General features: G+C 38.6%; 8 protein-coding genes and 1 long non-coding RNA gene across 12 annotated transcripts; 2 read left to right on the plus strand and 7 right to left on the minus strand.

Annotated features, from left to right (window-relative positions):
• The first annotated feature begins 1,957 nt into the window (after window positions 1-1,957).
• LOC127809412 (uncharacterized) lies at window positions 1,958-3,925 on the plus strand. Its single transcript, XM_052348172.1, has 2 exons — window positions 1,958-2,242; window positions 3,005-3,925. The coding sequence occupies exon 2, from the start codon at window positions 3,093-3,095 to the stop codon at window positions 3,732-3,734; it is 642 nt and encodes a 213-aa protein (XP_052204132.1). The 5' UTR covers window positions 1,958-2,242; window positions 3,005-3,092; the 3' UTR covers window positions 3,735-3,925.
• A 3,466-nt stretch (window positions 3,926-7,391) lies between these two features.
• LOC127810481 (phragmoplastin interacting protein 1) lies at window positions 7,392-18,291 on the minus strand. Its single transcript, XM_052349993.1, has 4 exons — window positions 17,637-18,291; window positions 16,637-16,808; window positions 8,130-8,176; window positions 7,392-8,048 (listed from the first exon to the last, which is right to left on the minus strand). Exons 1-4 carry the CDS (start codon window positions 18,101-18,103, stop codon window positions 7,541-7,543), a joined length of 1,194 nt encoding a protein of 397 aa, XP_052205953.1. The 5' UTR covers window positions 18,104-18,291; the 3' UTR covers window positions 7,392-7,540.
• Window positions 18,292-25,396: 7,105 nt separating this feature from the next.
• LOC127809460 (photosynthetic NDH subunit of lumenal location 1, chloroplastic) lies at window positions 25,397-28,342 on the plus strand. Its single transcript, XM_052348260.1, has 8 exons — window positions 25,397-25,561; window positions 25,658-25,724; window positions 26,194-26,277; window positions 26,613-26,686; window positions 26,774-26,896; window positions 26,984-27,055; window positions 27,198-27,294; window positions 28,033-28,342. Exons 1-8 carry the CDS (start codon window positions 25,502-25,504, stop codon window positions 28,134-28,136), a joined length of 681 nt encoding a protein of 226 aa, XP_052204220.1. The 5' UTR covers window positions 25,397-25,501; the 3' UTR covers window positions 28,137-28,342.
• Window positions 28,343-28,953: 611 nt separating this feature from the next.
• LOC127809459 (ABC transporter B family member 6-like) lies at window positions 28,954-72,608 on the minus strand. The gene is made up of 11 exons (XM_052348259.1): window positions 72,022-72,608; window positions 61,772-61,826; window positions 61,474-61,649; window positions 61,156-61,356; window positions 35,831-36,090; window positions 34,778-35,088; window positions 34,429-34,652; window positions 33,985-34,325; window positions 33,007-33,797; window positions 32,518-32,759; window positions 28,954-30,877 (listed from the first exon to the last, which is right to left on the minus strand). The coding sequence occupies exons 1-11, from the start codon at window positions 72,400-72,402 to the stop codon at window positions 29,648-29,650; spliced, it is 4,212 nt and encodes a 1,403-aa protein (XP_052204219.1). The 5' UTR covers window positions 72,403-72,608; the 3' UTR covers window positions 28,954-29,647.
• Window positions 72,609-84,664: 12,056 nt separating this feature from the next.
• On the minus strand, window positions 84,665-88,230 carry LOC127809220 (60S ribosomal protein L23A-like). 2 transcript variants are annotated; one of them, XM_052347983.1, is made up of 5 exons: window positions 88,117-88,230; window positions 87,982-88,019; window positions 86,696-87,062; window positions 86,131-86,256; window positions 84,665-85,179 (listed from the first exon to the last, which is right to left on the minus strand). In XM_052347983.1, the coding sequence occupies exons 2-4, from the start codon at window positions 87,992-87,994 to the stop codon at window positions 86,172-86,174; spliced, it is 465 nt and encodes a 154-aa protein (XP_052203943.1). In that variant the 5' UTR covers window positions 87,995-88,019; window positions 88,117-88,230; the 3' UTR covers window positions 84,665-85,179; window positions 86,131-86,171. The 2 variants fall into 2 exon arrangements, with proteins under 2 accessions (XP_052203943.1, XP_052203942.1); XM_052347982.1 differs by lacking the exon at window positions 84,665-85,179 and having other exon boundaries at window positions 85,223-86,256.
• A 1,174-nt stretch (window positions 88,231-89,404) lies between these two features.
• LOC127809364 (beta-glucuronosyltransferase GlcAT14A-like) lies at window positions 89,405-93,918 on the minus strand. The gene is made up of 4 exons (XM_052348126.1): window positions 93,405-93,918; window positions 91,222-91,297; window positions 91,007-91,122; window positions 89,405-90,192 (listed from the first exon to the last, which is right to left on the minus strand). The coding sequence occupies exons 1-4, from the start codon at window positions 93,916-93,918 to the stop codon at window positions 89,624-89,626; spliced, it is 1,275 nt and encodes a 424-aa protein (XP_052204086.1). The 3' UTR covers window positions 89,405-89,623.
• A 5,349-nt stretch (window positions 93,919-99,267) lies between these two features.
• Window positions 99,268-109,175, minus strand: LOC127810001 (protein-tyrosine-phosphatase MKP1). 3 transcript variants are annotated; one of them, XM_052349217.1, is made up of 4 exons: window positions 109,075-109,175; window positions 105,912-108,643; window positions 100,825-101,009; window positions 99,268-99,520 (listed from the first exon to the last, which is right to left on the minus strand). In XM_052349217.1, the coding sequence occupies exons 2-3, from the start codon at window positions 108,456-108,458 to the stop codon at window positions 100,953-100,955; spliced, it is 2,604 nt and encodes an 867-aa protein (XP_052205177.1). In that variant the 5' UTR covers window positions 108,459-108,643; window positions 109,075-109,175; the 3' UTR covers window positions 99,268-99,520; window positions 100,825-100,952. The 3 variants fall into 3 exon arrangements, with proteins under 3 accessions (XP_052205177.1, XP_052205176.1, XP_052205178.1); XM_052349216.1 differs by having other exon boundaries at window positions 109,007-109,153; XM_052349218.1 differs by lacking the exon at window positions 109,075-109,175 and having other exon boundaries at window positions 105,912-108,974.
• A 10,670-nt stretch (window positions 109,176-119,845) lies between these two features.
• On the minus strand, window positions 119,846-120,571 carry LOC127809365 (uncharacterized). The gene has a single exon (XM_052348128.1). It carries the CDS (start codon window positions 120,569-120,571, stop codon window positions 119,846-119,848), a length of 726 nt encoding a protein of 241 aa, XP_052204088.1.
• Window positions 120,572-122,959: 2,388 nt separating this feature from the next.
• Window positions 122,960-123,759, minus strand: LOC127809488 (uncharacterized). Its single transcript, XR_008025120.1, has 3 exons — window positions 123,621-123,759; window positions 123,270-123,330; window positions 122,960-123,174 (listed from the first exon to the last, which is right to left on the minus strand). It is a non-coding gene; the product is annotated as an uncharacterized LOC127809488 (long non-coding RNA).
• Window positions 123,760-144,179: the final 20,420 nt, after the last annotated feature.

Raw genomic sequence — 144,179 nt, forward strand, 5'->3', positions numbered from 1 at the left:
CCAACCACTTGACGTTTCCTCTTGCATTGCGACCATTGCCCTATTTCCTTACTCCGTTCCAACCGACCTTGCCTCACTGTTGATCTACCTTTGACGATTGCTAGTCGCAATTGGTGACCCACCCATAGCCTTTGTTTCTTCCCCTTTCCCTCTTTGTTTCCTCTCTTCTCCCTCACATGCGACCCATCTCCTATCCTCTTTCACTGATGGCCCACTAACAGTGTGTGTGTGTATCTCATGCTCACACATTTGGGTTTTGAGGTATGAGATAGGATCAAAATAAAATTTGGGGGCATGATAAGTCCCATTGAAGTTGAGGGGCACAAATGGCTATAAGTCCCAACTTCATGGGCATGTTTATGCCTTAGCTTTTAATAAGATGATGATATGAGAACTGTTTTTAAACCCTCGGTGGGTTCTAATGGTTGTGTATGTTGGTAAGTAAATTAAATTAAAGGCTAAAGATATATTCAGCCCTTTCACCTTTTACTGTTTAACCAATTGGCCCCTTAAACTTGAAAAAACACATATTTGCCCCCTTAACTTCTAATTTGGAGCCTATTAGACATCCCAACTTTAATTTAGATCCATTAGCAACCCCCTCATAATCCAGTCAGCAATGCGTGTTGAATAATGTGCAATTGAGGTGTGTGAGAGATGAAATTGATCTCCATAACTGTCAATTTTGCCCTCATACTATTTCTTAATGTACAAAATTACCTTCTCCTTCACCTGGGTAGTTTGCTCATTAATGGCGGATGAAGGGCTAGATGGGTCGTGATTGACGGCAACAAGGGACAAATGGCTAATGAGTATGAGGCCCAGAGGATTGACGATGCGAGATCAATTGACGGTGGGAAAGGAAGCGATAATTGTTGGTGACTAGCAGAGGCAACGGAGGCGAAGCTTGACCGAACAAAACAGGGGGTGGATGATGATGAGGCAAATGGTGAGACGATTGTTGCGACAATTGGAGAAGAAAAGGGTCACCCAAATCTAGATAAAGAAAACGAACATACGCAATGACGGTGGTAGCTAATAGTGGTGGGTTCAACGATGACATGCGCTGCCGACGATGACTGCGGGTATGGTCGACGACCGTGACGATGATAGCGATATTCAATGGCAAAGAAGATAGAGTACGTATATGACACACAGAAAATAAGGGATACAATGAATCTCAAATTGTATCTCAAGGAACACAATAGTTCTTCTAAGTGCACAACTAGTTAAATGAGAAGAGTACAAGGGTGGGAAGTGTTTTTAGCCTAAATTAAAAGAGCTTCTAGCCATGGCATTATGTAGAACACTGCTTGTTCTTAAAAAATAATAAATAAAAAATAAATATACGTTTTCAATATTTTACAGCATGGTCTGCCAGTCCCTATCCCGAGGCTTTTTAAAATTTGGGCTTATTTTTTTTGGGGGGGGAGGGGGAGGGCTCATTTAGGCCCATTTCAGGTCATATGGGCTTTACCAACCTATAAATGAGTAAATTGTAGACAATCTTTATCTATGTTACACAGAAACACCTTATATGAACTATTTTCTCGTTTCTAAAACGTTTCTCATTCTCATTTCGAACTCTATTTATGTTTATTTTTTTAAGAAAATATCCATTTTCACGTTTCTATTTTTTTATCAAAAATATTTTTCGTTTTCGTTTTCGTGCAACATAGGTCTTTGTTTGGCCTATGTGGATGTGGTGGCCAACTACCGTTTAAGTATAATAATAATCTCATCAAAATGCAAGGATATTTTGGTCATTTTGCGCAATGGGTCTCCACCATTTCAAAATTAAGAAATCAAACTAAATATGTATGTAAACATCAACTCATCCCAAATAACAGGGGCGAATTTACGTGTGACCAGCCAACAATTAAATTTAAATTTATAATGTACAAAAAAAAATGAGTTTTTAATAATAGCCCAGCCCAATTAGATCTAGCCCATGGTTCAGCCCACCAATGTTTTTGCAATCCACCCCAATCAGCCGCCTCTGCAAATCGCCAAACGCTTCTCCCCCTGCCGTCCTGCGAACACCCTTCTCCATCCGTCGCCAGTCGCTCGCTCGCACTTGGTCTTGCTCTGGCTCGCTGCCTCTCTCGCTCTTGCTCGCACCCACTCGCTCTCGCTCGACGCTCGCCCTCGCTGTTGCTCGCTAGCACTCTCGCTCTCGCTCGCTGCGGCAGTGCCGGTAACACCCAGATCTGCTTCATCGGAGCTTGGATCTGTACAACTGGTATGTTTTCTCTTCTTTGATTCTCTCGATTGGCAGCTAAATCTAAATATTACTGGTTATGCTTGCGATTTTTTATGCTTTTCGGCCATATTTTTTTTACCTGTTTATGCTTGATTTGTTTACCTAATACTCGCTCAAAGGGCCAAATTCGTGACTAATTTAGGGACATCATTAATTGCTAATTTTAAAAAATCTGTAAATTTTAAAATTCAAGAATTGTCAAACCCAAATCACAAAAGTTTAAGGAAGGTTGATTAAATTACCCTTTTTATTATATTTATTCTTTCATGAACATTTGAACCCAGATATATAAATGGCGTTGTTCATTTTATTACAAGTTAATTTACTATCTAAATAATTAGTATTTAGAGACATAATATATGTTGCGTAGATGTTTTGGTCGCCCAAAGTGTGTTGTGGTTGGTTGGAAGCTTTGTTCACCCAATTTTTTAAGTACCCAACCATTATAAGCTTCTTTCATCGTCAGATTTCCATTAAAACACAAATATATATATATGGATTTAGATATATAGAGTTGACTTCGATGAAGACTAATTAAACTGTGATTGAGATCTTCAAACACTTTGCTTTATTAAGTCTTTGGTGGAAATATGAAAAATGTTATGCTTTTTTGTGTGTGCTTGTAGTTTTTTTATACTATCATGTTAGATGTTTCTCTATCAATGTTACAAATTTCAAATAACTCTGATTTGCATGGCACTTGTGTTATGGTCTCATTCTTTTTTCTCTTTATGGATGTAGGACGTGGCTTTGAACCTGTAAGATTCGTGAAATGGATTAATTGTAGGTCTAGTTACCTTTTAAAATTGGGGACTCGGTGAATTGTGAAATGAGCTTAATCTCAAGGGTTAGGCATCGCTTACCTTTTGGGTTATGTGGAAAACCCTTTCTTTTCTATGCGTCTCTTAGCCCCAACTACTTAAATGTTGTATCTCTACACTTTGCTCAACCTGCAAGGAAAGAGGAAGAAGATGAGGAAGTAGAGATCGACCAAAGAAGGCTTCCAGCTGACTATGATCCCTCAACTTTTGATCCCACACAGCATCGTAGTCCTCCAACAGAGCGAGTTTGGAGGCTTGTTGATGAGATCTCAGGACTTTCCTTGGTCGAAGTTGCAGAGTTATCTTCAATTTTAATGAAGAAAATGGGTATGAAAGATCCACCTGTTGTGGGGGTCATGAAGCCTGGAGCTGCTGGATTGGCTGGGGTGGCTATGAAGGCACCAACAGCATCAAAGGAGGAGAAGAAACCTGAGAAGACCGTCTTTGAACTGAAATTGGAGTCGTATGATGCGGCCTCAAAGATTAAGATAATAAAGGAGGTAAGGAGTTTCACCGATTTGGGTCTCAAAGAAGCAAAAGATTTGGTGGAGAAAACACCAGCCATATTTAAAAAGGGTGTTTCAAAAGAAGAAGGAGAACAAATAATTGAGAAGATGAAAGCTGCAGGGGCAAAAGTTGTTATGGAGTAAAGGTGAAAATGATAACAGGTTTTGGGTTCCAGTCTTTAAGATTTGTTAAATCCTGTTAATTTTTTCTTCAAGTCACTTGCTATTTTGGGCTCTCTCAAATTTAGTTCAAGTTGAGCAACGTGCTAGTGCTTGTTTGAACTTGGTGCTATGATGATGAATGTTGAACCTGTGAGGCTTCCCCTTTTTCCCGACCTTATTTACGTGCCTAATGCCTTGAAATCTTGAAACAGAAAAATCTAGCATCTGCTGTATCCTTTTTTGCTCTTGTTTCTTCTTTTTATGTTTCAACTCTAGCTAATACAAGAAAGACCTACCTAAACAGATAAAAAGAAATTGAGGCGAGAAGGCGAGCTCACAGCCATTCCATGAATAGTTGGTTGGTTGCTGCAAGGCTATGAATTTCTGTGTTTCCAATGCTTCTGATGTTCAATTCTAATTTACCTTTTCCTTCTATATTTGACATGAATGAATATCCATAAGCTTCGTTACATTACATTACATTTATATATCAAGCCTTTCATCCCACTCTGTAGAAGATGCATTTGAAATGCTCATAAAAGGTGAATTGAATCCCATTGATGGGCCTTGGAAGATGGAAGAATGGGTATAGACAAGTAGATTTACACTTGGTTATTCTGGAGATACACGCCATCAAATCTAGTCTTCTTAGTGAAAAGATTAGCTGAAAGTGGATGTTCAAAAATTGGCGGTTGGCGGTCGTAACCGCCAATTTTTGAACATCCACTTTCGGCTAATCTTTGTCTTCTTCTTCGTCCCTCTCCTTTGCAACTAGCAGCCATCGACCCATCAACATCCCCCCCTTATGACTCCCGGCCATCGCCAACCGTTGTCTATTTTCATTCTTTATCCCTCTCCTTTGCTTTCTTTATTATTTTCTTTTTTGAGTGTTGATATAATTATTATAATACAATTTCCTTGATACTTTCTTCTTTACTTAGAATTGTTTATATTTTAAATTGTTATTGGCTAAATAAGTTGATCAAGTTAAAACACAAAATTAGACATTTTAAAATTTTGGTTTGTTCAGTTAATTGACCTTTTCGAATTTTTTTTGGCCTATTCAGTTGGTGTATAAATTCGATCTGTTTGGTTCGATTTTTTCTTTTCTTTTAGTCTATTTGATTATAACAATCCGATCGAACACCAAACCGAATGTTTAGCCCTATCATTGATCTCTTCATTTACGTCTATGGATCTTAAAACTCTGGATCCTAAAAACTTAATTTACCTTCAATGCGAAGTTACAAACTTTTATTTTTTATGATAGAAAACTTGCAACCACTACTCTTCAGGTTTGCATTAGATAAACTCTGAATACACACAATAGCCACAAAGTAATACATTATCCCCAAAGAAATATAATCTGATGCAGGCTCACACAATAGCCACAAAGTAATACATTATCCCCAAAGAAATATAATCTGATGCAGGCTCACCTATATGTTCGAGTACAGATTGCACTAAAAAAATGAGTATCGCTCTTATTTCATAAGCGACCAAAAAATTCTACAATGCGAATAAATGTCTTAAATATGTGAAAATTGAAAACCTATCGGGCCACAATCCTCTAATGGGCTGAGCTTTTCAAAACAAAATAAAGAAATATTTAAAATAATGAACTAAAAATATATATATATATTTAACACTGTAAACGATCTCAAACGGCCAAAATCCATCATACATCACAACAAAGTAGTGAGTCTAATTCGTCTCGTCGAGACCTTTTTGAAATGGGGTCGTGGGCCCAAAACAGGCACCGTATGCGAAAGTTACGCATATTTTTTCGAACACCGACTGTCGTAACGTTTCAAGAATGCAAGGACTTGTTCATCTACATTAGACACACGAAGAATGCAAGAATGCAAGGGTCGGCTCTGATACCATTTATCACATTTCGTATTAAGCAATAGAAAAAATCGGAACAACTTGATGGGCCTACGCGAACTTTTCAAGAGGTCACCCATTTTTGAGCTCCCCAGTTCAAACACACTTAATCTGAGAGTTTTTTGCCTACATTCAGCTCAAAAAATATCCAACTAGTGTTGTTTCTTTATTTATTTATTCTCGACATATACTACCATTTTTTAAATTTTTGAGGTATTATATTATTCTGATGGTTAATCATACCTAATTGGCCACCAAACCAAATCTTGGGAGCATGAAGTCACAAACTTAAAACCTCACTTCTCAACTTCTTTTTCAATATTGGACAATCGATCATCATACAATTACAAGTTTAAGAAAAGAAGAAAAAAATAAAATTATCTTAAATGATTCATGATAAAACGATTATATCAAATGTGATAAATAATGAGTAGCATCTCCACCAAAAATTAGAAAGTAACCTAATTAAGTTGACTTGTGTCGAGACAATATACAAATTTGATTTTGATTAACCCACCTCAAAAAAGGTGGGGGAAAATGAGGTGGCATGATGATTATGTCTCCTCTCCCCTTTTGCCTTTTGTTTTTATGTGAGTCTCGCTTTGCATTACACGCAGGTATAGACAAATTGCACCACTTTTATCAATTTATATATATAGTACTACTAAAACACGTGTCACGCAGTCAAAAAAATATAAAAGGGGTCATGTTGGCCATGTGTCGACCCTTTCTAGGCTACCCAATGGTCCAAAATCTTAGATCAACGTCTTTTGGCTGCACTTTCACTCATTTGTAGCTTTCAAAAATTGCCACTTAATGCCAGTTTGTCCAATTCTAGTTAAAGTCCAACTGAATTTTAACTATTACTCCCAAATTACCCTATTATTATTATTATTGTTGTTAAGTACGTTGGATGACTTTTGATCCCTTCTCTTCACATATTCTTATCTCTAAGTATGCTTTAATTTATTTATTTTTAAATGCATACTCTAAGATCATTAATTTTAAATAAACGAGAAATTTAACATTATAACTCTCAACTGACGTGTTCAATTTAATATAATTATTAAAGTATAAAATTCATATACTTGATATCATCTAATGAAATATTAAGACTTATAATTATCATTTTTATTGTATATATAATTCACCTTAGTCTTTTCTAACTATTATAGTCACATCTAAATACTACCACTAACGCTCATTCATTTTGTGTTCTTTTTCCACTTAGCCAAAAAACAAAAATTTCAAGAATATTAAAATAATAATTGCACTTGTACAACCGAAAAAATTCTATGCTTAGAAAACAAAGCAAGATTGTTCTTAAATATAATAAAGTAAAAATCACTTAAAATTTCATGCGAGTCAAGGGCCCTTTTACCTCTTTTTTCCTCTGTATCACCTGTTGAAATTTGTATGTCTAAACTTGCCGAAATGCAACTAGTTTGGCAACTAGTTGATAAGCAAGTAATTATTGTCATTCCCAATATTACATGAAAAAAAAAACGTGAAAACAGATATTTTTTTTAAAAAAAATAAATATAAATAAGATCTGAAACGAAAAACGTTTCTCGTTTCAAAAACGTTTCGGAAATAGAAACGACTCCGAGCCGTTTCCGTGCAACCTTGGTCATCCCTAAAATATAGCGCGCTTTTAACAAGTAGGTAGGTACCCATTCCACAAACTTAAGATGGACAAGGAGAGGAACCACAAATAGACAATTCCAGCAGCACCATGGCTTTGGGATCAAGTGATGCAAATTAAGCTCAGCTCCACGGTTCATTCTCAATAAACTTAGGCAGAAGGATCAAAATCTGCAGTAATGAACTGAATAACATAATAAGTGGCTGTACTTAATAGAAGAAGAAACAAAAAGATTAATGCGTGATCGTCAATGTCATTAAGTTGCACCACTGTTCGTGGCATCAGCAGCTTGTTTCTTGGGACAAGACGACGAAAGATGGCCCTTCTCGCCGCACTCGTAGCAAGTTCTTCGCCTTATCTTGCCGGGGATGGAAGAGCTTGTGCCGCCACTATCAGCTTGCTGGTTTGAGGGCACTGATTTTGAATTGCTTTCTGTTGCTTTTCTTGAAACAGCACATCTTATTCTCACAGGTCTCCCATAAACGATAGATTGATCAAGTTTCAGTGCCTCATGCAGAGAGAGACTATCAGTGAAATCCACGTGGGCATAACCTCGAAACTCCTGCGTTTCCTTGTCTTCACCAAATCGAAGAGAAGAGATACTGCAACCCGAGAAAAGTTTCCTCAGTTCATCTTCTGTTATATCCCATGACAGATTTCCCACATAGACCCTATTGAAACCTTCTACATATGCAGGGGCAAAGTCAGATACATTCTTTGTTCTAGTTGACTTGTAAGGCAGGATTTTCAGGAAGAGTCCACCCCTGCATAATATCACATTCCATAAGCATAAAGTTGGGAAAAAATAGATACTGTTTAACACATGTCGTCATATGTTTGCTCACATGTCGGATCCATCAAAGGCCAGCGCTCTTTTAGCAGCGGCTTCAGTCTGCAAAAGATGCAGAAGCAGATTAATTTCAGTTTTGACACATCTATATCGGGCATACCAAACCAAAAATTAGAGGGAAAAAAATGAAGGTCATCTTGGAGTATATCTACATTGGACAACTCTTCCCACTAAATTTACATTCTTAGAAAAAGCATGAAAGAAGCTACCTCTTTGTCACCATAGTCCTCTTGTCTTTTTTCCTTTTGTGTGCATGTATGTGTGCGCTTTTATTTTTTGGAAAAAATTTCTAGAATTTTATAACAAAACAACACCACCTGATAGCCACTCTACCCAAGCACCCTACTCCAACATATCCTCAATGCCTCCACCAATGCGTTCTCCTTTTCCAGTTCCTCTGGACAAACAAATTCCGCATCAACCTCCCCTTTTCTCCATCCATTTAAAAGTTTTCACCACCAATCTATTACCTGAATTATTAGATCCCTTACATTTCAAGGCATCACATGGATCGTTACAGAGTCATCAAAGAAGGCACCAACACATCCCATCACTCCGACTGTTCTTATGGTCTTTGCCACAAGCCAGTGATGACTGAGAGACTCTAGGCTGACCCTCTACGGATTCCAACTCCAACTTTCACCACAGCCAGAATGTCATGCTCATTACTTTTCATTGGCCATCTCAACAAGACCAGTTTTCAACCTCCCAGCACCTTCTCATGTTTGATCCAGGAAGTCAATCACACTATGCAAACATAATTAAGGCTCCAAAGGTACTAGCCACAACCAACTTGTAACTAAACCCAACCTTTTGTACAGGATACATGGAGAGGGGAGGATGCGAGGTGGTGGATATAAGTCTAGGTCTCTATTTTTAAATGAGGGTAGGCTCAGTATAGCTGAATGGTTGACAGATTGACTTTCGACAGTTAAAAAGAACGGTGTTTTGAAGAAATAAGTTTGCAAGATGTCTTGAAAGAAATGTTTTGAAGAAAATCTCTAGAAGCTGTTATCCTTTGAAAATGTGGCTCGAGGCTGCATATATATTGGGAACAGCTTGCAGCCATTAGTTTGACAAGAAATGTATTAGTCAAATTTGTTATGTATAATTAAAAAGAATCGTTGTAAATAATGCTCCAGATTTGAAAAGGTTATGCTCTTGTATTTGGTAAACCTGGCTAGTTTGAGGCTTTGTTGTATGAACTAGTATGAAGCTAGAAAACTATGGTTTATAATGTGAATGGTTAGTCCTCACTTTTTGAAAGAAAGCCTAGCTAGTTTCAGGTTGTATTGAAATCTAGCTCAAAGAAGTTCAGGTACTGTATTATATGGCTTTTATATGCTTGTAAAAGTCTCTTCTAGCATGAGTATGACGTTTATGCTAGCTGAATGTGGATCCGACCTTGTGACTCATGCATGCCAGCTTAGGCAAGTACAAGTACATCCCCTACAGGTTTGCTGAAATTTTAGCTTGCATGATGTTTAAGTTAGCCTTATGTATGTTAACCATGTGAAGGTATTGCGTCTCACCAAGCCAACTTGAGCGGAATATGGCTAGGGTGAAAGGTTCAGGTAGAAAGGAAGGCTACAAACCTAGATTTAGGCAGCCAAAATGAAAGGGGAAGGGCTTAACCCACAGGTTTTCTTAGGGTGGAATGTTATAAGCATGGATATAGGTGTGTCATAATGGCTATCATCAAAAGAAATTGGGAATAAGGCAAAAGCCATGATTTTGCAGGTTTTGCAAAGGGTCCTAAGCTAGTTTCTTAACAAGGTGTAGCTAGAGTGAAAAATGAACCCAGAGCTTAACCCAAAGCCAAGATGGTTAAAACTTCACGAAGATCCACTTGAAGACTAGGTCATGAAGGTCTTAGAGGAGTGATACAAACCGTGGTTTAAAGGGTTAAGTCCACAACAGGAAATATGAGCACATCTTTCCTGGAGCAGGGGCATGTTACAAAAACCTGTGGAGCAAGGTTCCAAAACATTTCCAGCTGGGTTTGTCTGGACAGGAAAAAGAATTCAGCTGAACTGTCAACTTTGTGCAATAATTTGAGGGGTCAAAACAATTTTTTATATGTTCTAGCTCTTTCAGAGACGATTCCAACTTAATTTGTAATTTTTGGATAAGATTGCTTAGTCAAATAAATGAACCAATGGGAAGTGTCCTGAAGGGGTTGGATTCTGGAAATCAAATTAACAGGTAGCCATTGCAAATGAAAAGTTTAGTAATTCCAAGAGAAGAAAAGTTGGTAATATCAAATGTGGGAGCATGGGATTGTCGTAAACATTCCCCCAACTCACTAGGTAGCATGAAATGGCTTGAGACTTCTAATAAATTGTCCAAGAAAACCTAAGGCCCTTTGGAGGTCAGGAATAGACAGACACCAAAAGGAAGTAGGATCTACTCTGAACCTTCATCTTGCTCATTCATCACCACAGGGATCAAATTCAAGTAAAACTTGAACCAGCTGATGTAGCCATCACCAAACTTCAGTGCATTGGGCACACAAACCATCTCATGACCCTTGAAAAAGAGAAAAACATCTTTGGACATATCTCCATCCATTTTGACTAACATGTAGGCATCAGCTCCTTCTACTCCCTGCTAGACCTCTGGACATATCTCCATCCATTTTGACAAACATATAGGCATCAGCTGCTCATAACCACGCCCCCCCCCCCCCCCCCCCCCCAACATTAGACCATCCAGCAATACACCCCATTTGCAATGCTTGCCCCACCTTTTGAGCAATCCATCTTGAAGATGAAACACCTCTTCTTTCCACCATTCCTAAGGGCCAATCCCTCATAGTTGACGTTTTCAAATGCTACAAAACCTGACATACTGTGCCCTCCCTCCCTCCCTCCCTCCCTCTGCATATAAATAACTTTCAAGGAGTTAAATTTAACAAGAAAAGGAGTGTTCTGTGAAAGAACCAAACTGTAGCCAAAGACAGAAGAAGGGGGGAGGAGAGGGGCAAAGAGCTGATGTATAAATAAAAGGGAGTTGGGGGCATGTATAAATCATCTAATATATATGTATATCAATAGATTCAATACATGTTTAATATCCAACTCTTTTGTAGTTTAAGCATTTTTAGCTCATGAACATTTTAAGTATGAACATTTAAGTGCACACCTGAAATTTGATTATTGCCGCATTCATTTCCCTTTTAGAGTTGGATTACTGAATATGTTTCTTTTTCTTTCATTTTCTGGAGGGCCTTTGTGGAAGGACTCCCAGACCACAAAATATTGGCCTCTTCATACATTTGAAACTGCCCACTCCATGTTTTTATCATTTTAACATGTTCTTCATCATCTAATGACATCTTTCTTACGACATAAAATCACACTTCATAATTTTTGAACACTCCAATTTAATTTCATCAAATAAGAGTTTCAGTGCTGTCCACCAGCAAATGCAAAATACTCTTAGAATACTCCTTAAAGGTTGAAGGGCACATAGACTAAGAATAATGTGGCTGACAATTTGAGACATAGTTATCAAAGGCGCGCCTAAGCGCGAGGCGCCAGTTTGGCGCCTCGCCTGGGCCGAGGTGAGGCGGTTTTGGCGAGGCCCTCGCCTTGTGCGCCTAGGCGCTGGGGCGTGAGGCGCACCTCATGAAACTGAGGTCTTCTACTAAATCTTGCAGCCCAATCGCACTTGCCTCTCCTCCCGACTACATCCAGCCGCGCTTGCCTCTCCTCTCCAACTCGCTCCTCATTCCTCCCGACTATAGCATCTGCCGCGCTTGCATCTCCTCTCCAGCTTGCTGCTCGCTCGCCCGATCTTCCGCTTCCTCTCTAGCCCCAGCCGCGCCTGCCTCCTCTCTTCCTCTTCTCTCCAGCTTGCCCTCGCCCGATCTTCTTCTTCCTCTCCTCTCCAGCTGCGACCCCCTCCTCTCTTCCTCTCCAACTCGTTGCTCGCTCGCCCGATCTTCCTCTTCCTCTCTAGCCCCAGCCGCGCCTGCCTCCTCTCTTCCTCTTCTCTCCAGCTCGCCCTCACCCGATCTTCTTCTTCCTCTCCTCTCCAGTTGCGACCCCTTCCTCTCCAGCTCGCCCGATCTTCCTCTTCCTTTCTAGCCCTAGCCGCGCCTGCCTCCTCTCCAGCTTCCTCTCCTCTCCAGCCGCGACCCCTTGATCTTCCTCTTCCTTTCCTCTCCACTCTCCAGCAACGCCTGCCTCCTCTCCGGTCTCCAGCCGCGCCCTCTTCTTCTATTCTCCTCTGCCGAGTCTGCCCACGGTCTTCTCCTCTCTTCCTCGCCTCTCTTCTCATCTGCTCTTAAGCTCTTCAAATTGAAGCTGCTAAGGGCCTAAGGCTACCCACGTCTTCTCCTATATTCATAATTTCATATTGTAAGTTCTTTACTTGTATTTTATTTGTTTATTTCTTGCATTTTTGCCTAATTTATTTTGCTTGCAGCTAGTTGCTGAAATTTGCTTTAAGTCTTTATAGTTTATTTCTATCATTAGGAGAATTTTGTGGAAACTGGAACTGTGTTGCAACAACCCAATAAATGTCGTCAACCACTTCCAAAACGGACCCGGCATGAAATTATTCTGAAGCTAATCCTAATGATAGAAATACCACCACATGTAAATTTTGTCATAAAGTAACAAAAGGTGGTATATCTTGGGCAAAACAACATCTTGTGGGCGGTTTTAGGAATACTAAAGCTTGTCCAAAATGTCCTCCATCAGTAAAAGAAGAGATTGGAGAATACATGCAAAAGAAGAAAAATAACAGGGATGAGCGAAATATAGCATCGTTAGATGATGATCTTCAATTTGGTGAAGGGTATGATGATGATGATGATGATGATGATGAGCCGCTGCCTCAAAGTAGAAAAATACCCAATGTATCTACCGGAAGTGGAAGCGATACTGGTAGTGTTGGTAGTGTTAAGGGGCCAACACAAAAGGGTCCACTTGATGTTTTTCTTAAAGACCCAGAAGTTAATATGTTGAAAAGCAAGGGCAAAGGAAAGCAAACAAGGTTGGGTGAGCATGATTTTGCCAAAAAAGAGTTAAGAGCTCGAGTTTGTAGAAGCTTTGCACGATGGATGTATGATGCAGGCATTCCATTCAATGCAGTGACATATGATAGTTTTAAAGTATTTATAGAAGCAGTTGGTCAGTATGGTCCAGGTGTAAAGCCGCCTAGTTACCATGAAGTCAGGGTTCCCCTTCTCAAACAAGAGGTGGAAGCCACTCGTGAAATGATGAAAGATCATGAAGAGGCGTGGGCCAAATATGGATGTTCCATTTTGTCAGATGGCTGGAAAGACAAGAGGAAAAGGACATTGATTAACTTTTTAGTCAATTCTCCTAAAGGAAGTATGTTCTTGGAGTCTGTTGATGGTTCTAGCTATTCAAAGACTGGGGAAAAGATGTTTCAATTATTAAGTAAATGTGTGGAAAAGATTGGAGTAAGAAATGTGGTGCAAGTGGTCACCGATAGTGCTTCAAACAATGTTTTAGCAAGTATGAAATTCATTTTTGTAATTTGTATTATGTTTATAAATAGAACAATTTGAATATTCATTAGATATTTATTATTTACTAATATCTTGTTAATTTCACTCTAAATAATAACAGGAAGATTTTTTGAGACAAAATATCCTGCGTTGTTTTGGACACCATGTGCAGCGCACTATTTGGATTTAATGTTGGAAGATATTTTCAAGTTGCCTAATATGAAGAAGACATTTGAGAGAGCTGTTATGGTGAATAGCTATATCTATACTTGTTCGGGTCTAGTAAACATGCTTAGAAGGTTTACTGACAAGAAAGAGTTGTTGAGGTCTGCAAAAACACGGTTTGCAACTGCCTTTATCACTTTGGGCAGGATGCATAGTCTGAAAAGCAACCTTAGAAGGATGTTTACCTCCGAGGAGTGGATGACAAGCAAGTGGGTAAAAGAAGCGGGGGCTAAAAAGGTTGTAGAAGTGATTTTGATGCCTCATTTTGGAACAATGTTGTATTTGCTTTAAAGGTGGCTGGTCCATTGGTGCGTGTATTGCGCTTAGTGGATGGTGAGAAGAAGCCTGCTATGGGATACATATATGAGGCCATGGATAGGGCCAAAGAAGCGATTGCTAACTCTTTTAATGGTGATGAAAAGAAGTATGCACTCATTTTTCAGATCATTGATAATCGATGGGATGTTCAGCTTCATCGCCCCTTGCACGCAGCTGGTTGGTACTTGAACCCAGAATATTTCTACAAGGTCGAACGTATAGATCCAGAGATCATGACTGGCTTATATGAATGCATTAGAAAGTTAAATCCAGATATAAAGGTTTAAGACCAAATTGATGCTGAGCTTTCAATGTATAGCAATGCAGATGGGTTCTTTGGAAACTATATGGCTATTAGAAAGAGAGCTGAGAAATCACCAGGTACACATATATATTATATATTACATTATATATATAATTATTCTAGATAATAGATTATAACTAACCCATGAATTTTATTGGACAGCTGAATGGTGGGCTTCGTATGGAATGTCAACACCCACGTTGCAAAAATTTGCAATTAAAATTCTTAGCTTGACTTGTAGTTCATCTGGGTGTGAACATAATTGGAGTGTGTTTGAAAATGTAAGTGCATTGTACATATAACACTTACAATTTTTATTAGTAGTTGGTTTGTTTCATGTAGCTTATTCTTAGTATGTTTTTGCATAAATTGTTGCAGCTTCATACTAAACGGAGAAACAGGCTTGATCAACTTTGTTTAAACGACTTGGTGTTTGTGAAATACAATAGAACATTGAGGCGTCGGTATCAAATGTGTGATACCATTGACCCTATCATATTGACCGACATTGATGAAAGCAATGAATGGTTGACTGGAAAACTTGATGAGGAGAATGATAAAGATGATGAAACTGTTTTTCCAGATGACGTTGGGGATGGGTTGACATGGAGTAATGTTGCTGCAGCTGCAGGAGTTAGAGAGCCTAGTTATCAATTTAGAACTAAACAAACTCGATCACAATTGGGATCAACTTCGGCTTCGACTTCAAAGCAGCGAGTAACTCAGGAGATTGAAGAGGAGGAGGAAAGTGAGGCAAGGACCGAAGATGATGAAGACTTGGAAGAGGGAGAAGAATTGAGAGATGAAGAAGAAGATGAAGGGGTGATTGAAGGGGATGATGAAGATATTGACCTTGATGTTGATGATAATTGATTAAAAAACTTCTTTATATTGATTGTGGACTTGTAGTGTTTATGTGTTTGTTTAGAACTTTGCATTATAATTGGTACTTGGTAAAGTTTGAGACTTTAAGTTTGAACTTTGATGATGTTTCTAGTTTAGAGTTTAGAGTTTGCATGATGAATGAATTAACTTTGATGTTGTTAGTTTATAGAATTTGAAGATAATGAATCATGAATGATATGAATGTGTTATTGTTGATAATTTGATAGTTGTTTATGATTTTACAAGATTTTGAGTTTTTTTTCCTAAAAGGTGCGCCTCGCTTCTCAAAGGCGCGCCTCGCCTCGTGCGCCTTGCGCCTCAGGCTCCAGGACCTTTTGCGCCTCGCTACGCCTCGCGTCTTTCAGAACTATGATTTGAGATAGTTCCTACAGTGGAGACATACAATTTTAGATTTGCACCAGAGAAAAACAAAGGTTTAGGAAATAACATGTTTACACACTTTGAAAGAAGCAACCAAGAAAAATAATCATATTGGTAGCCAATGAATAAATAAGTGTAGAGGCAAGCTTATCAAAGTATAAAATTATTTTGGTCCTCACATTTTGAAGGCATTACTGGTGCATGAGGCTCCCTGCTTTACAAGGGTTGGGGAAGAGTCATCTTTATATGTAGTCTTACCCTTGCTTTTTTGCAAAGAAGCTGCTTCCACAACTCAAACCTGTGTCCTTCCAATCACAAAGGGGCAACTTTACTATTGCTACCAAGGCTCCCCCTCATTCTGATCCTTACATCTAGTTGAAAACAAAAACAAAACAAAATTCTTCTAGAGATATAGTGTTGATAAAACTTGAGGTCTGATCATCTCTACATTTCTATGGCTATATTCCTAGATCTAATATAAGTTTTGCAGATAGATCATAACTCTTTCGCGCACAACCACCTCCCCAGAAACGAAAAGCATATAATAGAAAGAGAGACAAATAATTGAAAACAAAAGAAAGAAGAATAAGCCGATGGAAACATTCCCACATCCCCTCACGCATAACATTCAGATGTATAAAATACTATCTATCTTCACACTCAACAAAGATTTCCAAAAGTTCCTTGTCACATTTTGATTTTGATCATCTCAGTAACAACCCATCCAAAAACAATAACAAAGACTTCCAGAAACATTCATGTCTAACCTCCAAAATCATTTGACTTTTAGAAGTTCCAATCTACAAACCTAGAAAGTCGTGAGCCTGCACGTCATTGCCTCATTGGATGAAAATAACAAACAAAGTATAGTTAAAACACAAAACTAATCAATGGAAGAGCCTACCTTGAAACTGATGATGGCAATTCCTCTGAACTTTCCACTTTCAGGAAACTTCATACAATCAACATCAATTATTGTACCACAACTTTCAAAATAACTCCGAATATCATCCTCAGTTGAGTAATATGGGATGCCTCCCACGTAGACTTTTCTAGTGACCTCCCCAGTTTCTTGACTGTAATAAGAGAACAAACTCAAAAAATCAATGAAAGGCATAAAAAAAATGCCAGAAAAAAAAAAAGCATCTTCATTTCAATATAAAGAACTATGGAAAGCACAGTTTTTTAAAGCCCAAAACACCAAATTGAAAAGAAGAAAGGAGGTTTAGAATATTAGCTTCTATTTTTTGACTTGTAAATATCCCTACGCCCTTTCCTTCCAAATTTCTCAGCTTCTAAATTTATGCTATGGAAAAGAAGAATAACACAGCCACACTGATTTTAAACTGGTATCAAACAAATAAGCTATTTCTGGATAACATAATTTTGGCAAATTAACCATAACTACCCATAACACAGTTCCTAAGAAACTAATTGTGGATTGGTTTTTGTTTCCTTACAGTGCATTTCCAAGAGGGGAATGGAATGGAAATGGATGGAAGAGGATTCTCGGGAGACAATAGAAATGGGCTGGAATAAAAATGGTTGCAAACGCTTTTCATCCATTCTTCTCCGAATTGGGGGAGAATGGGCGGGATGGAAATTGATGGAAAACTTAATTATGTGCTTTGACAACATTAATCATAATAGTTTTTTTTTTAATTTTTAAAAAACATCCATCTTTTCTCACTCAATATTAAAACCTCCTACACAGTGCACACAACCCAGTTCACACACAATCATCACCCAAGAGAGCAGCAACAGAAACTAAACAAACTGACTACGAGTAGCGAATAACAAAATGAACTCAGCCAACCAATTCACAAACATATAAGTGGAACTATTCAATCTTAGAATATGGGGAATTATACAATCCAAAAGAGAAAAGAAGAAGAAAACCATACCCATCACTGGCTTTAATTGTCTCTACAAGACCTTGTTCACTCCTTTCATTTGCACTCTTCTCCACCTTCTTCCCCTTCTTATTCTTATTCTTCTGCTTCTTCTTATTCTTCTTCAACTTCTTCGCCGCCTCCATCTCTGAACCGCCGCTCTCCAGCCCCTCACCGGCTTTGCTCTTCCGCTTCCTCTTCTTCTCATCCGTTGTAACCCCTGAACCACCTTCCTGGCTATCTTTCTCTGAAACTCGGTTCGAATCATCAGGAGGTTGCAAGGATAGGGTTTTCCTGCGTTTCTCTCTCTTGGAAAGCCTGGGTTTCTGAGTGGCAGAAGTGAGGAGGGACTTAAAGGTGCTGCATTCTGGGTTGTGGGTGGTGTTTGGCGGCTCGGCGTGGGCCTCTTCTGATGCTGCCAATGACCCCGCCAAAGCTGCTCTCAGCTTCTGCTTCAGCTTCTTGTTCGATAAGACCATCTCTGACTGGGCCTGTGTAATGGCGCCGCCGGAGAGAGAGAGAGAGAGAGAGAGAGAGAACTGAAACTGCAAAATCAGTCGTTTGGGTTTGGGGTTGGAGTCGGAGGGAGAAGAAGGAAGAACCCCAAAACCTTCCGGGAAAGGAAGAAGAAGATGAATTCACATGGTTAGAATAACCGTACGACGTCGTTTACTGCACTCTCGCCCTCCACCTCGTAATTTTGGTTGCTTCTATTGTATTCTCACCGATTAAAATTGTAGAAATTACATTTTTATAAATTTAATATTAATGTGTTTAGTATACATAATAAAATATAAATTAATTTTTTTTAAAAAATATTGAATTGTTTGGTATTTTAAGTACTTTTTAAAAAATATTTAAAATTTTCCAAAATATCCTTGTCACTTATGTCCATAAAAGATATTTACTAAATATTAATAATTTAAAATATTATATTTAAATAAATATATAACAAAAAATATAATAATAAAAATTTAAAATAATATAATTAGGTAGTATTTGTTAACCAATATATAGAACAAAAAAGATAAGATATGAAAAATATTCTAAATTTTTATCATTTATAATGTATTTGTTAAATTTATATGATAATTTTAAAAAAAAAATTATGTGACTTTTTATTTGATATTTTTTAAATATTTTTATTGAATAATTTGGTGAGGCCTCTACTCCTACTCCAGTTGCCTCACCTTTCCAAAAATACTGGACAATTGCATAAAGAAGGTTTATTCCTCAGCCCTGTGGTAGCTAAATGTCCCAATAAAAAAGGCATATAACTACCCTCAATATTAAAAAAATTATGTATTATTTAGCTAAGTCATCTATCCTACACATTAGTTTCATAAGTCACACATTTCTTTTTGTCATTTAAGAACTGTAAAACCATTTAGCTAAGTTGGCCTTTTTGAAAATGGAGAAGTCTAGTTTTATGCGCATTTAACTCAATAAATAATTTTTTAAGACATCTAAAGAAAGTTGTCAATTAGCAAAAAAAGTCAAGTAAAGGCAAGATTCTATTCGAACAGAACATTAAGCCCCATTTTTGTCAGCTCCGTAAGGAGGGAATTTGTTGTTGAGGTCGCCAGAGAATTTATTTCTTATTCCTTTAAGAAGTTTAAAGGGATCTTGTTTGGAAAAAAAAAACTCAAACTTAGACAAAATCCAACCTAACATTTGGATAACTTCCCTATATTGACTATTCAATAACTTCATCTTGGATTATATGTGAGGAATATCCTTAATTTTATAGTTATAAATCTTCTAACTCATTAATCTTTCAAATTATGTAAAGTATCTCGCTTTGACGGTCCATTATCTCCTCATTATACTCCTTAACAACTCTCAAGTAATACAAAATCCTTACGTATAGTACATTGATGTGCAAACTTGTTTTCTCTCTTTTTTTGAGATGAAGCATCCTACATCTCTATTAAGAAAATATTTGTCACTCTAACAATTGTTACATAGTATAATCAATCAATATTCATTCATTACCATACTACATCATATAAGCATTGTCACTACAATCACAATTTTCAAATACGATAATCAAACTGTTATTGTCCAAATATAATAATAAATTTATTTAACTGAAAATCTCATCGTCAAACCTCTTAAATCTGTAAAAAATGAAACAATCAGATAGCGCCGGGAGATCTCCGCGCAAACACTCCGATATTTAAATCAGATATTAAAGATGATAAAGCATGTATTGAAACTAGTATCAGAGACGTACCTTTTCTGAAATGAGTGTCTGTTTATTTATAAAGGAATATAGAATAATCTTAAGTAATCCGAGATTAAAATTCTTACAGATAACATCTATCATAGCTTTCTGAAACCCATTAGGATTAGCATTCTTATGAATGATATTTATTCCAATGTTCTAAAATCTTTTTAGAATTAGAATTCTTTATAGTTAATTGCTTATTCTTTTCTTAGAATATTAGAAGAGATTTTTGAATGTCCGAGTTATCAAATTTGCGTGTTTGTGCAGGACCCCCCTCCCCTTGGATTATAGATAAATTTACACCTTTTAACCCCAAAAAATTATTTTAAACTTTTGTGATGTGTTAATAATTTTTTGCCTACAACACAACATAAACCATATTCATTCATCAATAATATGCTTGTTCATCACATTATAGCGGCAATGTCATTCCAAATATCAAGCGGCAGATCCATGCATGAGCTGCCCAGGACAGCTCACAAATAAAATTAATTTTTTAATATAAAAAATAATAAATTTTAATAATAATTCATTTAAAAAAAATTACAACCCATCTCAAAATTTATGATGTGCAGTTTATACCTCAAAAAAAATTTTAGACTGCGTTCTCTTTATTGTTTTCAAGTTATTTTCAATTTTTGATTTTCTAAAATAATGAAAATGCGTTCTCTTTACTGTTTTTAAAAATGTATTTTAGAAAACAAAAAAAAATTATAAAAAAAACTCAAAATAATAAAAAGTTATTTTGAGTGTTTTTATCCAAAACAAGCTCTAAATTCAAAATACATTTATTTATTTATTCATATTTTATTATTGTAATGGGAAAAAATATTACAAAATTCATTAACTTTAAAATGTATATATATTTTTAATAATATATTAATATTAAATATTTCTAATTTATTGAATAAAATATTATTAAAAAATTATTTTTAAAATTTCAAAGAGAACGCGTTTTCTAATTTTTTTGTTTTGAGAAATAGTTTTTTAAAATGACAAAGAGAACGCGTTTTCAATTTTTTAAAAACAAACTATTAAAATAGAAAACTAAAAATGAATTCAAAACTCAAAATTAAAAATTGAAAAGTAAAGAGAATGAGATCTTAGCCTCTCCCTACATAGATTTTTGAATCCGCCCCAGCCAAACATAAAGTTGAAACAATATTCTAGCTAAGCTAACATAATTTGGGATGACACCAAATCGATTAAGATATTTGGATACATGCATGCCTAATACATACATTATTACATCTGAACAAGCCCAAGTATCAACCATTTCGTGAAGCTCTCCACTCATTTCACATTTGTCCGGCCAAGTTATTTCTCCAAGTTGTCCAACTATTAGACACCTCAATACATTGAATCATATTTTCATCTTCTAGCACTCCCTATTATTGATCATTTTCAAAAATTTTAGACTTAAAAGGATCTGGTGACATCTCTCTTTTAAGATTTTAGGTCTTTTTAATAAAAAATTTAGTTTTTTTTTATGAATTTAGGTCCTTTTTTAATATATTTAGATCTTTTATGAAATTTTTAGGTCATTTTTTGAATATGTTTAGTTTTTTTATGAAATGTTTAGCTCCTTTATGAATATTTTAAGTTTTTTAATAAAATTTCTAGATATTTTTATGAAATTTAGGTCTTATTTATTATTTTTAGGTATTTTTATTAAATTTATGTCTTTTATCAAATTTGATCTTTTTTCGTACCAGGGACTAAATATCAATTTTTTTAATTGTTGAGGGATCAAATATTATATTTATATATTAAATATAATATGATGTATATCGTTGATGTGATTTTTTTATGTGATGTAACATTCTACGTGACATAGATAATAGTTCCATTTACTATCAGTCATGATAAGGTCTTAAAACAATAATTTTTAATAGTTAAGATATCGAATTTTAATATTTTGTATTTCAAATATCAAATACTATATTTTTTAATTATTGAGAGTGTTGCATCTATTAAACCATATAAAAATAATTAGGCATAGAGTTGGAAAGTTTTTAAAAGGGTCATGTGATGGTTATAAGGAAGTAAGGATTATAGGATGACCAAATGACCTCTTGAATGTGGTCAATTACATAGATTTAAATTTTTCTAGTTCTATAGGCACATGTAAATCTATTTTAAAATATATCGTTATTCTTATTAGAGAAGTTATATATTGAGAAAGTTCTAAGTAAATTATAATTGCATCGTCTCTTAATAAAAACAAAAGTTATTACATATTAAATGGAGAAAATATATGTTAGAACACGTAGATTTTATGGCACACACCAAGAGGGGGTGAATTGGTTATTTTAAAAACTTAATTGATAGAACTTAAAATAAAAACTTTTTGATACAAATTGAGGTTTTAGAGTTTTAAAGCGTAAACCATAAAAATGACAAATGAACAAAGATAAATATAAGAACCGAGTGATGAATAATGAAATGTTTGGAAAGATAAATATATCAAAAAACACAAGCATAAGAAAACACAAGGATTTATAGTAGTTCGGCTTAACCAACCCTAATCCACTACCTTAGCTCCTCACTAAGAATTTTTCAAACCATCCACTAAAACCTCCTACTTAAACCAAGTAGGTCCTCTAGTCCAAGACTATGAATTACAACCTCTTGCTTATACAAGCAAGCCCTCTAGCACCTAGCTATAAATTACAGCTACTTGCTTTAACGAGCAAGTCTTCTAGCACAAAGCTAGGAAAATAAGAGTGATACAAATGTAAACGAGATGTTAAGAGTTGACACTCTTAGTTACAAGTTCTCTCACAATAAAAACAAGGCTTGAATGAATTAATACAAGTTAAAATCAAAGCCTTGAAGAGAGAAAAAAATGAAGCACAATCACTGTAAATATAAATGAGAGTAACAGTAACCTCAAATTAATTCATTCCCGTCCATTAGCCTTCTCTTGATCATCCATGACTTGTATTTATAAGCTTCCCACAAGATTGAAGAGAAATGTAGCCGTTTGTAACCGTTGGAGTTTGAAAAACTAGCCGTTAGAAACTTTCTGCAAAAGATATAGTCGACAGAAAAAAAAGCATAGTCGACTATTTTTACAAATAAAACAAGACATAGTCGACAGATAAAAACACATAGTTGACTATCTTATAACACAAATTTTTCATAGTCGACAGACACAAAAGCATAGTCTACAGATGATAAAATATGAAGAGAATTTTGAATTTAAAGAACAAAAATAGTCGACAGATGAAAAATCATAGTCAACTATCCTTACATGATAGTCGACAGATCCAAAAATAGTCGACAGATATAAGATATAGTCGATAGACTGAACAAGCATAGTCGACTATCCTTATGCATAGTCGACAGATTGAAGCACACAGTCGACAGATAAGGAAGATTTTTAACAGAATGAAGCTTGAAAACATTACAACATATTTACATAAATGTCCTCATTTTGTTTAATTTATATTTTACCTTTCATTTACTTTAATACATAAATGTAAATAAGAAAGTACCCCCATTTAGATTCAATAAAAATATCTAAAAAATCAAAATCCATAAGAATAAGAAAGTAGAATTTGGATTTTATTAGGAATTTAGGATTTTGCGATTTTACCACCTCCAAGATATACACTTTTTATTTCTTGAAAAATTCGTTAAAAATCATTTTATCACTAATGAATGTTAGCTATTGAATTACCGGGAGTTAGTTTTCTGAAAAGAAAACATTTTCATATATGTCTCCTTATAAGGTGCTAGTCTTCCAGACTTAGAAAAATATTGAAGCGTTATCAAAATGAGTTTCAAGACATGATGCATGAACTAAAGGATTTTTCATACGATTAAGTTTCAAGCCAAAACCTTTCCTGCATGCTTCAAAATATGAAAACTTATTCTGAAGAATGAGATTAACATAAATGATTTTTCATACTTAAGATTGGATTTTCATCAAACACATTTATGTTCAAGTTGGTCTTTTGCCTTAGAACAATTTTAGCTCTATGTTGACCAATGACTTCAAGACTAATTTGAAAATCATTTTAGGAGATTCTTTTAAAACTAAATATTTGACTTTGCAAATCTCTAATTAATATAGAAAATCATAAATCTTTTTAGTTTTCATTTTAACAAAGCACTTGAAATTAATTTTTGTTAAAAATCACCACCTTGATTCATGACTTAGGGATTTAATAAAATATATTTTTCATCATCAAAACTAAATATACCAAAGTAAAACAACAATATCTCTATTTGTATTAGGAGATACTCAATATATATAGCATTCCACAGAAGAGGGTACATATAACTTGAAAAACTCACAAAGTGTTCCTTGAGTGAGTTTCTAAAATAATTCAAACATTTGTTTCACGATCCAAAAAAGATATATTTAAATACAAGTCCATTGCTTAATCAATTATGATTGGATATTTTTTATTTTTATTTAATTGCTCATATCTAGTGAAAGAATATTAGTAAAATATGATTTGTAATGTCATAAACAACACAAAATAAAAGGAATAACGATATTCAATTTTAATAGTTATATATGCGAGATTAGTTTGGTCAAATGAGTAAAAGTGTTTATTCTACCCTAATTTTGATTTTCAGTCGTTCTTTCTTTATTTTCATTAAGTAAACTCATACTACGAATCTAATTAGGGTAGAATAAACACTAGTGCTACCACTAGTGTTAGGGAACAATTGAAACTCATAAAATTCAAATTCAAGATCTCTGCCTCACTAGTGCTACCACTTATTGTTAAGATACCATTTTACCCATCTAATCAAATCAATATATATATATATATATATATCAATGTTCGAATTAAAATGTGTCTTTTTGTTTAACGACTAATCACTAAGTAATTTTAACGCAACACAAAATTTTTTCAAAGTGTTAATACTTATATAGAAATATTTAAATTTCAGGCTAAACCTCAAGATAGAAATGATACATCTAGTGTTCAATCCAAAATATTTGAATAAATTAGTTTTGATCCAATCCTAATCTTGGACCAAAGATCAAATGAGTTAAAAAAATATAAAAAGTCCTCTCTCATGTGATGCACACACACCATTATACATGGTCATGGTCGCATTCACACTAACACTACTCTAATTCAAATCATTGCTTAAAATATCATATTTTTTAAATTTATTCTCATTCTACTACTTTTCTTCCCACTAACATGTTGCGTTAGACAAAGAATCTAACATGATATTATTTGGAGACAAAAGAGGTTATAACATAGATAAGTTGTGCCACTAGTAGTAATTCTATGCGTTCCAAAATTTTTTAATTTTTCTCACACAAAAATACAAGAAAAGAAATCATGAATTAGGATAAATAAAAAACATTACTGATATTAACTAATTATAATTATAAAGTCGTGTCGAGAAAGGAGAAATGACACGAGGGGCTTGAAAAAGCACTTCCTTTTTCTAGAAGGTGGATATGAAGTCCAAATTCCAATGAAAGGATTAATAACAAATTTAATAATTTTGAAATTTGTTTAAAAGACATGCATTTATTTTCATAGAAGATTGAAATGACCGAATTGCCCCTCCCCCCTTATCCATTTCAAGAGACCTCAACACAGAAGAAGAATAAGTTCTTCAATCAACTCAGCAAAGCAGCCACTGCTTCTCAGCTTCACTCAGAATGGCAGTTTCTTCCCTCTCGATAAGCTTGGCCGCAACCACATTATCCACCGGGAACAGGGTCAGTTTCATCCATTTCCTCAATTGGTTGCCTCCGTATTTCATGAATCTAATTTGTTTTTGGATCTCGTCTTCTCTACGATTTCTTGATTTTCAGTGCGGCATTCCCAGTTCGTCCAGCTCGACAAAGCCTCCTGTATTGATTCCAACCTTTGATGAGTGCAGTAATATGCCCTTCTATTTGTCCTGTTTCCATTCTAAATTCTGCTGCAGCGCTAGTTGGTGGTTCCGGATTGCAGCGTGAATTTCACATCCGTTGTTTTCAGATTACTAAATCGCTTTTTAGGGTTCTTGGGCTAATATTAATTTCACGGATTTGTATTTTTGGGATCAAATTAGGCTTCAGAAATGAGGTGTTTCATACTTTCTGCAAGAGAGTGCATCTGTTTGCGTCAAATTTGTTTGTGTCTCTGTCGTAATGATCGGTCGGAGAATTCTTCATGATAAGTTCACGTCTTGTGGATTTTGAAAATTTAGTAGTTGTATTTGGATGTAGATTTGCTGGTTTTTCCCTAAAATGAGCTGTGATTGTTTTGATTATTCTTGTGATCAAATATGGTGGATTTAGGAAAATTGAAAGAGCAGGCTATGATTGTTTTGATTACTCTAGTGATTACATATGGTGGATTTCAGAGAACTGTAAGAGAAGGCCACTGCTGCTTGGAGTAGGAACTTTAGCTTTGAGCTTATTCCCTGCAAATTCACTCTTTGCTGAAGGTAATAGTGGACTCTCTCTCTCTCTCTCTCTCTCTCACACACACACACACACACACATTTTGAAATCAAAGCGCCCATATCTTGAATCAAAATTGCCCAACACTTTTCGCCACATCATTATAGTAGAAATGTTCCACATATAATGAATCTATAAGAGTAGAGCTTTGCTCTCGATAGTGAATCAGAAATCAACCATCAATTGATTTCATTTGAGATGAAAGTATCGTGAAGAATGCATATCTCTAGTCTTTTCAAGCATGTTCATTAGGAATGCCACCTTGCTGGACTCATTCACATTCTTTCTTATCTTACCCTTAAGATTTTGTGTTTTGCAGAAATACCACGAAACTATGAAGCCTTTGTGGACTTATCAGATGGCTATTCATACTATTACCCCTCAGATTGGAGGGTAAGTTGCACAACCATAATTTTGGCCACACAATCTCCTTATCGGTAAACCAGAAAAAGTTTCCATACAAGTCTGTTTGTTTAGTAGGAATTCGACTTCAGAGGGCATGATTCTGCATTCAAGGACCGGTATTTGCAATTACAAAACGTTAGGGTGAGCTTTATCCCCACCGAGAAGACGGACATTCATGACTTGGGCCCTATGCAAGATGTAAACAATATCTCTCTGAATTACCCTACCCTTTTGTTCTGAAACTTTTAGCTTATTTTTCTGACTACTTTTTGTTGATTTGGCAAGGTTGTTTACAATTTGGTTACACATGTTTACTCTGCACCAACTCAGATGGCAAACATATTTGATATGCAAGAGGTCTGCTTCTTCTCACCCCCTCTGCATTACTCATATGGCATCCTGCTGTAGCATAAAGAAGTGTATGAGATTTAAAATTATTCTTAAATTAAAAACAAAAAGCAAAAAAATTATTTATATGTGTGCTTTTCTATGAATGCAGCGAACTGTTGATGGGAAGAACTACTACACCTTTGAGTATGCCCTCACATCTCCAAATTTCTCTAGAGCAGCCTTTGCAACCATAGCAATTGGCAACGGTATGATTTTGACCTTAATTCCTGGAATTTGCATTATAATCATTTCCATAATGCAAATTTACGTAGATTAAGACACAATTTAAGGAACTAATCATAAAGCTTGATGTCTTGAGAACCAAAAGAAGATAAGGAAAATGGAAAAAAATAAGTTGAAGCTAGAAAATTATTAAACCTTGTAATGGTACCTAGAACCCAGTCTAATATTAGCCCCCGTCTGATTATGATTTCAAAAACTATTTTCTGATTTCAAAATTAGTTAAATTATATAAAACAATCTGCCAATTAGTTTTGAGAACTACTTCTAAAAAATTATCTGAACAGAAACAATAAATATTTTGTGCCTATTTTAGAAATGTATTATGTCAGAACAGAAAGTTTCTGACATTTTCATTAATTTTAATTTAAAAAACGATAGAACACAGTAAACTGTAAGCAAATGAAACCTATTTTCTGGTATTGTAGATAGTACCTTGATAATGAGTTTTGAAAATTTCGGTCAAAATGGTAGGCCGAACACAGGAGAAGATCCTTTTACCCATTCATTATTACACATGGCTGGGTGTTAATGGAAGGGTAGAAGGGTCTTCTCAGGCCTTTGGCCTACCATTTTGGCCGAAACTTTCAAATTCATGATCGTTATTCTTGTACAATGTACATAATTAGGCACAGTACAAATGGATATTGTTGAACGGTGCTTGGTAGAGTTTGTTAGTGAAGTAAGCTTGGAAACTTGGATAGGGAGATACTACACCCTGATTGTGGGAGCAAATGAAAGGCGATGGAAGAGAGTAAGGAACAAGCTCAAGGTGGTGGCTGACTCTTTCAAGCTTCTTGACATCTGAGATGACACTGAGAAGGCAGTTTTCAGGTTCATTTATAGAGGTGTACTTTTCTTATCTAGAGGAACTATTATTGAATATAAAAATACAAATATGACAGTAAATTAATTAGATTTTGTTGAATTTATAATCGTGTATATTAAAACTATTGAACATATTGGGCTATATTTTATTTATTTATAAAATATTATAAATGATATTGTATTGTACCTTGATAATTTAAACAATAACACGAGTGTCTAATATAATTAGTTGGTACTAGCGTAATGCATCATCTGAATGAATATTTTTCCTTTAAGTTGGGGGGTGTTATTCATCAATATTGGGCTGGCTGAGTAGGTGAAGTGCCCACGCAGCCCAACCAGTTTGGCAGTCACCATCACAGAGTAGGCACATCATTCACTCGGCCCAATATTTCGATGGTCACCCCCTTCAGATTGATTATTTTTATACTAAAGCTAGAGTGCGAGGATATTACAGGTTCAAATTTTCCCATTTAACACATTTTCTTACCAACCATTCAACTACTTAGGATTAGAAAGGTTTAATCTTTAGCAAGTAACCAACTACTAAACTTCTAAAAAATTAAAATTCATAAGTACATTGAGCCCTTAACAAATTTCCTCAATTACAATATATATATATATATAAAGAGAGAGAGAGAGAGAGAGAGGGACTAAATTTAATCAAGCTCGCTTTAAAATAGGGCCCAAAAATTGAAGTTGCGTACAAAACATAGACAAGAACGCAGGTTAAACGCCGCGTACAGAAGATGTGAAGAATATACGTAATGAGACATTGCAGAAATGGAAGTAGAGACCATGTACATCACAAGATTGGACTAGCACACCATTAGGAAACATATCAATCTAATAATAAATAAATTGTCTAATCATCTGATACACTAAAGGAAAGAAAGATAAACAAATGGCTTCACTTTCTCCTCTTGTAAAGATTCTGTAGTTTTTCACAAGCGGAAGAGAGGGAGAGATGTACAGAGGAAAATTGGTGAGAATCAGCCCACACAGATTTTGAGTGAGAGAGAGAGAGAGCTAAATTCTCACACAGAGACAAACTGGACCGGAGAAAGAGGTTAGCAAACACCAGAGACAAAATACAACTAATTGCATTCCACACTATGATTAACAAATCAATACACCAAGGAGACATAGCAGAAACCTAATCTAAGGGTGCTTGCCTCCAAAAGAATATGCATCTAGGATTGAGAGTCTGCCCCTCATAAGGCTAAACTGAATTCTGAAGACCCTACACTTGCCCACCCTATATCTGCACAAGAATATCCACCTGAGCCACCGCCCTCTCAATTATCACATCAATTCCACCAACCCCACATTATAAACATCAGTGCGAGAACATTCTTCTTGCGGTGAACTCTGATTACAACCTTAGATCTCAAGAATGTTCAGGCAGGCGGCCACATATTGGCAAAAAGGTGGAAAATGGGAAGATCTAGTATAGGCCAAGCACAAATAACCAATCAATTCAACCGCAGCCTAAGCCAGTCTGTGCTGACGCAGGCCCTTTCCAAAGTGAGGCTGCATCAATCGAACGTACAAACCATTCTTCACCATCAATGTATCATGTGTACCTTCTTCTACTATTCGCCCTCCATTAAGTACTACGATGCTGTCAACGTGTCTCATCATAGCTGCTCTATGGGCAATTAGAATGGTTGTTTTGTTCCCCATGACTAGGGTATCAAGAGCCTCCTGCACCACCCGGCTAGACTCAGACTCGATGGATGAACTTGCTTCGTCCAATAGCAAAATAGGAGCATTCTTCAACACAACCCTAGCAATTGCGATTCTTTGTTTTTGTCCCGGGGTTAGTTCCACACCCCTCATTCCCACATGTGTGTCATAACCATGTGGCAAGCTGCTGATGAAATGGTGCGCATTTGCAATTCTAGCTGCCTCTTTCATCTCTGCTTCACTTGCATTATGCCTTGCATAGATGATGTTTTCCCTGATTGTTGTTGAGAAGATAACTGGTTCCTGCTGAACAAGACCCATGTGGCTCCTCAGCCACCTCAAGTTGAAAAGCTTCAACTCTCGGCCATCTAGGAGAACTTGACCAGCTACTGGGTCATAAAATCTCTCAATCAAGGATATTATAGTGCTCTTTCCAGAACCTGAAACTCCCACCACAGCTACAGTTTGGCCCCCATTGACCTTGAGGTTGAAGTTGCTCAATACCAACACTTCTGGGCGAGTTGGGAAAGAGAAGTCAACATTTTTCAACTCGATGCTTCCATAAACATTAGGGGGTTTTAATGCTGAGTTATCATCTGGGTCAATCTTAGGAACTCGATCTATGATCTCAAATACTGAGATAAGAGATTTCCGCCGCTTGAGTATGTACGGAGCTAAGCCAAAAGGCTCCACAAGTGCAAATGTTGCAAAAGAGAACACCATGTATTCCTTGAGAGCTGTATGGAGCTCCATATATTTATGTTTAACAGAGAAAGCAGTGTACCAAAGGAGGAGAGCATTGCAGCCAAAGAGGAGAAATTGCGAAAAGCCAAATCCAAAACCAATAGCCATCCCTTGCAGGAAGCTCTGCTTGAGTATTTTTTGTAGTTGTAATCCGTAGAGCTCCATAACCTTGTTACCAGCGCAGAAAGCTACAACAGTGTAAATATTTCTAACGGCATCCTCAAGAACCAATGAAGCCTTTCTATGCATCTCTTGTATTCCTTTGGAGAATCCAGCAAGCCATAATTTCTGCAAAATTTAAACTCACAGCTGCTCAGGATTTTGGGGGTAGTATCAGATGATGATAACAACAATCACAAGCTTTAACCCCACTAAGTGAGGTCTGCTACATGAAATCTAGACTTCCATGATATTGGCAAACAAAAAACTCCTCCAAGTTTAAATAGCATTATCTTGATTTGACCAGCTCAGGAGGACGTAAGCAGTGAACTTCACTACTTACTACAGTACCTAATTAGAAGCTTCTATTCCCCTTCAAGTTCATAACCCTATATTTAAATATAAATTATGAAATTCATTTTAAAAAAAGGCAGCCAAACAAACACATTATAATTACCCCCCCCCCAAAAAAAAAGAATGAATAATAAAAAATAATAAATAAAAGGGAAAAAAAACACGAGGTGTCCCAGTTAAAGCGTCAGGAAGTACAATATTTAACTAATTTTGGGTAATGATTCAACTGGCTTGTGAAGACAAGGGTGCCAAAGAAATGAAGAATACTTGCATAAGCATGCCCATGGAAGTAAGAGCAGGAGTTTTAAAATTCCTTAACACTGTAGTTATCTTACAGCTCCAACTATATGAATCTTTCAGAAAATGTAGTTATGAAGGTCTATACAAGAGCTGTATCAAGATATCAATAAACAGAGATGCAGGATCCCTTAGCATAGAATTTTCTTACATACACACTAATGAATAGGTTCACAAAGAAGTCATGCATCTAACTACCATGAATAAGAATACAATGCGTGCGTACGTGCGCGAGCGCGCGCGCGCGCGCATGTGTGTGTGTGAGAGAGAGAGAGAGATGGGATTGATATGAGAAATGAGACACAAAACTAAGCTTATGTAGGTTGAGGACAAAGCAAATGCAAAATGAACGGAATACACATTACTTGATAGGATATATCTGACTGATGGTGGCCTAGTTCATTTAGAGTGAGTTGTTGAGGAAATTACTGAAATAGTATATTTACTTTACATGAAAAGGTTAAATTGTGTTCCAAGTCTATGATACTGACAAAAAAAGATTGTTAGACAGCATTTGCTTAAGGTTAGATTTTCAGTAGGCAAATTATAAACAAGGTATAAACACTTTCTGTGCCAGTTTTCTCCTCTTTAAAATTTAGTTGATAAACCAAATTAGATTATGTTTTTGCAGCTGATCTGATTCTATAGAGCCACATAACAATTCTCAGAGGAAAATTCCTACTTCTCATCTCAACAAAGAAGTAATGAAAACTAAATTAATGAGCAAAAAAAAAAAAAAAAAAAGAAACGAAAATTAAATTAGACTTTTAGTCCAGAAGACAGAAAGAATGATGTGATAGATTTACAAGCACTTGATAGCTTATGAGTGAAGTGGTAGATTTACAAGCACTTGATAGCTTATGAGTGAAGTGGCCTCATACAGATATTGCATAAAAACCAGGAAAGTGGGCAGGGCATTTCTCCATCATTGGGATAAGATATTTTGGGAAAGTATGGAACCCCAAACTAGGGAATAAGGACCTCAATTTTTCCATCCTGGAGAATATCCTTTTAACCATTCAAGATCAATGGTAATCTTCAGATGTTCCTCATTCATTATTTAACCATACAGTAACTGGGAATAAGTTTAAGAATAAGTATTTAGAGGAGACATGAACCTGTGCAATAGCAGATACTGTTAGGATAGGTAGAGTTGCCAAAGCCACTAGTGCCAGTCGCCAATGTAGAAACATTCCAATAAGAACAGCCACTGCAACAGCTGCACTGTCCTGTATTAATATAGAAAGCCGGTTGCTAAAAGCAGCTCTCACAAATGTTGCATCATTTGCTAAGCGCATCGACAAGGTGTCTGCACTGTTTTCCTCTTCATCAAACCATCCAACTTCATTACGGAGCATAGCTGTAACATCAACATCAAGGGTGTAAGGTACAAAGCAACACCATACTCAAATGACAGATACTGCATCACAACACTTTAAAATGCATATCCAGAACAGATTTAGATCTGTATTCAGAAGAAGTAGAAATCCACATAAAGTAAAGTATACATTAAGCTGCCCCCCCCCCCCCCCCCCCCCCCCCCCCCCGGGGGGGGCAAAAAGATTTAAAAAAAAATGTGCACGCACTATCCAGAAGGAGCAAAGTACCTGAGAACATCATTCTCCTAACTCGTTCAGTCATTTTCTCCCCCATTATACCAAAGTAGAAGTGCTGCAGAAAATTGGCAACAACAGTCACAATGCCTATGCAGGTAATGATTAAGCACCACTTATTTACTTCATCTCGTAGATGATGATGCTGATCTCTATAGTATGCTGTAACTATCAGTGCAACAACATAAGCAAGGAGGGGATTAAATGAACCAAAGATAGCAGCACCAGTGCTTCCTAAAACAGCATAAAGCCACTCTGCTAAGCTAAGCTCTACAAGCCTCCAAAGTGATGGTTCTTTTCGATGCCTTCTATCTTCTGCTTCCTTCATTTTCACTGGCATATCATCAGATTGGCCATGTGGCCGACTAAAAGTTTGCGAATGAGAACGTTCATTTTTTGGATCAGAAGTCAAAAGAGGTGATACAGGAGATTCAGGATCAGAAGTATTAGATGCCTGTTTGTTCCCTGGCAGAACATCAATTTTGGGTAGGTCAGGGAGTCTCATTTCAAAACTATCCTGCCTTCTTATAGATGGTTCCTTATCTGTAATTTCCAAGGGCACACCATTCTCCACCATTTGCTCAGGTGTTGGGCTATGAACTCCTGGGGATTCTTGTGAACTGAATGCAACATCTGAAGACCGGAATAGATGCATACCAGAAACTCTCTGAAGAGATGGTGATTTGACCATTTTAGGGGATGATGGTTCTTGGAAGCTGTGACTTGTTGATGAATCTTTCTCAATTTGGAAAGTTGTTCTTTCCTTATGGTTCCTCATTGGCATCCTAGATTAAAAGAAAAAGGAAACACATAGAAGTATAGATAAAATTCAATTATTAGCAAAGAATATAATGTGTAAGAAGGATTATTCTAATGACTATGCATAAGTGCAGAAACTTGACAACTCGATTCCTTGCACAGAATAAGATAATTACCATTTTCAACCAATGCATAAATTTAATGGTACAATACCTCCGAGGAAGTTTTGCAGCTTCTTCACATCTAAGAAGCTCCGCATAAAGGCCATCCAAGGTCGTTAACTCATCATGTGTGCCCATTTCAACAAGCTGTCCCTCTTCCATCACTGCTATATAATCAGCATTCCTTATAAGACTAAGCCGCCTAGCAATAATAATAGTTGACCGACCTAACATGAGGAGATCCAGAGCCCCCTGAACAGATCTTTCAGCTTCAAAATCAAGTCCACCAGTAACTTCGTCAAGAAGAAGAATAGATGGATTTGAAAGCACAGCCCTAGCCACAGAGAGCTTTATCTTCTGTTCATCTGTCAATGCTAAGCCAGCTCTACCCACCTGACATGCGGAAAAGAATAAATTCCCACCAAAAAAATATGTAAAAGATGCGGAACCACTAAAACATGTAGTTTAGATAGACATTCTTTTAGTTGGATTTTACCTGTGTATCATACCCTTTCTCAAGTGAACTGATAAACGTATGAGCATGAGCAATTTTAGCAGCTTCCTCAATCTGCTCCAATTTAGCATCAGGCCGCCCATAAGCAATGTTGTCTCCTATACTAAGACTTAACAATGCAGGTTCCTGGGTAACTAAACCAATTTGGCTTCTTAGCCACTCCAGTTTGAGGTTCTTTATATTCTCTCCATCCAGGAGGACTTCTCCTGCAGTGCATAACAGAAAATCATAGGAATTAGTGCTAGGATGAGATCTTTACGGTTTCAACGGAAACTTGACCAGAAATAAAATGAGAAATCATTGAAAGAAGAAACACGTAAGTTCATAATACCTAATGTAGGGTCATAAAACCGCTCCATAAGTGGTATAATACTGCTTTTACCAGAGCCATTTCTGCCAACAAGTGCCACTGCTTTTTTAGCAGGTATTGTGAGGTAGAACCCACTCAAGATAGGAATTTCAGGACGGGATAAATAGCTGAAATATACATTTCTAAATTCAATGTTTCCTTGTACAGAAGGTAAAGTAATTCCATCATGATTAACAACGGAAGATGAACGGCTTATCATCTCAAAGAGTCTATAAGCAGCAATTCTCCCTTGCTCAAAAGAGTAGAAGTTTGTTGCAGCCTGATTCAATCCACTGTGAAGCACAAAAGCAATCATAAGGATGATCTTCACAAAAAAAGAGAAATACATAAAGCAAGAAACAAAAATTTCATTTCCTTTCATAACATTTCAGATATTCAAAAACCAACAAGAAACATTAATAAAGTTACAATCTTTCATTCCATAAAAAATAAATAAATTTACGGAAAGAAACAATCCAAATAAATCCATAAAAAGTTTCCTCTGTTTATTTATAACTTTTAATCTCATTCTCATTCTTATTTTTAGGGTGGGTGGGTGGGGCGGGGAAAAAAGAAAATTAAAACATGATTAAGCCACCTAATATCTAGCATATGTAGCACATGTATCTCTTTCTTTTTTAAACAATTACTTCTAGAATCAATCATCTCATGTTTTATCTGACAAAGTAAAACAAAGTCACCAACAAACCACATAAATCATATCTTAGTTTTCTTATTGACCTTTGGAAAACATTGGTTTTAATCCTATTATAATTAAGAAAAACAACTTTTGACCTTGTTATCAAAAGATCTCCCACAGGACTAAACCTTGCTACTGATATGTGTTTTTGTTTATTATTGATCAAACTTGTTTGATGATGTATCTCTGATATCTTTAAACTGTTCCCATATTTTCAACTGTTCATGAAATTTCCATTTATAAGCTAACCAAGATCACAAACGAAAATCAAATTTTCTTCCTTTTAGACAGCAAAATATGATTAAAAGGTGAGAGGAAGAAAAGACGGTGCTTACAGGCCGCTTAAAATTACAGCAAACAGAGCAGTTATGATTTCACCACCATGAGCATTTCCACGTGCAACAAGGAATCTTCCAACCCAAAGTTGTAAGGCACAAGAACAAATGGCAAGCCCATATGTAAATCCGAGTCCAAGTCCTTGTACCAAACTGATCAATATACCATATCTCAATGTCGCTTGCAGTGATGTTGCATAAGAATACTTGGCCAATGTTTCATTTGTAAATGCATACAAGGTTTTAATATAGGAAACTGCCTGCAAAATTAAGGAAAAAGATGGCATCAAAGATTAAGAATCAAGAAGCTCTCAAATGATACGAGCAAATAGAGTACCATCAATTGGAAAACAAAATAACCACATCTTTAGAGTTCTCAGCACTTGCAAAATCTGAATTAGTACCGATGCAACAAGTTTTACATAAGAAATCTATTGTCAGATTATCACTTAGATTTCAGTATCACAAACACAAAAATATGGCCAAATTCCCACAAGAAAACAGTTCAACATCGAGGGATTCATAAATGGAGTGTTGTTAGTCGCACCGTAAGGCCAGGATTTAATTGATGGTCAGATCTCATGGACCACTAGACAATTGTGCTTGCTAAACTATTGCTTCTCATACAAGCTGAATAATCTGGCAACTAGCCAAAACATAAAGGCCTGAATTTAATTGCAGTATCTGTTGCAACTCAGGTTAGTGCCATGGTGACATTGCACTGCTGCATCAGACAGCATAAGTTTTATTCCAACAGAGAACTCCCATAAACCAGTAGAAATGCACCGTTTCAAACTTAGTTCAGAAGAGTGTACAGTTTATAAAAATTGGCTATAAGAATTTTGACAATGAGAGTATGATTTACATGGGACCATGCCATGATTCAGAAGGATGTACAAATTCTAACAATTGGCTATAAGATTTTTGACAATGAGAAAATGATTTACTAGGGTCTTATGTTTCATTTAGGATTTTTCTCAACAAAAGAAAAGTTAAAATGACATTTTCCCTATTGTTTTTAGCATTACAACAAATTGACACATTTAGAAGCAAAAAAAGCTTGTCAGCTAGGAAGCCAACAAAATTACATAGGCATTGCAGGTAATTAGTTGTTTCAATTTATAGAATTCCATATAGAAGCATCTCAACTTACTGGAAACCAGAGGTATAACTCTCCCAACATACTGGAATATATGTCAGCATTAATTTGAAGCAGGATCCGGAAATATGCTAATAATGCTATTAAACAGATAGTGGTTGGTAGTGGATAGTAGTTAGAATTGACCAATTTGATACAAATTTGAACTAAAGCGGTACGAATCTATGGGGGAATCAAAAATTGAAAGAATCTGAAGTGAATCGGTTGATTCCTATCCAAGCCAAATTTAGAAATAAAATCAGAAGGATTTGAACACCCATCCATCTTCTAACAATACTTATACTTTATGCAGGTCCAATGACCTAAAAGATTGATAGAAAAAGACAGTAAAGCCGTTGAAGGTGAAAAAATTGATTGATGCTGATGAGAAAGAAGATAAAGAGGATCAAGAATAAAAACAAGAGGATATGCCTGTATTCAATGGTAACTGTGAAGGAGAATATGATATTGATGATTATAGACAGATTGGGGAGTAGCACCGTCTGGGACAATATTACTTTGTGTGGTATTTTTAAAGAAGCAACATTAACTATGTAAGGGATTAGTTTACCTCACCCAAGTGGGATAAATTAATAACTGACCCCTCTAGATATAAATTAGTCCGGCCAAGGGGGATTAAGAATCTTTTGATTTTAACAAATTTTCCCCTCACTATATAAACATTTTGTTATTCTCTTTCCTCTCTCTCTCTCTCTCTCTCTTTCCTTCTCTTCTCCATCCGACCCACCAATTGTCACCGTCCACTGCCACTGGCCACCTCCAGCATCTCCAATCATCCACTACCACTGCAACTAGCCACCTTCACCATCTCTGATCTTCCACCACCACCATCTTTGATCTTCAATTGCCACCACAATTGACCACCTCCACCATCTCAAATCTTTATCCGTCATTATCCCTCCTTCTCTAATCATCGAAACCCAGCATTGGAGTTCCAACTGCTCCGCCACACTAGCCAGAGCTTTTTCCCTTTTTGTTATAATATATAATTATATTCATATTCATTATTCCGCCAAGGGATATTATCTACTGCCGGTCCCAAGCCCGGATAAAGGAGGAGGGTTGCGTTAGGTAGCCGACAGCCAGCGTAAAACCTAGTCGGATCCAAATATGAATTCTAGACAAATTATCTGTTGGGATGTAACCCACATAGAAATCTAGAATTTATGTAGCCAACCCCACATAGTGGGATAACGGCTGGATATGTTGTTATATAATTATATTCATATGAAGATGTGATCTCTTAAGATACTTGTATGTGTGTGAAAATTATATATAATATTACAGGACAAAAGGGCATTTTGTTCATTGGTTACTTAATAACAAGTAATATCTCGTTCACATTTCTGTACACCAAACATGGCCTAGTTATTGAAACAGAGATAGGAGAGGTAGAAAGAAAGAGAGAGAACGAATGGAGGGAAAAACTCAATCACAAATCTGGACTCAAGTTCAGGTATGCATATACCTGCTAGGTACAAGTATGTACAGAATACAAGCTATCTAGAACATACAAGCTAACTAGCTCTATTATGTACAAATACTAACTGCATTCTCAACACTCCCCCTCAAGCAAGCAAATACATGTAATATGTGCCTAGCTTGATACAAATGTAGTTAATCCTCAGACCTCAAAGTGCTTCCGCGAACAGATCAACCAGCTGATCAGTAGTTCCCACAAAACCAGTGGTAATCTCACCAGAAAGTAGGCTTTCACGTACAAAATGACAGTTTATTTCAATATGTTTGGCCCTCTAATGAAAAATTAGATTAGAGACAATATGAAGAGTAGCTTGATTGTCACACATGAGCTGCACATACCCTGAATCTCCAAACTGCAACTCTTTAAGAAGCTGTTTAATCCAAACTAGCTCACGTGTAGCTAGTGCCATAGTCCGATATTCTGCCTCTGCATTAGATCTAGCCACAACATGTTTCTTACTTTTCCAAGAAATCAAATTGCCTACAACCATTACACAATAGCCTGAAGTCGAGTGTCTGTCAAAAGGACAACCAACCCAATCAGCATCAGCATAACCTGTAACTTGTGTATGACCATTATCCTGAAATAACAAACCTCTACCAGGCGAGCTCTTGATATACTGCAAGATGCGCACAAAAGCAAGCCAATGACTCTCTAGGTGAGTCCAAAAACTAGTTAACGACTAACAGAAAAAGTAGGGACAAGTCTAGTGACTGTAAGATAATTCAGCTTCCCAACCAATCTCTTATACCCCCATGGATCAGCAATAAGCTCCTCCTGACTGGGAACCAGCTTTGTATTGGATTCATAGGAGTATCAGTAGGTCTAGAATCCACCATACCTGTCTCCTCTGAGATATCAAGAGCATATTTCCACTCGGATATACAAATACCATGCTCAAATTGAGCAACTTCAATACCCAAGAAATGCCACAGCCAACCCATATCTTTAGTCTGAAAATGGGAATGATGATTTAACCTTTAATTGAGATATGTCTAGCTCATCATCACTCGTGATGACAATATCATCCACATACACTACCAAATAGATGACACCTCTAGTAGCAACAATACAACAAAAAACTGAATGAACAGCTTCACTTCTAGTCAAACCAAAGGATTGAACAACAAAACTAAAGCGACAGAATCAACAAGGAGGAGATTGCTTCAAGAAAATATAATGACGGTTACATTCCTAGGGTTAGCTAGGATTGTGATAGGAATTAGGAGAGAAATCAGAATTGTAGGAAGGGGGAAATTAGTAGAAAGGGGGAGAGATATTGAGAGAAAGGGGGGAGAAACGTGAGGGAGATTGGAGAGAAATCTTAGAGAGAGAATTAGAGTTTCTTTCATTCAATTCAAGCATGCTTTCTCTACATATTAGGGCCTATTTATAGGCTATTCAACAATAAATGAAATCTGGAAAATAGCGCCCATGTGCTTCTAACAACTCACAAAATACCTCCTACTAACTACTACAACCTTATTACAATAATACCCTTCTAATTACCCTTGAGACTTGAGTTAGTGACATTCCCCTCCCCTTGAAAGGTTTCTTGTCCCCAAAAAACTTATTACAACTAAGCCACTGTTTCTTCATCCAATGCCCATCTTCACCCATTGGTTTCTTCTTCGCTTTTCCTCCTCCTTATCTTGTTTTTCCCTTTTCTTTCTCCTCAGCAGCAACAACATTATGTCTTGCTGCCACACTAATGGAAACATGAATAAGCAAAACAACAAGGGTCTCGGTCCCTTCAACAAAGAATCCCTTCCCTTTCTTCCTTTCATCTTGTTTTGTTTTATCCTTTTGCATCCTCCATTGCTCTAGATCATAAACATACTGCTGGAAGGTTTTAGTGTAATCAATTTCAAGCAAGCATCCTCCCTTAACCTCTAACCAATCTTGAACTGCCCTCCATTGGTTATCCACTTCGATTAAGACACAAGTTTCCTCTCAATTGACTGATTTCTCAGTTTGAGTTACTTGATCCATAGTAGGAAATTCAACAACTCCTTCCATTCCTATTCTTTCAAGAGAAATAGATTTAAGATCTCCACAATCTAAGGCTGTTGTGGTCGTTTCCATTCCAAGATCTTTGGCTCCCAGATTGCTAGCGAACATCTTAGCTTCATCCTCAACAGTTACCTCCTCCAATGGTGTCATATTGAGGGTTTTAGCATCTGGATTCTCAGTACCAGTGGGGGTGCTTGAGATGCTGTCAACCATTGGACTGCCATCCCCCAATTCTTCAATCCCTTCTTCCATGTACTCCTCAGCTCTCTCCACTTTCTCGCTACCCATTTTAACCCAAGCCAAAGAATCCTTAGCTTTTGGTAGGTCCATTTTGAGAAATTCATCTTTGTTAAAACTTTCGCGATAATCCTCAAAGAATTCAGCTGGAAAGCTGTAATGATACTTCTTAGTAAGTATCATTGCAAACTCTTGCAACTGTTCGTGTATCATACCTCCGAATTCCTTACACTCTCCATGTATCCTATTGTTGGGTTTCTTGTCAATTTGGCTAGACTCATTATTCAGCCTTTCCCGTGCTTGATTCTTTTGGCTAAAATGTTCATGATTCCTATTGCTGCCAACTGAATATGCAACCTTCTCCTACTACCATTGAGGCTCTAATTGCCTCATGGGTGTACTGCCTCCCTTGGCTTCACGAGCAGGACACCTTACTGAAAAGGCAGCATTCTTCTGTTGCAATTGAGTCTCCCATGGCCTCACAAGTATACCGTTTGTCTTGGCTGAACTTTCAAGGGTGGAACCAGCCACAAGCCTAGAAATTGGAACTCTTTCCACCCTACTTCGCCTCCCAAATTCACACGTCTGAACTGAGGGCTGCTTTATCACTTGAAAATTAACCATATTGGCCGATAATAGCCTAAATGGATCAAAACTCACCTGGCTAGCTAGCCGATGGAGTCTACCTCTCAAACCCCAATCCTCAGCACTACAACAACCGTTTATCCCACTAGGCATCTGAGTCAATTTTTGAAAATTGTCCGTCTCCGGTACTACTTCCAATTGCTTCGGCTTGCTGACCCACACTGCCCAGCCTTGAAAAATAGCTACAATCAACCTGCTCTTCTGCTTCACAATAGTCGCCCAGGACAAGCAATCACCTCCCCACAATTAACGATCTTCAATTCTGTCACGGTTCTAGGCCACAGTGACAATGAGCTAACCAAGCTCGGTGGTTGAGAAAGGAAATGGAAGTGGGAGTCGAGTAAGAAGGTAGAAAGAACAGAGGGTTAGAGAGAAGGCAAGAGAGATAGAGAGAAACAGAGTAATTTTGTATTCAATCTTTTCATAGTCCTCTCCCGTGAAATGGGAGTAGTACATATAGGCATACCAGGTGGGAATAGATGCAGCGGATCCTTCCCTCCCCAGCGGTTGCAACAGAATGTTTTGTCTTTTCCTAGGGCCTTTACACGTGGCCTCCTATAGCTAACAGAATTTGTTAGCTAGAATATGACTATTAGCTGGAATGCAATAAGGAAATATAGCAAAACAACAGAATTGAAATGCAATAAAGGAAATACAGCAAACGAACATAAATGAAAATGCAAAATGGACCATAGCCGTGACAATTCCCCCCCCCCCCCCCCCGCGCGGAACATTTCTTGTCCTCAAGAAATGCTGAGTAGGCTTGCTGATCTTGGAAAACGTTGGAGCAGGCCTGGTAGATATTCCCACGAGTTGTCCTTGTTACTTCCCTGGTTCCACTTCACCAATACTTCAATTAGAGGGGCCCCTTGGTTGTGGATCACCCTTCTGTCTATAATAGCTTCTGGTTTTGTAGGCCCTTCTTTTTCCCTACGCAGTGCTGGTAAGACCGTGTCTGTCGATTCCGCCTCGGTTGATCACTTCAGCAAGGATACATGGAAGACAGGGTGTAAGTGGGATCCTTCGAGTAGTTGGAGTCTGTAAGCCACCTTAGCTATTTTCTCTGTTACAGTGAACGGTCCAAAGTACCGAGGGCTCAACTTGGTTACCGCCTCTTGACTGAGGGCCTTCAGGTGAGATACACCCTTTCTCCCACTTTAAATTCTCGGTCACTTCTCCTTTTGTCAGCATAATGTTTTATCCTATTCCGAGCCGATGCCAATTCTTACTTTAGTTGCTGCAAGACTATCCTCCTTTGTTGCAAGTATTCTTCCACCGATATCTCTGTTGCATGCCCTCCAGTAGCCGGCAATAGCGGCGGTGGACATCCATACAGGCCTCATGGGAGGACATTTTTAAGGATGTATGGTGGGTGGTATTATACCACCATTGTGCCAATGCCAACCATCTATGCCAGTGTTTGGGCTGTTGTTTACATATGCACCTTAGGTAGGTTTCCAACACCTGGTTGACCCTCTCAGTCTGCCCATCTGATTGGGGATGATAGGCGATTGACATATTAAGCTTAATCCCTATAGATCCCATCAATTCTTGCCAGAAGTGGCTTGTGAACACCCGGTCGTGGTCTGATATTATGGTGCTTGGCACTCCATGCTGTGATACTACTCTGTCCATAAACATTCTAGCCACTTCCTTAGCTGTGTAAGGGTGGGCCAACCCTATAAACTGTGCGAACTTCGTGAACCGATCCACTACAACCAAAATATTATCCTTCCCTTCTGATTTAGGTAGCCCCTCGATGAAATCCATGGAGACACTAACCCAAGCTCGACCCAGTACTGGTAGAGGTTGTAAGAGGCTTGGATAGGCCACATTCTCCAGTTTACACCTCTTGCATATATTGCAAGCCAACACAGTTTTTAACGTCCGCCTTCATCTTGGGCCAATAAACAATTGCCTAATTCAGAGGTAGGTATTTTGGATCCCCAAATGCCCCCCTACGAGTGAGTCATGCAATGACTGTAAAATCTTCTGCTTAAGGTTCCCCTTGCTCCCTATGACCAGCCTACCTTTAAACCTCAACATCCCGTCCTGTAGAGTATAGTTTCCAGCCCCATTAGGTTCTCCATCGCCAACCTCTCCATGAGCTCCCCAATCTACTCATCGTCGACATAGCTGTCAACCACCTCCTGGAACCATTCGGGAATTATTGTAATAATAGTTGCCAAGCTGCCTTCCTCTTAACACCTTGATAGTGCATCTGCAGCTATATTTTCCTTACCTCGCCTGAACTGTATGGAATAGTCGAGCCCTATCAGCTTGGCCATGCCTCTCTTTTGTAGTTGAATTTGTAGCTTCTGCTGTAGTAAAAATTTTAGGCTCTCATGATCTGTCTTGATGATAAATCTACCCCTTTCTAAGTAGTATCTCCACCTCTCAACCGCCATCAAGACTGCTAGGAATTCCTTCTCATATATGCTCAATCCCAAGTGCTTGGCGCTCAAAGCCTGGCTTAAGAATGCTAGAGGCCTACCCTTCTGCATTAGGATTGCCCCTACACCAGCTCCACAAGCATTTGTCTCCAATACAAAGGGTTCATTAAAATTTGGTAACCCTAAAGCCGGCACTGAGCTCACCGCCTCCTTACGCTTCTCGAAGGCTGCTTTGGCCTCCTCCCCCCATTTGAAGTTCCTCTTCTTTAGCAACTTAGTTAGGGGGCGGCTGATAATGCCATATCCTTTAACAAACCGTTTATAATATCCCGTGAGGCCGAGGAACCCTCTTAGAGCCTTCAAGTTCGCGGGTTTGGGCCAGTTGATCATGGCCTCCACCTTCTTTGGGTCCGTTCTCACTCCTTTCCCCGATATTATATGGCCCAAGTATTCCACATGATCTTAGCCGAAGCAACACTTAGTCCTTTTCATGAAAAGTTGGTTGGATTTGAGGACTTCCAGGGTAGTTCTGAGATGGGATAGGTGTTGTTTGAGGTTTGGGCTATAAACGAGGATGTCATCAAAGAAAACTAATACAAATTTTCTCAAATAAGGTTCAAAGATTCAATTCATGAGAGCTTGAAAGGTAGCTGGTGCATTGGTGCGCCAAAAAGGCATCACCCGGAATTCAAAATGTCTATGGTGAGTTCTGAAGGCAGTTTTGTGGATATCCTCAGCTTTCATTCTAATTTGGTGATAGCCCGATCTAAGATCGAGCTTGGAGAAAATGGTAGCATTATGTAGTTCATCCATTAGGTCTTCAATTAAGGGTATGGGGAACTTGTCTTTTATGGTAAGGCCATTCAATTGTCAGTAGTCTACACAAAAACGCCAAGTGCCATCCTTCTTTTTGACTAGAAGGACCGGTGAGACAAAGGGGCAGTGGCTAGGACTTATAAAGGATTGGTTTAACATTTCTTTTACCATCCTTTCGATTTCTGTTTTCTGGATGGGTGAATACCAATAAGCCCTGATATTGACTGGTTCGGAGTCTGACTTGAGGTGTATGGAGTTGTCTAGGTCTCGGTTGGGTGGTAAGGAATTAGGCTCAATAAATAAGTCCCCAAATTCTACCAACAGATCATTAATAAGGTGGCTAGAGTGTACCTAACCAACTCCTCCCTGCTGGTGGCTGATGGATAGGATAAGCTCCCCGGTCCTCATTATCTCCTGCCCGTCCTCCACCGCTACAATTGAGAACAACTGAGTCAGTTTGCCCCAATTGTGCCGAAGGATTCGCTTTAGGCTCCTACCTGTCATCATCTTGCAGGCTCCAGTTTCGCGCCCTCCCTTGTGTGTCATCTTTTTCCCTCCTTTTTCAAAAGATACTTCCATACGGTTGAAGTCGAAACTGATGGTGCTGACTTCCTTCATCCAGTCAACCCCTAAAACCACATCACAGCCCCCCAGTTGCAGAAGCCTAAGATCAGCTTTGAACTCCTCCCCTTGCATTTCCCAAATGAACCTTGGGCAAGCTGAGCTACTAATCACTCTACCCCCATTAGCCACTGTCACACTAAGGGGTGGGGTATCCGAGAGCGGGCTTCTCAATCTCCTCACGGTACCCTCATCAAGGAAGCTATGGGTGCTTCCACTATCTATCAAGATCATCAGATTCTTATCCTTCACCTTTCCCTCGACTTTAATTATCTTGTTGTTGGTCACTCCTTTTAACGCATGGAATGATATTTCTCCATTGTCTTCCTCTCCCCACTATTCACTCTCAACAACCTCTTCTGCCTCTTCCACTGGATCTCCTTCCAGTAGGAGAATTTGTCTCCTACATTGGTGCCCTGGGAAGTACTTATCCCCGCACTTGAAACACAAACCTGGTTGCCTCCTTTGTTCGTTAAACCTCCCCATGACCTGGGGTACACCTGGCAGTTTAGCTCCCAGATTACTAGCTGCCCATTCTCTGTTATATCCTCTCCCTCCCTGATGAGAGTTCCCTACCGCCATGGCCTTACTCTGCTGCCTCTGCTTCTTCATCAAGGCCTCCACCACCATCTCCTGCAGCCTCGCGCACTCCACTGCTTGCTCCACTGTTCGGGGTCTGATCATTTTTACCATATGCTGGAGGTCCTCACTTAGTCCACTCAAGAAACTGGACACAAAGTAAGCCTCCGAGAGATGTGGGTCATGGTTGCTCATAATTGATCGAAGCTCCTCAAACCTTTTCAAATAAGCGTTCAACTCCCCAACCTGTCTGAGTTTGTTGAATTCCTCCACAATATCAGACAAACTTATTTCCCCGAATCTCTCACATAATTTCTCAATGAATTCAGCCCATGTCGGATGGTGCCTTACACTAATCCACCCCTGATACCATGCATCTACTACATCGTTAAAGTAAGCGGTGGCTAAGGTCACCCTTCAACCTTGCGGAATGTCATACCATTCGAACATTCTCTCGCATTTTCTCACCCACCAACGCGGGTTGTCCCCTTCAAATATGCGTATCTCCATCCTGGGCAAGGGAAATCCCGGCTGTTGTCGAGGTGCCTACTCCATGCGACCCCTGTGCAGCATTGTTTCCCCCTCCTCGTCTTGCTCCCCTCCTACCTCGAGAGTCTCTGGTTGGTGCATTGTTCCATCGTTTCTTAAGAGGGGTTCGGTTCTATCTCTAGGAGGGAATTCCGGGGCCATGCTCACTGAATTTTGGCGAGTGAACATCAGCATGAATTGTTGTAGTTGTGTTCCGAGTTCCTCTCGCATCTATGCCATTTCTTCCCGCATCTGGACTAGCATTCCATCTAGCCTTCTCTCCAGGCCGTCTATCGCTCTTTCCAGCTTGCGGTCCATTGCTATGATTGCCTCATGGTTGCGACCATTTCCCAGCTCCAGCTGGTCGACGCGTCTCTGGACCTCGGTCATGGACGAGTTGGCTTGCTGCAACTGCGATTCCATATTCTTCATGCGGGTACCGTCCGCCATAAGCTTCTACCAAATTCGGCCAGAATCGATTCTCTAATACCAAATTGTCACGGTTCTAGGCCACAGTGACAATGAGCTAACTAGGCTTGGTGGTTGAGAAAGGAAATGGAAGTAGGGAGTCGAGTAAGAAGGTGGAAAGAACATAGGGTTAGAGAGAAGGCGAGAGAGATAGAGAGAAACAAAGTAATTTTGTATTCAATCTTTTCATAGCCCTCTCTCGTGAAATGGTAGTACATATAGGCGTACCAAGTGGGAATAGATGCAATGGATCCTTCCCTCCCCAGCGGTTGCAACAGAATGTTTTGTCTTTTCCTAGAGCCTTTACACGTGGCCTCCTATAGCTAACAGAATCTGTTAGCTAGAATATGACTATTAGCTGGAATGCAATAAAGGAAATACAACAAAACAACATAATTGAAATGCAATAAAGGAAATACAGCAAACAAACAAAAATGAAAATGCAAAATGAACCATAGCCGTGACAAATTCTCCAGCAAATGAACAGCTAGGCAACGGATCCAATTCTGCCTTCTGGCTCGCCTGTTGCAAAAGTCTCCTACACTTGCCTCACCTTCTTGATCGACTACAACAACTTGGAAAACAGTAGCAAATCACCCTGTTGTTCCGCCTTCAATGTCGACAACCTAATCTGAAAGCGATTCATGCTTCCACCTTCATAGTCGCTCCGCTTCCGATCCCATACCTGCTATGCCACTCTGATGATTTTCTCTGTCTTTTTTTTTTACTAGATTTTTTTGAATGTTATTGTCAAGCCCTAAGAATTGGGGTTGGACAATTATGGAATACTGGACATAGAATAGAATGGGGAGAAAAGGAGACAAGAGAGAGAGAGAGAGGCAAAAGATTATTTTTGTTATTCCATCCCTTTCTCCTATCACCTTAGGTTACATATAAAACCTCTCCTTAACCGTCTAACTGTTTTATAACTGACTATAACAACAACATATAACTAACTATTACAACAATTACCATCTAACTAACTGTTACAAATGTAGAATAGAATTAGGGTTGGACAATTATGGAATACTGGACATAGAATAGAATAGGGAGAGAGGGAGACAAGAGAGAGAGAGAGAGGCAAAAGATTATTTTTGTTATTCCATCCCTTTCTCCTATCACCTTAGGTTACATATAAAACCTCTCCTTAACCGTCTAACTGTTTTATAACTGACTATAACAACAACATATAACTAACTATTACAACAATTACCATCTAATTAACTGTTACAAATATAACTAATTTTTTCAGCTCCTGCTCTCTTCTGAAACAAGTGAATCATATTGATATGCCTTAATCCCTAAATCCTCTCATGCGTCTATGGTGCAGGATTATAGACCAATTGCATGTTGCAATGCTACATATAAAGTTATCTCCAAAATCTTGGCTGCTCATTTGGTTCCCATCCTAGACTCTTTGGTTGATCAAGCTCAATCAGCATTCATTCAAGGAAGAAGCATGGTTAACAATATTCATTTAGCCCAAGAATTATTGAGGAAGTACAATCGTAAGAGAGTTTCTCCTCGTTTGATCGCTAAGGTGGATATCAGGAAGGCTTTTGATTTTGTTAACTAGCAGTTTATTAAGGATGTTCTTACTAGTCTCAGCTTCCCCATTACTTATATTAATTGGGTGATGGAGTGCATCACTACTACTGCATTTTCTCTTTTAATCAATGGCAGCTTATGTGGGTTCTTTAAAGGGAGGAAAGGTTTAAGGCAAGGGGATCCCTTGTCCCCGTTCCTATTTGTTCTGTGTCTGGAATACTTCTCCAGATTACTAAAGATTGCGACTGACAACCCTGATTTTAATTTTTATCCTTGCTATGGCAGCCTTCGTATTACTCACCTTGCTTTTTGCAGATGATCTTACGTTGCTAGCTAGGGAGGACATTCCATCAGTTAAAATTTGCTAAGACTGCCTCTCTAAATTTGGAGCCAAATCTAGGCTTTATGTGAATAATTTCAAGCCTAATATGTATTATGTCGGTATTGACAATCATGACATAGAGGCCATCCAAAATTTATCCAAGTTCTTGAAGGGTCAAATGCCATTTTGGTATCTCAGCATGCCGATTGCGACTGCCAAGCTCAAAGTTAATTACTACGCACCTCTTATAAATATAATTGCGGGTCATATTAAAGCTTGGAAATGTGTATCTCTATCCTATGTAGGTCGATCAGAGCTGATCAAGAGTATTCACCAGGGGGTGGAGTGCTTTTGGCTCACTATCTTGCCTATTCCATCTGTTGTCATAGGAAAGATTACTCAATATGTAGGTAGTTTCTTTGGAATTCCCCTCACTCACTTGCTTCTTGGAAGGATGTCTGCCTTCCGAAGAAAGACGTAGGCTTGGGCTTTAAAGATCTGAGATGCTGAACTTTGCTTTGCTAGCCAAAGTTTTATGGAACCTCCATAGCACACTCTCTAGGTTAGATGGGTAAACCATGTTTACCTTGGGCATTCTACGATTTGGGAGATATCATGCAAAAAGGATGATTCTCCTCTAATGAAAAAAATATTTGCAATCAAAGAATCCTTGTGCTGATTGGAGGGGTCGGTGGTAGCAGCTATTCAGTTATTTGAGAGCTAGAATCAAAGAGGCACTATTAAAATGCCATCTGTTTATAATCATTTTCGTCCAAAGGGTTCCAGTAAAATTTGGGTTGGGAATGTCTGGAATTCAACAATGCCCCCTAAACAGGCATTTATCTTATGGCTCAATATTAATTCCAGATTGCTTACAAAGGACAACCTACATTTTTTGGACATTGAGAGAGGTTGCGGGCTTTGTGGTTCATGCGATAAATCCCATCAGCATCTATTTCTCCAATGTTCAGTGAATTCGGGGATTTGGGGGCAAAGTAAAGCTTGGATTGGCATCCGTCGATCTATGTCATCCATTACTAGCGCTTCAAAATGGATCAAAAAAGAGGGTCGAGGATCTTCTTGGCAACCTAAGGCCAAGAGAATAGCTCTTTCAACACAGTCTACTACTTATGGGCAGCTCGCAATCGGCACATTTTTTAAGGCCAAAGACCATTTGTGGACAACATCGTTTATAAGGTTAAAACACAAGTATACAAGACTATTTTTTCTTTGTATCCTTATGTTTTATCTCATTTTGAATCCCTCGCTATGGGTCATTAGTCTTGGTCTTTTCATTTGTTTCTCCAGGGTATGCCTAATGTATTTGTATAGTCCATTTTGATCAATGCATATATTTATTTACTGATAAAAAAATTTATTATAAATATAATTATTACAACTGTAATTTATTAATATTCCTTTCCTACCCTTAAGATCGTGACAATTCCCTCTTCCTCAAGAGAGTTCTTGTCCCCAAGAACTTGCAGCTGTTGACCTTGTTTTTCATCCAATTCCAGCCAGTTCTTCATTTTCTTCCTCTGTACCTTCCATGTAGAGTAACTATTTTTGACATTGGTGGTCGAGGCTGAATTTGGCGTCACACTTATAACATAATCCTAATTTCCATTGCTGCTCCACAGTACTTGATTTAGCTGCAATAGTGTGAGTTTTGTCAAAAGTATTGACATCAATAGCAATGTTTTTGTATAGGTTAGTATGCGACTTTAGAGGGTAGAGATAGGCAGTGGACTCACTTGTAAATAGCTGTCAAGTTGGGGATAAACCGGTAATATCTAGTTTTTTAATAGTCTAGGAATTATCACTCTAATATTCTATAAATATGAAAGGGGGGACTAGGCATTAACAATGCATAATACAGTTGTTTCTCGAGAAAGCTTTGAGAAATGAAAGGCTATGTTCATAGAATAGCTTTTGTAATATTGAGAGAAGGCTTGCAATCGAGAGTGAACCTAGTGTACTGTGTTCATTCTTTCTAAATTAAAAAAAAGCTGCTCTTGGAGGATTCTTAAAGCTGGATGTAGATTGCTTATAGCAATCTAAACCAGGATAATCTTGGTGTTCTTGTGAATATTTGGTTTGCTCATTCTTACTTTTTTAATTCCGTTTTCTGTTATGTTTATTATTTATGTTGATTCTATTAATTATGTTCTTAAGTTTAAATCTGTGAGTGTGTGCAATTGAAGAGTGGTTGAATTCTTGGCTAAGAAAACTGATCCAGTGACCCTAGGATTAACAAATAGGGTTAGGGAAATCCTTAGAATGCATGTTCACTTGATCCCTTTCCAAAGGTTGATAGAACAAAGGCTGAATTTCTATTGCCATTGTGTATTTATTGTAGATCGCTTCCAACGTGAGCTCCTACAATGTTGCCTTCTCAGCCACTTGCCTCACGGATGTTGGCATCATCATCTTCACCATTAATCTTAGTTCCTCCCTCAGCCCGCTAATGAAACTGAACACCAAATATTGTTCTATCAACCCCGGTTGCACAGTATACACAATAGATCTCAATTCTTCAAACTTCGCTTGGTACTTGTCATGTACCTAGGAGTATAGGAGGGTCAATGTTATAATAGAAATATAATAAAAGGGGGGTAATCTTGTAATAGGTTTATAATAACTGTTAGGATATATTGTTAGCAAGTAGTTAGGCTGTTAGAAGTCAATGATGCCTATATAAGGCTGTTGTTAGGAGTTTATTGGATATGCTGGAATTGATGAATTGAAATCTCTTATTTCCCTCTCTTGCATTCTCTCAATCTCCCTCCAATTTCTCTCTAATCTCTCTCCTTCTTTCTTTTTTCTTTCCCTCACTGTTTTGTTCTCCCTAACTTCCTCCCATCTCTTCCGATCTAACTTCCGAATTCCTTCTAATTACATCTTAAACCAGTCATGAACCCTAGGGACATGACAATTGGTATCAGAGGAATGTTCCTTGGCTAAATTCCTGCAATTGGTAGCAGTTGATTCCGACGACTTTCGGCGGAATCGATAGAGCAGAGACTTCAAGTGGTTCCAGCAAACACAAGGATTCCAACAAGTTCCACTGGTTACGGTGTGATAGGCGAGTGCAAGCATCCGAAGAGAATCAAGATCGATTCAAGAATCCAGGTGAATTTCAACCAGTGGTCGGTGATTGGGTGGGAACTCCATTGGCGATCTTGAATTCACTTTGATCGTGAGTAGATGACGAGAAGGAAGACGCGAGCGAAGCAGAGCCTCAAGCGATTTTCGGCGAGCCAAATCAGCGTTGATCGAATGAGGAGCTAATTTATGTCGCCGATCCAGTTAATAGAGGCCCATAGCTGAACCAGTAATTGGAATCGAACTTGGAAAATTGAAGGTGGAGCGGGTCGAGCACTTCTAGATTCGATTCTTGAAAGGCGAAGCAGAGCAAAGCAAGTTCGGCTTGAAGCGGAATAACGCTTGCAATTCGCCATCCTAGAATTAGTTTCGGACAAGGAGCGAATTTAGGAAGTTGAGCTATAAATGACTCTCGGCTGTGAGATACGAGGCAGAATTTGGAGACAGATTTGAACAAATCTCCAGCGACCGTCCTCCGCTACTCATTCGTCATTCCCAATCACCTCACGGTTGGCAATTCCAGTGGTGTGATTACGATCCATATTGTGGAGGCAGTGAAGGCGACCCCGGTTTTGGGAGGCAGGCTTGATAAAGACGACTGATAGGGAAGTCCAGTTGATCGGAATTTCCAGACGAACAAGACCATCCCAACCTTGAAGTTGTTCGCTGGAGAATTCCGAAGAAGCTGCAGCCGAGGTTGATCACTGAAGGAGGAGTGAGGCAGGCGAAACTGATAGAGCTTGGCAGAATCTTGATTTTGCTGTGGTGAATTGCGGAATTAATTCCGATGCACAAAGAGGAGAGGTCGGCTCGGATCTGAAGGAGAAGTAGGAGGAGTGGCTTCCGGTGAGTTCCGTTGAACATTCTTAGCCGTAGATCTCTTTGCTGAGGAAAGATAGAAGGTTCGATTGTGAAGGCAGGGTAGCGGTTTAATTCGCTACTACTTTCCGAGCTGTGGCAGTAGCAGTTCAGGAAGACAACCTCAGTCATTATCGGAACTGATCGAGTGGTAATTTAGGGGATTCCGATTAGAAGTTCGACACTGCATAGGCAGTGAATTGCGTTTGAGGCGATTCTAACTAAGAACCCGATTTGTTCAGGGAAGAGTTGGATTAAGGATGTATCAAGCTCCCATGCCTTGGCCTTTGACTTGTCCTGCTCTTGAGAATTCTGCCATGACGGATAGCTTGCGTATGAAACAATTGGAGTCTCCTCTGCAGCAGAAGGATGCTGCATTTTCAGCGGGATACAACAGAAAACGTGAAGAGTTTGGGCTGAATCATGAGGCATGGAAACGGACATTAGACCCTTGGGTTAGCAAAATGTGAGGAATTTGGCTGTGTAATACGAGAAGAGCTTCAAGAGTTTGCAAGGATGCTGAGTAAGGAGTATAACTACAAGTTTCCAGCAGAATTCTTCGACAAACCGAGAAGGAATGTTGCAGATGATCATTCTGAAAATTCCCACCAGAAGATGATTGATTCAAACAAGCCATGATTGAATTTTTGTAACAGAAGATTATTGGAGAAGGAAGCTGTGGAGAGCAAGCTTCTGAAATATTCTGGTGAGCAAAAAGAAGAAGGTGTTGCTGAAGTGGAGAATAAAAATGTTGAGAGTGAGCTTCGGGAATATTCTGAGGAACAGAAAGAAGATGTCGCTAAATTACTGACAGGGGCAGATGGTTTGTTTGTTGGAAAACCTCCCTATGAGGACATTAAGGGTCTGGATTTCTTAGTATTGGAGCAGCCGAAAGTGACAATTTTGAGTGATCATGTTGAAAGGAAGATGATTATTGAGCAACATTCACATCTTCAAGTAGAAATTAAGTCAGCTAATGATCCATTCAAGATTGAATCCACCTTTCCTCTGCCTCTTTCAAATTTCTTTCAGGTGAGGGACTTGCTTAGGGACAAGCACCTTCTGCAGCTTGGGTCTCCTATTTCATCAAGCACTCACAGATTTGAACTTGAAATCATTGAGGCCAATCAAGTTGCTTCTATTGCAGCTCTAAGCCAAATTATGTTTGGGATGGATCTTGCAAACTTAAGAACAAAGAAGAAGAGGCCTAAGAAGAGAAAGAAGGAAAGACGAATGAAGCAAATAGAAAAGGTTGGAATTGGATGAAGAAAGAGCAACTCAACGATAATAAGTTTCTTGGGGAGAAGAAACATTTTAAGGCAGAGGGAATTGTCATGTACCTAGGAGTATAGGAGGGTCAATGTTGTAATAGAAATATAATAAAAGGGGGGTAATCTTGTAATAGGTTTATAATAATTGTTAGGATATATTGTTAGCAAGTGGTTAGGCTGTTAGAAGTCAATGATGCCTATATAAGGCTGCTGTTAGGAGTTTATTGGATATGCTGAAATTGATGAATTGAAATCTCTTATTTCCCTCTCTTGCATTCTCTCAATATCCCTCCAATTTCTCTCTAATCTCTCTCCTTCTTTCTTTTTTCTTTCCCTCACTGTTTTGTTCTCCCTAACTTCCTCCCATCTCTTCCGATCTAACTTCCGAATTCCTTCTAATTACATCTTAAACCAGTCATGAACCCTAGGGACATGACAGTACTCCACCACCGACCCTTCTTGCTTCAATTTAATAAATTCCTTGATCACATCAGCCATGCCTTTTTCACCAAATCCCTTACATAACCCTTCCACGTATTCTGCCCAACTTCCCTGATTTCTTTCATCTTGGATCCAGCCTTGATACCAAGAATCAACTGCATTGTCCAAGTAAGCCGCAACCACATCGATTTTCTGCTCTTCTGTATCCTATAGAACTAGAAAAATCTTTCACATCTCTTTGTCTACCACCTTGGTTTCATCCCCTCAAACATTGGGATCTCCAATCTTGGCATCGAAGGATGAGTATGAGTCAAAGTCTGGATATTCCTCACCTGTGTCTCTTGATTCATAGGCTGGACCTCTACTTCAAGAACCCCCTGGGTTCTTGGATAATTGCCCTGGTGTGGCAGGATCGGATTAGAGGTTTGCACGGCCAAAAATTCCGGCGACAACCAAAATTGGGACAGGGAGGAAAGCATTGTGAGCATGTTGTTAATCCTTTGCCCTTGCTGCTCCATCGCGTCTCAGCACCTCTCAATTGCTTCTTGGTGTATCTCCGACGCCCTTCGCACGGCTTCCCTTAATTCCGCCATGTCCTCCCTACTTTGGGCCATCGCCTCCTAGGTTTGTGTCAACCCAAGCTCCAAAGTCTCCATCCGCCCCTCCAATTGTTTCAATCTGGTACCTTCTACCATTGCAATTCACCACTGTTGTCACTGTACTTCTCCAATCACCTACATAACCTTCGCCAACCACTTCAAAGCCCACCCTTCACTAAGAGACTACTTGTCAATCACCCCATAGCCAGTTCGCTTGGCTCTTATACCATAATGTCAAGCCCCAAGAATTGGGCTTGGACAATTACGGAATTCTAAACATAGAATAGAATAAGGAGAAAGGGAGACGAGAGAGAGAGAGAGAGAGAAGAAGAAAAGAAAGAGAGAGGCAAAAGATTATTTCTGTTATTCTATCCCTTTCTCTTATCACCTTAGGTTACATATATAGCCTCTCCTTAACCGTCTTAACTGTTTCATAACTAACTATTACAATAACATATAACTAACTATTGCAACAACTACCATCTAAACAATTATTACAAATATAACTAATTATTACAAATATAATTATTACAACTGTAATTTATTAATATTCCCTTCCTACCCCTAAGATTGTGAGAGTTATTTTTTATTCTTTGTTAAATTTTACTTAAGTGTTTAATTAGGGCTTAATTTCATTTAGTTATGGCTTAATTTAACGCCATTTGTGATAGAGGGGGTGCCATGCAAAAAATGTAAACCATGGGGACTGCTAAAGCCCAATTTAAACCATAGGGGATCTCCATGCAAAATGCCCAAACCACAAAGGGCCCAAATGCAATTTACCTTAAATAAATGCATAATAACAACATTTTCCAATTCCACGAATAACTACATACAGGACTTTGTAGAATAGAATATGACCGAAAACACTTGGGTAACACAAAGACTATCATCTTGAAAAGAAAAAAACAGAGAAACAGGAGAACCCAAGCTCCATTTTTTACTGACAAAGAAAATGACTTCAAGAAACTCCAATCAAAAAGTTATCTGCACAGACTGCAGCAAGCAAAATCTCACATACTTCAAATAAGCACACATGCACAAAGAAGGCACATAACAATAACCAAAGTAACGAGTCTTAATCCGACTAGGTGGAATTGGCTACATAGATTCCACCTCCCCAATGATCTCTATGCACAAAGATGACATGATTGCCAAATTATTGGGCATTAAAATAAATGAAAATTTGCATAATAAAGTAATCAACTAGCACTTTGAGGATATAATTTGGATCTGTGAGAATTTGCCACCAAGTTACCAAAATGTAAGCCAAGGTCAATTGTGAGAAAAAAAATTATGAGAAACAACCTAAAAGACTAGTCTCTCTTAACTTGTTATTTATAATAAGCATAATGGGTCCTGAACCTATGAGCTTAATCTAATTACAAAAATAAAGCGCACACATATAATAATTATAATATATACTAATAATTCTAACACTCTCTCTCAAACTGGAGCATAGATATCATATGCACCAAACTTGTTACAAATATATTTCACTCGAGCACGCTTTAAAGATTTGGTGAAGACATTTGCAAGTTGATCATTGGAGTTAACAAACTCTGTAACAATAACACTTTCAACCAGCTTTTCTCTAACAAAGTGACAAGTCAATTTCAATATGCTTAATCCGCTCATGGAATACTGGATTAGAACCAATGTGTAAGGCAGCCTAATTATCACAAATAAGCTTCATAGGAGACACTTCACAAAACTTGAGTTCTTGTAGAAATTGTTTAAGCCAGATGAGCTCACAAGTTGTATTAGCCATGGCCCGATATTTTGCCTCTGCACTAGATATAGCTACTACATTTTGTTTCTTACTTTTTCACGAAACCAGATTTCCTCCCACAAGAACACAATACCCAAAAGTTAACCGACGATCAGAAGGAGATCCTACCTAATCTGCATCTACATAACAACAAATATGTGTCCCTTATCCTCATAAGGTAGCCCTTTACCTGGCACTCTTTTGATATATCTCAGAATCCGAATAACAGCATCCCAATGAAAATCACATGGAGAACTAAGGAACTGGCTAACTACACTCACAGCAAAAGCAATGTCAGGACAAGTGACTGTGAGATAGTTCAACTTGCCTACTAGTCTCCTATACCTTCCAAGGTCTAAATAAAGCTCCCCCCGTCCCGATAAGAGTCGAACGTTCGGATCCATTGGGGTGTCAACTGGTTTGCAATTCACCATACCAGTTTCTTCTAAGATGTCAAGTGCCTACTTCCTCTAAGAAATTGAGATACCATCTCCTGATTGAGCAACTTCAATACCCAAGAAATACCGAAGTCGGCCTAGGTCTTTGGTCTGAAAGTGCTAATGTAGATGTTCCTTCAGCTTCTGTATTCCAACCTGATCACTCCTTGTGATAACAATGTCATCTACATAAACAATAAGGTAGATACATAGGGAGGAAGAATGGCGATAAAAAACCGAATGATCAGCTTCACTTCGAGTGAGACCAAAGACTTGAACCACAATGCTGAATCTGCCAAATCACACCCGTGGAGATTGTTTCAGACCATAGAGAGACTTCTTGAGTTTGCAGACTACATTGGACTCCCCCTGAGCAACAAAACCAGGTGGTTGCTCCATATATACCTCTTCTTGCAAATCACCATGAAGAAAGGCATTTTTAATATCAAGCTAATAGAGTGGCCAATGACGCGTAGCAGCCAGAGAGAGAAAGAGGCAAACAGAGGCCATTTTCGCAACAGGAGAGAAAGAATCGTTGTAATCCAACCCATAGATCTATGTAAAACCTTTGGCAACCAAACGGGCCTTAAGACTTTTCACCTAGCCATTAGGACCCACTTCGGGGGTGAATACCCAACGTCAACCAACGGGAGTCTTTCCTAATGGTAAAGACACCAAATCCCAAGTACCATTTGAATGTAAGGCATCAATCTCATCTAACATAGCCTAGCGCCAACCAAGATGGAACAGAGCTTCACCTGTGGTTTTAGGAATAGAAACAAAGGAAAGGCTTGAAACAAAGGCACTAAAAGAAGGAGACAAACGGTCATAGCATAAAAAGTTATAAATAGAATGGGGATTACGAGTAGACCATGTACCTTTGCGAAGAGCAACAAAGAGATTGTCAGGTTCAGGATCCGGGGCAAGAGGGACCACAGACAGAGAGAGCAAGTCAGAAGAGTCCTAGGCTGGAGGAATGTTGGTGCTGGTAGCGGGATGAGAATGACGGTGATATGTAAGAAATGGAGGAGCCGAGGTAGGTGGACCAGAAAACGATAGGGTGGCGCCACAGAGGAGAAACGGACGCGAGGAGGACAGCGGAAGAAAAGAAAAATGAACAAGCAAAACCTGGTGAAAACTCTGTGAATCAGGCTGAGTAACCGAAAAAAAAGATTGATGTTCAAAGAATGTGACATCAGCAGACAAAAAATAGCGATGCAGCTCAAGAGAGTAACACTTATAGCCTTTTTGCAACCGGGAATAGCCGAAGAAGATACACTTGAGAGATTTTCCAGCAACCTTATCCTGTCCAGGTGAAAAAGAATGCACAAAATAGATACGTCCAAAAACACGAAGAGGAACATAATAAAGTGGTTGTGTAGGGAACAAAAGGGAATGAGAAATTTGCTCTTGTAACGCTGAAGATGGCATGCGATTGATTAGATAATATGCAGTTAGAACAACATCGCCCCAAAATTTGGTGGGAAGATTGGCATGTAAAAGAAGCGTCCGTGCAGTCACAATAAAATGGCGATTCTTACGCTCAGCAACCCCATTTTGTTGAGGTGTGTAAGGACAAGAAGATTGATACAGGATGCCATTAGCAGTCATAAAAGTAGTAAATGGAGAAGAAAAATACTCAGGGGCATTATCACTACGGAAGGCACGTATAGAAACTCCAAACTGTGTTTTTATTTCAGCAATAAATGTCTGAAAAATAGAAAATAACTTAGACCGACTCTTCATAAGAAACAACCAAGTGCAACGGGAAAAGTCATCAATGAAAGTAATGAAATATGAAAAACCAAGAGTAGAATTGATGCGACTGGGCCCCATACATCAGAGTGCACAAGGGAAAAGGGAGCCTCAGCCCTATTATTGACCCGACAAGAAAAAGAATGACGAGCGTGTTTACCACGCTGACACAACTCACAATTAAACATGAACAATGGCGACAAACTAGGAACTAATTTCTTCAGTTTCAAGAGGCTGGGATGACCGAGACGATAATGGAGAAGATCTGGGGAAGCGGCATTGGTGCAAGCTATCGGCGAACTAGGCACAGCAAAATGATAGTGACCATGTGACTCACGCCCGACGCCAATCGTCCACGCCATACCTTGGTCCTGAACACAAACAGAGGTAGGAGTAAAGATAACAGAACAATTAAGGGTTTTGGTAAGTTGGCTAACTGAAATCAAATTAAAAGGACTATTAGGAACATATAAAACAGAATTTAATGAGAAAGAAAAGGTGAGTGTGATTTGACTGATTCCTTTACCTGTAGTTTTGGCCATCAATAAGGGTAACAGTAGGTAAGGTATCAGAATAGGTAAGTGAGGAGAAAAGAAGTTCATTACCACACATATGGTCAGTGGCGCCATAATCTATAATCCAAGGACTAATAGATGAGCCTTGAGCAACACAAACAACAAGATTACCAGGATGAAATGGTTGGGTAACCTGAAACTTCAAGAAGGCATCATACTTAGCTGCAGACATAAATACCAATTGCGAACTTGGTGGAGATTGAGCAGGACTAGGATTGCTCTGAAATACATAAGTTGCACTGGTAGATGACACAAGTGGGGCAGCTGGCCGACCATGTTTCTTCTAGCATTTGTCCTCAAGAAGATCCAATTTCTTACAAAAGATACACTGTGGACGTGAGCGATTATTATTGCGTCCTTTATTTCCTCTTATGGTTGAAGCCTAAGACACAAGAGCTGAAGATTCCGATGGAGGAACATGAGAAAAAGATGACATACCATGTGCACCTATTATATTCAACAACCTTTTGAAAGAGTCCTTCATGGTAAGGCTAGCGGAGCTAGTCAAGATTTGATATCTGATGGCGTCAAACTCTGGTTTCAAACCGGAGAGAGCAATAACCATAAAAAACTTCTCTCGTTGAGCAATATGTTCGGTGCGAGTCGTAGTGAGAGGAAGAAGAGTATCAAATTTTTGCATGAGAGCTAGAACTTGCCCCAGATAAGATTCCATGGATGACTCCTGCTTGAGATTCTTGATATTAGAAACCACAATGTACAAACATTGGATATTGTTTGTATAACACTCTTCAACTTCCTTCCACACATCAACACAAGTTTCAAAGGGGTGAAAGAGCTGCATGATGGAATAATCAATAGACTGCCATAGGAGGCTACATAACTGGGCATCAACTTGTTCCCATCCAGCCCGATTCACTTCTGACACACTTTTAGCCTTTGTGGTAAGATGATCCGCTTGGCCTTACCCTTTGAACCACATTTTGACAAAGGCTGCCCATGAAAGATAATTGGCCGACCCTATCAACTTGACAGTGGTAATATTAGCTGTCCCAAGATTGAAGACAGTAAAGGATGGAGAGGCGGCATGGGCAACAGGTGCCGAAGCGGGAATAGCACCGACAGAAACGGTGTCACTGAAATCAGACATGGCAAGGGTTTCGACACTAGAAGTGGCTTGAGGAGTCGCCGAAGATCAGATCTGGAGAAGCCAAAAAAAAGTGGCTGGCGAACGCGCTGTCACGCGCCGGCGTGTGGAGACGGAGGCAGCAATCTGCGACGGCGCGTGGGTGGTCCAGCGGCGGCGAGTCTTCGGCGGTCGACCGATCTAGGGGCGGTGAACCTGATGGTGGTGGTGGTGTTATCCAATGGTGGCCGAACAATGGGGTTTTGGTATTGGGCAGGGATGGTTAGGGTTTGACGGCTAGGGTTCTGGTTGCTGGAAAAAAATACACAGCGGGGCTAAGGTTTTTTTCTCATCGGTGGCTCTGATACCATGTGAAAAAATAATTATGAGAAAAAACCTAAGAGACTATCCTCTCTTAGCTTGTTATTTATAATAAGCATAATGGGCTTTAAACCTATGAGCTTAATCTAATTACAAAAATAAAACACACATATAATAACTATAATATATACTAATAATTCTAACATCAATATTCTAATAATTTATGTAGCATGAGGGATGAAAGCCAAATAGCACAAAAGGAAAAAAGAATGAGAAAATCTTTGAACAACAAAAACCTGCTCAGCAATGCTTGCTGCTTCAGCATATGCATCTTGAATATTCTCAGCAAGCCTATGGAGAAATATATTTGATATTCCTCCTGCAGCAACAATAAATGGACCGGTAGCTAAAGTAATGAGGGCAATCTGCCAACAGTTGATGAATCCAATCACAAGGCCACAAAAGAAGGTAGCCATGTTATGAATATAATTTCCAACCTGTCATTTTAGAAGTGATTAAAGATAAACAAGAACTTTCAAGGAGAAAAAAAAAACAATATAAAACAGCTAATTTATAATAAAACAAAAATCCAGTTTTGAGGCAAATTTACATACTTTTTCACTAAGTGCAGACTGGATAAGCAGCACATCACTCAATACTTGGCTTACAATATCTCCATTATTCCCATACGTATCAAAAAAACTCATGTCCTGATTTAGTAATACTTGAACATATTTTGATCGGATCACTGCAGTCTGTCGTTCTCCAGTAAGAATCCAACATGAAACCTCTATTACATAACATAAGTAAGTATTGGTGATTGCAAAGAAACAACTTCCAAGAGAATACATTAAGAGGGGGGGGGGGGGGGGGGGGGGGGGAACAGAGCTACTGAATGGACATTTCACTTACCTATCCAGCCAAATGCAAAAACACCCACGGCAATATAGACAATGGTCAAAGTAAGCTGCAGAAATAACAAAAAAGTTAATTGAACACTCCTTTAGAATATTTTGTTGAATTGGTTATATCTATTTCAACAACCGACTCTTTCAAATCAAAAGTTCATTTAACTGGAAACTTGAATTCCAAAACCAAAAGGTAAAAATAATCCCTGTAAACTATGAGTGACTCCCCATTGTAGACAACATCTTTTCTGAATGATTGAATCTTGAAGCATGAGAAGTCAAGATCATTCTCTTACATTTTCCAAATTATTAAGTACAACTATGAACTATCTAATAACCCAATTATTATTGGTGGTTGATGGAAGGTGTTAAAATGTTGTCTAGAGTATAGGTTAAATAAGATCAGTTATAGTAGTGTTTTTTGAGGGCCAATGAGGTATTAAATAGAAGTTGTAACCCAAACTGTAATTAGTGATAAGTTGGGGATATAAACTGTAAATATTTGGAAGTCTTCATTGGGGTTCCGTCTCCTATTATAAATAGAGGGCAAGGGGATAGATTTTACTATTCTATTCTATTGTACCGAGTGAACATTCATTTAGAGAGAGAGGTTGGTGTTCAAGACTGCCTTGTAATCTTGGAGAGTGAGTGTTGATTGTACTCGAGAATAAGAGGTTTTCTCAAGCTGTTGTACTGATCATCCTTGGTAATAAAAAGACTGCTCTTGGGGTGTTTGAAGGCTAAATGTAGGGTTGCTTTAAAGCAATCCAAACCAGGATATATCTTACGCCTATTGTTTGGTTTGTGTCTTGATTGTTTCTGGTTTTCTTTCATTTAAATTTTGTTCTTGCTTTCTGTCTTGTGTTTCTGTTGGTTGGATTAATTTCGGGTGAGAAGTTGAGAGAATTGGCATTAGGAATCATTGATTGAGTTGTCAAGAGTGCTCTTAAACATAACAGATTGGTATCAGAGCCAAGAACCCTTTCAAGAATTGCCAAGAACCCTAGTAATCTATAGTTTTAATCCCTGTTATTGGCTTTCGCACCCTCTTCCGCTAGGTATGACATAGAGAAATTTGATGGCTCAAATGATTTCGGTCTATGGAAAATTAAAATGAGGGCGCTGTTGGGAAACTTGGGATTAGAAGAAGCTTTAGAGGCAGATCAGAAACTGCCCGATAATGTCACTGAAGAACAGAAAAAGGATTTCACTGAGCGTAGGAAGGAAATCAACAAGAGGGCCTATAATACTCTAATTCTAAATTTAGGAGATAAAGTTGTTAGCGAAGTTTCAAGGATGGCAACGACTGAGGCTTTATGGTCTAAATTAGAGTCTTTATATGACAAAAACCTTGTCAAATAGGTTGTATCTAAAGGCAAAGTTTTTCACATTTAAAATGCAAGAAGGGCAGAAACAGAATAATCACATAGATGAATTTAATAAACTATGTCTTGATTTAGAAAACATAGATATTAACTATGATGAGGAAGATAAAGCCCTTGTATTATTGCATTCTTTGCCAAGAACGTATGAAACCTTTGTTGATATATTAAAACATGGTACGGAAAAATTATCCCTAGAAGATGTTTTCGGAGCCCTAAACTCTAAGGAGTTACAACAGAAAGTAGAAGGAAAATCTGCTGGAGATGTCCTTACTGCTGAAAGTAGGACTAAAAAGAGAGTTTAAATCAAAGGGGAAGTCAAGATCCAAGTCTAAGAATGGCAAGAAACAGTTTAAATGTTTTCACTGCCATGAGGAGGGCCACATCAAGAGAAACTGCCCAAACAAGAAGAAAGAAACCCAGGAGAAATCCAGCCCCGAATGTTCAAGCACCATGTGCGGCTTTGGCTATGAGAGTGAGGATGTCCTATAGTTTCCCTAGGTATGCAAGTAAAGTAGCATAGGTCCTAGGTTTAGGGTGTTATTCTCATAGGAAAAGGGTTTTGGAGGGGGGAATGGTTTGTCTAGGCATCAAAGTAAGGTTAAGGGATTTGGAGATGGGAGAAATTAGGATGCATGGTGGAGCTGTTCCAGATTATTAGAATCTGTAAAATTATGTCCCTGTTTAGAAGGAAAGTCTAATGTCCTTAGAAGAATTAGATAGAAAGGGTTTCTCCTATAAAAGAGAATTGGAGTCCTAAGAGTTGCTCGGATCTCTTAGTGAGATGGAAGCAATCCTCAAAATTAAAGAATATGTGGTGCATGCTTGCAGGTTTTGTGGATAAGTTGCAGCCACTAAGGATAGCCTATGATAAGTTAGGTTAGGGCATTTCTTGAGGATGGCTCACAATGGTGAGCAAGGACTAGGAGAGGTATCTAAGGCTAAGGATATTAGGAGGGGGGGAAATTTGCAGGTGTATAGGAATAGAAACCAGGTAGTTTGACTAGGTCTCCAGATGTAGAAGTCTCCAAAATCAGTAAATCCCATTAGAAATCAGTTTCTAGGATGTTTTGGGAACCTATCTAGGCCTCGTCTCATGATGGAGCTAGGTGAAGTGTATCTAGTGAAGATGGTGTGTCCCTAAGGAATTCCCAAGCATATATGAGCTTGCTGGAATTGAATTTAAGCTTGCTGGAAATTGCTTCTGGTGTGAAGGGTTAGGTGTGTGGAGTTGTGTAATAGGTATACCTAGGTCTCCTAAAGCTAGGGTCCTTACCTATGAGGGAAAACTCTACTAATAGGACATGGAATTAGTTGATTCCAATGCCAAGGGATGGAAATTGGAATGCTGGCCAGCAGGGAGAATCCTTTGGGATGTCCTAAACTAACCTATGAACCAGAGTATAGCAATAAGGGAAACCTGGAAATTTTTTTTTGGTCATATTCATTGTGTAAGCTTGGGCTAGATTGTGAGAGGGAGGAAGCTAGTGTTTAAGATAGTTTTTGGCTCTTGCATTGAGGGTCCTTGTGAACAGTGAGGGGAAATGGTGTGTGCAAGTGTGTCCTTGTATGGTGTAGCCATTATTGATCAAAAGTCCAGATTAAGCAAGGAAAGGGAAGGAGAATCATCTTGCAGAAAATGAGAAAGGGAATAGAAGGTTTAGAGTGCTGCCTAGGATGGGTAGTGATAGGTCTTAAGTTAGGTTCCAGTGAGGTATGAAATTTGGGTTTATAAGATGCTTATGCACTGTCTTGAGTGCTAAGGATAGGCTGGGATATAGAGCTCCTTGTATAAGAAAGAGGGCTGCACTCATGTCCAAAATGAATGGCATGAAGCCATGTAAATTTGGGGAGAAATCTAGGGAATGGGTGGAGTGCTGTGAAGTGACTATTTGAGAATTAAGGAAGATGCTGGAAATGGGAAAATTCTAGGAAAAAGGCTAGACAAATGGCCATTGGTTAAAACAGTTCATGAAGGCTTAATTTGGGTCAAATAGGTGTCTCTAATCAGCTAGTATCCATGAAAATATTAAGAGAGAAATTGGTCGTATAGAGTAGCCCAAGGGATTAGAGGTTAGAGGGAAAGGTAAGCAAGGTTTATTGCTTAGAAGGTCTCTCTATGAGTTAAGTAATTCCTAAGCCAGAATATTATAAGAATTGGAGTCTCTTATGATGGTCCAAGGGGTTAAAAATGAGTGCATGGATTAGCTGTGTCTTTTTTCAATGGTATGCCTTAGAAAAGTAAGGCAGCTTCATTGATAGTTATCCAATGGGAATCTCAAGGTGTAGCTGAGGTGGTAGTTCAGTGTTTGAGATTGTTGGAAGGAGGAGAAGCTGGAAAGATAAGGCATAGAGGTTGGAATAGGAATAGGACAGCTCATGACAGCCTAGGAGTACCCAAATCTCAAGCATACCTTGTTAAGCTGGAAATAGAGGTCGAGCAGTCATTTTGAGTTTGAACCAAACATAAGAAGGGAAGACGGTGGTAAAGCCTAAAGGCCGATTTTGGGAGCTAGGAGTAAGTCTAGCAGTGTTAAGGCCAATCCGGGTAAGGTGCACTGTTGATGTGATGCTGTGTAAAAGGATGGAACCTTTGGGATTAAGGAATAATATCATGTATGGATTTGGTTTATGGTGGAGTGTGCCTAGATGAATAGTTATGAACTTAGGGTGTATATATATATATATATATTGCATTTTGTATGCAGCAAGAACCCTAAAAGAAAGTCTAGATAGGAGGAGTTGAAATCAGCCAATGGGCAGTCCATTTGGCTTAGTTTTTTAGTCCCACCATAGAGTATATCAATCATATTGACGTTAGGAAAAGTTATTCATTAGGAAATCCCTTGAGGAGGATAATATCTAATGAGAGTTGCAAGTCTAGTTATTGCAGCTGAAATTTATCCAAAGGTGATCCATTGTTATGTTTTACAGCATTGATTTGTTTCTTTGATGTGTTTGTGTTTTTGAGTGATCAGGTGCAGCAGGAATAAACCATGAGAGCAAGTCAAGTTCATCTATTGGAAGGCCAAGGCTTGATGGATGAAGGTTGAAGTATACTCAAGACAATGGTGGAGAATTGTTAAATAAGATCAGTTATAGCAGTGTTTTTTGAGGGCCAATGAGGTATTAAATAGAAGTTGTAACCCAAACTATAATTAGTGATAAGTTGGGGATGTAAACTGTAAATATTTGGAAGTCTTCGTTGGGGTTCCGCCTCCTATTATAAATAGAGGGCAAGGGGATAGATTTTACTATTATATTCTATTGTACCGAGTGAACATTCATTTAGAGAGAAAGGCTGGTGTTCAAGACTGCCTTGTAATCTTGGAGAGTGAATGTTGATTGTACTCGAGAATAGGAGGTTTTCTCAAGCTGTTGTATTGATCATCCTTGGTAATAAGAAAACTGCTCTTGGGGTGTTTGAAGGCTGGATGTAGGGTTGTTTTAAAGCAATCCGAACCAGGATATATCTTGCGCCTATTGTTTGGTTTGTGTCTTAATTGTTTCTGGTTTTCTTTCATTTAAATTCTGTTCTTGCTTTCTGTCTTGTGTTTCTGTTGGTTGGATTGATTTCGGGTGAGGAGTTGAGAGAATTGGCATTAGGAAACATTGATTTAGTTGTCAAGAGTGCTCCTAAACATAACAGAAGGAAATAAAGTTATAAAGGAAAATTAATATTAGCTTCTAATAGAGGACACAAATCATCCTCGATGCACCATGAAAGAAATGTAGCGATGAGGACACTAAACAAAAGATAGCTAATAGATTTAGTCCATAGCGATTTACAAAAATATCAATAATTTCAAAGCTATTCCCCAACTCACCATAAATTGTACCTGCGTGTGCTACCCTGTTCCTGTAATCTATGCATTGGAGCATAATGTTTTATCTGTATATAGCCGCTCCCAAGCACTGTCAAATGCAGTGATCATAGAGTAGCAACAAGTACTAGCCAACCTAAAACTTTGTCTGATCCTTTTGAACATGGATCCTAAGATTTTTAAGTTAATGATAGGGCATTCCCTTAAAATACGTATTAGCCACCCTAGGGTAGAGCAGAAAATGGGAAGGGCACCATAAATGTACAGTTGTTGTAAAATTTGATTAAGAGCTCCCATGCTCTGGACAAATATGAAAAATTAATTCCACAAATAGGTAGCATTTGTGTAAGAAACTAACATGTAGCAGCAAAAGAAATAGAGATAGAAAATGCTGGATTGGGCATAATATTGATAAAATTTTGTAAGAATTTAACATAACTGTGCCTAGAAAATGGAGAGAACAATATTGGTAAAAATATGCATTAGAAAGGAATACAAATGATGCAATCACTATTTGTGCTCAAATTGGAATGGATGAACACCAGAGCAGAAAATATGTCAAGTGGAAAAGGTATTTATAGAAGGGGACTTTAATTGTCAAATAAGACAAAGATGCATAGGCAATGGTATATAGAAACTTGATTTGGGCACAAAATTACTCTACCAAGGCTATACAAAACCTAGTGGTGGCTTATCACCTTATAATCTAAAGCCCTTGTATGAAAATAGAAACATCTAATAACATTAAAAAGTGGGTCAGTTTCTGCCAAATAGGTCTTGTAAACTAAAAAAGTAGATAGCTAATATGAAAAGGTTAAGGTTGTTACAAGGAGAATGTTTGTAAGAATAGCTAAAAACATTATTAGAGGGTTGAGGGTTGAAAGAAAAATGTTCCATTTTGCAGGATTATTTCAAAATTTAATGATTAGAAATGAGGTTATCTAAATTAATGAGAACTTGAACACCTGGCAAAGTGATAAACTGATGAAAACTTCGAACAACATATATAAGGAAATAAGTAAATGGAAAACAGTTAGCAATGACAAATCTAAGTTAGGCAATCTTCATACTAACTTAGGGTAAATAATGAGAGAAGAGTTTAACATGAGTGAGAGGAAACTAGATATTCTAATCATATTAAATGCATTGAGAATGAAGATTCATGAGTATTGGTGTAAGACAAGGAATTCAGAAAGAAACAAAGAAGCTAATTATGATAATCAAATGAATAACCTATTTATAGAAGAAGGCAATAGTTGCAGGCAGACGACAAGGAATAAATGTTTTGGTTGAATTTGGGGCCTAGACTGCCTCTCCATTAAAGAGGTTCACAGCTAGAGATTTAGGACCAAAATATTTCCTATTAAGGTTTAGATGTGGCTCAAAGATATGGTCGTAGCATGGCTAACAAAACTATTTACAAAATCATAATAACTAATAAAATGTCAAATGAATCAAGAGAACATATCTTGGTACTGCACATAAAACAATGATAAACTATGTCCAAGACCTTGTGGATTTTTAGTAATACATCTGCACTAAGGCAGGAGAATCCACAAATACCTTCGATATTCTAAAAATTTTGCAACAAATAACCTCTCCATCAGTCAACCATCTGTAGACTATATCAAATTTGCTTAAAGCCTCTTCTAATTTTTCTTCTCAAAATGCCATATACCTTTTTACACTTCAACCTTGCTATTTTCTCGGTTTGCTCTGCATATCACAGATTGAATCTCTATATGCATATATATACACACCACTCTGGGTATACCATTACCAGCTTTCAAAACAGCCACCATCTCCAGCATCTAGACCACCACCACCACACACCACCCTCCTCACACCTTTTTAATAACAGTAGCGGTAGCCAAGACACGGTTTTGACTTCATAGATGTAATGAACATAATGTAGTAGCAAAAACCAAAAGCATAATTTCTTTTTTTTCCTCATACCACTCTCAAAAACCAACATTCCTCGTATGCATCCTTTTTTTGGTAAGTATTAAATAGGATTCATAACAGTTATCCAAAATTTTTGCTTCATTTACAATCATAACAACAGTAAGGTTGCTCCTTTTCTAACTAGAAGGTCAAGTGAAGTTATGGAAACAGCCTTTGTGAAAAACAACAATAAGGCTACATATAAAAGCAACCCTTCCTTAACATTTGCAAAGTAGGGAGCCCCATGAACTAGGGTTGCCCTTATAAGCATAATTTATTATGCATACACACACATACATTTACACATATATTATGCTTATAACCCAGAATAAGATTCAAGAATAAAGAAATAACATCCAAAAAAAATCCCCATGCCAATCCTGAGACCCAACCCCATTTTTTGGGACCCAATGCCATCTAGAGCGCACCCCAGCCCCCCCCAAACTTGACTATCATCATCTTGAGACCCCCTCAAAACAAATAAAATAAAATCTAGTCATCCCATTTAATCTTCATAATCTTGTATAATAGATATAGACAAATAGAATGAGTGTTTTATAGAAGGATGGAGGGAGAAAGAAGGAGAAAAAACAAATAGAGAAAATGATAGTAGGAAGAAAGAGAACACATAGTGTGCAATTGGGATTTTAGAAAAGAAAAACTTTTGCCCTCGTTCAAGCACGTCTACAAAATTCATCTAATTAAAACAATAGGTAGCCCTTTGTTTTCATTTTTTTGTATGCCTTCTTTAAAGATTCTACACATTCACATCTTAAAAGTGTTTGCTTATGTTTCCTGGACAGTTGTAGGTGCTATAACAGATTGTTTAGCCCAATATGGAGACAATAGCAACTGTTACACCTATAAATTTGATCTCGCCATTGAATTAAGACATAACGGGATCAAGACATTTCAAAATCATCAAGTAACAGGATTCTGTAATAGTTTTGGTTCATTCTTAGGACTATGGATCAACCAGTTGGATGGCCTTTGTAATGGCCCTAAATTCAGAAAGCCAGTAACATTAAATAATGGAAGAAAAGATAATGTTAATAATAAAAGATAAACTGAATGAATAAGAGAAGAAGAGATGTGGAGGAAAACTATGGTTGGGCCCATTTTGTCAAGCCCAGCCAGAACTAAACTTGGCTCCTAAAATTAGTAGTGGGATGTCAAGTGGGTTGGGGGGGGGGGGGGGGGCCTATTTGGGGCCATTACGGCAATTGGCCCTAAGTCCGAGCGTGGTTATACGGAAAGAGATGAGCAGTGCTTTGCCAGAAACTTTCTGCCCAAATTTTTTTTGCATTGAAACCCTAGCCTTCCTCATCAGCTCCAGTTGCAAGCCAACAGAGAGAAGGGGCATACTGAACAGAGTGAGAGTTGGGGGGAAAAGAGAAGAAAGGAAAAAGGGATCTCCAGTAAAGGCTGAAGCAAAGCCAGCTGTGTTGAGCCAGCACCGGTGAATGGATCTCCAACCCTAGTTTGAGCTCCATTTTTCCTCTCCCCCAGATGCCATATTTGACCCCTGGCGACAACGCCAAGTTGGCAGAAGCCACCTTTTCTTTCCAACCCATCGTCCCTCATCTGTTTGAGGGGTCTCTATTGCTGGACACGCTGTGGATCTCAACAGAGGTGTTCAGACTGAGGTTTTGGGCCAATTCAGGGTGGAATTTTAGCACTTGAAACCCTGTGAGGCACAAACCAAGGGTTTCAACCAAGATCTGGCCGAAACCTTGGCAACCAAGACCTTACCCTTCATCCCATGCAAGGCTGCCCCCAGTACCCAAAAGAACCCAACCCAATTGGGAGAAACAGCCCCATTTCAAAGGAACTCTACCCAAATCTGAAGAGCATGACCCAAGGCCTTTACCAAGGCACCAACCTGACCCAGATTTGGGAAGCCTCTATTTTCTTTTTTAGCAAAGTCACTAGATCTTTTTAAAATAAATGTTAACCAAAAGCAATGCAACACATGCCACACATACACGATGTGAGCAAAGCTAAAGAAAACAACTAAACTTCTATATATAGATGCCACTCAAAAACCCCTATAAAGTCCAATAAAGTGATTCAAAGACAAGAAAGAAAACAAATCTAGAAGTAGTATCAGGATTATAGAAAATAAAACAATTGCATAGCGGCAATTAGTTAAGCCCTTATCTCCTGCAATTTGAGAAGTATGTGAATTACACAACACACTAATCAGGCTAAAAGGCAAAACATTTTGTAATGTTATAAACTTTGTTACGGCATCCTTCATGATCCCATAGAGAAGTTATTGAGGAATGTTTTCAGTAAGAACCAAAGAAAAGATTCCAACTTTTTTTGCAACCCGCCAAACATGTCCTTTAAACATCTCTATCAACAAAAAGACGTTACTGCAGCCAACTACATTAAATCATATTAAAGAAAGAAGATCACGCTTCCTTTTGATTTCAATCCTTAGAAACTTCAAACCTTATGGAAGTTGGTAGGCTAACTTGTGCCTAACTGAAGTAGGACCAAAAAATATCAAATTTGATATTAACCTCAACATCACCCAAGCTCAATTCTGTCTTCGCATAATGCAACGGAAACAAAAGAAAAAGTTGTAAAAGTAAATGAGATAGCATACCAGCTTAGTGCTTACTAGTTCACCCGCTCACAAATCACAAACCACACACTATAGGAATTCCTTAAAAGCTCATAGAAATGGAGGAAGCATATTAATGGCATCAAAGATGTAGTCGCTTCTTCCCAACGATCCTCTTGGAACTGAATTCTAATTTTCAATCGGCAAGTGGAAACCCAACCCAGGAAGAACTCACATATAGACACGGAATTTCAACCATCTGACGCACTCTAATCGAATTTTAGAAATGATCTAGAACAAACAACTGTACATTTCTATAATCTAAACTTTCCCCAATTTAGAGTGAGTGTGCGTGCGTGTGTTAGCGACACAAGCAGCTTCAAAGCCCTAATAAGTAGCTAAATATAGTGCTAAATTTCCCCCTAAACAAAACAGCAGCGCAAAACCAAACACGACAAAGTTCGCCACTAGTTGCCCAAACAGGGCATGAAGAGAGGGTTTAAGAGAAACACAGATTTCAAAAGAAGTGTACCTCAGTGAACCCGTCGTTGACGAGATGTTCGTCGACGGGAGGTTCGTGCCTCAAAAGGTTAATAATCTTGGCAAAGTAATGCAAGTAGACCACCAGCGCGGAGCCGTGGGCGGCGGCGGCCAGGGATCCCACGACCATGAGCACCCAATCGAAGCGATCGGCGCAGGCGAAAAGGCGGGAGAAGGGGACGGCGGCCGGCGGCGGCTCGATCTCCTCGGCCTCATCCTCGATCTCATCCTCGACCTCGACGGGAACCCCCGTCTCGGCGCTGGTGTCGAGGTATGGGGACGGCGACTCCGGCGGCTCGGAGACCTCCGACACCGGCGTCAGAGGCTGTACATGCGGCGGCGACCACCCGAACAAGCCCCTCGATATCATCATCTTCAGTGGAACACCACTAACACATGAAAGGGAGAATTATCGAGGGCTTTTAGAGATCTCCGCCGAGCTTTTTGCGGAGTGGGGGGATAAAGTGAAAGCTTCTCTCTCTCTCTCTCTCTCTCTCTCTCTCCCCCTGTTCTTCTATCTCTCTCAGCTCTCTCGCTCTCTCTGTGTCTCAGCTTTTGGGTCCGTTTGAGGGAGGGAGAGTATAAGCGAAATGGGACGAGCCGCCGAGCGGACTCGGGAGGCGAGTGGCTGACTCAGTCAAATAAGGCGGAGACACAGAGAGATAGAGATAGAGATGGAGAATGGGAGAGGGGAGGGGGAAAGAGTTGACTCGGGAAGTTGCTAGTGTTTGTTGTAGTTAGGTTACTGAACGGCGACCCACTACGACGTCGTTTCCTATGATTTTTGTTGTCGTTTTTTCTATGAATTTAGTTTGTAAAATATATAGTGGGAAGATATCCTATGGATAGTAAGTATTGCTGTTCAATTTCATAATTTAAACATTTAGATTTTAAGAAATAACATTTTCTTTTTTTTAGGGTTTTAATTTTTTTCTTATTTTTCAAATTCAACTTTTCATTAGGTTTAAACCCAAATTTGAATACTCTTCAATAATATCTTACCAAAATAATGGATTTATAATTAATTTTAACATTTAAAGTCACACTCCTTTACTCTTTTTTCTATTTTTAAATATTTTAAATACAAAATCACCTAATAGTACGAAAGTGGGTTCAAAATACATAATATTTAAGAAGAAAAAATTAATACATATGATAACTCTCGAGTATAAGAGTAAAATTATTTCTTTATAATTAGCGGGTTATATAAATAATCGAGTCGTGTCACACAAAAATAAAATTACGTATAAAAGTAATTTAAATTATTTTGCTTTATAAAGAATCTAAATCCAACAATTGGCATAATTGAGTTTGAGTGTGTGTTCTTGTTGCCGAGACAAGAGGAGTCCATACAAGCTGTTTCCTTGTGGTATCTACCTGTTGACTGCACTGCTCCTGCTTTTTTGGCTGGCCTTTTAATTAATATTTCTCTAATTCCCTCTCAAATATATTTTTTTACTAAATTCAAGACCCCGCTGTGCCTCTGCCTGTGCCTGACGATGGGTCTGTTCATTTATTATTAGGATTGAATTATGAATTTTAATTTAAAATAATAATTACCATTATTTGTCACTATGCTCAATTCAATACATTTCATGTCACATGCAATTATTTTTCACCTAAGTTTTATTTTTCACTCTCTTTACAAATATATTTTTTAATTTTTGTGGTGCAGCAGCATGGTCGCATTTTCTTAAAAGGGGCCTTGAGTGTCACATCCTCCTTAACTACCATGCTTTGATCAAGTCCTTAATTCTTCTCGATGTGACTCACTTAAGGTACGATCCGATTTTAATGAAAATGATATTTGAATGTTTAAAGTTGTGATATTTTTAGTGATATTCATGTATTTATTTATATGATATAAAATATAATATATTAATACATGATTATTATTAAAAGTGTTATAATTAAGTGTTTAAATTGTATTCTCACATATTTAAAATGATTAACTTGGGAATTAATTGAAAATTATAAAGTTTTTTAATAGATTTAGATATACAATCTAAGTCAATAGCATGGCACGATGATATAATTCATATGGCTTTATTGCCATTTTTTCGATAGAAGTTAATTATCTATTTTGCTATTTAAACAAATACTCGATTTGATTTTATCTATAATAACCAAATGAATTAAACATATAACATTTAAATTACTATAAAACAAGATTGATTTTATCATTGACTTTGCGGACATAGCTTAGCAATTGGGATCGTACACACATTGGTCCCAAAAAAAACCTAGATTTATCCATTATATAGTCGGTGCAAGTCCCGTGTTCGAATTTCGTCACTAAATTATGTGATTTAACCCCCTATAAAAATTTTGAAGTTGAGCTATAGGCCCTCGGGATAAAAAAAATTTACCTTTTGGTCCCAAAAATTGATTTTATCATTACATCAATATTTATTTTCATTACCTAAAATAAAAACTAAATTGCAATGGCTAAGTGTCACCTATTGAATATTGAATATAAACTTTTTTATTTGAAATATTTTATAGTTTACTCCACCTAACACATGCCACCTGTCTATACTTTACATTTACACTTTTTCTAACTATGTTCGCTCTTTATGTTTTTTCTTTTTTTAAATCGAAAGAGTTAATCTATTGTTAAAAGATTTAAGGGTATTTTAGGACTTAGGAATATCATCTGAATATTTGTCGCACTCATAAACCTATAAACTGTTTTTTTTCGTGTTTCAATTTTAAGTTTTAAATTTATTTTTAATTTTATATTTTAAGCGTCTATTTTAAAATTATTAAAAATTCATTTCTTTTATTCGTAACGCTTTTCGCATTTTGAAAATATTCAGTGTGTTTGTGATGAAAACAGTTAAAATGATTTTTTGTTATTTTGAGTTTTATTTATAAATTTTTTTATTATTTTTGAAAATATATTTTTTAAAATATAAAAATAAATACGTTTTTACTATTTTAAAAAAATAAAAACTAAAAACAGTAAAGAGAGCATAATCTTAAGTTTTATGAGATTGGTTTGATAATTCATTACAAGTCTAGAATATTAAGTTATTGATAATAAACTCATTACCAATAGTAGTCACCTCCTACCTGTCTAGTCTTGTTCTAAATCTCGAATAAATTGTAACGTAAAGAATTTAAAATGATAGAACAAATTTTAGGAATAGTGTTAATATGTTTACTAACACAAGAGTGAGTAAACTAATAAATACAACAATTAAAATAATTAAATTTGTTGTTTAAGTATTATTATTTACGTAGCAACTAAAAAAGAAAGTGATTTTAACGAGAATTTAAGGGATCTGAATGTAATAATAATAATGTTTTTCACTATTTTTTTTATTCTAAAGTATTATTTACAATCTTCAAGTCTAAATTTGTCTAGACTTGATTATGTGCAAAAAAGGACCGGACTTAGAGAATTATCCGATATTCAAGTTAATTATTGTATTTAAGAATTACGTAATAGTGATACAATTAATACGTAATTAATAAGATATTTAACTCTAAAATAATCACCTTTATATAAAATTTATGTCGGCCAATAACGATGAATTAAGTTATATAAATTTATAGTAGTAAATAAGTACCTTAGAAATACTCAATTAAAAAATTATAAGTAATACATCATTAGTAACAATTAGTAAAATAAAATTTAAAACATTGATGCTTAAGATGGCCATTGACTCCCCCAACCGTAGCATAGCAATTGATACATGGCATTGCATGGCAATGTAACTATAGTTGTGATTTGTGAAAAGACGGTGAATACATAAATACATTTATGTATTTTATCAAAAAATATCAAGGTATCATAAACTTTTAAAATGTCACATTAGACATGTGTACTTCAAAAAATAAAATTATTAAACACATAAACAAAGCAATTGAGAACACGTACTAGTGAGTGTGTGAAACATAACTATTGTTGTAGTAGATTTATATATAGGTGTGTGTATATATATATAATTAATCAATTAGAGTAATAATGAGTTTAATTGATCAAAGTAACAGTGGATTTATAGGATCGATCAGAGCAATAGTGAATTTACTATATATATAAACCTATAATCGATCCACTGCAATAGGGAATAATTGTTGGGAACAACAATGAGAATTGAACGACGATGACCTCGACAGATTTTGATGTTCTGGTACAAAAACGACGATAGGCTTGATAAATATGAGAATGATGATGAGGACGATAGAGGGAACGACGAATGGGAATAGCTGGTTGGACGGTTTGCAGAGTATAAGAAAATAATAGAAAAATAAGAAACCTAAAACCATAGCGCGTGCATTTCACTTCCACCATTTTCCCTAACTATTGTTTGTTGAGGCGATTAATAGTTTCATTTTTTTTAAGTATAGGTGTCTAACGAGACATTTTAAAAGTTTGGGGTGTCACAATACTTTTTTGGTAAAATATAAGGGTGTATTTATGCCTTTACTCATGAAAAGACCATTATAAATTGATGAACTTAGTTGGTGAAAACATATATACATATATATAATTAGAGAATTATTCGAGATTCGCATATTTTGCTAACTTGAACGTAAATCGAGCTAAGCATTGAAATTCATTTTTAGCAGGTACATTGTTATTTGTAATTGATAGAGGACAATTTTAAGTATTTAAAAAGGATTTGAGAGGTAAATAATTTTAGATAGTTTTTATTAATCAAGATATAAATCAAAAAAGATAAGATATGGAAAACATTCAAATCTTTTGTTATTTTCAATATATTTGTTAAATTTATTTGACGACTCTTAAAAAAAAAAAAGTCACGTTACTTTTTATCTGAAATTTTCTATATATGCTTATATATTTTATGTTTTGGATAAGCATATATTTGACCTTATAGATAGAAAAAATGACGCATATGACTTCTAGTGTATTTCAAAAAATTTAACAAATAATTTAATAAAAGTTTTGAAATATTTTTCAAACTTATTTTAATTATTCCTTATTTTGGTTCTAAAAAAATTATAATTTTATCTTAATATAACTTTATCTTACTCATTTTAACAAATAATATGTTAATAAACAAAAGATTAAACTTTCACACCATATATCCAGAGTAGACCAAGTAGGTGACTCACAGTGATTGTGGGGGTGCTGATAAGTAATAATTGATGACCTAGAGGACTGTTGGGATATAAAATTAGTTTCTTAGAAAATTAAATGTTACTAATATATATATATATATAAATTTGATCTTGTACGAGCTACAAAATTTATTCTATTTTTTTTTTTTATCTTTTCATAATAACACTTTGAACCCTACAATGTGAAGTGGTGGCAAAAGGCCCAGATGGCAAGGCTTTATTTATTTATTTTTCTTCTTTTTTCTCTTACCTTAAAGGAGAAGAAGGGATGAGGGCTTAAAAACATAAGTCGAGTGATTGAATGAGTAATATGTCGGTGTCAATTTGATGAGTTATGAGTTCGATTCTCATTTTGTGCAAGGTTTAACTTGCAATTTATCTCTACAGATATAATTGATGGCACGACTATCAAAAATTATACAAGGACAAGCATCCCAAGGAGAAGGAGAATTGGCCATCTAGACTTATCGGTCAACGATATAACATTTCAATTTACAAGTAATGCTACAAACACCGGACAAAAACCAGCATTTTGTATAAGAATGATGTCACTTTGTATTGTGTTATTGTCACGTAGTTTCTTTACTAATTTGTATAAAAACAATAAAGAATTACAGTACTGGAAAACAAGGGTACCCTTTATTTCTTACTCTTCTAAATATAGAAATCCAGAAATGACACAAGGACATGGGCAAGTAAAATTGAATATTATGGGACACTTCTGTAAGTGCACTGTCCTTCCCAACTGGACGAAGCTTTAGTTAGTTGTACCAAATTTGTTGTTTCAATGCTTACCTACCTCAATAAACAACGCATGTGAACTTTTTCTAATCATACTTAAATATTCTCTTTGGTTTTGTCTTTATTAAGATATCTTATATGCTTTCCTACAAATTTCTTCACCTTTAATGCCCATATATATATATATATATATTTTATAAATGTCACTAAGGGGGTGTTTGGCTCAACAGTTTGATCTCTTATAAACAACTATTTAAATTGAATGTTGTATAACTGTTATACACATTTTCCGCATTGCTTCTTATGAGTTAGACTTAGTTCGATAGACCGGTCCAATTGCCTAAAGCCCAGAAGACTCAAGCCGAGCTCGTCAAGCAAGCTCATACATCGATGAAATTTGAGGTTGGATCGCGAAACCAAGCGAGTTTGGTTTGATAATTCATTACAAGTCTAGAATATTAAGTTATTGGTAATAAGTTCATTAACAATAATGGTCACCTCCTACCTGTCTAGTCTTGTTCTAAATCTCAAATGAATTGTAACATAAAGAACTTAAAATGATAGAACAAATTTTAGGAATAGTGTTAATATGTATACTAACACAAGAGTGGGTAAACTAATAAATACAACAATTAAAATAATTAAATTTGCTGTTTAAGCATTATTATTTACATAGCAACTAAAAAGAAAGTGATTTTAACGATAATTTAAGGGTCGGTTGTAATAATAATAATGTTTTTCACTATTTTTTTTTATTCTAAAGTATTATTTACAATCTTCAAGTCTAAATTTGTCTAGACTTTATTATGTGCAAAAAGAGGACGGACCTAAAGAATTATCCGATATTTAAGTTAATTATTATATTTAAGAATAACGTAGTAGTGATACAATTAATAAGGTATTTAACTCTTAAATAATCACCTTTATATAGAATTTATGTCGGCCAATAACTATGAATTAAGTTATGTAAATTTATAGTAGTAAATAAGTACCTTAGAAATACTCAATTAACAAAATTAATTAAAAAACTATAAGTAATACATCATTAGTAACAATTAGTATTGCTATTAGTAAAATAAAATTTACCTCATTGATGCTTAAGATGGCCATTGACTCCCCAACCGTAGCATAGCAATTGATACATGGCATTGCATGGCAATGTAACTATAGTTGTGATTTGTGAAAATATAGGTGAATACATAAATACATTTATGTATTTTATCAAAAAATATCAAGGTATCATAAACTTTTAAAACGTCACATTAGACATGTGTATTTCAAAAAATAAAATTATTAAACACATCAACAAAGCAATTGATAACACGAAGTGTGTGAAACATAACTATTGTTGTAGTGGATTTATATATAGGTGTGTATATATATAATTAATCAATTAGAGTAATAATGAGTTTAATTGATCAAAGTAACAGTGGATTTATAGGATCGATCAGAACAATAGTGAATTTACTATATATATAAACCTATAATCGATCCACTGAAATAAGGAATAATTGTCAGGAACAACAATGAGAACTGAATGACGACGAGCTTGACAGATTTTGATGTTCTAGTATAGAAACGATAATAGGCTTGATAAAGGCGAGAATGATGATGAGGACGATTGAGGGAACGATGAATGGAAATAGCTAGTTGGATGGTTTGTAGAGTATAAAAAAATAAGAAATCTAAAACCATAGCGCGTACATTTCACTTCCACCATTTTCCCTAATTATTGTTTATTGAGGCAATTAATAGTTTCATTTTTTTGAAGTATAGGTGTCTAATGAGACATTTTGAAAGCTTGGTGTGCCATAGTACCTTTTTGGTAAGGTATAAGGGTGTATTTATGCCTTCACTATGAAAAGACCATTGTAAATTGATGAACTTAGTTGGTGAAAACATATATACACATACATATAATTAGAGAATTATTCAAGACTTGTGTCTTTGGCTAACTTGAATGTAAACCAAGCTAAGCATTGAAATTCATTTTTAGCAGGTACATTGTTATTTGTAATTGATAAAGAGAAATTTTAAGTATTTAAAAAGGATTTGAGAGGTAAATTTTTTTAGACGGTGTTTATTAACCAAGATATATATCGAAAAAGATAAGATATGGAAAATATTCAATTTTTTTGTTATTTTTAATGTATTTGTTAAATTTATTTGACGATTTTTTTTAAAAAAATCATGTTACTTCTTATCTGACATTTTCTATAAATACTTATATCTCTTTCGTTTCGGATAAGCATATTTGAACCTTATAAATAAGAAAAAATGACTCATATATCTTCTAATCTATATATATATTATAACAAAACAGCCGTCAAATTTTTTTCTGCCCATTTTCAGTTACTATTTTGATATTTTATTATGTTTTTTTAATTTTTTTTACTTACCTGAAATAGAATTTTTATAAGTCATTAATTAAATCTAGATTTATGAAAAACATGTAGTTCTTGGAATATATAAATGGTTTTTTTCATGATTAAATAATATTTGGAGAGTGTGTAAGCATGTTGATATATGAAGAGTCAAGATCTAATTAATATTATTAATTTTTAAATATTATCATAAAATTTTAATTGAAATAAATTACAAAAAAATGAAACTTTTTTAAATAGGGAGAAATTTTGAGATATCAGGTAATACCGTCGAATATGACTGCAAGTAAATTTTTTATTTTATTTTTATTTTATATATAGTTTAATTAATTTAATTTTATTTTTTTTATAATTTTAAATGTTATAATTTTATATATAACTTAACTCTTATAATTTTATTTTTTAACTTTATTTTTTTTGTTGTTTTCTTAAAAATGTGACCTGTCTTAAATGTGATAATTAATTGCTAGGAGCAATATGTAAAGTCACGTATGGATAATCAATTTCAAAATTTTGATTATTATTATTTATATAATTAATTGATTATTTAAATTATCTTTATTTTATATATAGTTTAATTATTTTAAATTTATTTTTTTTATAATTTTAAATGTTATAATTTTATATATAACTTAAATATTATAATTTTATATATAATCAATGTAAAAATGTGATATGTCTTAAATGTGGTAATTTTGAAAATTTGATTATTATCATTTATATAATTAATTAATTATTTAAATTATCTTTATTTTATATAGTTTAATTAATTCAAATTTATTTTCTTATAATTTTAAATATTATAATTTTATATATAACTTAAATGTTATAATTTTATTTTTTATTTTTATTTTTTTGTTACTTTCTTAAAAACTTGATATGTCTTAAATATGGTAATTGATTATCAGGAGAAATATGTAAAGTCATGTATGGATAATCAATTTTGAAAATTTGATTATTATCGTTTATATAATTAATTGATTATTTAAATTATCTTTATTTTATATATAGTTTAATTAATTTAAATTTATTTTCTTATAATTTTATATATAACTTAAATGTTATAATTTTATTTTTAACTTTTTTCTTTTTTTTGCTTCCTTAAAAATTTGACGTGTTTTAAATATGGTAATTAATTATTCGAAGAAATATGTAAAGTCATATATTGATAATTAATTTTAAAAATTTAATTATTATTATTTATATAATTAATTGATTATTTAAATTATCTTTATTTTACATACAATTTAATTAATTTAAATTTATTTTTTATAATTTTAAATATCATAATTTTATTTTTCAACTTAATTGATTATTGTCATTTATTTAATTCTCATTTTCCCATTAATCTACTCCCAAGATGTGCTATATGTTGGACTTGAAGAAATTAAATGCAAATTAAATTTTTGTTTTGAAAATTATGTTAAGTGAGTAAGATTTGAATTGTGTGGCAAAGCGGGAGAAAAAAGAGAAACTTAATGGTGGCATGTGATTTAATAAATTGAGAGAAATAGGAGAATTTGAAAGAAGAAAAATTAATAAAAGAAAACAAATATCTCTCTCTCTTCTTCCTCTCCATTCTCGTTTGACCCTTCCATTTCCTCTCTTCTCCTTTCTCGATTCTTCTTCTCAAATTTTTGCTTCTTCTTTACTTTTATTTAGTAAATTTAACCGTATTTTTTTATCCAGTTTGGTCTTCTAGTGTAACATAGCACAACTATTCTGTCGAGTGAGTGATGTGAATACAACTAAGAAAAATTAGGCCTTGAGGGTTCTTGTGGTAGGCACATATGAGACAAATACACGTGAAAATTTATAAAAAAAACGTCTACCCTTGAATGCATATTTTAGAATAAAGATGTTGGTTATCGTTTATTCTTTTTTTTTTTTTTCTATTATTGTGTAATTTTTGTATTTTTTTACGCATTACTTATTGTATTACATGTTAATTTAGGTTTATTTTTTACATAATTTCATAATAGAGTTATGTGGTTTTAATTGTTCGTCTACCCTTAAATGCATATAAGGAAATATTTCAAAATCTATAATTCTTTTGTTGTATTTTCATTATTGTAATACGATTATTTTATTTCTTTATTATGATTTTCATTTATTGTAACTACTAAATTATATAAATTTCATTTTAATAATTTTTTTATATACGATATCCATGCATCGCATGGGTGATCCATTAGTGTATTCCAAGAAATTTAACAAACAGTTTGATAAAAATTTTGAACTATTTTATAGGCTTATTTTAACTATTCTATATTTTATTTCTAAACAAATTATAATCTTATCTTAATATAACTTTATTTTATTCATTTTAACAAATGATACCATAATAAATAAAAAAATTAAACTTTGACACCATTTATCCCAGGAGTAAACCAAGTAGGTGACTCGCAGTGACTGTGGGGGTGCTAATAAGTAATAATTGATGACCTAGAGGACTGTTGGGATATAAACCTAATTTCTTAGAAAATTAAATGTTACTAATAAATACATATATATATATATACATATATATAAATTTGATCTTGCATAAGCTACAAAATTTATTCTAATTTTTTTTTTTATCTTTTCATAATAACACTTTGAACCCTAGAGTGAAGCGATGGCAAAGGCTTTATTTCTTTTTTTTTTTTCTGCATTTTGGTTTTCCCATCCTTTCTTATTTTTTTTCTTATCTTAAGAAGAAAGAGGAGGAAGTCTTTAGGACATAGGTAGAGTGATTGGATGAGTAATATGTCGGTGTCAATTTGATGAGTTGCGAGTTCAATTTTTGTCTTGCACAAGGGTCAAATGTCTAATTTGTGATTTATTTTTCTTGATGTAATTGATGGCACGAACACTGAGAAATATACAAGGACAATCATCCTAAGAAGAATGAGAATTGACCATCTAGACTTATTGGTCTAGCATTTCAATTTACAAGTAATGCTACAAATACCAGACAAAAACCAGCATTTTGTACAAGAATGATATCACTTTGTAATGTGTTATTGTCACATAGTTTCTTTACTAATTTGTATAAAGCAATAAAGAATTACAGTACTGGAAAACAAGGGTACCCTTTTATTTCTTACTCTTCTAAATATAGAAATCCGGAAATGACACAAGGACAGGGGCAAGTATAATTGAATATTATGGGACACTTCTGTAAGTGCACTGTCCTTCTTAAGTGGACGAAGCTTTAGTTAGTTGTACCAAATCTGTTGTCTCAATGCTTACCTACCTCAATAAACAACGCATGTGAACTTTTTCTAATCATACTTAAATATTCTCTTGGTTTTGTCTTTATTAAGATATCTTATATGCTTTCCTACAAATTTCTTCATCTTTAATGCCCATATATATATATATATATTATAAATGTCACTAACAGGGTGTTTGGCTCAGCAATTTCATCTCTTATAAACAGGCATTTTTAATTAAATATTATATAATTTATTTAGTTACACGTCTATTAATAATTAAAGAGGTTAAATGCTACCAAATTTAAATGTTATTTTAATAGCGTTTTAGAAAAGCTCTCTCCAACTTTTTTGCAAAACGTTGTTATCAACTTATTTTATTGACCAAATAATTTATAAATTTGTTTTCCAAAAACTTTAATATTTTCAACTTATTTGCCTATAAATATTATTGCCTCCATTGCCACCTTCCTCCCATTTTCTTATCGTCATCGCCTCTATCAACCCCATCTCAACGCACCTCCCTTCCATTTCTTTATTGTCCTTGCCTCTATCAATCCCATCTTAGCCGTCGCTTCCAACCCCACTATTGTCTCCTCCAACCCATTGTTGTGTTTTTACAATTATTGTCGCCTTCCATCGTCACCATCTTCGCCTCCATCGTAGCCATCGCCTCTCGTCACTTTGCCTTTATCTTTGGATATATATATATATTTAACATATATATTTTAATGCCTTAATATATATTTAATATTTGTATGAATTAAAATTAAATTTAAATATAAAATATTATATTAATATATATTTTTAATAATTATATATAATTTATCAATGATAAAATTTTTATCAATTGAATATTAATTTATAATTTATTTTTATTAAAAATTAATATTTTTATAAATTTTATTTATATTATTTTGTAACATGTTTATTTTAGTCTTTTTTTTTTCTTATAAATTCTAATAACTTATTAAATTTTTTAAACTAAATACATAATTATATAAATAACAACTTAAAATATATCTATTCAAATACATTATACAGTAGTCCACTTAAAAATATTTAAGTACAAAGCCTTAAAAGCATCTTAGAAAACGGTAAGCCAAACAGCCACTAAGCTTTGTGCATATCCACCCTCGTGAGGATAATTTTTCAAACACGGTGTTCCAAACTCCTCTTTGAAAACGAAAAACAATGGTGATGCGAGGACCACAAACTGTGTCCAAAAGTACCGTCTAAATGGGTTAAATAACCATTCTACCCTTGCTGCAACAATCACAATAACCATTCTACCCTTGTTGCAACCATCACAATAGTCCAAAGAATACTAATACCCGCTCTACCCGTGATGCCCCTTTTGGTCCTTTTATCATTACTCAACCAAAAATTATTTCCCAAAATTTCCACCAAAAGATGGCCACATCCATTCCTAAAACAGCAATGACCCCTCTTGCTAAGGAAATCTAGTTCCCAGTACAACAATTGAGCTTTCAAGCTGGTCCAGTTCGTGGCCAAGGGAGTGTGAGGACCATTACAAAAACTCACCTACTTTACCTAGAGAACAATAGATCACCATACAACAGAAGATCAGACCCTACCCTCCTGTGAGTACACATGCATCCATAACAGAAATAACCTTTAAGGACATGAACCCATAAAAAAAGGGATTCACAAGCTTTTATCTCTCAACATGACAAGGGCTCATCATTATGCATGTCTTCTTGCCCCCCAGCCCTGCAAAGACCAGGAAAAAAAAAAAAAAAAGAAACCCTTTACCATCAATCAAAACAATCCTGAATCCTTAAGTAGAGAGCCCTAAAATGAAAAATGCAAATATTTTTGTAGGAAAAAACATTAAAAAATGTAAACATTACAAAAAAAAAAAAGAAAAAAGAAAAGAAAGAAGCAAATAAATCATTTCCAGGCACCAACTAAACAACAAAGAACAAGCACAAACTCCTCCACATGACAGTACAAGTTCAATATAAACATCTGAGTTCTACTACTTTACCTATAAGGGTGCGATTGATAGGGATAGAAAATGAGGTTGGAATTCATTTTTCATCTAAATTTCAAGAAATTCCATTAAACAATTTTTTAATTCCATGAAATTCAAATTCCACCCCACTTTCCACCCCCTAATCAAACACACCCTAATAATAAAAGCTTGATTTAGCCCTGGATCAAACTGAATGGTTTAAGAAAATAATCTTCTTCTTTACTGCCCAAATACCTTTCGGAACATTAGACAATTTCTCTCAAACAAACACAAGGAAAGCATGTCAAAAAGTAATCATCAGTGCTAAGTTTCAGAAGTCTAAAAGAATCAAACTTGGCAGCTTGATATTCTCCCTTCACCATTCAGTTCAATCTAGCGGTAAACCATGTTTGGGCAAGGATTTCACATCCTCTTATAGGTCCACACACACTGATGTAATCCATTCTTCAACAGCTCCAGCCAAAAAACTTAATAAGAGGAAACAAAAGAGGGAACGAAGACCTAAAAATTAATCTAGCAAAAAAAAAAAAAAAGGCAGTACATCATCAACCTTATAACAAAACTAATTTTGTAAATGATAAAATCATGTCTCATTTAGAAACACCAATGAAATTCTAATACACAATCAAAATTAACAGAAGACATTGAATGGCTAGCCAACATAACTAACAAGACTGTCATTTCACCAATAAAATGATCTTCCTGAGGTAAGAGGACAGTTAAATCCTTAGATTATCCCAATTTTGTTTGCCACATCCAAGGCATCATAATCTGGAGTCAACCGAACATATGCCTTCTTGGTTCCATCAGGCCTGCACCACAAGAACAAAGAGTGGTTACTTGACATGCCTCAACTTTTTCACTTTTTCTAAAACTTTGGGTTCAGGATGTGGAATGGACATCGTATGAAAACTTAATTTACAGTAAGCAAAGAGATTTAAGCAGCATTAATGTACTTAACTTATTAACACTATCCAAAATTAGTCAAACCACATGTTCTATGCAATTTATTCGAACATAAAAACCTGAAACTGAAAGAGCTACCGTCATCCAAAATGACCCAGCATCTTATGATAAAGTTCTAAAGAAGCCAATAGAATATCTGAATATGTTCGTTTAAAAAACCAAATCACTAAGCCAGAGCGGACTTAAAAACAATGGTCCCATCTTTATGGGCCGCAATTGTGCAAAAGAACTGCTCATTAAAAAATAAAATCAGAATTGCAGTTATATGCAGTCAACAATAGCTACCTTATCAAAGTATTCACTTTCTTGGCCTGAATGTCATACATCTTCTTCACTGCATCCTTAATCTTTTTCTTGTTAGTACGGATGTCAACAATGAAAACAAGTGTGTTATTATCCTCTATCTTCTTCATTGCTGACTCAGTTGTCAGTGGGTATTTCAAGATTTGATACTGGTCCAATTTGTTTCTTGGAGGTGCACTAATGCGTGGATACTTGGGGTTCCTATCCTTCTTCAATGTTTTTGGCCTGTGAAAGGTAACTGATGTCCGGATCTTCTTAGCTTTCTTCTTAAAGGTTGATGAGCTTGATTTCACAGCTTTGGCAACCTTCAAGGCTTGACCCTTTGCATTGGCCTTCTTGGTACTGTCAGCTGCAGTGGAGTCAAGGATAAGAGTTGGTTGATGAAAAAGACAAGAAAATAAGCACATTTCAAATAACAGATTAACAAAACACGGAGCGCATAGGTAGGAAAAAGTACCTGTGCAGCTCCATCCTACTTTTAGAGATCAGAACATAATTACACAATACACAGAGATAACATGAACTGTCACTTTATGTTGTGTTATTTTGTGGGTATCACAACATGTATGACTTTGAATATAGCAAGCAGACAAATAATGAGAGACAATCCTGATCTTGTGCCTCAATGCTAAAGTAAACTTTGTAAGCCCAAAATAACTTCCCAGTCAGTGCTAAAACATAGTTCATCTATTGTTTGTCTTACATTCTACAATGACATGCAAGATTACGAGGTAAACAGAACTAACCCTAAATCATTCATTTCATCAAGAATCCAAAAGGCAGTTAGTCCAAATTAATTACCATAGCTGTCAAAATATCAATGTCTAAAACCTAAATAATTCTCAAACTGCACATTGTTACTTTTGCCACTATAAGATATCCATTTACATTACATAAAAAATAACAAACAAGTGACAACTCAGGCAACAGGACACATGAACCACACATCAAAATGGGTAAAAATCCAAGTTACTAATTAACTGCCCTGGAACCCAAAAAGAAAGCCATAACAGGCGAAATCACTTGCTATCACTGCAGTACAACCACCAAACAGCAGCTCATGCACAAAACACAAAAAGCTTAGGCTGAACTCGTACTAGAAAAGCATAGTGGTGTAGCTTCAAAGCGATGCAAACCCTAAGCACCAATAAATTTCATACATTTTCAAGCTTGGGCCAAAGAAATCCAAAACACAGATACATGCTTATACTCAGATTACTACTAAAAGAAAATAACAAACAGAACATTTGCGGTTATGCAGAATGTACCTTTAGGAGCCATTGTTGAGCTCCCCAACAAAAGCAACCTGCGCCAAACCAATCAAATCAAATTCAGAAAAAATAGCATTCATATATAAACAGATACGTATACAATGTGAGATTGAGATTTAGGCCAAGAGATACCTGGAGAAGGGGGGGAAAATTAGGGTTGATGCTGGACCCGGCTAGGGTTTCAAAACGGGGGTGGTGGTTATATAGTGTCAAACGATCAAAAAACCTAACTGGGCTTTCTCTTCTCCTGTTCTGCATGTGGATTGGGCCGGGCCGTTGACAAAATAGATATTTGTTGGGCCTCTGCCATCGGTTTCGATTCTTTGGGCTTTGGTAGGGTTGAATTGGTAATTTTAATTTAGTAGAAAATATTCAATATAGCATCTTGAGAAATTTTATTTGCAACAACCCATTTTACTTTTCAGAGTCACTTTTTAATATACTTGAAATACCCTTAAATTCATTTTTACCCTCCCTATTGCATTCACTTTTTCTTTTAATAAATTGTCTGCTAATCGCCATACTTGGCTGCCCATTTATATCAGAGACGATGCATTTGAATACATATAAATACACATATATAGATATGCAGTCACATAGATACACAAATACACGCATACAGATATATATACACACACACACTTGGCGGCGGCCATACCCTTCTGTGGGCGCCGCAAAAGGGTATGATCGTTGCCAAGTGTGTGTGTATATATATATATATATCTGTGCGTGTGTTCGGATGTATGTATATATGTATATATGTGTCTGTATATCTATATATTTGTATTTTCTTGACTTATGTATGTATAATATCCCTAGCTATTTTACTGTCTAGAGCTTATGTAGTAAGGAATTTATAGCAATTTCTAGTATTTAAGACCTACATTTAAAGGCAGTCAATTAGTTTTCATTGATTTTTCACTCTAATATTGGTCTACTTAGAATCAAGAAGGTGGAACTTTGAGTCCTTGACTTCTAATCCCGAGCATCAAGGTCTACATTTAACACCCAAAGGATTATATATATTTTTTAAAATTATTTTTCATGGATGACTGTGTGAAGATGGTTGTGGCTATATACGATGGTAATAGAAGAGGGTATTTTTTAAAAATATTGATTGCAAAAAATTATTAACACGACTGTAAAGAGTAAAAGAGAAAAAAAGAGTTTCTATTGGCTACGAAGAACAAAAAAGCTGACCGCAAATAAAATTTTTCTAAGATTTTTTCATTCTATTTTTATTAAACTTGGCATGTTTTGGTTATTAGTTGTAAAAAATAAAACTAGTATTCATAGGTTTTGTGATCAAGAAGAAGTAAGAATAAAAATATTAAATTATTATTTAAAAACTAATTAAGTTAATTTTAAAATTTAGACAGTGTCCGAACTAAATCACCAAAGTCCAGTTAGTTTCCTTAAGACTCAAATTATCCTTCACAACAGAAGCCAAACACGTAACCAAATCGACACGTTTCTTCAATACATGAATCCACATTACAAGCAAGACAAAACAAAGACTCCATGCTATTGCTATGAACAGTTGATGCCTATGGTTAAGTGTCATCAGTTAGCAAACACTTCAGCTGCAGCTATCTATCTCAGATAGGTTACACACACAACATGAAAAATGGTAACACATTCAATCCTCCGGCGCCTCAACTGTGGCAGCAACTGCATCTCCAGATCGCCGGTGAACACATCGATTTGCCGGAGAAGTCATGTTATTGTTAGCCATTGATCTTAGAAGAAGGGTCTCCAAGGTCTTGGCTGCAGGACTCGGCCTGAGAATGATCGTGTCGGCAGCCCAGAGCTCGCAAGGATCTCTCCAGCCTCCTCGCTCGCCTAGACACCAACCTCCCGGTGAGATTGTACCTGGTTTCCTATGGAGCATGAGGGAGTCGATCTTGTCCAGAAGTGCCTCGTTTGCGTGGAATTTCCCAGCAAATGCAGCACCACTGCTCAGCATCTTCCCCAAATCAGAAATTGTCAGATCTCGAGGCGACTCTGCACCATCCAGCTGGGGAAAGCGCAAGTTTGAGTTCACAACTGTTTTAGAGAACTCCTTGGAGTTGCAAGCAAGAGTCTGGAAGTAGTCTCTGAGTGAGTATTTGGTGTTCGTGAAGAACAAGAGTAGTTTTCTTGGCAGATTGTCCCATCCCAGGATCGAGAACTCTACAAGTTTTCGGCTTAAAATCACATGTGGAGAACCTGATGAAATCAAAGACACATTGATGAGGCATAATAGCAAACAGATTACACACATATTTTAAAGTATTCCATGGGAGGAAACACCAGGCAAAAGAAAGATGAGTATTAGTAACACATGAATAACAAAGCATTAGGATAGAAAAAAAGTGATCTTTTCTGCCTGGCCGTTTCTTTTCTCTGTCAAGTTATGAACCACAAGGTCCGCACCAAGAGATATAAGTTGAATTAAAGACAATTGACAAAAAATTGAGAACCTTACAACTCAAATTTGGTACTTCAATTAGCCAAGAAATTTGATTTAGCAAACAATGGGAGAGGGGGCAGCGCACACATAGCTGTCCTATAGCAGTGCAGATTTCAACTTCTACTGCCCATATTGACATACCCGGTAACTGATCTTTTAACATGAAGATTTAATCGTAGCTCCAAAGAAGTGATAATTGATACAACTGCATTGAGGTAATTCACTTCCCTGGTCAATGATCATAATATAAAATGTTATTTCATCATATATAGGTTAGAGAGAAAGATTGGTTCAGCTCTAGAGACTTCCGAGTCCGGCCATACAAATTTGAGACAGTCTTGCACAAAGTACTATCTTATTCTGGGTAAATGTATCATCAATTGATCAACAGAACATAATATCAAAATGCAAGATCAAATAGCTTGCTAGAATAAACACTTTCTAATCCACATATTATCATGCATGGCAATAAAGATAAAGGGTAATTGTAGGAAAGAAAAAATAAGGGAAAACATGCCGTCCACATAAGCAACACTATCATAAACAAAGTAATGGCTGAAAGTATTATACCAGTGAAAAATTGGTATGCATCTGACAGAGTCCGCTTCCTGTTGCCTGTGAACATTCTGCCCTTTGATATGAGATACAGAGCAGGATCAACGGTAACCTCCATAATCCTTTGATACCTGGAGACAGAATGCAATCATAAAATTGGTACATTCATCTCAATCCAAGGCAGCTAAAATGCTTAAAAATGCCATATCTACAAAATTGATGGTGCTCACTCCCTCCAGCTAGTATTACTAGTGTGCGCAATGAAGTTGAAATCCCTTGGCACAAATGACAGGATGTGAAGCAAATCTGCCAATACAACTTACGTTAAGCCTGAAATAGGAAAGAAACAAAAGAATGTAGAGCATGGAAAGAGAACTTTGATGTCCCAGATAGACAAGATTTCACAACAGAAGTTATTAGAACAATAGATTTAAGCATTCACTTAATACAAACAATCACAGGGGTTGGAATTGGAACATCAGAAGATTGATTCATTTGTTCATTCATATCATATGATTGATTAATTTCATTATTAAATGCAATTTATATAAATGTGATCAGTTAAAAACTTAAAAGAAAATTTATAGGTATGGTCCTCCCTCATGGAACCACACGTCCCAGCCACCCAGGATATGGTTCCTTCATGATCCTGGAATGCATTGGGAATCCAAATTAAAGAGAAAGATTGGCACTGGTAACTCCACGAAAAGAAATAGACAGGAAAGGAGAAGAGACCTTTCCTAGCAACTAGAATATTTGATCATGCACATTCTAGATTAGCAACCACTGCTTCAAGCACTTTCTGGAATATTGCTATCTTGTATTCTAGTTTCATGAATGTAATTTATTGTTTAAATAACTTTAGTTCTTAATGGTGAAAATGCAATGAACCATGGGGGACTTCTATTTCTGTAATTTCTTTCCACCTACAATAAACTGTATTCTATCAAGTAGTGAACCAAACAATACTCTGAAGTGTAGCATGACCTGAAATGGTGAACCAACCAAGCCTACCCCCCTCATATCACAAAATAAGCTAAAGGGCACACCTTCTCCCTGTATGATCCAGAATGTACCATGTTCCAGGTAACAACGGGTAAATGTATGGTAAGAATTCTCAGTCTTTGTGGCAGTCAAAGTTTTTCACAATGGATAAAACATTTATTGTCAATGAAGAGTACATAACGTAATAAGATACACCATTTAAGGAAATAGATTAAATAAGGAATCTTCAGAGTGGTTTTCAAACCTAACACTAGAGCCTTTTCATTGTCACATAAGTATAATGTGAAAGGGTATGCTACCTTTTGTTGTCTAGTGCCATGCCAATTATTTGATTGCTGAAGATAGTCCTTTGTTTGGTGGCCTAGTAGGTGTTTGAAGTTAATAAGTAACAACTCAATAGAAACATAAATGCTTTAGCATTCATTGTGCGTCTAAAAGATCTAATAGCTGAACAAAATGATGTCAGCCTGAGAAAGACTTTCCTTTTCCAGTACCCATCCTTGTTGTATATGAACACGAGTCGCTGAATAATCTATACTAAAGAGTCACCTAAATTTTTGATGCTTTACCAAACCTCATAATACTCCCATTAACAACTCTTCATACAAGTCCACAGAATAACAGGTTGGTGAAATCTGTTTAACTACAAGCACTATTCCGATAAATATAAAGGATCCAAGAACGAGTACAAGATCAAAATTCCTAATTTACATTTGGATCAACTCTTTGAAAAGGAAATTCTTATTGGCAGGCTACCATTATTGGGGTAGCAAATTCGAAAACCCAACATTTCCAACATCTTGTTAAATACAGAAGAGATCAATAACGGTAACCATAAGCAGTAAGAACTTCAGCTCAAGAATTTCTTAGAATTCCCCAAAATAAATAGTGAAAAGATCAAAACTATATACTTAAAGACCATGAAAATAAGAATAAGAATTTTTTGGTTGAGAAAAATGCTACAAAAGATAAAAAGAAATGTAGATTGGATTTGTTTGACCTTGTGGAAGGCAAACAGAAAAGCAAGGACAGGGAAAATAACAAGAAAAGTTGCAGAGAAACTGATAATTTATTTTTCTTTGCTTTGAAAAGAAAATCACACCATCTTGTTTGAATTAATGACAACCATCCCTCCTAATTTTCTTCTTATTCTCCAACCATTTTCTTTTCTTTTCTACCTTGAAATGAACGAGGGGACAGCAACGAGATTAATAGCCCCGCTGCTACTACTATTGGCCAATCATTACCTTGAGAGGCCACCCCAATGATATAGAACACTCACGTTCTAGTAATCCCCAGTTAGAGAGAAGAGATCTCAAAGAAAAACCTTGTATTTATAGTCTCAAAATCATTTGGCGTTCAAACAAGCCCAAACAGAAAGCACACAACACAAGAGGCTGAAACGCACCGTCCTGAGAAACGAGAGGGTAATCGGAGGCATCGAGATTCAAAAACCAGTCCCAATCCCTTCCACACTTCAGCAAAACGGCGGCGCCGTGGAGCGCCAAAGCCAGAGGCGAGGACCCCTCGTCCCGAACGGAGCTCGCCTTCTCAACCACGTTCACATTGCCGGCGGCCATGAACACAGGGACCGAAGCCACCATTCGGGCAAGCCAATCTCTGTGGTGGTCGGAGGCGCGACGGTCGAGGTGTAGCAAGTAGTGGTTTCTGGGGTGGTAGGCAGCCTGGAGGAGGCGGAAGATGCGGGGAGCGTCGGTGTCCGCGCCAGAGATGAAGTAGGCGATTGAGGGCGGTGGAGGGGAGGAAGAGGAGGAGGAGGAGGAGGAGGTGGGGAAAGTTGGGGGTAGAGAGAGGCGACGACTGTTGTGGTGGTGGTGGTGGTGGTGGTGGAGGAGGAGGAGAGAGAGGAGCGAGAGGGAGAAGAGAGAAAAGAGGAGGTTCTTTCTCGTGAGTTTTGCCATGGAAACAGAGTTTTGCCATAGAGAACGGCTCCATTTATTAAGGCCATTGATGTACGCGCCAATGGTACTTTCTTCTTTTAATTTAGCATAAACTCCAAGCACTACCCTCAATTTTGTTTAAATTGCATTGACTAGTTTTGTATTTTTAAAATAACATAAACCTTTCTTGCAATTATTTATATATGATAATTAACCATTTCACCCTTATACTGTAAATAATTTTTGTCTCTTTCTCACTCCTCTCTTGAGCATTTTTCTCTTCATCCTCTCATGGCCCTTTTTTTTAGGTGTACAGGACTTTGAGTCATACTAAAGTCGTGTCTTATAGCAAACGGACATGATGGACCTCGAGTCCACCTTGGTCCTATTCTAAAGTCGTGCCTTGTAGCAAACAGGCACATCGAACCTTGAGCTTATCTCAGTCCGATCCTAAAACCAGACTATTCCAAAACACCTTATATCAAGACACGACCAGAGATGTTAAAAGACGTTATCGCCAAAAAGAACATGCAAGACACAACAAAAAACAAGGTACCTAAAAGACATTTACATTTCATTACGAAATTTACATTTGATTACAAGCTTCATATCTGTAGTAATTTTATGTTACACTCGTCTATCACGCTACAACCGTTACACGACACAAATGCACACGACTAAAGTAAAGCAAGGCCAAACAACAGTATCTGTAGGATACGCTCTTCCTATAATCATCAGTAACCGCTTTCCCCACGGGCCGTTTGGGAAAAGCTAAAACTTTTTTGTATTGCTTGATATCCTGTCCCTAAAGGGGTCCGATTCGACTAGCTCGACAACCGCCCCTGAAGAAAGTCCAAGAAAACCCAGCACCTAGGTGGTGTCAAGATTTCCCACTTTCAACCTTGGAGTTGTCAAACGATCCCCAACTTCCAACCTAGGGATGTTGACATCAAAGACCCAAGTACTCGGACGTCGGAGCATGGTGCTTCCGTTAGAACATGGTGCTTCTGCCAGAGACGAACTCCAAGAGAGCCGTATCACCTATTCTAGACATGACATGTCTCACCCATCCTAGTACTGCTCTCACCCAAACAAGCTTAGCCTTAGACCTTTCGGCCCATGCCGCGTTGATTCTAGCCTCATCCACAACATCGCTGGTCGAAACGCCTTTCTCAAATAGAAAACCCCTACTAGAAACCATCGACGCTATTTCCATAGTTTCCCAAAACCAAGGCATAAATGAACGGGGACAACGTGGAAAGAACCAAAGGCCTCCCTCCCCATTTTAAGCGTAATCGCCCGACAGTCAGATAATCATCATCGTTCCCTAAAGAATTAAATACGGTCAGGTTCCGAAAAATCATGTCATCAATACGGTCATATCCCTGCATAGAAAATCGAAGGGCCACTCCCATCATGACCAAACAACTCCCTCCGTGTGCTAAGAGAACACCTAGACGACAAAATGTCTCGCAAAAGTAGCACACCTAGTGCCACCGAAACGTTGCCTTATTGATAACCTCAAATCTCGTGCCACGTGCACGATTCCCCGAACCTCTGCAAAATACCAGAGTTTACACTTTAAAACACTTTCCCCTGAATCCTAAGATTGGGTGCCAACCTTAGCACTTAACTCAAAAATCACTATATCAACGCTTAAGGGCCCCAGCCCAGTTAGGGAAAAGCGCGACACACCAAAATCAGAACAAATGAGAGGTCTTATGAAGAAGAAAAATAATTAAACCTTTTGTTTCGATTAGCAAGTCAAAAGACGACAAAAATAGCGAGCCGCAATATCACAAGCCCTAACAAAACTGGGCTACCAAGGAAATGCTGAGAAACCTACGCTACTACAAAAGAAGAAAGTAGTAAATTAGCTTAACTTGGCTAGAGGCTCAGCATTGTCGGCAACACCTTTATCAGCTCGGTCCACCCCGACTCTAGGAATTCCTTTTGAAGTCCCGGTGTGCGTTTTTTCGGTTGGATTAACAAGTCGACTGTCTTCGACCCTCATGAAGGGCTTGCAAGGCTGTAAGTCTAGGCTTGGGAACAACGTTCGAGCGTGAAGTAGCGCTTCTTCCTAGCCCTCCACATAATTGTCCGCGACTTCCAACATCTGAGCTCTGCTGCCTTCCGTTTTCGATTGGGCGACCTTGAGCGTCGCTTTCAGGTAGGCAATCTCTACCCTTGAATCATGAAGCTTCGCCCTAGTGTCCTCGCGTTGGGGGCCGAGTTGACTTATGATCTCATGACAACGAATCAACGACACCTCTGCCTCCTTTAGCCACTGGCTCAAGCTGTTCATCACCCTGGCCACCTCAGTCCCCACCTTGTTTTTTGCCATCTCCTGGACGTGTCTTATCTCCTCTCGATGCAACCGCTTAAGAGCAGCCATCTTTGTTCAAAACTTGAACTCTAGTGCAAGGCATTCTGATAAAACCCCCAGAACTCGATCCTCCACCCAGCGGTACGCCGCCCATCGATCCCTTGTAGCAAAAGGATCAAACACGCCCACAGAAAGCACGCCAGCAAACTACTTGACCCTTTCGGCATCCTTTGAGCATTTCCCAATCGACGATCGCCCCTAATCAGTAACAAGTCCTCCAAAAGGTAGTGTTGAAACGGCACCAGAGGCAGTCAGAAGAACCAGAGCAACGACAGAAGATATAGGATCAGCCTCCGGAGGAGAGACATCTCCCTCGATGGCGCTGTTAGAAATCTCTCTCTTTCCCTCAAAGATGGCCTTTAGCATTTCCTTGTTAAGATGATGAGCCATTTCGCACCAAGAAACAATTGAAGGGGAAGACTTAGAAAAAATAGCGCATCTTTGACACAAGGAAGAAAAAGAAGTAACGATGGAAAACTCAGAAAGGAGGGGACGCATTCTTTATACTGTGCCTGTATGTCGCGCCCGGAAGAAAACAAAACACTATCAGATGCTTAGCGAGCGCTAGGGGGTGCCACCTATCACACATTCAAAACTTTGAGGGAAATCATGAGCCCCTGCTCATACATGCGGCAGTGAGTCTCCCTAGCAGGACTCTTCATACCCCGAAGTTCCACGCGTCGTATACCAGAACATCGGGGAACTTTCCCCACCGCCGGATCCGATCCTTATCTTGCAAGGATTGGGAGGACGACCATAAATAAAGTGCCACCCCCCAGAAGTATACTCAAAACCTCAACAAGGGTAGTGCGATCTCTTCCTCTTCCTTCCGAGTTTAGATAGCAAAAACCGAACGAGAGCTCGACCATACCCTGAACACATCCCAATAGCAGCACAAGACTCCGCCGATGCACATTCAAGATAACCAGCTAGCCAGCCACCACGCCCAAATATTACCTCGGCCTCCCGGGCACAGCACCTCGAATCCCGAAACCACATGTGTTACGGGTTAGTACACGAAGAAAATTACTTTACCATGGAGGTCAGGCCAGCTTCAGACGACTCCAGAGCCAACATCTATTCAAACAAAACCAAAGTCAGCTTGGCCGTCCGCCTCAGCCAGATCGTAATGACAATTCAACTCTCCAAAACTAGCATATGCAACAAAATTGCCCAGGCCTCCATTCTCTAGCTCGAATGCTTGCTTCTCGAGCATCCAACCTGGGGGTTGTGGACTGTCCGGGCCTAATCTTAGCCTATCTCTGGGCCCAATCTAGGCCCATCTCTTGGCCCCATCTCAGCCTATCTCTTGGTCCTACACCAGCCTACCGCAACATCATTGCAACCCCCACTAGGTATCCGCGTGGCCACCTTAGATCCCATCCTCATTAATGGTGGATTTCATTCACATTAATGAGGGTCTTGTCACCACCATGTTGTTACCTAGGAACTTCTACCGATGCCGAACACTCAGTCCCATCACCTGCAGAAGCACAACACATGCATGTAGGAGGATATCTCCTCCTATATTAGCCAGCTCTTTTTAGAGCCCAAGGTATGTTCTGCTTTCTGACCTACTAATACACTGTTCTTTCCTTACTTTCTTACTCACTTCAGCGTTGAAGTACTTGCAGGTATTGGCCGCCCCCTAGACGGACCCGTCACTGGAGCCCGCTCCTTGCCGTTGCGATCCCACCTCCGGTCGCTCCCTTTGGTCAGGAAGGAACAATAAACAATCCCTACCTTCCACAATCATCTACTTTGTCTCTATATATAAACACTAGTGATAAGTAGGGGTGTGCAAAATTTCAATTTAATTGAAAGAACAGAACCAAACCAATTGCAATTTGTCAGTTTGATTAAGTTATAAATTTTGAAAACTTCGATTATTTCGGTTTGATTCGGTTTTCGTGTTGGAAAAAATTAAAATAACTAAATTGACCAAGCTGAAGAAACTACATTGTTTTTGACCAAACTGAAGAAGAAAAGAAAAAGAAGTGAAAAACACTAGAATAAAATGAAAAAAGTAGAATCGAACTGAATTGCTTAGTGCTCACTTCACCTTTGGCCCATTTTCTCCTCAACTCAGATTGCTCTCGTCAGTCGTCACCATCTTGACCAAGACCCACATGTCATCTTTACCCCTATCGGTTGTTGTCATCGTCACCTTCCTTTTCGACCATTCCTTTCCTTAAACTACTTCGCCATCTCTAACGAAGACGTACCTTTCCTCTTTGCTCTCGTCGACCATCGTTGTCATTGCCTTCCTTTTCACCTTTAGTCTTTCCTTTTGCCTTTTGCTTTCGCCTTCAGCGAGTCACTATTGATCGAACTTGCCCACCCTTGAACTCTTCCCTTTTTTGGACCAGCGACTCACAATTCTGACGGACTTCCACCTTCACCTCTATCTTTGACTTTTTGACCCTTTGCCTTTTGATTCTGACTGATTAACCACCGCCGATAAAAAAAAGGTGATTCCGATTCAAGTACCCTCAATTTGCCTTTGAGTCCCTCAATTCTTTCAGTTTATTTGTTTGTTTGTTTTTGTTGACTTTCTTCAATTTGTTCAGTTTTGATTATAATTAATTTAATCATGCTTATTTGTATTTTTTGATTATAATTAATTCTTTCAATTTGTATTTTTTGATTATAATTAATTATTTCAATTTGTATTTTTTGATTATAATTAATTTAATAGGTTTAATTTTCTAAGCAAAAGCACATGTGACTTTCTAATCCGACAAGAATCAACAGATTAGTAGTCATTCAAATATTTGACACGAAAAAGAAAAGAATCTGTTAAAGAGAGTCATCCGAAGCAACATCATTTAAGTCCTCTCCTCTACCCTACCCTTACAAACTGATTACAATTGTAACTTGCATTGCATGATGATGTTCCTCTGTTAAACGACAGCTTCTTCTCTCCATGGGCCATGGTTTTCTTCTCTAGTTCTCCCCACCCCCCCCCTCCCCTCCCCCCCCCCCCCCAAAAAAAAAAAAAAAAAACTCTCTCCAGTCCCCACCAATTACAAACAATATTAGTAGTACTAGTGTCTATGAACATTTAACAAGCTCAAGAAAATGCAGAGACAGAGACAGACAGAGGCTGTGGTTGTGGCTGTGGCTGTAGGTAGGACCAAGATATACACATGGACATTCAGTACTGTCAGTAGGATCAAATGCTTGCTTTTGTCATGGAACAACTGTACAATCAAGGGATTCACCGCTCAGTACCTCCTGCAAAATAGCAACCCACAACTCTTAAGTCTTTCTTTTGGTGTAAAAGATACATATATATATTCAAAGAAGAAAAAAGTTGTCATATAAAACAGAAAGACTGGCTCAATCATCTCCAAGGTAAATCCCATGGTCAGCAAGAACATATAGCCTACCACAACCATGATTTGCCTTCTTAAGATGAGGAAATGACACATCATTCAAGGACAATCCCCTCGCCTTCCTACACGAGTCTATTAGGAAAAGTGTTCTGCCTTGCATTATCAGGAATTTTTACTAATTTATTTTCCCAGACAATTTATTTTCCAATATTAGCCAAAAACAAAAACCCTAGTTTTTGTTTCACAAGTAATCATCATTGTTCATTATCAACTACAATTCATCCTAGCCAAATTAGATTTTGCGGCATACATTCATAATGTCAATTAACTTCTAAAAGTCACATTAACAATGCAAATCCATGCAAAAGAATAACATGGCAGAATTTTACACCGGATGCCCTTCTTGATGCAACCCTCCAACAAGAGAAGATGATAGGATAAAGGTCCAACACCATCTTTATATGGTCCATCACATAGTTGATATTGCAAAACCATCATGTACACATGAAAACACTACTTTTTGTTTGGCAAGTAAAAGATCATATAATTGTTTCAGAAAATTGAAAATAAAGACATGAAATTATGCATCTCATTTGGTTTTTTTTTGGCCGGGATGGGGGGGGGGGGGGGTGGTGTGGCCGGACATGACACATAATTAATGGCAATGGGATCCAAAAGATATACGTATAGGAAAAAATGCCAAGAAACATATAGGAGGGGACTCGCACAAAACCTTGGCAGCACAGACAACAATCCTAAATTTAGAATTCCTGAAAAAGACAACTAAATATGCCAAATAAGCATAAAACCAATCCGGTATAGATACTAGTACAATTTGGTTCACCTTAGCTAGTTTGACAGTATAGAGCCACTACTGTTGCAATCAAGTTAAACCAAAATCAGCTGTTCTGAGGCATGATGTTTCCCCAGATGCACTAACACTATTTCTTCGTGAATGATTTAGCTAATATAGATAAGACCTGCATGCATCCACATGCTCTTCTTTACAATAGCTTGGGACACAGCAAGCAAAAACTGAAATGAATTATGTCAATACATTAGGCACTATGCAGTACATCACACAGGCATGATGCAACAACAGAAAAATCTCCACAAATGGAACAATGTACTCAATAGGTTAGCTTGTTGCCATTGTTCCAGAAAATAGGATGCTGTACTCAAGGTTGTCAGGAAATTATTTACCTTCATTGTTTTGTCAGGCAGTTCCTTGCTATGCTGGAAAAAAGTTGCACGGAAAACTATGCATGCTGAAAAATCTGAAAAGAAGTCAGAAAATTGAGACTGCAAAATCTCTTCACAATTCCTTTTGCTCACAAAGAGCTCAACAAATCACGGAATTCCACTGGCTCTTCATCTTCCTTAATTATCTGTTCAAGGTCCATAAAAAAAGTATGATTTGAATCCTATAAGATAATAAATCTCACTAATTGACGGCATATGCATATCAGCTTACAGGCCAAAGAGAAAACATTGAAGTACATGCAGAGAACAGCAACACACGACCATACTATTTAACCCAATAAAAATAATGATTTACCAAGGGGAATGGTATACAAACTCAACAAGATACATGACAAACAAAGTTTCACTATTCTGTGCTTCTTGAGAGTTTCTCTCTTTGTATTTCCCAATACCATTTCTGTATAGAAATGACACCTAGGAATCACTTAATGTAAAAGATGTGGCAACTTCAAATAAAACAATTGATTCCAAAACAATATAGTGAAAGAGAGAAAACCTTAAGCAAAGGAAAGTGAGGTGGTGATATTGGTGATGCAATGTGTTATGCTCAGCATCCATCCATCATACCTCCAAAATAAATTAACAATACTAATAATCTTTTCAATTTTCTTTTTTTATTAGACAATGATTGGTCCCATCGTTAGAATGGTCAATTCAGTCAGCTCTCTTTACTTATCTAATGATAATCCCCATGGTTCTGAAAGTGCCAACTCCACATAGGCTCTCCATTTGCGCCGTATGGTGAACACTAACATAAAGACAGGGAACAGGATAATGGAAAAGTCAAGGGACACCAGATTAGTTGACAGAAATGAAGGTTTTCCCCTTTAGAGAAGACAGTGTAACAGTAAGATCTGGCTCAAAGGATTTATCAACAATATAGATCTTGCCATTCTGTCTATTCTGCTCAATCCAATGCTGGGAGGCCTTTTGCACATTTTATCAGGACAAATACATTGGCAGCTAAAGATCTATCAAAACCATCCATTCCCCTCCCAAGAGATGCTACCTCTAGAATCGTTTGAGAAGCTCACAGGACAATAATCTAGTTCAATTTAGTAGTGGAATCAATAACTTGCCAAAACAGGGATATAGAAAGAAGCAATCAAGTCTATTTGACCCCCATAAAAGTCTGCACCAGATCCCCCCAAAACTAATGGATATGAATGAATGCCATGATTATTCAGTAAAATGGTCTCACTTGAGCTGTCAAAATACCAGCAGAAGACTTCTGGCATGCAGTCTGATTCATTTCTAGGCAAAGATCTGCTGTATTAGTTATTTTCCTACCCCCATCAGTCATTTCTAGTCTTTATGTGCTTTGCCTAATAGGATTAAGTTTACAGAGTCTGCAACGCAGGCACTCCAACTGCAAAGCCAACAGATAATTGGATATTCTCCCCTTGTTCACAGAGAGAGTTATATTTCAAATAACTATTTATAATGCCCCACCACCCCCAAAAGGAAACCAAAAAGAAAATGAAAAGAAAAACTTTCACATACCCATATTTCATTTTTCTACATGGTTATGCAATTACATAAAAAGAAACCATCTGTAGAGATATTCCAGGCAACAAAGGACCAAATATGAGAGATTTCTAAGACTTTCATCTTACAACTAATCTAGGTGAATGACAGACGCAATACACATGGAAATAAGGTAGCACCTTTATTTTTAAAAGCCTTTGCAACTGCGATACTTAAAAGGAAAAATAGAAGCCCGATGAAGAACTATGCCACCCAGGATACGGGCAACAAAAAGGAAAATACAAATTCATTACCCATTATAATTAAAACCACTTTGTATTTAGGATGGTATGTATTTGGTCAGTTCAATTCCCCACCCCAAGGCATTTGTTTTCTTCCAGGCTAGTTCACTCACTGTAGGACTCAATAAGATATCATTTGAAAATTGTTCGGTTCCAAAAGCTACTTATTCTGGACTTCATATAAATTCAAAGAAGCCTTGATCCAGTCTTTTCCAACTTTGCTGTATGGCAGGAATATTACAGTGCAAAAAATAGGCATAATTGAGATGAGAATATTACAGTAGATGTGTGACCATATAATAAAAGACAATAAAAAATGGAATTATCTATAACAAGGCTAGAGGGACACATATTGAGGATAGATGTGTGAGATGCGATTAACAATGTTTACCTATATGGGAGGAAGATTATGAAATACACCTACAAAGAGAGTGGATGCAATAGAAGAAATCCATTACGAGAGATTTACAGAAAGCCTAAAGAAAACTTGATAGAAAACCCTTAGACATGATATGAGATATAATAACCTTACAGAAAATGTGACCATGTATAGAAAGACTTAGAAAACATGAAGCCAACCTCACTTGGTGAGATTACAACTTGTGATAATGATTATGGTCAGTTAGAAAACATTAGCCAACAAGAAAATGGGATACTGAACTCAAGGCATTCAGGAATTTGAGTCTCAACACCAACTAAATAAAGCGAGGTAACAAGAAAAGTGTTTAATCACCGATGGTTCCAGCTGCATAGATCCCTTAATGTCAAACAAGAAAATAGAGGTCCGAAATGGTTTTAAACAAGAACATGGTTAAGCAAATGCCTTTTTTATCGAAATTGGCCCATGTCTCAAATGACCCTATCTCCATTCTTTCAACTTCTCTTTCCCATATTTCCTTCTTTTGCAAAATTACTTGCAGCAATATTCACTGACACATAACACACAACACATATGGTTTCAACTCCCTTATAATTGGTTGTAGAACCAAATAATAATAAGAAAAGAGAAAACCTATAGAAGAGAAGAACAATAACCAAGAAAGAAAATAAAATCTTGTACTCAAGGGGTGTCCTTGGAGCATGAGGCTCCCTACTTTCTCAGGGCTGAGGATGGGTTGTACTTGTATGCCACGTTTTCCCTTTTTCTCAAAGAGACTATTTCCATAATTCTAACCCGTGACCTTCAGACTTCAGTCACAAAGAAACAACCTTACTATTGCTATTAAGGCTCGCTCTCAAAAATCTTATATTCAAATATTAATCCAACATCTAAATAACTTCTATTGTGAAGCATTACATAAATATCTACCAAGGTAAGAATCCCAATTAAACTAGGAAATAAGAACACAACATCCTAATCCATACTACAAGGAAAAAAAATTCCTAATGACTAAATCTCTACATAACTACTAAAATAAGAACAAACCTTAACTTTTCTAATTCTTAAGAAAATCCTAATACCTCAAACTCTACATAACTAACCAATATAATTATCAAATAATTAGAAGTTTCAATCTCCATCATAATTCTTGCAAGTCAACCTTAAAATGTAAGCACCTATGAACTCTAACATCACCACAAACCTTCACAATGGGTAATAAGAAGAAGATATGGAAATTAAACTTGAATTATGGAGAAATACCTTAGAATCCAAAGGTTTTAACTTAAGTTGAAAACTAAGTATGTGAAATGTAAGTTCAGTAAAAATAGAAGTGATGATGTTATTAACTTATTAAGAGGTTCAAAGATCAAGTTATTCCAATGAAAGATCCATTTCAATATTTTGGATTAATTGTTCAAAAAGGAGGAGATTACAAAAGATGGTTCTCATAGAATCAAAGTGAGATGGTTACAATGGTAAGTGCATTTAACATTTTTTGTGCTCGTAAAATCTCTTTAAAGCTTAAAAAGAAATTTTAATGAATGGCTATAAGACTAACTTCGTTGTATCACTTGAAATGTTGGTTAGCTAAGTAGCAACATGTGCAACATATAAGCATAGCCTAGATGAGAATGCTACAATAGATGTGTGACCATATAAGAAAAGACAAAATAAGAAATAAAAGCATAGTTTAATAAGGTTGGAGTGGTGCCTACCAAAGGAAAGATGCGAGTCATAACTAACATGGTTTGGACAAGAAAGAAGTCACCAATGGATGCACTTGTAAGATGAGCGGATGAAAGGGAGAAAATTCGTAAAAAAAAGATGAAGAGCAAGACTAAAGAAAACTTGGAAGGAAACCCTCAAATATGACACAGAAAATAATGGCCTTATAGTGGATATGGGTATGGATAGAGATGGTTGGAGGTCTAGAATTCATGTAAGCTACCATGATATTGGGCATATAACCTCGAATCCACTATATATAATGTTGGTCCAAGTCTTAATGAAAAAGAAGAAACATGATTGGTTGTCTTTGGCGAACACAGTCCAAGGCTACAAAAATAGTTTTGCTCTAAATACCTCAATTCAAACTAAATTTCACAGAAACCAGGAGACAGTGCAATTATGGCTTCAGCTGTTACTGTTACATCAACAGAGAGGATGGCAACAAAAGTCACCATCAAAAGTATAATATTCTAATAACATCCACTTCAACTGTGCAATCTGTCCAGGGTTTCTCAAAGAACCTAACTGAGCTCCACTAAATCTGCAGATTTTTTTATTAAAGAAGTGGTAACCAGGAGTTCTGCACAAAATTAATGGGATCAACAAGCACACAAAATACTCTTGTAGAGTATCCTTAGCAACATTCTGACCATTCTTTCAAAAGTGATTTTATTTTTGTGATTCCAATTGCCATAAAATCTTATGAATGTATAATTTTCTTTTTGGTGTTATCATATAACATTGCAAAGCTCTAGGTGGAGGTCCAATAGAGACATTAAATTGACTGTTTTAAGTCTAATTCAACCAACTTCTGCAGGAAATGTGAGGAGACACATACCATGTTTATAATCAATTGAGACCAAAAACATCCTTAAATTCCAAAAGGAATAAAGGCATTAAATTTCTGATCAAGCATGGAATTGTTTACATATTCTGTACAACTTCAACTACATTTCAACAAATCCAATTGATCCAAAATACATTTCTAATATATGTGTTCTTTGTCCTCAAGTAGCCATTTGATATTATTGCACCATAAAGCAAGAGGCTTAACAACTAAAATGCAATCCATAAGGAGCTTGCACGTTATCTAGACAAGAGAAATAAACAACACAAAATCAAGTGGAAACATCAAACAGCACACATACCTTAATGTCAGTTCCCTCTGGCAGACCCATTTGAGCGAGAACGTCAGAACTAACTTGATTCCAGTCAATATCTCCTAGAACATCTAACTCTCCCCTTCTACCTAGCTGAATCTTGCTTTTATCATGATTAAAAGACTTTCCTATCCAAAAATACAGAATTTTGTCCTTACTTTTGCCTAAACTTGTACTTGGAGTAATAAAAATGAAGACAGCTTCAGTATCCAAATCACCAGCACCAAATGTCACAACTTTTTCCATGCTGGGCCAGCGACATATCACCGTTTTCTTTGGGTCACAACATGCTGAACCACTGGCCAATGGGTCAGTAAATACAGACAACCTCTTCCCCAGTTGATGATTTATACGAGGCTCATCAGAAGCCTTGATACAAGCAGATTTCTCATCACATGAATCAACACCATCTACTCTAAATGAGGATGCTTGTGACTCGTATCCTTCCTCGGGCGGGTGCTCTAAAAGATTTTCTGTTTTATGTGGTTCACAAATAGAGGTGCTGATGCTTCTACTGTTACAATCATGTTTGTTAGTAAGATAAGATGAGGAGAAATCTTTTTCCCTTGAATCATCAGCCCTTACTGGCAAGGTGAGACACTTTGACAAGCTACCTCTACGCTCAGCAATAGAAAGTGGAGATCTTTTAGATAGTGAAGACAGCATTTGAGAGCGGGACCTTGAAGTAAAATTCACATCAATAAATTCAGATGTTTTAGTTATGGATCGAGGAGAAAGTTTGGATGAGAGAAGTGACAAATTTGAGAAACTAGACACTGTTGAAGATAGTGGATAGGAAGATGGTCCTGTTGAGGGAGATGATGCAGGAGAATCAGATAAGTACTTAGAACTAATGCTTGAATCAGAAGAAACTGAGTCTGGGGAGAGATAATGAGGGGAAGAAGATGAAGAGGATGACGACAATGACAATGATTCGGATGATGGGGATGCAGATGACAACAAATTTACAGAAGAATGTTTAGAATCTTTAGATTTGGTCACAGTACTATCTACACCTGCTATCAACAGGGAATCTGGATAGACTCTGGAGAGTGCAGATTTTGAAGATGAGACAAAGTCCTTCATATTGCCAGAAGCAAACTTACGCCTCAGCTCACTCCAACTGCTTTCTCTTGCAGGAAGATGGGTTTCATGCTCAGTCTCAGATGATGAGAATGGAGGCACAAAGCCACCCTTGATTGCTTTCCGGAATATCTCAAAGTCTACATCATAGGAATCCACTTTTCTCTCACCTGGGCAAATTTTAGTGGATGACTCAACTACATCCACCCCATTGCTAGATTTATCCATCAACGGTAGAAGATTGGAGAAAGCATCCCAAAAATATGGTGGTTCGTCCCCTTCGTTGACCACTATTATTGGCCCCTGCACTTTCTCGTACCGAACAATTTGGCAAACAGCTCCTCTGGCATCCCTTTCCATGATGGCCTCACATTTCTTACCTAACCAAACGTAGATAGCTGACGGTATATGAATGATATATGCACCTCTAGAATCCAGAGCAGATGGAGAAGGATCATTCAACATTTTGGGGACTAGATGCAAGGGATCATACGGAGAATGTGGAGCAATCCTATACATTCTCAATAATGAACTGGGGCTCAAAGGAAAAGCATGTACTCTTTTCTGGCACTGTAACAACTGACAAGCAAAACCCATGTTAGGATCAGCAATCCCTCTAGCTGCTTTCACATACTGAAAAGCATCATCAAAGCTTTGCCCTTCTCTCCACATAAGGTAGGCAATTACCAAAGAGGTAGACCTAGAAACCCCTTGACAACAATGAACAAAAACTCTTCCAGATTGTTCCCTGACATCTTCAAAGTAATCAAATACGTCATAGAGTATGCTAGTGATATCTTCTGAGGGGCTATCTTGCAACCATAGTGTTCTATACACAAAATCATCTTTAAAATACTCGGGGCAAACAAAACCAACACAATTAAGAATATGCGTAATGCCATTCTGTTTGAGTATATCCTTGTCTTTTGCAACTGCATCCCCACCAAGATATATGTGTTCAGCCACCTTGGAACATTCTTTATCAAAGAATGCAATCTTCTCCCTCTTAACAAGCCCACCATTTTTGTCAGAGCTTCTCTGTATTGTCGACAAATCGAGCTTTAACCTCTCCCCACTCTTGCTCAAATCTCTTCCACCAGGAGTTGTGGGAACAGGCCATTCCCCAATATCATCTGACCCTGCCTTTGGCCATTCATCCAAGCTCCGGCGAGCAATTGCCAAAGGTTGTAAAGGGGGCAAAAATGACCGAGCCTTACAATTCTGTTGGGATCGAGGGGTTAAGGGCGCGGGTAACCGCCTACCTTGTCCACCGTTACTGCCACTAGGATCTGGAAGATCTCTATCATTGTCAGTGTTCAATGGAGGCAAGGTCGTGCGGGAGGAGGACCAAGATGCTGATCGCCAATATGTTTTCCGTGCATCAGAAGCCTGGGTTGGTGCCCACGAACCCATACTACCACCACCGGACGAAGCATCCTCCTTACCCGACATACCCACCTCAAACCCCCAATATATCAACCGCTAAATTAAATCCAAATGCGAAGAAATAAAGAAATTAATAAAACCCCAATGTGACTTTGCTTGATTTGAACTCGAAGACGGTGTAATGCTAAATCCACATCTGGCTAACACGAAGGGAAGCAAAGAGTACCTGATTCCAAGTTCATAGGTCTCACCTGCGAGGCCAAATCAACCAGACTAAAATCAAAATTAAGACGAGAAATCAGAATACCACAAATAGAACAGGCCAACAAAGCATAGCAATCCGAGACTTAGCGGAGGGAGAGGAAAACACAGGGGCGGAGCATATTATGGAAAGGAAACCCTAGGATCTGGGAATAACGTAGAGGCAAATTAAGGTAAAGGTATCCCGCGGGGGAAAAGCTGAAATAGTGTACGTGATTGGCTTTGCTTTTAGGGTTTTCACTTGCGATGAGTCCGTGTGTGTCTGCGAGTGACGGCGACTGTGCCTCAGTAAGGGGGCACAATAAACACACACACACATATATGCAGAGAGAGAGAGTAGATTTGGTACTTACACGAGCACAGACGCTGCCATACGAGAGAGAGAGAGAGAGAGGAGAGAGAGAATAGATTTGGTACTTACATGAGCACAGACGCTGCCATACGAGAGAGAGAGAGAGAGAGAGAGAGAGACGAAAGGGGCGGAGGTGGAGGAGGCAGCAGTATCAGTCCTTTTCAGTTTTGTTTTCTTCGTTTGATGATATGATTTATATTTTCATTTAATTTTATAATATTTACTCTTTTCCGAAATGCTGTTTCCTAATTTCCAATTGGATTCAAAAGTGTCTCTCTCTCCAACAAAATTCATGCTAAGGCGGAAATGCCCCACCCCACTTGCCCTTTTTTTTTTTTTAATTTTATTTAGAATATAATTACACTTAAAGTTTATTAAAAAAGTAAAAATTATTTTTATATTTTTAAAAATGATAAAAACTTCTATTAAGATTTAAGAATTCGTGACATTTTATTTCGTCGTTTGTTAATCAAAATCAATTTCTTCTTAAATATCAAAGCTTTCTCATTTTCTCCCTTTATTATTATTTTATAAAAAATACTACTTGGCCCAAATTGATCAACGCATAAGATACTAAAAGTATTAAAAGACAAAAACACCCTCACCTTAAAATTGTTGCTTCACCTTGAAATACATGTCCAAATAAAATCGGGCAGACTTCATCATGGATGAAGTCCACCCAAACTGAACCGGCGGACTTCATTCAAATTGAAGTCCACCCATTGCTATGCGGGCGGATTATTTTAATTGTTTTTTAATTATAATTATAATTTAATTTAATTTTTATATTATAATTTTAATTATTTTTTTATTTTTATTTTAATTTTAATTATAGTGTGCTGGACGGATTTCATCTTAGATGAAGTTCATCGAACCTTGACCGAGCAGACTTCATTTCGTTTGGTCATTCCGTGCGTCAACCATTCATATGCTTGTCTTTAAAAACAAACTCGGTTTTCTTGATATCATTTTCCAAACCTTCCAGAAATCCTCTAACTAGAGAGGTTTTTCGTGAATTACTATGATTTTTAGTCCATCGTTTCATCTACCAATATGTATAACACGCAACTAAAGAGCTTCCAGGTAAGGAAGGGGGTCACGTGGACCACTTAAGTCCCAAGCTCGCCTTAGATAGTTTAGGTTTTTGTGATAAAGCCCTTAGCACGATCACACATATCAATAAACTCAACAATAGATTCGTGTTTAATTAAGATTCATTATGCAAGCTCTTCTTGATGGGCTTGATTCCTAATTGCTTTCATTCTAATAAGCCCTTCCTAAGCAAGTATTTTTCGCTATAATCATGAACTCTTGAGTTTGGGGCAATATCACTAGTGAAAAATGCATACTAAGAATCATATCTCTCACATACTTATTTCAAGATGAGTTTCATACGTGTGCATACATATAACAACATATGCTCATAAATATAGCTTGAGATAATAACTGTATAATCATAAGGAACGATGCTCTCATGAGAATAATCTATGAGGTATAAACATGGTAATAATAAGCGTAGCAATTCTTATAACACACTTGGAGACTGGAAGCTTGGGCGGGACGTGGTGGTTTTCACGAAAATACTTCCTTACAAATCCTTCCAAGACTAAAAATTTTCTTTTGAAATAATTTGAGTCTACAAAAAAGTAGACCTGCTCTGATACCACTATGTGACACCCTTAGCTTGCATGAACATAAAGGCGTAGGGCAGGCGGTTATATTTTTTAATACATTTTTTTTCCTTTGATATATATCCACATATACATATTTATGTGATAAAAATAACTCTTATACTTTTGAAGAATAAGAAGTATAGGTACAAATATATATCTTTCAAATATCAGGAATATAAGAAGTTTAAAACTTTGCTCGAGAATATTAGATGGAAATTCCAAGAGAAAAACCCTCATCGTCTCATGGCTTCAATTAGTTACAAAATTAAAGTTTAGTATTGTTGTTGCCAAAATACAACAATTAAAAACTTTTATGAGTGGAGCGTGCATAAATGCCGTTGACCCCGAGATCCGAACAAGTAACAATTTTGGTGCCGCTTCCGAAGCCCGGAGATGCCTTCCGAAGCTACTCCTTCCGAAGCCCGAGGAGATGTCTTCCGAAGCGTAGGACGGTCCTTCCGAAAATCTGCCTCCAAAGATGGTTACTGGAGTAATCTTTCGAATGTGATCTTCCGAAGGTAATCTTCTGTAAGAGAATAGTTAGAAGGCTTGTGGGACTTTTCCCACAAAGACCCTCCGAAGCTTAAGTCAGTACCGAAGGGTTACTTAAGTAAGGTAAGGGAAATAAGATCTTCGGAAAATGAGGAGTTTAGAGAAAATACCAATGTTCGAGAAAAAGAAAAAGATCCTTTTGGACTGATAAGGTTGGCCTTATATAGAGGTCAACAATTGACCGTACCTGATAGTTCAAAAGATAGCTTTCGAAGACCTCTTCCGAACTCGCAATTGTTACTTTTACGAACCAAAATGTTACCTTCCGAAGATTGCTCCCGAAGCCTTCTTCCGAACCTTGCTTCCGAATTGTTCTTCCGAAACTTGCTTCTGAACCCTGCTTCCGAAGCTCAGGCTGATTCACCATGTTTCACTCACTTTCGATTATTGGGGCACCACAATTGTCCCCCACTCTTAATTTTGTATCTACATAATTAAGAGTATTTTCTACATTGATCGCACCAAGAATCGCATGCTGTATTTTCGAAGACGTGCTTCGGAAGATTTCTTCCGAAAAAAGTCGATTGAGCTTCCGCCAGCTGGCTATAATAGGCCCCACCGCTTCGGCACTTCGACACGGTCACGCTAGTTCAAAAAGGGTATTCTCTCTAACTCTCGCATTTCCTTCCGAAGAAAATATCTTTCGAAGAGTAGTCACTGCACATCGTTCCGAAGGCCCTGTTTCCGAACGAATCCGAACGCTAGGTAACCTTTCCGTACACGTCCCGTAGTTTTAAAAGCTTCCGAAGCTAATCCAGATCTAGCGTTTATCTTTTGAAGCTTTCGATCGACCTTCCGAAGTAAACCAATTCTGGACCAAATGAATCATTCCCTTCCGAAGGAAATCACTTCCGAAGCGCGTTACCCTTCCGAAGCAAATACCAATTTTCTGTATAGTCTCATTTTTCCATCCCTTTTTTCGATTTTGACTCTTCTTCTTCTTACTATGGCTAGTGGAAAAATTTATCATCATGAGGTCGATTCCCATGGAGTCGAGCACTTCTTTTTAAAGGGTAAATGCTCCCGTATGAACGAAAATGACGTGGCCCTTATCCGTCAAAATTACAATATCCCTAGGGAGTATCGCACCCGGCTTCCTCGCCCTGAAGAAAATTACGCGGTGGACATAGAAGCGGGGTGGATGAGTGTCCATGAGGCTAGCTTTCGCTTAGGTTTTCATCTTCCTCTCCATAATTTTGGTCTTAAGTTTCTTTGTCTTAGTGGGCTTGCACCCGGCCAACTGCATCCCAATAGCTGGGCCCAATTAGTTGGTTTCTTCGTTATCTGCCGTGAGAACGACATAGACCCTACCGTCGACTTCCTCTATTGCCTTTTCCTCTTACGCCTAGTCAAGGAGCGCTTTCACATGTACACCATGCAGCGGATCTGAGGTGATCCTCTTTTCTTTGAATCCCCTCATCGAGAAGCTTTATTTGATACTCGGTGGTTCTTGGTTCAACCTCTAAACGGGGTGTGGAATGCTTCTCGAGAATGGCGGACCGATCCTGAGAGAGTGGGGAAACCTATATTAAGTGCGCCCCTTTCTGAACTTAGGGAGAGATATGAGGATAGCTGTCGCGTTATTACTCGAGGTGGTCCTAAACATCTCCTTGGCCTCTTGACTGTGGACAGATTAATAAGGGTGGGTTGGATCCCAGAGTGTGGCGAACCCTCTCGTCGCAGGGTGCCCAGGGCCCTACGCTCAAGCACTCCAGTTAATCCACCACTTGTCGCTACGGCGGGAGGGGGGGACGCTCATCTCCAGGAACAACCTTCTCCTGAGGGTGCAGACCCCCTAGCTATTTTACTATTGCTCCTTATTTTAAGCTTTGTCTTCAAGTTACTTCAGGGTTTCTGGCCTCCCATTTTTTCTTTTTTTTTTTTCTTTTTTTCAGCCATGCACCACTTAATGAGATTTGCTAGTCAACGGGTCGCTCCTAGGGCTACTCAGGCTGAAGCGCCTCCATCATTCAATCCTCAAGATGGGACCCCTGTTCCTGACACTCACATCGCTGAACAAAATGAGAGGGTAGGGCAGACCTGGGCTCCCCAACGCCACCGACATCGAAGGAGGAAGAGGGGCCGCCGCCAAGAAGCAGAGGTAGACTTTGCAACGTTTCAGCTTGCCGATGACCCTCTAGTCCACAATTCGCCAGTAGAGCCTACTCCTGGCATTCCTACCTTTTCTCCGCTCGAGATGGATGTGTCTGCGGCCATGAGCGGGGCTCTTCACCATGGGCATGAGTCGGCTAGGGATGAAGCGGGTCCTGAGGGTGAGGTTACTTCTCGATTTGACCAAGCCGCCGTCGATGCAGTTCATGCGAGCGGTCGAGGTTTGTATCATCGTGCTGTGATCAATCCCCAACGTGGCGATCCTCGGACCTTGCACATGGAGAAGGGGTTAACATCCAGAGGATTGGCCCCAATCTTCCCTGCGCTACCTGACCCTCACCAAGGGGCGATACAATTGGATGCCAATTATTGGGTTTGCAGGGAGCGGCTCGACATGCAACCTGGGGTTTTGGATACGGATACTATTGACATGCCTGGTGTTGGGGCCCGCCTCCTCTATTCTTCCATCCTTCCTCACGATGAGAATCGGTACTTTCGCAATTCTCCCCAGGATATGGACGAGTTTGAACGCTATCTCGCGATTGTATGCTTCCTTACCTTTTCGTATGTCCTTTTAATTTATCTTTTTATACGTCATTTATTATCATCTCATGCCCTTTCTCTCAGGGCGCTCAGGGTGCCGTGGTGACCAATGCTATGAATTGTGCTCGAATGGCTCGTCAGGAGGCACAAATTTATGACTGGACACAGAAATCCTTTCAATGGAAAGAGGACGAACAGGTCCTCAACATGACAATCCGCCATCTGGAGTTAGATAGGACTAGCCTCGAAGCCCAACTCCATGACTTCTCTATAAGTCGCCAGGCAGCCAAGGATAATGCTCGTAAATGGGAAGAGGCTTGCAACCAGGCATACGAAGAGAAGTTGTCCTTTCTGGAGGAGGCCCAAGGGGAGGTGTCCAGTCTGAAAGGGGATTTGGCCTGCGCAGAGGAACGGGCTGCCCATGCTCAAGTAGAGGTAGAAAGAATGCGCGAGAATAGGCAACGGGAGATCGACGAAGCGACGAGGGATGCCGTGAAGCAGTACCGTCTTTCAAGGGATTGCTTTTGTCGCAAGGATAGTTACGCCAGCTGCTTCTCGAACTTTGGCTTTTATCTTTGTCGCAACTTCATTGAGACCAGGCGCCCAGGGGATTCCTTCTCAGAGGCAACTTTTGACAATGTTATGTCTGCTGGCGCCCCTCCCGACTGGAGGAAGTATGAGCCGGACGATTTGGGACCTGAAGAATGTGTAAGACAGGCGCTAAAGGACGACCTCAGCAATTTGTAGGGTCCATGGAGTCCTTACATCTTGGAGTTCGAGGAGGGTGAAGTGGGCGCTAGCTCGTTTAACACTACCCAAATGATCGAGAGAGAGCTGGGACTGGACATTGCTGCTGATGCTTCCCCGCATTTGCTCTTCGGAGAGGGTTCGGGCCATGCGGATCACCCTCTAGCCGAAGATTAGTGTAGGCCTTGTAACGAATGCTAGCTTTATCTTAAGGCATTTTTCTTGGAATTTTTGACTCTTTACTTTTTGTCGTTGCGCCTTATTTTGTCAGTTTTGGGTGAACGTAAACCTTGGGAGTCGCTTTAACATGTCGCCTGTACTTGTCTTATTTTCAACATTATACAATCCGATTATGCTATTTTTACTTGCTTGTTGGTTACATGGCTAGCGCATTCATACTTTTTTCTAGCTTCGATTGGAAATTTAGTTCATTTTGTTTTTAAGGCCTCTCGACTCCAGGAGATTCGGGTTAGGCTTCGCTCCTCTGACGCGCTTATGAGATTCTTGCAACAGTCCTCGAGCTTTCAGCCTTTATGCAGACTGGGGGCTGTCAGGTTTTCGCGACTATTTCCCAGGGGGGTCTTTGCTTACGATATGGAGGCTGGATTAATCAGTAGCTTGATTAGGGATTCTTTCCAGGTGACCGAGTTTTGTTGGGAGACCTAGGTGCCAGATTGTCTGAGGAGTCGGATCCAGCTTAGATGCATAGCACCGGACTCAGTCAAGAGATCTAGGTGAGTTTGCGAGCATTGACATCGACTCTTTTACCCGTATGACAGCCGCTCCATGGTCTTGTATGCTTTCGGGGGGCTAGGTTTGGCCAGTGGCTTGGTTAGGGATTCTTTCCAGGTGACCGAGTCCTGCCGGGAGACCTAGGCGCCAGATCATCTGAGGAGTCGGGTCTAGCTTAGATGCATAGCACCGGACTCAGTCAAGAGATCTAGGTGAGTCTGCGAGCATTGACATCGACCTCGGTTGATCCCGACCCAGCTTGGGGTCACAGGCGCCATATTATTATCAGACGACCTGGGTTTTGTATGGCGTGGGTGTCCCTTACCCCATCTTTACAATCGTCTTTCCCTCTTCTGCCTCCGACGAGAGTCAGCCTAACTTCAGCGCATCTAGGGCCAATAACCAATCCAGTTTGGGGTTCCTTCTAGGTGTCCAAACTTTATCGGGAGACCTAGGTGCCAGATCGTCTGAGGAGTCGGGTCCAGCCTAGGAGCATGGCACCGGACTCAATCGAGTGATCTGGGTGAGTCTGCGGGCATAAGCGTTGGAACATCTGTGGACCCTGAACCAGCATGTGGTCATGTGCGCCTGATTTCCTCCATTTTATCCTGACCTTGTTAGGGACCTTTGCCGGGGCGTCGTACCTGTACCATTTTTAACCATACATTCAAATGTTTAAGACACAGGAGATCTTACGTGGTTTGGCTTATAGTTTTGCCTACTCCACGGGAATACATGGGGGTATTCTTTTATTTATAGGGAACCGTTACATAAGATAATTAAAAAGAATTTCGATTCTCAGGGGAGTCTGGTAACGCCACTTGCAACGAACACATCTCCATGTCTTCAGCTTCGAATCCTCTATTGCTGGTCTCGATCATCTGGGCAGTAAAGTATCTCTTGAGGTGCATAGTATTCCAGGTCTTGCTCATCATCTCTCCTTGCAACGTCTGCAGCACACAAGTGTTGGGTCCTAGCATCTTTTGTATCTTGTAGGGCCCTTCCCAATTCGGTCTGAGCTTTCCTTCTTCCCAGTGGGCAGTTGTAATCATCGTTTTCCTGAGCACCAAATCTCCTTCTTGGAACATTCGAGGTCGAACTTTTGCATTATAATAGCTGGCGATTCTCCTTTGGTATGCTACCAACTGCACGGCTGCCTTCTCTCTCAACTCATCTATCAGGTCCAGGCTTTCCCTTAAACTATCTGGATTTCTCTCTTCATTGAAAGCCATAACTCGAGGCGAGGCGAGGTCTGTTTCCACTGGAATAAGGGCATCTGTCCCATATACCAAACTGAATGGCGTCTCCCCTGTAGATATGCGACTGGTGGTGCGATAAGCTCACAAAATGCTAAGGAGTTCATCGGCCCATCTGCCTTTAGCTCGCTCCAGTCGGGTCTTCAACCCATGGAGAATAGTTTTATTGCTTGCCTCTGCCTGTCTGTTGGCCTGTGGGTATGCCACGGATGCCATCCTTAAACTGATCCCCCACCTTTTGCAAAAGGCCCTAAAGGCTTCAAAATCAAACTGCGTTCCATGATCCGTGTTGAGAATACGGGGTATTCCGAAGCAGCAAATTATGTCCTTCCATATCATCCTCTCTACCTTTTTCTCAGTTATTGTTGCTAACGGCTCAGCTTCAACCCACTTTGTGAAGTAATCCGTGGCCACCAACAAGAATTTCCTTTGTGTTAATGCCATAGGAAACAGGCCCAAGATATCCAGCCCCCATTGTGCAAACGGTAACGGCTGAAATATCGGCTGGATAGATGACGGGGGTCATACTGTCAGAGGGTCGTGCTTTTGGCATTTATCGCATGTCCGCACTTTCCGGGCTGTGTCTTGCTTCAGGGTGGGCCAAAAGAAACCTGCTCGTAGGACTTTCCCAGCCAACGCTCTGGCACCGATATGCTCATCGCAGTCTCCCTCGTGAACTTCTTCTAGGGCCTGATCTGCCTCCCGTGTCCCCAAGCACTTGAGTAGCGATACTGAATACCTTCTCTTATACAGCTCTTGGTCGATGACTGTAAAGCGGGCTGCCTTGGTCTTCAGCCTTCTTGCCTCCGAGGGCGCCGCTGGAAGCTCCTGATTAAGCAGATATTTCAATATCGACATTCTCCAATCGTTAACTATATCAATGCAATGAACACCCTCTTCACTTGTTTCCACACTCGATCATTGTAGGACCTCCATGTGAATCAATTGTCCGGGGGTGTCTCGAGCGGAGGCCAGTTTGGACAGTGCGTTAGCGTGCTGGTTAAGAGACCTATTGATCTGTATGAGTTTAAAGCGTTCGAATCTAGGAGCGAGCTCCTTCACCTTTTGTAAATAATGGGCTAATAGTGGTTCCCTTACTTCAAAAGTGCCTTAGAATTGTTGTACGACTAATTGCGAGTCGCTATGGGCCGTCAAGTTTTTCACCTCCAATTTTTCTGCCAACTTCATTCCAGCTATCAATGCTTCATATTCCGCTGTATTGTTTGAGGTAGGGAAGATGAAGCGTAGGGAGTACTCTAACATCTCTTTTTCGGGGGAGATTAATACAACCCCCGCCCCATTTCCTTTGGCGTTAGATGCCCCATCCATAAACAACATCCATGCTTCCGGGCAAGCTTTTTCTATCGCAAGCGAGTGAGTGCACTCCACTATGAAGTCCGCCAACGCTTGCCCTTTTATTGCCTTCCTAGGCTCGAAGTTGATATCGTATTAGCTGAGCTCAACTGCCCACTTAATCAGTCTTCCTGAACACACTGGCCTTTGTAGAATCTGTCTTAACGGTTAATCTGTCAATACTGTTACAATGTGGGCTTGAAAGTAGGGTCTCAGTTTTCTTGCTGCCATTACCAAGGCCAAAGCCACCATTTCGGCGTGGGGATACCGCGTCTTGGCCTCCTGTAACACTTTGCTTATGTAATATACCGGGCTGTCAATCTGGCCGAGTTGTCTGACAAGAACGGCACTTACCGCCTAATGGCTGATCCCAAGGTATAGGCATAATTTTTCTCCGACTTCCGGCCGTGTCAATAGAGGAATCTCCTTTAGATATGCTTTCAACTCTTGGAAAGCTTTTTCGCACTCAGGAGTCCACTGAAAGCTCTTGCCTCCCTTTAAAGCTTTGTAGAAAGGGAGGCTGCGCTCAGCTTGCTTGGAGAGGAATCTGCCCAAGGCCGTCAATCGACCGTTCAATCTCTGAACTTCCTTTACAGATGATGGGGACTGCATGTCAATTACCGCTTGCACTTTTTTAGGGTTGGCCTCTATCCCCCTATGAGTGATCATATATCCAAGAAATTTTCCCGACTTTACTCTGAACGTACATTTATCCGGGTTCAGGCGCATGTTATTCTTTCTAAATATCGCGAAGACTTTCTCAAGTTGACTGGAATGAGACTCGCCTTGCCTGCTCTTCACTATCATGTCATCCACGTATGCCTCCATCACCCCTCCTAATAATTCTTTGAACATTTTGTTGATCATCCTCTGATATGTGGCCCCTGCATTCTTTAAGCCGAAGGGCATTACCTGGTAACAGTACGTCCTTATTTCTATTATAAAAGCTGTTTTCTCCGCGTCAGACGGGTACATGCCGATCTGGTGGTAACCTGAGAACGCATCTAAGAAGCTCAATACATCATATCCGGAGGTGTCGTCAACCATCTTGTCTATTCGGGGGAGCGGGTAGGAATCTTTAGGGCAGGCCTTGTTCAAATTGGTAAAGTCAATGCACATCCGCCATTTTCTGTTGGCCTTTGGTACTATTACAACATTTTCCAGCCATTCGGGGTATTGAACCTCCCTAATAAATCCTGTTTCCAAGAGCTTGTCCACTTCTTCCTCCATATGTCTCAGTCTTTCTGGGGCGACGTGTCTTTTCTTTTGCTTGACCGGCCGAACTTCTGATCCCACATTCAGGCGATGGGTCATAATGTTTGGGCTGATCCCCGACATGTCGGCTGACGTCCAGGAGAATATGTCTGCATAAGAGCGCAAACATTTGATAATTTCCTCTTTCTCTCGACTCGTTAGTTGACTTCCCACGCGTACTTGCCGGCTTTCGTCGCTAGGATTTAGAGGGATTGCTTCAAGCGGCTCTACCGGCTGAGGTTTGTTGGCCTCGAGAGTTTGCTCGCCAATCAACAAGGTCTCTTCAGTCAATGCTTTTCCTTTTTCCATTGCACTCCGCGTGGAGCTCACATAACATACCCTGGCTTGTTTCTGATTACCCCTTACTTGTCCGACCCTATGAGGAGTGGGGAATTTCATCAACAAATACCTTGGAGAGATGGCAGCTCTCATAGTGTTGATAAGTGAGCGTCCCAATATCACATTGTAGGCTGAGGAGAAAGTCCTGACCACCATAAAATTCACCTATCGGGTGATCACTCGGGGGTGGTCTCCGAGCGTAATGGGCAATTGAATCGATCCGACCATCGGTACTGCCTCTCCCGTGAAGCTATAGAGGGGGGAAGCGACTGTTTTCAGTTAATCATGGGCGACGTGCATCTTCTCAAAGCAATTCCAATACAAGAGGTTCACGGAGCTTCCGTTATCTACCAGTATTCTTTCAATCGGATGATTGGCAATGATAGCATAGATAACCAAAGGGTTATCGTGGGGGAGCGACACACTTCCCCGGTCTTCCGGTGCAAAAATGAGGGGGTCATCGTCTTCTTGTATCTTCTCTACTGAATTAACGTGTAACGCTTGGTGCGCATATGCCTTTCTGGAGGAGGAGGAGTCTCCTACCAAGTTCTCTCCTCCCGAAATTACATGTATCCTCTCCATAACGGGTTCATTTCCATCTTCTACACTAGGTCTTTCTTCCTCCTTCCTCGGGTTGTTTCTTTCCCCTTCTCTTTGTTGGGGTGGTTGGTTTTCTCTTCTATTTGGGGCGTCACCCCTCGGACGTGTGGATCTTCCCTGATTGTTTCTTTTGGATTCTTCCCTCCTGCCTTGCTGGTTCTTTGGTTTATCCAGTATGAATCGATCTAACTTCCCTTCTCTGATTAGCTGCTTAATTTGATTTCGTAGTTCTCGACACTGTTCTGTGGTATGCCCTGGGGACTCGTGAAATTTGCAAAAGAAGTCCATGTTCCTCCCCATTGGCTGGTTGGTGTGCGGCGGAAAATTGATGAGCCCGGTATGAGCAATGGAGGAAAGGACGGCGGCCCTTGGCTCAGTAAAGGGCATGAAGCTCCGGAATGGCATTTTGGGAGGCTCTTCTCTTCTCTGTATCTTCACTGATCTGTCTAACCCAACATCGCTCGACCTTCCTTTTCTTTTACCTTCCCATGTTTCCAAAATTTCCATTTGGACAATAAACTGCTCGGCTCGAGCAAACAACTCAGTCATTGAGCTCGGTTCGGTTTTGGCTAGAGATCTTCTGAGCGGGGCGTAGGTGGTTCCATTAAGCAAGGCGGATGCGGCAAGGCCTACTGGGAGGTCTCTTACTTCTTATGTTGTAGCCCTAAACCTTTCAATGTACTGTTTTAGTGACTCGTTTGGCCTCTGTTGCAAGCTCATTAAGTACATGGCACTCTTTTTCTTCGGAACGTAAGCAGAGAATGCCTCCAGAAATTCTTTCTTCAACTGTTCAAACGATTGGATATGCCCGGCGGGTTGCTCAGTGAACCACTGTTGAGCCTCTCCTGCCAGTGAGAGAGGGAAAGCCTTACATCTGGTGACCTCGTTCCACCCATGTAGCACAGCCATCGCGACGAAGTGTTGCAAATGCCTCTCGGGGAAGCTGTGGTAGCCTGAACCCTAATTATACTGGTTGTCTTTGAAGCTCTTCGGATAATGGAAATCCTTTCACGGGTGCTTCTATTGGCGTCGTCCCGATTTGCTTATGTTCTAATACTTCTTCTATGAGGCGCTTGACGTCAGATGCCTTAAGTGTTTCCTTCTCCGCTTCATTCCTGCCGGGGGACGGAACACAAAGGGCCCTTGAGTGGGTGCTTTCTGTCATTTCTTCATACATGGGAGCTTTCCCTGGCCTCCTATCATGGATTCTCCTTGGATTCTCTATTGACGGAACTTGATCATTACACCTGGGGGTCCCGATTCTTATCCCTTGGTGAGGTGCCCTCGGGGGGTTGTCTAAGGATCTCCAATATCCTTATACGCCTGTTTGTCCTGCTTGGGGAATGTGAATGTCTGGCATCAACTCATGTAACAGGACAGTGATCCCCTGTAATTTTCTCATACTCTCTTCATTACTTGTTCTGAGTTCATTGTTTTGGTTCTTCAGCTCTTCAAAATTCTTCTGTAGTTGTTCATAATCCGATAGTAGAACCGTGGGTGGTGCTGCCCTTGAAGGCTCTGGAGGTACCAAAGTTACCGCAGGGTTCCTCCTTGGAACTGAGGATTGTCCCAGGGAGTGCTGCTCTTGATTAGCCTGCATCATAGGTGGGTTTTGTCTCCCTTGCCTCCCCACCTGTCCTCCTATAACGACAACATGCACCTCCCATTGCTCCGAATGCTCCATAACACCCAATCCAATAGTCTGGCGACCTTCCAATGTTCATGGAATGTTACCTGAGTGTGTCTCATTGTCTAAGTGATCTTCCAAAAGTCTCCGTATAGCAAGTAGCACATGGCTAGGGTCTCCTGTTCGGGAGCGAGTGTTCCTTCGGGTTGCATTTGGCGGATTTGCTAAACCAGTTGACTTTGTTCCTCTCGGCATCTTGTAAATGTGCGTTTTGTTTCATTTCCCACAGACGACGCCAAATTGTTGTTGCCAAAATACAACAATTAAAAACTTTTATGAGTGGAGCATGCATAAATGCCGTTGACCCCGAGATCCGAACAAGTTACGATTTTGGTGCCGCTTCCGAAGCCCGGAGATGCCTTCCGAAGCTACTCCTTTCGAAGCTTGGAGATGTCTTCCGAAGCGTAGGACGGTCCTTCCGAAAATTTGCCTCCAAAGATGGTTACTGGAGTAATCTTCCGAATGTGATCTTCCGAAGGTAATCTTCTGTAAGAGAATAGTTAGAAGGCTTGTGGGACTTTTCCCACAAAGACCCTCCGAAGCTTAAGTCAGTACGGAAGGGTTACTTAAGTAAGGTAAGGGAAATAAGATCTTCAGAAGATGAGGAGTTTAGAGAAAATACCAGTGTTCGAGAAAAAGAAAAAGATCCTTTTGGACTGATAAGGTTGGCCTTATATAGAGGTCAACAGTTGACCGTACCTGATAGTTCGGAAGATAGCTTCCGAAGACCTCTTCCGAACTCGCAATTGTTACTTTTACGAACCAAAATGTCACATTCCGAAGATCGCTCCCGAAGCCTTCTTTCGAAGCCTACTTTCGAACCTTGCTTCCGAACCCTGCTTCCGAAGCTTAGGCTGATTCACTTCATGTTTCACTCGCTTCCGATTGTTGGGGCACCACAAGTATAAAAGGAAATGGGGTTTTTCATTTATAAAGGAGTGATACAGATATCAATATTTGACAAGACATAAAACATAACATAAACCACAAAATAGTCTTTCAAACAAGCTTTCTCATAACATCTACTTTTTAACTTTGGAAACTTGTTTCGATAAAGGAAAGAAAAACTACTTTTAGATTTACATAAATCTCTTTTTAAAGGAGCCACCACGTTCCACGTCTGTCCTCCAATCTCCTTATTCGCTATCACCTGGGGGGAAAATATGGGGTGAGATTGATGCGAGTCTCAATAAGTACAAGAGAACTATCATATGTGTTTAAACAAGTCATGACATAACATAACATATCATATGGAGACACGGGAGGTTCCACCAACTACGGGGGCACGAACCCTCGTGCGTAGCGCTATCGAGCTCCGGTCCTGAAACTTGCGTGAACATAACATAACATGAGGGACCACATAACATAAATTCATGGGCATGCTTAAACATCATAAATAGTTCATAATGTACTTACCTTAACTTGGTTGGACAAGATTTGAATGTTTAAGGCTTCACACCTTACCGGGTTTGTTTTTCTGCAGACAACATATGTATTTTCGTGAACTAACCTCAAATAACCTTACATGGAATTGTAGGTAATTAAATGAGGGGTTGATATGTGAAATCTCATGGAAGAAGGGGCTTGCACGTGCGCTCACGCGCCCCAAGAATAGGTGGCGCCTATTTTCACGCCTTGGGGGTAGATTCGACACCCTTTCGTATTTTTGCCATATCTCTCTCATTTTAATTCCGAATCGACTTCCGTTTGAACCTACGGACTCCTATTTCAGTCCTTTACATGATTATGTAAATAAATCAGACTTACCTCTCTGATTGATAGACTGTTATAGAAGATCTTTGCAGCTGTCCGCTTTCTGCCAAGCCTTTGCCTCTCCTTCGTTTTCTCCCTTGTTTTTCACCGACTTTCTCTCTTTCTTTTACAGAACTTCCTCCTCTCACTCAAGATCTTATTTCTCTCTGAATTTGCTCTCAAAGTAACTTGGATTTGGCTCACACAATTTTGAGATGGCTTGGGAAGTTAGATTTCAAGCCTATTTATAGAATTATCCATCAAATCATAGCGTGCCATGTGTCACCTTAATTATTTGGGATTCATCATTACTTCCATTTGTTACCACCCAAATGGTGACATGTGTCCCAAGTTTGGAGGTTAAGTAAAGGTTTGGAGAAGATTTAGACTTATCCATGTGCTTCCACTCAGGTAATGCCATGTGTCCTATAATCATTACAATCTTTGAATTTTCCAATCTTCTCAAGCAAGCTTATATTCTCTTCCAATCCAAGCCTCCAAATCTTACCTTCACGTGGCTTATAGGATAGGAACCCATCATGACCCTTATCTCTTTCTTTTCAAGCCAATTTCTTTCTTCCAAGCTAAGCCATTTTAAGGCTTCTAGTGTAAGCTAATCTCTTTCTTCCAAGGTAAGCCATTCTAAGGCTTCTAGTGTAAGGCAATCTCTTTCTTCCAAGGTAAGCCATTCTAAGACTTTTGGGGTAAAGTTAATTATTACAACTTCCAAGGTAAGCCACCTTAAGATTTAATTGAAAACCGGGCCAATAGATTTGTGCCACATCATCGTTGATCTTATCCTCAAACGCCTAATAGAATGCTTCCACCTCACAAGGACACTTGGAGGGTGTTCATTGGCTAATCCTTGATATTTTTGGTTGATATTTTGGCTAGTTTACCAATATTACACTTATGCCCGAGTTTTTCCAAGAATTTCGCTTTTACCCGGACTTAGTAATTACGATTTTGCCACTACTTCAAAAACGAAGTTTTTGTCTTAGAACTTTCGTAATCACTTGAAAATGTCTCATTTCATCATGTATCTTAACTTAAATATCCCTGGTATATATCACAGTTGAAAGTTCTTGGATATTACATATTTGAATTAAGAAAGAAACAAAAATCTCGGGTGTTACAGGTTTAATTAGGTTCCTCTATGGTTAAACATTCTAGTTTAGCCAATTCTAAAATCTGTTCTTCCAAGTTTCAAAATCAACCTCTTATATGAGTTGATAGTATATTTTTTTCCAAGAAAATGAATAACCTTTCTTCAACCTTTAAGAAGATTCTTGAATCATCCACATGATTCTTCCTTAAAAATATGATCTCTAAAACCATTTTAAACCAATTCCAACATCATTTCCACATAAAAATTTAAGGACACAATCATAAAACCTTAAATTGTGGCCTTAGTTGGGGAAACATTGTGAAAATTTTGTATAATGTGATTTTGACTATGATAAATCACTATCTTAAGGTGTTATTTGCTTCTACTAGATTTGTTGTAAGATCAACAACAAATCATCCTTAAGATTTATTAAAATTACGAAAGTGTATAGCTAATAGTTTCTGAAGATTTCCCTTTAAAAGAACTCAATATAGAATGAATGAAATCAAATTATAAGAATATCAATTAATTGTCTATTAATAATAAATGAATAATCACTTTTAAGATACATCCATTTGTCGATATCCAATTGAAGTATGAATGAAAAGTCATAATTCTTCAAATGGTTACATTTAGTTTGTGACCATTTGTAGAGATGTGAGCAATATGTCACAACTTTTAAATGGATGCAACTATTTATTGATCACCAATCAAAATAGATGCAACCCAAAAATGTCTCTTTAAAAATGTGCTTGAAATAATTTATTCGTTTCATTTCCTTTATTCTTGTTTAATGATATAAAAGCTTATGTCTCAAAATTGTTAACAACCATAAAGATGTTCGTTACACATCCAAAACCATTACAAAATAGAAAACTACGAGTCTTAACTAGAGATTTTATTAGGGTGTTAAAAAACCTTAAACATCTAGACAAGACTTAAACATAAACCTCTCAAAAGGTAAATATTAATCCACCGATCTATCTTATGATGCTTCAATGTTCTTGTTTTCTCTTTTGCAACCTAAAAAAATGTTATAATGCAAGTATGAGCTATAAATGTAAGTTCACATGCACACACAAAAACACACAATGCATTTCAACCATTTTCAAGCCTATTTAATTAAAGCTTTTCAACCACATACTAGTGCTCTTAAAATAGTAGCCTCGTGTCTCCTTATCTTAATGCCCCAAAAAATAACCAATGATCTATAAGATGGTAGCTCCTTTTGAGTACTCACACTTTAAGATTCATGTACATAACCCAGAATGCCCTAACACATGACTTTTTAAAAATAACACAAGTAAATATATGTCACACATGCATCACAATCCACATGCCATCTTATATATGCTATGCACATATTATGAAAGGATGCAACTTACCAAATGTATGAAGATTAAAGTTAGATAATCCTCCAATTAGTATGTTTCTTGACATATATCAAAGATAAAAACCCAAACAAAACACACACATCAACCTCCAACCATTACTTAAACCATTATTAAACAAAAGAAAAAGAATAAGAATAATAATAAGAATAAAAAGAAATCCCAAGGAGAACCTCCAAAACTCTCAAGAACTCTTTAACTTCCATATCGCTCTTAGTCAACCATGTTAGTGATGTATGTTCTAATGCCGGATTTGGATGATATCTAATATGTAATAATGAATAATGATACGTGTATGATATTCTTGCAATTAATAAAATGGTCATTTTTGTTAAAAACAAATGATTCAGCATATAGGGCCACAAATGTATTTTTAAATGTGTAATACTATCTTAAAGTTTAGTCAATTAAAAGTGATCTGTAAAGTTTAATTTTTGGGTTATTGGGTATTAAACTATCATGGAATTAATGTGTAGAGACATAAGTTATATTTCTAAATTGATGAGGGGCCAATTTGAAAATATTAAAAACTATTAATTGCTAAAAGCAGTTATATATGGGTTATGGTTCCCAATTGATAGTTAGTTTTTATCTCTATGCATCCCCATCAATAAAGAAATTTTAAAGAAACTAGGCATCAATTGGAAGATCAAAATACCCGTTTTGATCAATCATAACAATGGATACTGTTATGGGCGATTTTCGGGAATCAGTTGACGGGCTGGACCCGGTCCCGCAGGGCGAACCCAAAATACCCAAGGCCCAATAGGCTGGCCGGAATTCCTTAGAGACCCGCCAAGCCCAGAGATCGAGAACCACCAATGAAGAGTCTCACGGTAAAAAGTCAGGTCGCTTGAAAATAGCGAGCTCGCTCAAAACAACATCCCAGCATCACAACATCACGACTTTAGCTTTGCCGAAAGACGCGCCAAAGATTAGAACAGCTAGAAGACCGCGAGATAATCGAAAGCGATATACACCTGCCTATCAGAAGTAATTCAAATCCCTGAAGACAAGGAACCTATCCCTGATATTCCGAAGCTGATAAGGAAAATGCCATCAACGGAATAGACTCCTTCCATACTTAGAACTGATTCGAATTGTGAACAACACGACTCTATTTATAGAGAAGGATACGCCACTGTAAAGGGATCGATCACTGAATTACATACTGTGACTCTGTCAGAATAACCAGAGAACAGTCGTGGACTAAGCATCATTCGGGCTGAACCACGTAAAAATCTTGTGTGCTTCTTGTTTGTTCTTTTGCTTCTGTTCCTTACTCTTCGGCACCTGTTATCGCATTGTGGGTTCTCGAACTCCGATTGACGGTTCTCGTACGTCAACATCTTGGTGCTAGAAGGAGGGCCCGCACAGATTGATAGCAATGGCAAGAGGAAGGAATGCACGAAGCTCTGATGCAATCGTCGATTTGCCAAAAAATCGTCACAACCAACCGCACGACGATCCGCCTGTCTGAGGGTCCGTTGCCCCAGCAACGGAAACTTTGGTTCCACTAATTGTCGGAGTCATTGCTGGAGTGCCCCCGCGGGCTCCGGCTCAACCTGCCGCCCCAACCGTCAGAGCAGAGGCGATTCAGGCCTGGTAGTAACGTCAGGAGGCACTGGAAAACACCGTAAGGCAGCTCGCTGAAGCGGTCAGTGCCCTTGCCCGGGCCCAGCCGCAAACGGTCCCGAGACAGCCAGAACCACCATCACCCCAGAGAGCTCGCCACCCACGAGAGGAAAGGCCCCCACCAAATGGAGAAGCTGACAGAGTTCCCTCGCCAGAAGGGTCAGTAAATTCCTCTAACTCAAGGTCCAAGAGTACAGACCCCCCGTTATATCGCTCCCTGGGGAGAGGAAGCAGGCGACCGCAGCTCCAGCAATCTGTGGACCAGGGCACAACCGTGGAGGAGTTGCTCCAAAGGGTGCAGGAGTTAGAGGCATGGCAAGGAACTCGTGGCTAAAGTAGTGGCTACGGAGAGAGAACACTGTTCACGAGAGAAGTTGAGCTCGAAGCTCTCCCTAGGAGATTCAAGGTTCCAAGCATACCACAGTACAATGGCGACAGCGACCCCTATGACCATCTGGACGCATTAATGTCCAGATAGACCTGCAGACCACTAGCTCGCTGGTAAGGTGCCGGGTGTTCCCTGCGACCTTGGGAGACATTCCGTGTGCTTGGCTCAGAAGCCTTCCATCTCGCAGCATTGGCAGTTGGGAAGAATGCCAGCGGAGGTTCCTCGGTCAGTACAGGGCACTGAGGCGGCAGCTCGTTCCTCCATGCCACCTCGCCACGATCTTCCAAAGGTCGAGCAAGTCCCTCAAGGACTACATCACCAGGTTTCGGTGCGAGGTGAGTAACGTCGAAAGTCCCTCTGACGAAAGTATCTTGACGGCCATCTCGGCAGGCCTCCAGAAAGACGGGAAGCTCTATGAGAGCATTTACAAATCCCCCGTTACAGATCTGGGAGTTCTATGAGCGAGCTGCAAAGGAGATCCGGTGGGAAGAGGCATTTGGTTTGAAAAAGCCCGCTAGACATAGGGAGGAAGCCGGAAGTTCTAGCCGAGACAGGAAAAGAAATGATGGGGGAAATAGAAGGGAAAACCGTGATGAGCGGTTCAGCAATCAGGTAGCCAAGCGAGCTCGACGGGAAGAGCGAGAGGAGCGACCTCCAAGGCAGGGCCGTTTCAACAACTACGCGGCCCTATCGGATTCTCAAGAGAGGATTTTCGCTATGGAAAAGAGGAGAGAAGATTTCGAGAGGCTGAACCTGGTAAAAACTCCCAATAAGTTCAGAAACTCGGAGAAGTTTTGTGCGTACCACAACGAGGTGGGGCACGACACCTCCGAATGCTACGCCTTGAAAGATGCAATTGAAGAACTGATTCGAAGGGGCCGACTGCGAGATTACGTGGTGCGACCTGCAAACCAGCCACCCCAGTAGACGAATCAACAACGACCTCCCCCCGAGGATGAGCATGTGCCTGCGGTTCGAACGATCTACACAATCCACGGTGGACCTCACCTCGCAGGTACATCGAATAGGTCGCATGAAAGCTATGTACGCGAAGCTAATCACGTCTTGATAGCAGGATCTGTTGAGCAGATGGGACCATCTAAGCGAGCTAGGGTGGCAATGAAAGAAATCACCTTCTCCGAAGATGATGCCAGGGACATACACTGGCCGCACAATGACGCCCTTGTCATTCATGCTCACATCGACAACATGGAGGTACGAAGAATAATGGTGGACACTGGCAGCTCGGTGAACGTGATGTATAGGGCCTGTTTCGACCAGATGGGACTAGGGCCCGAGCAATTGAGCTCGTCCCCAGAGCCGCTTTACGGATTCACGGGAGACGCAGTTGTTCCCATAGGGCGGGTTAAACTCCCATTCACTGTTGGGAGCCCAGGTCATGAAGCAACGGTGATGGTAGAATTCCTCATTATTGACTGTCCCGCAGCGTACAACGTCATACTCGGGCGGCTAGTGATGAACGAGCTTGACATGGTCGCCTCAACTAGGTCTCCGACCGTCAAGTTCCCGACCAACAATGGAACAGGATGCATGCGGGGAGAACAGCACCTCGAGAGACGCTGCTATGAGGATGCGGTCAAGATGGGGGCCAAAGGAAAGAAAATGAACGTGGTCGCAGGAGGAGCTCAGCGACCTTCAAGTCAGAGCGGGGTAAACTATGACTTGGATCCCCGAGAAATGGATTGTGAAAAGGCCTCTGGCCCGGTGGAAGAACTTGAAGAAGTCCCGGCCAACGAAGTGGATGCTGAAAGGTGTCTGAAGCTCGGAAAGAATCTGGCCCCTGAGGTAAAGTGCCAATTGGTTGAATTCCTTAAAGCTAACCTGGATGTGTTTGCATGGAACCATGAAGATATGGTAGGCATAGCCTCGGAGGTCATGTCACACAGGCTCAACATGGACCCCAGCTATAGACCAGTGCGACAGAAGAGGAGGCCAATGACTCCAGAGCGTTATGCCGCCCTTAAGGAGGAGATGGATAAGCTCCTGGACAATGGATTCATCAGAGAAGCCCAGTACCCAGTCTGGGTAGCCAATCCAGTCCTGGTGAAGAAAAAGAACGAAAAATGGAGGACCTGCATCGACTTCACCGACCTGAATAAGGCCTGCCCGAAAGACAGCTTTCCCCTTCCCAGGATTGACCAGCTCATGGATGTAACAACAGGGCACCAACTCCTCAGTTTCATGGACGCCTACTCGGGATACAACCAGATCTCCATGAATCCTAGCGAGGAGGAGCACACGTCGTTTATCACCCATCGTGGGCTGTACTGCTACAAAGTTATGCCGTTCGAAATGAAGAATGCTGGGGCCACCTACCAGAGGCTCGTGAATACGATGTTCGAAGCGCAGATTGGGAGAACAATGGAGGTATATGTCGACGATATGCTGGTTAAATCTGAGCAGGTCGCAGATCATGTTCGCAATTTAGGAGAAATGTTCGAGATCCTCAAGAGCTACCACATGAAACTAAATCCACTGAAGTACGCTTTTGGAGTGGCTTCCGAGAAATTCTTGGGATTCATGGTCAACAACAGAGGAATCGAGGCCAACCCGGAAAAAATAAAGGCCTTGCTGGATATGAGATCTCCCACAAAGATGAAGGATGTGTAGAGCCTTACCGGTTAGGTCGCTGCCATGAGCCGGTTTATCTCCAAGGCAACTGACAAGTGTATTCCTTTCTTCAATACGTTAAGGAAGGCCTAAGGCTTCAATTGGAGTGAAGAATGCGAGCTCGCCTTCCAACAGTTGAAGGCGTACATGGGGCAAGCGCCGTTACTTTCAAAACCTAAGGATGGGGAAAAATTGGTCGTCTACCTGGGAGTGTCAGAGCACGCTCTTAGCGCAGCATTGGTTCAGGAGGAAGAAGGGGTGCAATACCCCGTCTACTACGTTAGCAAGAGGTTGGTGGACGTAGAAACAAGGTACACACCGATGGAGAAGCTCGCATACTGCTTAGTCACAGCATCGAGGAAGTTGCGTCCCTATTTCCAGGCCCATCAGATCGACGTTCTGACCAAGTACCCCCTGAAGCAGATTTTGCAGAAACCAGACACTTCAGGTCGCTTGTTGAAATGGGCGATCGAGCTCGCTCAGTTCGACTTGGAATACAAACCAAGGACGGCTATCAAAGGACAAGCACTGGCGAATTTCATTGCTGAATTCACTGGACCAGCCCAAGTGGGAGAAGAAGCCTCGGAAGGACCGTCCTAGGAGCTATATGTTGACGGATCATCAAGCGATCAAGGAGCTGGGGCTGGAGTTATGTTAATCAGCCCGGAGGGTCACAGGATCCTCTGTGCCCTACGATTCGGTTTCCAAGCTACCAACAATGAGGCCGAGTACGAGGCATTACTCGCAGGGCTACGCCTGGCAAAGGAGGTACGAGCCGAAGCAGTTGTAATCTTCAGCGACTCCCAACTGGTCGTTAATCAAATACGGGGGGAATATCAAGCGAAAGGTGCAAAGATGGTGGCATACCTGCTCAAAGTGCGCGAGCTTCTAGCCCTTCTCCCAAAATTCGAGGTACGCCAGATTCCCCGTTCTCAAAATTCCCATGCAGACGCACTAGCTCGACTGGCAACTGTGCAAGATACAGAGTTCTTGGGGGCTATACCGGTGGAATTTCTAGCCGCCCCTAGCACGGAACAATCGGCTGAGACGATGGTGATTGGCGCGCCCCAGGGTTCATGGATGAGTCCTATTCTGGAGTATCTACGGGGCAAAAAGCTGCCAATAGACAAACTCGAAGCGCGCAGACTGCGAGCTCGAGCTGTCCGCCACTATATCTACTATGAGGTGTTGTATAAGGAAGGATTCACAGGTCCACTGTTAAGGTGTATCGAGGGTCCTGATTGTCTGACTGTGCTGGAGGAAATACATGCTAGACATTGCGGCAACCACGCTGGGGCTTTGTCGCTAGCCCAGAAAGCACTTCGGCAGGGTTCTATTGGCCCACGATGAAACAGGATGCGATAGAGCTGGTGAAGAGGTGTGAAAAGTGCCAACGGTTTGCTAAAGTCCCGCGAGCTCCTCCGGTCTACCTCCAACAGATGAGCAGCCCGTGGCCATTTGCTTTCTGGGGCATGGACTTGATCGGGCCGCTCCCAACGGCTCGAGGCAACTGCAAGCACACTATCGTGGCAGTAGATTACTTCACCAAGTTGTCCGAAGCGAAAGAACTCACCGAAATCTCCACCTCCAAGGTACAAAAATTCGTCTGGGATAATATCATTTGCAGGTTTGGGGTCCCACAGTAGATAATTATGGACAACGGGACTCAATTCACCAGCGAGCAGTTCATTCGATTTTGCGAGTCACTAGGCATTCAGAAGATCTTCACGGCCGTAGACCACCCCCAAGCGAACGGGCAAGTTGAGGCAGTTAACAAGATCATCAAGCACGCCGTAAAGACGAAGATGGAGAACAGGAATGGTGCTTGGGCAGACGAACTACAAACAGTGCTCTGGGCATATCGGACGACAGCTCGCACCAGCACAGGGGAGACTCCCTTTTCGTTGGCCTACGGATCCGAAGCTATGATCCCAGCAGAATATGAGGTGACAAGCCAACGAAGAGCCACCTTCAACCCAGAAGGGAATCACGAACTGCTAGCTGTAAATTTGGACCTATTGGAGGAAGCAAGAGACATAGCTCGTTTAAAGATCGCCGTATACCAACAAAGGGTAACGCGTTACTATAACAGAAAAGTCCGGATCAGGCATGATAAAGTTGGAGATCGCGTATTACGCTTAATACTTCCCACAGCTCGGAAAGCCAGTGACGGCACGCTTGGCCCAAACTGGGGAGGACCCTTTGTCATCCACAAAGACTTGGGCAACGGGGCGTACCATCTAGCTAACGTGGATGGGGCTGTCCTCTTGCGAGCCTGGAACGCAGAGCACCTCCGCCCCTACTATCAGTAAAAGTGTTTATCTTTGCCTATGTTTCATGTTACAATTCTTTAAGCTCGATTGAGATTAATAAATTTTTGCCTGATCAATTTTGCTGCACTTTGTTGTCTGTTCTCCACCACAACATCTTAACATTTTCGGGGGAAGGGTAAAAACCATGGTTTGCGAGCTGGGGCCCATTCATCTTAGTCGACGGGCTATGGTTTGTGGCTTATCTGAGCATTCCTCTTGGTCCTCCCCCAGGTCGTGGTTTGCTAGCTGAGGCCCATTCACTTGACCCAATGTCACAGTTTGGCGCCTAGCTGGGCAACCACTTCCATCTCGAGCGAAGAGATCACTAGCTGAGACCTCTTTCATCTCCAATACGGCCATGATCTACGGTCTACCTGGGTGTCCCCCCCCCTCGAGCCAACCACAGAAGAACCATGGTATGTTAGCTGAGGCCGCTATGCGACCTACCTGGACATATATCTTGGTTGGGTCTTCAACTTCCATGCAAAAACTTATGGAAGAGCCATGGTATGTTAGCTGAGGCCGCTATGCGACCTACCTGGACATATATCTTGGTTGGGTCTTCAACTTCCAAGCAAAAACTTATGGAAGAGCCATGGTATGTTAGCTGAGGCCGCTATGCGACCTACTTGGACATATATCTTGGTTGGGTCTTCAACTCCCATGCAAAAACTTATGGAAGAGCCATGGTATGTTAGCTGAGGCCGCTATGCGACCTACCTGGACATATATCTTGGTTGGGTCTTCAACTCCCATGCAAAAACTTATGGAAGAGCCACGGTATGTTAACTGAGGTCGCTAGTTATGCGACCTACTTGGACATATATCTTGGCTGGATCTTCGACTCCTACACGAATTTATAAGAAAAGCCTTGATATGTTAGCTGAGGTCGCTCCGCGACCTACCTGGACATGTATCTTGGCTGTCTTCAACTTTTCTGCGGGAATATATCTCCCACAGGAAGCTCGTCTCAAGCCACAGCCCGTTAGCTGAGATCGTGAAATGGTCTATGCAGGCATATGATTCGGCCAAGTCGCAATACAACTCTCTCTCTCTCTCTCTCTATGTTTGCAACAACTTGTTTTGGTTTTATAAGTTATTTCAACAGCAGATCATTTATCCTCTCAACGAACTGATTAAAGCGTCTAAAGGTTATTTACGACCTGCTGCTCAACTAGGCAAAGCTTTCGAGACAAGCAACTTGCGACCTACAATCAAAGATTTATTATTAAAGAATAATCGTTCTGAGAAACTCTTTAAGATCACAGGATTAATTCAAAGCGAACATCCTTTTATTACAAGAAGGTATCTGATACAAGAATTTTCTACCGAACTACAGCATGAAGAAGGAATGAAGCCTAAACAAACTAGACGATAACCAGAAGCGAAGAAGGAAGAAGGTAGCCTCTGCCCATTATTTATACCCTTCACTCAAAAGATCTTGGCCGTCGGATCAGAAAACGGCTCACGGCATGCCCCAAGTAAATCGGCCGCACGATATCTCGTGGGGCCCACAGGCATAATCACGCGCAGTAATGGGAAAGTGCACACATTAAAAATGGTACGGACAAGACGTGCCATTTGAAATGTTTCTAGAGGAAGGGACGGGAGATAGTCTGAAACGCGGATAAACAGGTCGTGACAACTAAAATAGCTCTCAGTCCGTAGATCGCACTAAGGGCTGGGGGGCTTATGTTATGGGCGATCTCCGGGAATCAGCTGACGGGCTGGACCTGGTCCCACAGGGCGAACCCAAAATACCCAAGGCCCAATAGGCCGGCCGGAATTCCTCAGAGGCCCGCTAGGCCCAGAGATCGAGAACCACCAATGAAGAGTCTCACGGTAAAAAGTCAGGTCGCTTGAAGATAGAGAGCTCGCTTAGGGCGAGCTCCTCAAAACAACATCCCAGCATCACAACATCACGACTTCAGCTTCGCCGAAAGACGCGTCAAAGATTAGAACAGATAGAAGACCGCGAGATAATCGGAAGCGATATACACCTGCCTATCAGAAGTAATTCAAATCCCTGAAGACAAGGAACCTATCCTTGATATTCCGAAGCCGATAAGGAAAACGCCATCAACGGAATAGACTCCTTCCATACTTAGAACTTATTCGAATTGTAAACAACACGACTCTATTTATAGAGAAGGATACGCCACTGTTAAGGGATCGATCACTGAATTACATACTGTGACTCTGCCGGAATAACTAGAGAACAGTTGTGGACTAGGCATCATTTGGGCCGAACCACGTAAAAATCTTGTGTGCTTCTTGTTTGTTCTTTTGCTTTTGTTCATTACTCTTCGACACCTGTTATCGCATTGTGGGTTCTCGAACTCCGGTTGACGGTTCTCGTATGTCAACAGATACAGATATGCTTCCGCTTATTAGTTATTTTATTCTTAGTGATTTGACATGAATGTTCTTGGGATTTGAGTGATAGTTCAACAGTTTCTTTATTCATCGCTCTTCAAATTGTGTATGAATGAGTCTCTAGATTTCCTACTAATTTTATACTTAACCTGTTAACAATATATAACAAGGATCTATGACACATAATTTATTAAAGGTATTCCTAGTCCTTAGATTTATTAGATGAAGACTATGATTAATTGATTATGTACTAGCACATGAGCTACTGTCATTGATTAGTATGAGATACTAATAATAAAGGATGGGGGGTCACATGCCATATTGTATGAGATGTAAATAGTAGACATGTGTTGGTTGAACATTTATTGAATATAATGTTTGTGATAGATCACATGACTGAGAGGATTAATGATCTGTTACTAGTTTTCGATTGTGTATCTGGTCCTCAGACCAGAGGTGATAGAGTTGTCTTGTGCATTGGTGTTGGAGATTTGCCATTGAGTGGAACCATCCGATATAAAAGGTGAAAATGCTCTTTATGTGGTCTTTGTGCACTGGTGTAAGGAGGTAGATGCTCACCAATGAGATCCATTAACCTCCAGTATGAGGCGAACATCTTATGCGATCGTAGTTGGTTGTGGTTGGAAAACTCTTACTCAGGGTGCACATGATTGAAAATGAGTTTTCAATGTCGAAAAGAGTTTCGATGTGTTATCTCAATCACATCGTACTGGATCTTGGCATAGTTATCGAGTCTTGTGAGTTTAATCAATTCATAATTTTCGTTTAGTTAGGATATTAGTTAGTGGAAGGATTATAGTGCACGGTAATTGAAAAATAGGTTTACTTGAAATATTGACTTCATTCCCATTAGGATCACCCTGACATTATGCTAGAGGTCATTCAGGACCTTTCAGGGTGCTGTGAGCATAGTTGTCAAAATCCTTATTCAACTCTTATGATTTTACGTGTCATGAACCTCTAAATGACTCAACGCCCATACAAAATCTAAATTATAGTAGAATCAGAGTGAATCCCAATTTAACTCGGTAAAATTGATAAAATCCTGAGTTGGACAACAATTTTATTGATTTTAGCTTTCATGTAGAGAAATGTTAGAGATTTTTTTTTTTTTTTTTTTGTCTAGAGATATAATTTGTTTCATCTCTAACCAGCATAGTATTAATTCTGATTCAAGGGATGCCCTCTACCTCTGCAAACCCTTATCTCTTTCAAACACCTTCATCACAACCTTTAATTGTTCCCCCTTGTCATATCGTTGCTGAGTGCTCAGTGTCGTCGTGAATTCATAACTTCGATTGTTAGTGCCGCTGTCAATTCACAAACACAAACTGCTAGCTAAGCCACCATTGATTCCCAAACACGAATTGACGTTTCCGTGCTCGCCTACTTGGTGCCGTTGTTTCTGTGAAACACGAATTGATTCATAGCTCCGATTGCTTGGTGCTTCCATTGATTCAACTTAGGGTATACAACTTCGTCAGTTTCTTCTTTTGCAATTTCTTTTGTTTGTTTCTTCTTTTGCAATTTCTTGGTCTGATTTAGTGATTCCTGTCCACCATAGCTTTATCTGTTTCTTTTTTGCTTGCCTTCATTAATTTGATTATTGTTAGTTTCCTTAATTTGAAAATGAATTATTGTTTGTTTCCTTAAAGAATTGAATGTTTGTTGGAGCTTTTATTACAATTATTGCTTGTAATGTAGAAATTTACCAATGTGTGTTATTTTTATTTATATTAGGTTATGAGTCACATGATTTATGAGAATTTACATTATATGAACCAATATTCTAAATTTTCAGTATGGATGGATGGATAAATGATGATAAATGGACTTAATCTTTAGAAATTTCATATTATTTAGTGTTTTTAAAACCAATAAATGAAGTTATTTTGAAATAAGTAACATGTATTTCATTTAATAAGGAATAACGTTGAAATAATCATGTTATTAAGAAATATCAATTCATTTTTTTATAAAATTTTGTCATTAGAAACTTATATTTATATAGATTAAAAGATATTTTTAATTGTCTTTAAAATTTTATGATTTTATGATCCAAGTTTACAATTTTATTTTATGAACCCTTATTTAATTCCACTTAAAATCTCAATTCTAACAACCTTGGTTGTGAGGAAATGGAGAGTTTCTCATAGAAGACCAAAGTGTTCGGTCAGCGTCAAAGAGTTTGACATGTCTTGATTATTATAGCAATGAACCTAAAATGTCACACACAAACTGTATAATGCATTGTTTTAGTGATTCCTTGTTATTGTGTGTTCTCAATCATTGTTAAGAGTTAATGATGGTGATGGAGGTATTGTTAAAGAGTTAACATATAGATCGATAAATTGTTAAGAGTTAACAAAGGGAGATTGTTAAAAGTTAGCGGAGTATGCTGTTAAGAGTTAACAGAAGGTTTTCATTCCATTAAGAGTTAGTGGAATGACTATTAAGAGTTAATGGCGAGCCTTGATGAAATTTGGTAAAACTTTGAAAGAAAAGCATGAAACGGTTGATAGTGTTCTTAAACAGTCGACAGTTTGGTTGTAAAATTGTCGTTCGGTTGACAGGAAAGGTGGATAGTTTCACTGAGTGAGATGTAATCTTACGTGCTTAATTTTCTTTTGTCATTTCAATCAGCGGAGTATTAAAATCTCTGCAGAATGCCATGATGCATCTCAAACGCAATTAATGAAAAGAGAGAGAGAGAGAGAGAGAGAGAGAGAGAGAGGGAGAAGAAAAGAGGATACAAAGGCAACTTGTGAACCATGCCCAACCATTCTTTTTTCACCCAATTTTGAAGAAAAGGTAGAAACCTTTGGCCTTCATTCTACTGTTCATCTTCTTCTTGCTCCATCGCCTTTTCTTCTCTTATTGCTCCTTGTTTTCTGTTGATCAAGAAGGTTGTGATATGACCGATTCCTCTGAGGAGAACCAAGGATGGTTTCGAATCACCTTCATTCTCACTTTTCTATCATGTGGGAGAGGCAAATGATTCTATTATCGCCTAGGTGTGGACCGACTTGGTTCCCTATGGCTGTGGGGGTTGGCTTGGTCAACTAAGAAACAGGTATCGGAGCGGACCAGCTTGGCAGAAACTATTAGTGGGAGCTTGCTTGTAACTGAATGAGTTTGGGTCTAGGTGTATCACGGGCACAACCGACAACATCTCAACGGAGTGAGGTAACAATTACTTTGGTTTTTCGTTTTGATGTTTTCATTTTGCATATGGTTTATACCAAGTCTTGTAAGGGTTGTTTTGTATCTTCTTCGTTGCGCGTGTGTGTGTTTTTGAAAAAAATTAAAAATCATCATGACTCCCTTGCATGATACACTAAATGCTAGTGCATTCTATCAAGCCAAAGGATGCAAATGAGAGAAAGAATCATATTTCTCCTTTTTATTTGGTGATTAAAAGATAATGACCTTACTTTTGACTCATTAAACCTTTTTTAAGGGCAAATTAGGCCATTTAAAAAAAGTAATTATTAGTTTGCACAATCTCCATGACGCCATATCAAACTAATATTACAAAAGGTCAAGCTTTTTTCCAACTCGTTTCAACTTTGGGTAGCCATATTTGTAAAGGTCCCCTCTACTAGTTTCTCTCCTTTGCTTTATTATGATTAATCAATACCCTTATATGTTTGTCCCTTCTTCTTAGGCCATATCATGCATGATTAAGAGCCTCTTTAAGCTCAGAATCGTCTTAATGACCAGAGCCTTTTTAAGGTCAAAAGCATCCTAATGACCTGTTCATATGGCCACTTAAACACTAATTACTTGTCTGGTAGGAGTATTATGAGGAAATACCATCTGATACATTATTACTGTGTTTGGAGAGTTGGGTAAAAATTTATTCCATTGAAGGAGGATAGTTTTTATTGCACCGACCTCTACTATTATTTAATCCAACTTGGTGGGATTAGAAGCTTGCAAGTTTCTGATCATTTTATCCCTCACTATATATAAAAACACCCTTCAACTTCTCTCTCTTCATTATATGCATCTCTATCTTCACAGTATCTCTCTCTCTCTCTTTTTTTTTTTTTTCACAGCATACTCACCATTGTCATCATCTCTCCTCCTCTCTTTTCTTCTCCAATAGATATGAGTCGTTCAAAGGAAATATATGGCATCAGATCATCTTCAATCCAAGCTATCCCATATCTTTCTCTCAGTTTTAGACTCTTCAGAAACCCTAGAAATCCTCAACTAATAAACATGAATTAGTACCACGTCTATGAAACCATCACCCATGACAAACATTCAGTAGCGTTCTTTAATTTTTCTCCTATTTCTCTCAAGCTCTGGTAGACTTTTCTTCTTGAAATGGTTGTATCAAAATTCACTTACTAACATGTGCATATAATTTTCGAACAGGAATATCCACTGACACTATGTTTGGGACTTCAATTTGTAAAGGGAAAGGAAAAGGATAATTAATGAATTGAATCTAGGTTTATTTATTTGTATAACTTGCTGGACAACAAGAAAAAGAATCAATAGATATTTGTCAAAAGGTTCAAATGTTGGATTCATCAAATATTTTTTTTTTTTAATTTTTAAAATTTTATGTTATATTTATAATATTTATATGCGTAATTTTTCATTGAAACTTATGTATGTGTAATGTTTTTATGGAAGATATGTTTATATATATCTTTTTGTAATCAAAATATATTTTATGTAATTAAAAAAATATTTTTTATAATTATAATGTATTTGAACAAATGGTCAAATTGGTCATTTGACAATTAATTCATAATAAATATATCTATGTATAACTCTAGGTGATATCTCCATTACCAAACGTGGAATAATATTATTTAATTCTATCAATATTTTATTTTATCTTTAAAAGGGGACGTAAGTAATTGCCCATTGCTTAGTCACACTCACAACAAATATATAACACACTTCAAATCAAATTTATCCTACCAAAGTATTTATTTATTTTTCCTTCTAATACATTCAAACCTTCAACGGGCTTAGTTTGCAAACCTTCAACTTGTGGTTTCAGAACTTCATTAAGGAAGCTAGGTTTCACAACTTAGATGGTCAGGCTTTGAAACTTGGTTCCTACGCTAACATCATGTTTAACCTAGTTTCAAAACCTTGTAGTGTTTCATACCAGTTTTCCCTTGTTCCAAAACCTTACGATGTAACTTTGAGTTTTTTTTTTTTTTTTTTCTCTCTAATGCCATTTTTCCATAACAAATTTACTTTCAAATATTCAAAAACAATAATTTAAATATATATTTTTTATACATGAATGATTCATTGATCAGAAATGGGAAGAAACAGTACACAAGTAAAGTTAGAACATACCCGGAACAAAATCAAAGTAGGAGAAAAAACTAACACAACCACAAAGTAGAGGCCTCAGACTTAGAAAGCAAGAAGATGAAAGACATACCTCAAGATTACCAAAGATAATCTAGAGGAAGACACTAGTAATGCACTAGAGCCAACCTTTGTAGAGACTTGAGAAAGTGCAAAGTGGATAAACGGGTCCATATCTCACTCTGAATTTGGTAAGCCAGCTAGGATGTCGATTACTCCTAAACATAGAAACACCAGTTATTGTGCTCATGCTAGATGAAGTATACCATTGCTTAGATCACAAGATGATTAGCCACCTACCACTGCTTCTTGCCACTCTATTTTTTAGAAGTCTATAGGACTCTCTAATCCTATCATTGCCAAGTCCATCCAAATTTAACTTGTCGTCAAAAGAAAACCAAAATTTATCGTGCATAAAGGTACCTAAAAAAGAAGTGGCCATGTTTATCTAGCATTGCCTTGCACAAGAAACACTTGCTAGGAAAAGACAAATACAAATTGAGACGATATAATGTGGATAATTGCTCCTTGATGGCTAACCATAAGATGAAAGCATAAGCTGGAACCCTTTACTATGATATACTAACGATGTTAGTGTTGTGTGCCTTGATACTAGATTTGGATGACATCTAGCAAGCTTGTTTTAATGCATTAAGTGTGTTTTTGTATAAATCTATAAAAGACAAGATTATCTTCATTCATATTTTTTCCAATCAATTATATGAATGAGTCCGTAGATCTTCTGTGTGAGACTCTTATTCTCAAGGTGTTGAGATTGTGTGACATGATTCTTTGGTAACAGAATATTTTAAACTATTCCTAGTCCTTAGATTCTTTGGATGGAGACTCCAATTAATCGAGTATGGATTAACACAGGGGTTACTATCTCGTTCAGTATGGGGATATGCTAATGGGATGATGGTGTGTCATGCGCCATATGACATGAGATGTTGCTAGTAAACATGTGGGTGGTCGTTGGGGAACGATCAACCGAATGTGATGCTGATGCTGACTACATGGCCTGGTGGATAATAGTTATGTCATTAGGTTGTGATGGTATGTTGATCCTTAAACTTGAACTGCAGTTGTTTGGTGTACTAAATTTGTTAATGAGCCAAACCATTCAATTGAGAGTTGGGAATGTTCATCTTTGTGATTTCGTATTGCTGGTATTTGGAGATAGGTGTTGGAAATAGGATCCATCGCCCTCATCGGTATTTGATAGGGTGAACATTCTATGTGATTTACTATTGATGTGACAGGATAGTCCATGCCCAGGGCAAATAGAAAGTTAGGAAATGTGTTTCTTGAGATGTCATCTGATCACATTAATGAAGTCTGACACATAATTACTGAGTTTGTGAGTTTATCACTCCATGACTGTCGCTCAGTTGGGAAGTTAGGTGATGGAAGGATTATAGCACATGATAATAGACAACTGTAATAGATTCACTTGAAGTGAGACTTTACTACAACCTATACTGTCTTGAATCACTGCTAAGCGCTATTTAGGAACTCTTGGAATGCCATTAGAATTTGGAGAAGTTCCGTTGATGGGTCAAGGGATTGATCGATACCGAAAATGGTTTCGGTGTTATTTGATTACTAACGGGTAATGAACCTAGAAAGTCACACACCATATAGTGTTGTGTTTGGCATCGATATTGTGTGCCCAAAAATGTCTCTGGAATTGATTGGTCAAATGTTGACCATTAACCCCTGTCAATAGTGCATAGTAATAATGCATAGTGCATAGTAATAATGCATAGTGCACAGTGTGAAATCAATTAAAGATTATACAGTAAGAGGCGGTGCCGAAATTTGCACAGTTCATAGTGCATAGTGAAAATGCATAGTAAAATTACATAATAACATTTGAATTATTACTTCAATAATTGAGGATAGGGGTTGCACAGAAGATAAGGGAGAAAATGAGAGATTGGATTAAAAGGGTAGAGGTAGGGCCTTTGCCTCTCTCTCTTCTTCTTCTGAGGTTGCTCTCTTCTTCTTCTTTCTGCTTCAATATGAATAATCATAGAAATTATACGTGTAACTGTTGAGATACGGGCATCGGTGATACATAGATCCTCTGTGTCTAGCACGGGAAGAGATGACTAGAAAGATACCCTACTACATACTAAGTGTGAACAGACTAGGACCATCACAACGTGAGGTGGACTCTGCCTCAACATATAAAACGATTCTGTATTTCACCCCTTCATCGGGCTGCATATATGTATTTATTTATGCATTCAATTGTTGTATATGCATGTTACTTAAATGCCCAAGCTATGTATGGCGTGTATGTTATATTCTGTTGCGTGTATCTGATACACGGTAAAAATTTTATTTTTGCCTATACCGCCGTACTAATGATTCCCTTCAAATGAACCCCACGACACTTTACCATGCTAAATAAACAATGTAGTAAAAGCTAATTTAATTGTAAAGATGCCATTAGAAATAAGTAGTTATGTAACAAATTTGAATAGTGAACCCCACGACACTTTACCATGCTAAATAAACAATGTAGTAAAAGCTAATTTAATTGTAAAGATGCCATTAGAAATAAGTAGTTATGTAACAAATTTGAATAGTCCACCGAAAGAGGACTCGACATGGATCCAAAATAATTTCTAAGGAAGTAGAAGTCATAGATGGCCATCGCCACTCCCCATTATCTATTTTCTCAGAAACATGTGCCTTAATGGATAATGCTAATTGTCAAGGTAGCTAATATGAAAATTGGTCCACCAACACCCCTAATGGATGCCAAGTGTCATACTAGAAAAACACTCGCCACTCATCACTAATTTACCATTTGAAGTGCCCTTGAACTATATCTCAAATCAAGATGATCTTTCTTCAGTACCAGGGATAGGAGTATGGTAGATGGAGCATCTAAAAACATCAGCCCTGTAACCGATAAAAATACACGTACCATTCAGATCAACTCCCAAGAATCCTATAAAAGCTGCCAAATCAATTTAGCCACTAGTGCTTGGTATCACACAAAGAGAGGCTTGATGCCCAATCCTCCTTAATCCTTGGGGTAGCACACATCCCACTAAGCTAACTTCACTTTGTGAGGATTTAGATCAGTAGCACTCCAAAGGAAAGCCTGGATTATCTACTTTAATTCTTGGATCACCTACTTAGGTAAAATAAATAACAAAGCCCAATAGATATGGAAAGTGGATAAAACATACTAAACTAGTTGAAGAGGACCCCCAAAAGATAAAGCCGACTCCTCCATGCTCCCACCTACTTCAACCTTATTAAGGATGGGACAACATTCCCCATACAATAACTTAATAGTAATTAAGTGGATCCCAAGTAACGAATAAGAAGCATGCCCATCTT

The sequence above is a fragment of the Diospyros lotus genome, chromosome 9 (assembly GCF_014633365.1).
Source record: "Diospyros lotus cultivar Yz01 chromosome 9, ASM1463336v1, whole genome shotgun sequence".
Lineage (NCBI taxonomy): Eukaryota > Viridiplantae > Streptophyta > Magnoliopsida > Ericales > Ebenaceae > Diospyros > Diospyros lotus.

Coding starts and splice junctions, on each gene's coding strand:
- LOC127809365 (XM_052348128.1), bottom strand. CDS start 120,571: ATGCCATTCCGGAGCTTCATGCCCTTTACTGAGCCAAGGGCCGCCGTC.
- LOC127809220 (XM_052347983.1), bottom strand. Junction 86,257..86,695: donor AAAGTGAATACTTTGATAAG/GTAGCTATTGTT, acceptor CTTGTGGTGCAG/GCCTGATGGAACCAAGAAGG.
- LOC127810481 (XM_052349993.1), bottom strand. CDS start 18,103: ATGGTCTTATCGAACAAGAAGCTGAAGCAGAAGCTGAGAGCAGCTTTG. Junction 16,809..17,636: donor ACAATTAAAGCCAGTGATGG/GTATGGTTTTCT, acceptor CTCTTATTACAG/TCAAGAAACTGGGGAGGTCA. Junction 8,177..16,636: donor TTGCCATCATCAGTTTCAAG/GTAGGCTCTTCC, acceptor CATCTTTTGCAG/ACTGAAGCCGCTGCTAAAAG.
- LOC127809412 (XM_052348172.1), top strand. CDS start 3,093: ATGAGCTTAATCTCAAGGGTTAGGCATCGCTTACCTTTTGGGTTATGT.
- LOC127809364 (XM_052348126.1), bottom strand. CDS start 93,918: ATGGCAAAACTCACGAGAAAGAACCTCCTCTTTTCTCTCTTCTCCCTC. Junction 91,298..93,404: donor CCCTCTCGTTTCTCAGGACG/GTGCGTTTCAGC, acceptor TTGTATTGGCAG/ATTTGCTTCACATCCTGTCA. Junction 91,123..91,221: donor AGTAATACTAGCTGGAGGGA/GTGAGCACCATC, acceptor TTCTGTCTCCAG/GTATCAAAGGATTATGGAGG.
- LOC127809459 (XM_052348259.1), bottom strand. CDS start 72,402: ATGATGATATCGAGGGGCTTGTTCGGGTGGTCGCCGCCGCATGTACAG. Junction 35,089..35,830: donor GCTGTAATTTTAAGCGGCCT/GTAAGCACCGTC, acceptor TGTGCTTCACAG/TGGATTGAATCAGGCTGCAA. Junction 30,878..32,517: donor CAGTATCTGCTATTGCACAG/GTTCATGTCTCC, acceptor TAAATTTTGCAG/AAATTATGGCTTGCTGGATT.
- LOC127809460 (XM_052348260.1), top strand. CDS start 25,502: ATGGCAGTTTCTTCCCTCTCGATAAGCTTGGCCGCAACCACATTATCC. Junction 25,725..26,193: donor TCCAACCTTTGATGAGTGCA/GTAATATGCCCT, acceptor GGTGGATTTCAG/AGAACTGTAAGAGAAGGCCA. Junction 27,056..27,197: donor ACATATTTGATATGCAAGAG/GTCTGCTTCTTC, acceptor CTATGAATGCAG/CGAACTGTTGATGGGAAGAA.
- LOC127810001 (XM_052349217.1), bottom strand. CDS start 108,458: ATGTCGGGTAAGGAGGATGCTTCGTCCGGTGGTGGTAGTATGGGTTCG. Junction 101,010..105,911: donor CAGAGGGAACTGACATTAAG/GTATGTGTGCTG, acceptor GACCTTGAACAG/ATAATTAAGGAAGATGAAGA.